The 120,256-nt window shown below is 40.0% G+C and overlaps 4 protein-coding genes, 1 non-coding gene and 1 pseudogene across 10 annotated transcripts; 4 read left to right on the forward strand and 2 right to left on the reverse strand.

The window, feature by feature from the left end:
• Window positions 1-6,571: 6,571 nt before the first annotated feature.
• Window positions 6,572-6,643, forward strand: trnaq-uug (transfer RNA glutamine (anticodon UUG)). Its single transcript has one exon. It is a non-coding gene; the product is annotated as a tRNA-Gln (tRNA).
• Window positions 6,644-8,512: 1,869 nt separating this feature from the next.
• calcrl2 (calcitonin receptor-like 2) lies at window positions 8,513-44,346 on the reverse strand. The gene is made up of 13 exons (XM_085146204.1): window positions 44,212-44,346; window positions 23,529-23,586; window positions 23,214-23,388; window positions 18,886-18,993; window positions 17,227-17,339; window positions 16,480-16,571; window positions 16,030-16,159; window positions 15,682-15,835; window positions 15,128-15,188; window positions 13,972-14,038; window positions 11,873-12,091; window positions 11,601-11,642; window positions 8,513-11,425 (listed from the first exon to the last, which is right to left on the reverse strand). The coding sequence occupies exons 1-13, from the start codon at window positions 44,259-44,261 to the stop codon at window positions 11,147-11,149; spliced, it is 1,548 nt and encodes a 515-aa protein (XP_085002330.1). The 5' UTR covers window positions 44,262-44,346; the 3' UTR covers window positions 8,513-11,146.
• A 921-nt stretch (window positions 44,347-45,267) lies between these two features.
• Window positions 45,268-69,347, forward strand: itchb (itchy E3 ubiquitin protein ligase b). 4 transcript variants are annotated; one of them, XM_085145842.1, is made up of 25 exons: window positions 45,268-45,431; window positions 48,276-48,367; window positions 49,290-49,431; window positions 51,529-51,653; window positions 53,391-53,525; window positions 53,797-53,842; window positions 53,958-54,139; window positions 54,834-55,080; window positions 55,884-55,979; window positions 56,184-56,358; window positions 57,749-57,818; window positions 58,486-58,570; window positions 58,783-58,911; window positions 60,080-60,152; window positions 60,591-60,662; window positions 60,840-60,928; window positions 61,059-61,218; window positions 62,867-63,000; window positions 64,726-64,866; window positions 65,040-65,160; window positions 65,238-65,342; window positions 65,444-65,540; window positions 65,790-65,862; window positions 66,229-68,415; window positions 68,456-69,347. In XM_085145842.1, exons 2-24 carry the CDS (start codon window positions 48,298-48,300, stop codon window positions 66,326-66,328), a joined length of 2,667 nt encoding a protein of 888 aa, XP_085001968.1. In that variant the 5' UTR covers window positions 45,268-45,431; window positions 48,276-48,297; the 3' UTR covers window positions 66,329-68,415; window positions 68,456-69,347. The 4 variants fall into 4 exon arrangements, with proteins under 4 accessions (XP_085001968.1, XP_085001965.1, XP_085001966.1 ...); XM_085145839.1 differs by having other exon boundaries at window positions 66,229-68,409; XM_085145840.1 differs by having other exon boundaries at window positions 66,229-68,403.
• Window positions 69,093-79,699, reverse strand: znf341 (zinc finger protein 341). Of its 2 annotated transcripts, none has more exons than XM_085145838.1 (16): window positions 79,501-79,699; window positions 78,777-78,887; window positions 77,467-77,657; window positions 77,036-77,185; window positions 76,645-76,947; window positions 76,376-76,559; window positions 76,156-76,246; window positions 75,984-76,074; window positions 75,739-75,904; window positions 73,743-73,960; window positions 73,414-73,622; window positions 73,006-73,102; window positions 72,670-72,802; window positions 72,109-72,220; window positions 71,947-72,017; window positions 69,093-71,816 (listed from the first exon to the last, which is right to left on the reverse strand). In XM_085145838.1, the coding sequence occupies exons 1-16, from the start codon at window positions 79,529-79,531 to the stop codon at window positions 71,269-71,271; spliced, it is 2,706 nt and encodes a 901-aa protein (XP_085001964.1). In that variant the 5' UTR covers window positions 79,532-79,699; the 3' UTR covers window positions 69,093-71,268. The 2 variants fall into 2 exon arrangements, with proteins under 2 accessions (XP_085001964.1, XP_085001963.1); XM_085145837.1 differs by having other exon boundaries at window positions 76,156-76,249; window positions 79,501-79,692.
• A 127-nt stretch (window positions 79,700-79,826) lies between these two features.
• e2f1 (E2F transcription factor 1) lies at window positions 79,827-90,608 on the forward strand. Its single transcript, XM_085145843.1, has 7 exons — window positions 79,827-81,359; window positions 81,607-81,706; window positions 82,571-82,790; window positions 82,944-83,096; window positions 83,357-83,471; window positions 83,562-83,844; window positions 87,236-90,608. Exons 1-7 carry the CDS (start codon window positions 81,108-81,110, stop codon window positions 87,475-87,477), a joined length of 1,365 nt encoding a protein of 454 aa, XP_085001969.1. The 5' UTR covers window positions 79,827-81,107; the 3' UTR covers window positions 87,478-90,608.
• Window positions 90,609-93,040: 2,432 nt separating this feature from the next.
• Window positions 93,041-105,642, forward strand: LOC146494967 (protein-glutamine gamma-glutamyltransferase 2-like; annotated as a pseudogene). Its single transcript, XR_014871450.1, has 14 exons — window positions 93,041-93,591; window positions 94,208-94,402; window positions 94,804-95,044; window positions 95,138-95,256; window positions 95,353-95,481; window positions 95,571-95,748; window positions 96,207-96,342; window positions 98,087-98,190; window positions 98,421-98,660; window positions 98,825-98,866; window positions 99,739-99,951; window positions 100,094-100,254; window positions 103,099-103,238; window positions 104,452-105,642. The product of XR_014871450.1 is annotated as a protein-glutamine gamma-glutamyltransferase 2-like (transcript).
• The last annotated feature ends 14,614 nt before the right edge of the window (window positions 105,643-120,256 follow it).

Raw genomic sequence — 120,256 nt, forward strand, 5'->3', positions numbered from 1 at the left:
GAAAAGATGGGACGCATAAATGTTCCAGTTTAAGATTTAAAATCAGAGCAGTCTGAATTGCCACTCTGGGCATATCCAGTCATATATTTTCTGTGGATGGATGAGGAAGACGTGTTCGGCAGCTGTCACTACTGAGAACTGTGTATCTTCTTAAAATATAGCGAAGGGCCAAAAATAGGTCACATGCCTGTTTCTGAGGCTGATATGTGCCTCGGATTTAATTTAGTCAGGCTGACTAAGATTAAAACCAAAATTAAGCCTCACCTAAGGTGGTTATGCTTTTTTTTCTTTAACACGTTTAAAATACACGAGTATATGCTTTTTTAATGACTTGTCAAAAGTGCATGTGGTTACAATCAGAACACATGTCTGTTTATAGTCTGTTTATAGGTATCCCACATCATAATGATTGCTCTCTCTCTTGCTCGCTCTCTGATATATATATGTATCAATGGAGGGAAACCAAATCAGGTGACCTCTCTATGAGCAGATTCATGAAGCCTCAGAATAAACATATAGCACGTTCAATTAATGTGATAAATTATCTTTATAAATCCACAGTTCTCTGTGATCACTCTGAATGCAGTGGAGCTCAGATTAATAATGCCCCTCTTCATGGTGACTGTCTCCAGTGTAGCAAAAGTATTTAGTATTTTTTCTTTTGCTTGAATTTGTGAACTTATTATAATTCTATACATTACGGCTTTGAGCAAGGTGGAAAAGTTGTGAAAGCTGTCGTGTAACTAATAATTTGCCATCATCTACATTTGTGCCTTTGTAGTGCAACTATTGTGTCCTTTAGCTCAGGTCCCCCAGGAACAACAGCAAACTGCGAGGCAATTTTAACCCCCTGATCACGCTCTAAATTTCACATCACGTGACCATCACAGAACTCGACATGTATTGTTCTCACCGATGGCTACAAAAGAAACGCAATTGGAGTCATTAGGCACACAAAAGTGTCACTGAGATAAAGGGTTTGTGAAGTTTTAAAAAAATGTTCAACCTATGCAGGCAGGGATCAACTTAGAGGCAACTTAGAAGATTATGCCATGCGCTAACGTAACATTCATGGCACACATATTAGCATTAGTGCTGATAAGGATCTGATGTACAGTCCTAGCTACTGACATCAAACTTTATATATAGCCTGAGTTTTTGTGAGTTATTTTTCTAGATTAAAACAAACAAACAAACAATTTTTTTGATAAAAAGATCAAACTTTATTTATCCCAAAGGATAATTCTTGTACTGCTCAGAAAAATCACACTGAAAAAGCATATAAGAGTGAAAACAGATATAAGATCCCTTGAAAAATTATATAATGAAACTTGTATGTTTTGGATACTTACTAAAACAATATATGAAAGTAATGCGAAAGTGGCCACTTTCATGAGTAAATCATATAAGTTTTTACTATTTCTTTTCCATATGGGTATTTATGTTCACTTTATACTTGTACGTGTTTGTTATGTAAAATAATGACAACACAAAAAGTCAAAACGTGAAACAGCTGCAACAGACAAAAGACAGAGAACTAGGCAATCTGCACAAAGTCGTGAAAACAAGGTTAAAGGGATGTCCTGGCTGCTGTGTTTACAATATTGTTATTATTAGAATATTAGATAAAGCCTCAGAGTGATCCAGTAACTGAAAGTAAAGATGATACAAAAATAAACCACTGTGAAATCTGAGTAAATAAAACAGAAAGAAGGCGAGTATTAGCAGAAAGGCTACAATTTGTGCTGCTTCTGGTTTCAATTTCATCTCATTATCCTGAAATGAGTACATTCTCAGAGCCTTATTTTGAGATACTGCTCACAGTTTTCTAGTGATTATAAATTTGCCAATCTTGCACATGCTTTATGGTTGCATATTTAAGCAAGGTTTAATATAATTTCATTTTCATTTTGCTTTAAGTGGCCATTTAGAGTGTGGATTTCACTAAAGTGCTTACTGTGACTGAAGTTTAGTCACAATAAAAAACCCACAAAATTTCTACTCATGGTAGCAAGGAAGGTTTGATCTTTGGATGACACGTTCAGTTTTTTTATTATGTATTGCTGCAGTATAAACCAGAATGGTATTGTTTTTTAAAAAAAATTATTTACTTTTTCTTTCTGTTGCTGCTATCTCCTCTGTGGCAATCAGGCAGGGTGACTCTCACCAGGGCCAGGCAGGCATGGAAGCACGGACAGGAAGTGACTAGATCACATGTGACAATACTGCACTGAAGGAGGCCTGCACGTCTACCACTGTGGACAGAGTGACATTCCGGAGACATAGAAGGGGGTGGCAGTCGCTGCCCATGCAGAAGTGAACACAAAGGAAGAGGTTGTAATTGGTTCATATACAATTTCTGTCACCGCGAAAGCAGGAAGAAAAACTAAAGTGATCTGTAACTGTGAGTCTGTGTGAAAAATAAGAAAATCAATTTGTCAAGAGACCACATCTCAACCGCAGGGAGCGAGAGACGTGTTAGAGTGAGATCAGGAGAGATTATAAGAGCAAGCTGAGAAGGGGGGCGTGGGTCCAAAGGTGCTTATCTGAAGCTGTGTGAGTTACATAAACACTGACCCCTGCCTGCCTGCCTGCCTGTCTGCCTGCTTTGCTGCTGGATGGAAATCAGGTTGCAGCATCCAGTCAGAGCATTTAAGGTCACAATCACGGCCAGGACACTATGTACAGCCAAGAGGTGACACAGCAGGCTGAGACACCAATAATATCTACAGTACACCAGGGTACACGGAAGGGCTAGGAAATATGTTTTTGGCTTGTTGCCTTATAGCGGTGTTCACAAGTGCTCTACACTCTTTGCCTTTTGAAAACTAACCAAGATGAACAGATTTTCTGGAGATTAGGGGGGAAAAGGCGTAATTTTGTAATTGTTGTTAAAAGTTGTTTAGATTCATCCTGTTAGGGATACAATGTAATCTGTGAAGGGAGTCAGTCACCATCGCATCCCAAGACGCTGTACCCTTAGCGTGGTTGAAGATATTGCTGTGCGATACTGCACATTTTGGCACCAATCTGATGCCAATCACCAATACCAATACTTTTGATATATAATGGCAGTTTATGAGAGGGAGAGCAGTGTGTCGTGATTCATGAGATGAATGGTCGTTAATTTGCCAATTCTGAACACATTTTAATGACCACTAAATCACTGTGATTTTTACTGTACGTAATAATTAGCTAATACAAAAAAAACACATCTTTTAGCTTTTTGTGGGGTTTGGAGATCTGGATTGCAAATATGCCTGTCTCTACACAAAAAGGTTCACACATTTTTCACAGTGCATGTTTGAGGTCTAGTTTTTTTTTTTTTTTATAACCAAAAAAGTGTCGTTCATGTGTGACCCATTGGACGCTGCCTGCATTTGCTCTTTCCTGCAGCACCTGCAGTACGAGCCTCCATTATTGTTCGAGCCGCACACCTTACATTTTACGAGCTTGGCTAACATCACAGAATATCAGATTAAATATGTGATGGCTTGCAAGGGCAAAATTTGGACACGCTTCAGTTAAAATGCCAAAGAGGGAGCGAGTGTATTCATACCAAGAGAGGCTGCACAGCCATCAAAGAGCTAGATCACAAATCTCAAGAGACGCTGCAGAGCGCACCTGCGTACAGTAATGGGGGTTAGCTGAGGTGCCTGCCTGTAAATGTGAAGTTCAGAAGAAACAGTGTGCTTTACTGTCTTTTTCGTCTCCGGAATTTACTGCAAATGCGGGATCTTACTTCATTGTCTTTCTCCAGACCTTTCATTGACACTTTTTCCTGTGAAAAACTGAAATTCTATCCCACTGTGATGTTGCCACAAAAGATAAGCCTTAATAAGACCTAGTCTTCCCTTTAAATCAATAACAAATATTCTCAAGAGTAATCCACCTTTTGCAAATCACACCCCTTTAAAATCAGACCAGACAAACCCCAGCTAGACGCTGCTATCTGCAGTTATGGCCCGAAGAGCTACATGAAAGCTAAAGACGCTGTTTGCAGATTTGAAATATGTATTGCAGTATAGCAATGTACCTGAACTCCTTTTTCTGTCCATAGTGTGTTTGCAAAGAGAGACTTAGGCGATCGGAGCAAATACTTTATGCTGTCAGTTTTGATTGGTCACAAACTAAGCAGTGACATTGCGCACTTAGCTTAGACACTGAATTAAAGCTTTGACATTTATTGTAACACAGGTATAATTCAGCTACAATTTAGTAGCTAAAAATAATGTTTTTCTCAGAATGCTTTTCATGCTCATCTTAAGAAATGATTCACTCAATGCTTTTAAAACCTGTTACCTTCACTCATTCTTTTCCCCACTGTAATAGTGAAGGGCAGCATCAGTTAGGCCGGAGCCATCATTTTACGGCTAAGAAGGACTTAAAAATGATCGGCAGCTCTTTTCTTTTCTCTCTGAAGCATGAACTTGCTGGCTTTGTCTGTCAGACATGTTCTTGTAATGATAATGCCTTAAGCTCAGCCTCCAATTTCTTAAATAATAAAGGTTGATTTTAGTGCACTGCACGTGTTATACATGAAAGAGGTTTTCTTTTTTTTAAAAGCTTCAGAAGATTAGATGGTTGATTTGTAACTGATTTGTGTTGATAGAGCTGTTTTTTTAAAGCTGTTGACTCATGAAACAGTATAAAGTCAATAGATGTGAAAACTGGGTGAAAAATAAGTCCACTGACCCCACTCATCAATAGTTTATGTGCTAACTTGGTAACACTGATTCTACCCCAGTTCACACATGATTAAAATAAACTTTACTGATGCATACTATAGCAAAAAAATGACTTAAAAACACTAAAACTATAAACATTGTAAAAGCGCATTCCAGAAAAATGAAACAGTGTATGGTGTGTAGAACATACTGAAGGGCCACGCATACCATCTTGTCTTGCCTGGACAAGAACCGAGGCTATCACTAAAACAGGATTTAGCCTAAATCTGACAGGCTGGGATTAAAGGAAAAGAACAGAGGCTCATCTACTCCTGTGCCTGCTCACATGTGATGTGCATATAGGATTTATTCATGCTTGCACACTTGCAGTTTTTCACCTTGAATGCTTCAAATGATCTTTGATCATGAAACTTTCAAAATGTCAATAAATGTGTGTGTAAATTTAAGTTGGATAGAGATAAACATAACACATCGATATTGACCCTGCATTTGATAATTGGGTGAAATTAAAACTATCAGGTCTGTTCTCGAAAGAAAGATTGAAATGATATCTTATCTATACAGTATAGGATGATCTGCAACAAACACTCCACTAAATTGATTTCAGTCACATTCCTGCATCCAAAGTTCAACACCACATTGATTTCCCTCTGATCCTTCTTAGGTCGAATGTGAGTGTAACCAAGCGGCCTGTTTGCTTAAACATACGTGCATTAAAACCAGTCTTTAATGGGGCCGAAGGTCAAGCGGGAGGCATCAGCTCACATGCTAGAGATTGCAACGAGTATGGCTGCTTTAAGCTGTTAGTATAGATAAGCTGTGGGGTATCAAGTGAATGGATCACCATAGCACCTCTCTATTACACTATGTGTGGATGGAGCTGTATTGGATGGACTTGCAGAGCTTATACAGAGAAGCTCATCCACAGCATTCTGTAATTATCTAGGTCTGCACAACTGGGGCAAAACCAGTCGTGCTTATTCGGCTGTAGTGCATAAGCTCAGTGACCGTGAAAAAGTGGAAACTTATTTTTAGGTTTGATTAAAATATAATCAATCTCATTTAGGGGAAAAATGTCATTACAATAGCTTAAACAGTGTATGGACAGAACTTGTAGCCTGCCTGATTGCCTGCATTTTCAACAAAGCATCCGGGGTGGTGATTTAATATGCGTGGAATTCCTTCCTGTACAGCCCAATAAAGAGCACGGTTTTAGTGAAATTATATAATAAAAATGCAAACGATACATAAACATAGAGAAGTAGACGACGGTGTGGAGTGTGGTTAAAAACACATCCTCTGCTGCCTCCACGTGGCGTATTGTGTTACTACAACTCAGCAATAACCAACAACACCTAATGATAATAACATAACATAACATAACAGACGTATATATGTACTTTATTCTCACCCTGCTTTCTGATTTATCATTCAGTTCATTTCTAGCATCCAAAGTAATTTACGTGTGCGGTAAGAATGAATGTGGAAGCAACGGTTAAGGTTAGCGGCGTTTCATATGAGAACTCACGGTAGTTGTTCTCAGTCGTTGTGTTGTAATGCTAGCTAGTTATACTACTGAGTACACGTAAACTACTACTCATATAAAAGCGCATAGAATCAACGCTGCCTTTTCAGTCTTTGGCATGTTTGAGTTAGCTAAAGGAGCTCGCTTAAAACCTACAACACGTCTTTGCAGCTAACTTCACTCATATCCTGTTAGCTGTCTTTTAAAAAGCTATAAACATAAATTACAGTTTACTGTCATCGTTTCAGCTGTGTCGTTGTAAAGTAGCTGTACGAAAATAGACAAATACACCTAAAATTTTAAGCAGAGTCTCCTCACTTTCTTCAAAAGTCGACGACCCACATTGGCGATACCATCCGGTCCCATGGTGTAATGGTTAGCACTCTGGACTTTGAATCCAGCGATCCGAGTTCAAATCTCGGTGGGACCTCGTCCTTTTCTACTAGAATACAATAAAATACGGGTTTCTTTCAGAAAATCGACTGTACTTAGAAAACAGCGAATAACCTTAAAGCAGATATATGTATGCCCATGTTTAAGATATTTTACAAAATAATGTATTATACACGTAAACACTTGGGGAAGATTGTCCTGTCATATCAAATTGTTATTTGATGATTTAATGGTCAATGGAATGGAAATCTAAATGAATAATTCTAAATGAATGATCAATTCATTAACAAATGCCTATAATGAAAAACAAATTTACAGAAAAAACTCTAAACATTAAACTCTCAATAAAACCTAAATCTATTTAAAATTGCAATTTCCTTTCCCTATTAGCTGCTGGATTAACTATTAAATTAACTTTAGCATTTCAGTGACTATTTTGGTCCTCGGAAATTATCAAACATGTATTAAAGGTGAAATATTAATGTGTACACAAATTTACTAATGCATATTTTACTGCACAATTTATTAATAAATCAGGAAACGTTTCATTTTGATGCGCATGACTTTGCTGGTCATCCTAGCAAACCGCTTATTTCCCAACATATAATCTCAATTGCCTGTTAAAGTTAATAGTACTTATTTTAATTACTTTATATAGTGTTGGTTTACACTAAATAAGATATATTAAATAAAATAAATAATGAACAAACCAAAAAAGAAATAAAGTAGCACACAGATTGCCATATTAAATATACGCCAAATAATAAAGTAACTAGGAAAACTTAAAATAGTTTAATGGGAAAATAGTTGAGCATAAGTATGTAAAATAACAGCAGAAACACTTATGTAAATTACAAATATTTCCAAAATAACCCAAAGTATAGAATAATAACAGACACAGCAGGATTATATTCACACAAATTTATTTCCACACATAAATGGCAGTGTTAAAAATATAAATACAGTATTATGTTTGTCTGTGTAGGTTCTCAGTCATCCACGTCATGGCGATCTAAGCAGCTGTGAAAGAAACACGACTGGAGTTCTTTAGGGTTCTTGAAGACAGATGGCTTGAAAGAGGAGTGAAAGACGCCATCTATGTCCACGGTGAACGACCATCCTTGAGTCGTTTTTCTTTCCAAGCTCCTTAGAGTAATATGTTTGAAGTGAAAATTTGTTTTGGCACTTTATTGGAATGTTTCTCAAATTGCTTTGCAAATGCATCCATGACAGTTGTTTCTCTGGCAGGCACTTCCCAAGTGGGTGGGATTAAGTGAAATAGCTCTTTCACAGCACTTTCTCATGCTTAGTTAATTTCCTGTTACCTCACTATATTCACACTGGAGCCTTTGTTTTTCTATTATGATGTGTGTGTATGCATGCTGTAATAACAGCTAAATACATTTGCTAACAGCTCACCTTTAACAATAAGACTTGCTCAGTTTTCTAGTGGACTGTAGCCAGGATACATACAGTGCACTACTATTAAATTGTATTTCTGTAAAGTCACTGTAAATGCATAACTGTGCAAAGGGAGGGGGAAAGCATTGTGTAACAATAATAAGCACTCTTTGAAATAATAAAACAGCAACACTATGGAAAAACTATAACAAAAAAGGCACACACATCTGTTACGCACAAACTCTTCTCCTGTCTACAGAAGTTAGACAAAAGCTCATCTTCATTTTATCTGAAACCTCAGGGTATTAAAGCTTTACATCAGATCAGTATAACCTGTTCCATTACAATAAAAGTAATATAATTATAAAAGAAACATTAATGGCAGACATTAAATAAGTGCATTTTTTTCATACATTGTTCACAAGAAAGTAGTGGGGAATTTGTGAAGAAACAAATCGTCTGATACCAACAATTGGTGGTTTAAAGTTCGACATTCCTTCCCCCCCCCCCTTTAAACACATGAAACATGAATAGATTTTCCTTATATTTTGTTATGTGTAGCTATTTATTTACTTTTATATGCTCTGCCCAGCTGGTTGTTGTGTTTGCTTCATTCCAAACAGGTGTGTTACCAACAGGGAAGTTGCAGAGTGCCCCCTGGTGGACAAAATTTTCATCATCAACATTCATGGCATAATTGAAGGGTAGCTCTCCCATCTTGTTTTCTTTTACAAATTTGAATTATCAACCATATTTAATGTCTTCAATACCAATAGATTGGCTGAGATTGGCTGATAGTATTGGTCTGCCGATAAATTGGTCAGGGTCTAGTGCACACACTATTTATGGAACTTTTCTGAGCATTTCCTGTACTTAAACCTCAGCCTCAGAGTTTTGAGCCAACCTAGTTGAGCCGTTCTAGTTCTTATTAATCTCATTGTAGAGAAACTGAAACCGGAGCTCAGCAAGAGACAATGAGAAAAGACGAGCAAAAGAAATTTTTTTTTGCATATGTAAATATAGTTTGGATAATATGTAAATATAGTTTTGAAAAATAAAATACCACTCCTGTATTTTAGCTCTTTTGCTGACTGTCCAAAAACCGCAACATTCTGGCTGCTCAGTTACAGATTGAAGTTAAGGGATAAAACTCCAAACTATAACTAGCTACAACAAGTCTAGTTAAACCACAACACACACAATATTGTTTAGTCTTTACCTTACATTCTCTTGAACTGAACTAACTTAATTACATTGTGTAAGAAAACAGCTAGCATAGCAGTTGCTAGCTTCACCTTTTGCTAAAATCTAACTTGGTTCAGCTTTTCACCTCAGTGGGTTTGCTTGTGTCATTTACTTAGGTGATGAAGTACCATAACGCCACTTCAATTTACCAAAATTGGTATTTTTCGACAAAATGCTAAAGAATAAGTAGGGTTTAAGTTTCAGATTATCCAGCTGCAGCTAATGGGCCAGCTAGCTTAAACTTTGGATATAATTTTTAGATTTACATGTCTAGTTAGCTGCCTTTCTGTATCATTTGGTTTTGAAAAATAAAAATTAACATCTTATTCTTTTTTTTTTTTCATTGTTACAGTAAAAACCAACTCAAACTAAATATTACAGCATTTTGCCTTTTTTTGCATTTTGAATAAGGCAGATTAGTTCTATAACAGTGTATTTTCCAAACTCTCTGGGCACAGCACTCCCTCTGGTAATAAATTCCAGCTCTATTATAGGATTCACTGTGGTGTGAAATTTAATATGTGAAACAACTTAAATGAGGATGCTGGCTTTCAAGACAACATGAGGTGTTTTTATCTTTCTTAAATAAAAGTTTGTAAAAAAAAAAAAAAAATCACATCTGTGGGCTACGACATTCACTTGGTCACTCTGATATACAGTTAAGCATTCGGCGGCTCTATGGGGAAACTAATGACACAAACACTCACCTGAAAATATGCATTAACTGTTTAGAAATGAGCAATGTTTTCATACACAGTTATCAGAGGCTTAAATAAGGCTTCAGATAAAATATCTGGATTGATTGCAGTTGCTGGAACTCTCAATATGAGGTCCCGCAAGGTGTCCATGAAAGTGAAAGAGGAAATCATTCCCAAAAAATAAACCTATAAGACAGATAGCAAAAGCTTTTCAAGTGGCCAAATCAACAATCTACTACATTTAGTAGAAAATGTAGTGCTGACCATTAACAGCACTAAAAGATCTGGAAGCCCACAAAAGGCAACTTAAAGAAGATGATTGCATATTCTTTCCTTGTTTAGCAAGACCCCTTGAATTTAGCTAACCCAAGAACGCTCTCAGGGAGGTAGCTGTATAATTTTAAAGTCTACAATCAAGCTAGTCACCTCATCTCAGTCTAATAAAGCATGCTTTTCAGTTACTAAATACAAAACTAGAGGCAGGGAAATCCACAAACAAGCAGCAACTGAATGTGGCTGTGGTTAAGACCTGGCAGAGCATCTCAAAGGAAATGCACCATTGATGATATCCATAGTTTTTCTCCAAAAGGATTTTCATCCAAATCTTAAAAAACTGTTCAATTAAAATTAAAATTTAAAGTAATTGGTTTATCCAATTACTTAAAGAAAATAGGGGACAATGTAATAAAATGGCTGAAATTCCTAAACAGCTAATGCAATACTTTTATTAATCGCATCTTGATTGTTTGATTTGCTGTAGATCGTGTTTGGTGGTGTAGAGATGTCTCATTGTCCAAAAATCTATTTTCCTAACTGCATCTAAGATACAGCGTCAGGATTGTCATCTTTCTCTATTTTGATGAAAACTACAAAAAACAAACAACAACTGAAACTTGACGTGACTGCAGCAACATAACAAAACGTTACAATAGGATTATTGGATATTACTGGATATGATGAACGACGATGATGAACGCTTGTTTTTTTCATCAGTTCCTAAAAGTCCAAAAACGTAAGTGTAGAAATGTGCTACACATTACATGCTTTTAAATTGCTCTCCAGACATTATGTACATACATACAAAACCTAACATTTATTGTGAAAACTCTCCGTCAGTCCCTGTTTTTTTCAGTGTGTGTTGTGTGTGTGTTTGTGTGTGTATGGCACTAAAACCGTCACCTCTGTGTTTTATCCAATCAGATTTGAGTGGTCTCCAGCATGTTGCTTATCTCCCCGTTGGTGCATGCATTGCTCTTCTTCCTGCTGGCGTTTTGCGGCACCACGGAGATCGAGTCCTTTTTTTCCGAAGGTGCATTGGCAGGCGGCTCTACGTTCATGGTGATGCGGCTGGTTTCGGTGATGGAAGAGTTGGTGTGGTAGTTAAAGTGGTTATTGGTGAGAGGTGTTTCACCCCAGCCGGTTTTGCCCCAGGCAGATTTACACTGAAACCACTTCCTCCGCACTGCTGTTTGAGCCTGCACATCAACAGTGAATAAATGTCATCTTATCTATGCTCTTTAGCCAATTCTAAGTCAACATTTTGGAAATTCGGACAGAATTTATATCGAATGAGTAAAAAAAAATCTGCATTATTTGTGTCATGACTGAAGTCTTAGTCAGTTTAGCACTTTGAAAATTTCTTAGACATACCTCAGCATTGCAGAAACAGAAAATAGATGCCACCAGGAGTCCCTGAAAAGTAACAGCCACAGATTCAATAGCAGTAAAAAAACATTTCTCAGTGAGAGCACTATATACATGGTGAATTTGAAATGGGCTAATATTAATACACAGTGCTTATTTATGCAGTTTTAGAAGCAAAAAGTGCTCTTTGTCACTGCATGTTGCAAATTATCAAAAGCACTCTTTGGTTTGATCACAGAGTTTAATGTATCTCAAGTGTGCCATTGTTTTGAGTGTACCTGGAAGTGAGTGAAGATGTTAACAAAGAACTCATAGACAGCGTGGCTAATGCGTCCATCCGGCGCCCAAGGCATGAGGATATACTGGATTCCCAGCAGAGGGATGAGGATGAGCGTGGCTCTCACTGCTTTCATGTAGGCCGTGGACTCAGCACAGTGTGTCTCTTTCAGTTTGGTTATCAGAACCCGGACGATATTCAGGAGAAAGAAAAAGTTCACCTGGATAGATGGATGGAGGGGGATAGAGAAAAATATATGTGGTTAAAACAAATATGGACGAGAAGAATGAGACATAATGTTTATTATGAGGCTTTAAAAAAATCTTTTATACGGAAAATACAACAAGTGGCCTGATGGTGGCACTGGAGTCCCAGTAATTAAGGAGACTGAAGTTTAATACATGACTACTTACTGTCTACATTGTGTGCCTTTTACAGTTTAATACAATCATTTTGGCACTCGTTTCAGAACCTGGATGTCATGTTGGGTACTACATGCTAATGTGTAACATGTTTTCAGGCCAAATCTGCTCTACAGTAATACTTTTTCTCCTGTAATTATTCCAGTGGAATTGACACTAAACCAGGCAGAGACACACTCCTAACTGATGAACAATAGTTGGCCGTGATTGGCTTCTTCTGCACCAGAAGACAACTTCAACAATGTGGAATCTGTAAGTATGCCAACCACTGCACATATGCTGAAAAGGTACCCAATTTCCCTAAAACAGCTCTACTATGTGCTCTTCGAGAGAAATGCAGACATAGAAAAGCAACAGACCATTAAGTATGTTCAGTTTATGGCTCTGGATGCAAGTAAAAACACTCTTAAGTTCATTTTTGTGGCTCAGGCAGGCTTCCAACAAGCCAAGACAAAGAGCGAGGTCAGAATTTCATTGGCCAGTGGAACACCATCACAGTATCTTGACAACGTGAGGCCAATATCACATGTCTGCTGCTATATTAGAAGATGGTGTGGTGGGATGCAGATCTTGTGTTGGCTCATACAATGCAGAGCTCCTTGTAGCATTCCTTATGAGCTAAATCTGGTCTCTGGGACTGCTGGGGAATTCTGTGATACTGTGTGGGACAATGTTAATTTGCATGATGCTTTCAGGTGCAGCCATGGTTTCAGGATCATCCACAGTTCACCACCACAGACTTGCCCATGCACTCTCCTTTCCTCTGTGTGACTGAGGATTTTTTCCCCACATGGAAGTAGAAAATATGTGACAGGCATCTGCATCAACAAGTGATCATCCTCCAGACATGGAACATGACAGCAGACAAGTGTCGGGCCTGGACTCGCCAAAGGTTCTTTCCAATATGTTCCAATATGTATATTATTTTTAGCAAATTGCTTTCATTTAAAGGGAACCACGCTGTTATTTACAGTGTATTTTATCGATCTAGTCGGCTATTTTTCTTCACTTATCTGGGTCCCAGTTGTGGGGGCAGCAGACTAATTGGAGACCAAGTTTTTTCCCAAGCCAAACGGGAGATGTAATCTCTCCAGCATGTCCTGGGTCTGCCCCAGAGGCCTCCTGTTGAGTGGAACATGCCTGGAGCAACTCATCTAGGAGGTGCATAGCAGAGGCTCTCCTCGTCTTACAGTGGATTTCATTAGTAAATTTAACATTTGTTCATTGACTCCACTGCATCTGTTGTATTCTCTCTACTGGTTCTTTTACAGTAACGACATATGTGTATTGCATGTACTCTAATATTCAATGATTTTCTGAACAACTAAACAGTGAAACTGTACCAGTTTTCCTTAAAAACATATGAACGTAAATGCAGTGTTTTGAACGAGAATTTTGTTTTTAGCGTTTTGAAAAATGACATCCAGGTTCTGAAACTAGTGCCAGAGCTATGATTTGAAAATTGTAGCATTTTATCATTTTACTGTAATTATGCTGGCAATATTTATCATGGCACTTAAAGGCTGACACAGCGTATTTGATCTCTCTGTTAATAAATGAATGTGTATCTGGTATATTGTCTATTTCATGTATCAGTGTGTGCAGCGGTGTAATGAGCTGTGACTCAATATTTAAAATTTGGGTCAAAGATATTTAAAATGCACTGTTATCAACTCACAATGAGTGCAACATGAATGGGGGCGTGTATGATGTAGAGCAGCTGAGTGTGTATGCTAATCCAGCACCTGAAACAAACACAAAGAGGAAATCATTGTTCATCGTTTGTGCCACACTCAATGAACACTGCAATTTGATGAGATAATTCTATATTTTATAATTCCTCTCAACAAAAGACTGTGCTATGAGGCTAGAGTAAAGACCTGCAAAAGCACTTTATTCTTTGAGTCCATACCGGAGGCCGAACAAAGGATCACAGTGTTTTTTTAATATTCTATATAGTCTCGTATGTTTTATTGTATATAAATATTTTACTGAGAAAGCAGTTAAATTGACAGATATTCAAAAAAAAACCCTCCCCAAATTTAAAAAACTTCTGGACAAAGTTCAGATGGGAGAAATTTTGTAATGGAAGCTCTGATTCAACCCAAATTAGATGTGACAGATGTGGGCAGAGGGTTCTTCTACGTATCTGAAAAAAAGAATATAAATATCATGATGGACTGATTGAATAGATTATAAAAATATAAAGATCAGTAAACACCAAACATTTTTTGGGGGAGAAGGTCTGACTGTGATGAAAAAGAACGTAGCAAGTAAAATAAAGGTGTGGAAGTGGTGGAGCTATCAAATTATCCAAAAACTATAACTGACAAATTAAAAATATAATACCACAATATATTTTACTCAACTAATGTCAAAGGTGTTCATCTGCTTATAATAATGATGATGGCAAAACATCTTTTACGAAGCTGCTGTTGACATAGTCACTATATAAACTATCCCTATAAGCCACAATCTTTATCAGTGTTTTCACAGACTGTAAAGATTGTGGCTTATGGGAATGGGTCACATTGCAGCTTGTACATGTGGATTACAGTGAATCAAATTATTCTCAGCGAGTCAGGCTTTGTCAGTCATTAGCTTATATCCATTATATACTGACCTTAGTTTGTTGAACATTTTTCAGTCAAATATTTCTATACAAGAATCCACTTCATATTTTAGAGACTATAGAAAAGATGAAAAACTCTCTTGTGCTTTGCTCTACTTCCAGTATGGATATCTCTACACGTCTTACAACATTTCTCATCTTAGTCTGAACTTCTGATTTACAGAGATGACAATGGCAAAACAGTAAATGTGCTGCATCTTACGGGTCGTTATGGAAAAGCCCACGAGCCACAGCGTATGTGACAGCAGGAATGATGGGAAAACCTTTGGACAGAGAGAGAGAAAATCAGAAATGAATACTAGACTGACACCCAGGATCTCTGCAGGGGCTGCTGCAGCCGCAGCAGTACATCTTAGTGTATTAGTGAATGAGGATGTATATGTATGTATAATACATGTTCACGTGTTTGGATACAGTGCCGTGAAAAAGTATTTACTCTCTTCCTGATTTCTTAGTTTTGTTTTGTTGTTTTTTTATATATATATTTGTCATGCATGTCATGTTTCAGATCATGAAGCAAATTTTAATAGTGGACAAAGATAACCAGAGTAAATAATAAAGAGGAAATAATAATAATAATCCCCTTCACAATAATATTAAGGGGGAAAAAAGCTATCCCAACCTACCTGGCCCTTTGTGGCCAGAGCCAGGTCTGCAAATTTGCTGCTAACATGATGCAAATTCCTACATAACTAGACTAAGCAACTCCAAGAAGAATTGGAAAAGGCACAAATGTGTTTGATCCTCCTGACTCACCCCACCCCAGGATGTAGTACCAGAAGAGCTGCTGTTCCCCAACAAAGACGGCCACTATGATGAGTGTGTGGAGGTAGATGCCTTCACACAGCATCCAGAAGTAGGTGGAAGTAGAGGTATACTGAGTCAGTACAGCCAGGATCTTACAGTTCACCTGATGGAGGGGATATCGTAAGTCCTTATATACTGAATATGTTATAAGCAGATTTTTTATAAATATGTAATTAAACACAAACAGAGGACCACAGGTGAAAACTGAGAAAGGCACTGGACTATGGATTATAAGGCCTTTTTGAAAACAGAGAAAACTCATGAGTGTAATGAGATGAAGACTAGTTGGTAGCTCACAGAGTTGCTGGTGTCTGTGCCCTGGTTATTGACTATGCTGAATGTGAGCCATATCATAGTAACAATTGAGTTTAAGATGAAGGAAAGAAACATGTTCTTATGAAGGGAGATTCTCTGGCAGCTAAGGCTCCTGAAAGAGAGCAGAGAGAGCAAAGGATCAGCATTAGTGGACTACCGTATTAGTTACGGGTGCTTCAGAGTGAACTAATACTTTTCTCAGGTGATTATTATTCCCATTCAAGCAATCACCATTATTTTCTATGATAATTTAATGGTAAATGGTAAATGGCCTGTATTTGTATAGCGCTTTTACTAGTCCCCTCTAGGGACCCCAAAGCGCTTTACACACCCAGTCATCCACCCATTCACACACTTAATCATATGATTATGAAGAGGGAAAAACAAGAAGCAGTCAATTAACCCAGACAGAAGAAACCTCCCATGACTCACTTGAAGTAGGAGAAGATGGTCAGACTGATGACTAAGGACACAATGGAAAGACTATGACCCACCATGGCCATGTAGTAGACACTGATGGCAAGCTGCAGGGAAAAATTGCTCAGCTATAATGAATGTAAATAGATTTATCGCTGATTAAGAGTGATTTTCTTTTAAGATTAAGATGTTAGCCAGCACAGGAAAAGTAATACAATCTTTGCATCTTCTCTTCACAGTATGTGAAAGCAGCACACAGCAATGCAAATAAAACAACTGTAAACTCTCTTCTGAGAGAGAAAGTATTTGCTGGATGGCCATCAATTAAGATGCACTAAACAGTAATCATTGCTGGAGAAATGGCATGGGAATTTTAAATTGATTAAAGACAATATACAAAAGGTCTGACAGGCTTTAGAGATTTGTTTCTGACAGGAATATTCTTCAAACAACTGGCTTGTTCAGTCTGGACATGAGGTCGATTAGACTAAAAGCAGATTTGAGCAAGGTGAAAATTTCTATCAGAACTCTACTTAGACAGATTTTTGTTTAAAGTTGAAAGTGCAAATAAATTCTAACTCCAGTGAGAAAATTTCACAAAAAACATTAATTTATTCAGAAAAATAGCTCCCGAAACAGTGGCACACAGAACCACGCTGAGTCCAGATTACAATAAAGGCCAATGCTCCAATTTGGTCAATTCAGCCAAAACCAAACCAAATTAAACAAATGCAGTAAATGGTGAAAATAGCTCCATTTTACCTTGAGTTTGTGGTTAGTGTGTGCAGAACACATGGTGTAGTTAGACCAGATTCTCTTGCTCTCTGGGTGATGGAACCACTGGCCATCAGGATTACAGACTTTGGTAACCCTCTCTGTTGAATGAACAGATTTTACATGTTGTCATAGTTGGCAATGATAGGCCCATTATACATGAAATACAGCACGTGGACGATTTGTAGTACATGCAGTTAGGTCTGTTCTTTGCTGCACAAAGGGACAATTTTTGCAGTTTCGCCCCTGTAAACCACCACAGTGGATTTTAAATAAAACAATCAAATTGTCCTTGAAGTGAAGGCTTTTAGCTTTAATTAAAATTATTACAGTTTAACAATTGCAACAACTTTTAAACACAGTCCCCCATTTTTGAAGTCTCTAAATTAGTTAGACAAGCTAACTTAATTTTTAAATATCAGGACTGTTTTTAATACTTACATGAAGTCAATGACTGCCTTAAGACTTTAACCCATGGACATCTTTAAATGCTGTTTTTTCACCCTTGAAATGATCTGCCATGTGTTTACTGTAGTTTACATGTAGCTTATTTACTAAGTTACTGTTTGTTTGTGGAACTTTCTGCATTTAACTAGCGAAAGGGTTGTTTTTGCAATATGCTTTGGGTCATTTTCGTCTTACCCAACAGTTTTGCTGCATTTGGCTGAATCTGAGCAGAGAGTATAGCCCTGTTCACTTCAGTATTCATCCTGCTATTTCAACTAAAAGTCAAAACACCATTCATCACTAGTGATCTAGTTCCACTAGCAGCTGTACGGGCACATGCCATAACAAAGTCTCCACTATGTTGGACAGATGATTCCGCTTTCTCTTCCTTTTCTAGTAAATTACCCTTAGTTTCATCAGATTTTTCTGGAAAGTCAAATCTGGTTTTCAGGTTCATTAGTGTAACCAGTGGTTTGCACCTTGTTGTAAACCATCTGTACTTCATTCATGAAGGTGTCTCTTGATTGCAGACTTTTGACAATGGCATGCCTACCCCCTTGAAAGTGTTCTTGACTTGGCTAAATGTTTCAGAGTTGGTTTTCTGAACCATCGACAGAATTCTGTCATCATCCTCTCTAGATGTCTTCTGATCAGTGCAAAAAAAATTTTTTTAACACTGCACAAGATTGTTGATTTGGCTACTCCTTTAGTTTTTTTTGATCACACTAATCGATTTTGATCCTAATGATGGGCTTCTTCACTTGCACTGATAACTTTTTGAGCCTTACATTGACTAAAATGACTAAAAAATCTATAAAACACAAATTCACTACTTTGAATGAAATTCAGACATTACGTGTCCTTTATTTCTCACAAAATAGCAAGGGAATGGACACCTGTCCAAGAAACTTCTTGTCAGTCCAATGAAAATGAAAATTGGTGACTATGTATCGACTATGTATAGAAATGCCTCTAATTCCTAAACAAATAATACAACATTTTTGTTAAACCCGTTTGATTGTGATTTAGAGATCAATCACATCTTCATTACTTGATTTAAAATTAACTATGGTGGTGTAAATTCAAAACTATAACTATCTTTGTTCAATCTATTATTGACTTAACTGTATCAGTAGTACAAATAAAAAAGAAGAATACAAAGAGACACATATTTAACATGTGTGTCCATTACGGCCTTACCAGTAGGGTCAAAGTCCATAAAATATGCTGGACACATCTGCATGACAGTTCCTGGAGCTGAATCATCCCAACATAGCCAGCCATCCCATGTACGGTTACAATAAGGGCCTAAAGAGGGCAGAGGAGAAATGTCATTGAGATTTGCATGTCTGTGCAGTGGTAATTTAGGGAAAGATAACCATAACACACACATACACACACACACATACACACACACACACACACGCACACACACACACACACACACACACACACAGAGAGAGAGAGAGAGAGAGAGAGAGAGAGAGAGAGAGAGAGCAGCTGGATAGTGGTAACACTATAAGCCTTTTGGAAGTTCTAACCAAGTGGTGGCTAAGATGAATAGGCACATAGACAGGGGTGCACATAAGTGGTCCGCAGGTGCACATTCGCTGTCAAAATAAAAGACGTGCACCAGATAAGAAGTTGCAACGCATGTTTGCGTAGATATAAAAGGCACTGTTTTTGTCCGCTAGAGTGAGATTTTCACGGCATATTCTGCACCACATCTCTGTGCATTCATCATTTGAAGCCAGCTCACCTCCTGCAACCACTTCCGAGAATACGTGCTTCTTTTGCGGTTCGTACTCCTTATAACATTTCTTTGGAGGTGGAGGAACACCAAAGTAATTGGTTAAAGGAGCTTATCTGGTGCGCATCTTTTATTTTGACAGCGAATGCGCACCTGTGGACCACTCTTGTGCACCCCTGCACATAGCTCAATACAGCGTCACACAGAAAGGAATTGGCAGTAATACCAGAGGGGTAAAACACCAGGCACTTGTAGACAGAGCAGTTCCTCAAGACTGTAAGACCAGACTGACCAACATGTGCACTGCCTGGATTGACTACAAGAAAGCATATTACTCAATGCCCCACACATGGATCCTAGAATACCTAACACTATACAAGATCAACAGGACCTTAAGAGACTTTAAACTTTGTAATATTGACACAAATATATTTTGTTCAGGTGTGGAATTGACACAGGTTTTGGAGATTATCACACAGAAATTAACGATATTAAAGAAGTGGTTTGATATAAATGAATTATCATTGAATCTAGATAAAACCAAATTTATGTTGTTTGGAAACCAAAATAAAAACATCAAAGTAGAAATATGTGTTGACAATGTATATTTAGAAAGAGTAAATGAAATAAAATTTCTTGGTGTGATCATTGACCACAAGGTCTGTTGGAAACCACATATTACTTATGTTTGAGGGAAATTGGCACGGGGCATTGCTGTCCTGGGGAAAGCAAATAATATATAAAGTAAGAAATAAAATGCTTCCAAAAGAAATCTGTAAATTGTTTATAGAAAGAGAAGGTGGGTGTAACTTAAGAGGGAAATAGAATTTAAAAATACAAAGTGCTAGAACAACTTTAAAAAGTATGTCTATCTCTATAGCAGGAGTTAAATTATGGAACAGTCTAACAGAAGAAATGAAAGAAAGTAACAACATAAACTAGTTTAAAACAAAATATAAAAAACAAATTTTTAACAAATATAAGAATGAAAGAAAACAGGGTTAACCCAGTGTGGAAATGTTGTTCGTAACAGTGTTTTAGTTTGTTTGTCTCATAATTTGTCAATCTGCAAACGTTACCACTCAGTCCTTATTTATATGAAAGTAACTATACTGTGGTGGGGCTTGTTTATTTGTTTTGTTTAGTGTTTGCTTTACTTTTACTTCATATGTTGTTTGTTTAATTTAAGGCTAAAAGAAAATTAAATCAATGAGAGGCAAAATTTGAGGGGGTAGGGAATAATAAGTGTAGACTTCTGCTTACTCCTTTTCAAACAAAAGAATGGAATGATATCTTGTAATGAATGTGAAGGCACATGTTTGAAATAAAAATGAACTGAACAGAACTGAACTGAACTTCATTATGAACTCAATGGGGACATAGCAAACAACTCTAGAAGCCAACTTCAAACCAAACTGCATTGCTGTTCTACATAAGCCTTAAACCCCTTGGTGATCAATGGCTACGGATACTGACTATGGAATGGAGCAATTGACAGCCACCTCCTCTACATGGATGACATCAAGCTATATGCCAAGAGTGAATGAGACATCGATTCACCAATCCGCACCACTAGGATCTACAGCAGTGACATTGGAATGTCATTCGGATTGGAGAAAGTTGAATAGTAACAAAGAGAGCGAAGGTAGTCAGAAAAGAGGGGATCAAACTACCAGAAATGAATTCCTCAGGCAGCAGAAACCCAAGAAAGAAGAAGAGCAAGGAGAAGAATCCTCATGTTAGGACATGCCCCTTCATAGTATGTATGAAGGCAGATTGAGGAAATTGTATCAGTGGCTGGACAAAGTTGGACTTAAAGACAATACAGAGGCCCTAATCATGGCACCACAAGAAATAGGTCTTAGCACGAGCTCAATAGAAGCAGGGTTCTACCACACCAAGCAAGAGGTGCAGGCTGTGCAAAGATTCCCTGGGATACATGGAACAACATTAACAAGTGGCTAGCATATATACAGAAACATCCGTGCTGACTATGGCCTGGAAGTCCCACGGTCAAAATGGGACATGGTTCCTAGGGTGGTTGAGAATGACCAAGCTAAGTTCCTGTGGGACTTCCAGATACAGACAGACAAACTGGTGATAGCTAACCAGCCAGACATGGTAGTGGTGGACAAGCAGAGGAAGATGGCTGTAGTGATAGATGTAGCTATGCTGAGTAATAGCAACATGAGGACGAAGGAACACAAGAAGCTTGAGAAGTAGGGCTGAGAGACAAACTCAAGAAGATGTTAAGGGTGAAGGCAATAGCTGTTCCATTGGTAATCAGAGCACTGAGTGCAGTGACCTTGAAGCTTGGCGAGTGCCACCAGTAGATCCCAGACATCCAAGATTTCTGTCCAGAAGAGTGCAGTCCTAGGAATAGCAAAGATACAGCTAAAAGAACACCCGCAGGGGCGAGAGGCACCCTAAAGTGATTATACACCAACTGTTCATTTTGAATTTATTTTATCATCCACAGGCAACCCTTTAAATTATTATTACTATTTATATAGATTTTCCATTCATTATAAATAGTGTGTTACTCTTATATAGAGAGTGTAACCACAGCTGGGCTACACAAAGCTTCTCAACAATACTCGGAAATTCGCTTATACCAGGTCCCACAGAGGCATGCTGGGAATTGAAACACACAATAACATTTCAAAGGCAGTGAAGTACTGAATGGGAGTAACAGGCACTGGGGAAATACAAAGGGCAAGTTTCCTTTCTTTCTGAATCACTTCCTCTCTCTCTCTCTTCCTCTTTCTCTCTGTCCCTATCTCTTTCTCTTTTCCAAGGAATGTGCACACACCAAATACGAAGGACTGCCAGTAATACACCTCACTTCCTTACTATTCAACTACTATCAGTTACTTAATATGTTATATGTTGCTTTACGATATATATACACACTACTGTGCTATAAACAAAATGCTGTAAACAAAGAGTGCTTTCAGAAAAATAAATGATTGTTTGTTGGCCCCAAATGTATTCTGCAGCAGGATAATGACCCCAAACACAGCCAAAGTCATTAAGAACTCTCTTCAGCGTAAAGAAGAACAAGAAGTACTGGAAGTGATGGTATGGCCCCCACAGATCCCTAATATCAACATCATCAAGTGTCTTTATGTATTTTTACTTGATAAACAGAAAATACAGCAACTGCTTTATCACACAGAGAGGTCTACACAATAGCAATGGACTCCTTTACTGCCCCCGAAAGGTGGAGGATGGAAAATATCCAGACTTTTGTTGATGGTGGTTCAGGGGTTTATTTCAAGCCAATTTCACATTCTAAAACAACTTAGTGGGTTAGCGGTAAACAACCCCACCTCCTGTGTATGCTTGCTCTACGGAGCTTTTAAATGCCATTGCTACCAACATTTAAAGTCTTCCGATATAGGTGAGGAATTTGAGGAGTTTTTCTTCTGCCTTGGTGAGATCATGAGTGAAAGTTTTATTTTCCTTTTCCCTTTCCTCTTCATTTACTAGTAATGCAACAAGTCATCTGATCTAGCACTGGCTCTGATATAATTATGTGGAAAGTTTTCCAAACACAATGAAAATAGATGAATTTTTATTAATTAATTTTATTAATTAATTGTTTCATGCATACTGTGCATGTTTATATTTACAGTAGAAGGGATTTCAATGCTTCTTTAAAACTGCAGCATCCTCCATCTACCAGGAATAATATACTTAAAAGAAATTCATCCAGCTGGGATAAGTGCTTATAGTTTATGAGCATATGGAACAATGGGTAAAGTGTTATCATCACCTTCTTCTGTTACTGGATCGTGGATTATTTTCAAGTAGCATTCAAACTGAGCAGCCAGGATCTGCCGTCTCGACTGTCCAAGTAAGTCGGCCAAATCCATGTTAGTAAAATTCTCCTGCCGTGGCATTGTTTTTTCAGTGACCGCCAGGGACTCCGTATCCTGACAGTGGGCCACCTGGGCAAGGTAGTCATCAAAAACAAAGAGTATGTTAGAGATACTACAAATCTATGTCCTCTAATTTAATCAAAGCACATTCTGGCTTTGACATAAAGCATTAGACACTTAAATAGCTAATGGGTGAAAGGAGTACTCACCTCTGTGAAGAGTGCCAGTGCAACCAGCAGGGAGAGTGTTAGGGTTTTCCACATTTCTCTAAAAGGAAAAGAAGAACATGAACAATGTAATTGTGAAACATCTGTACGCTATGCCTCCCACCATATGTACATGTGAAGTGGCTTCAGCTGCTTCATTCAAGTACAACATAAAACCACCACTAGCATACATGAAATCAAGCGCTCCGCATAGCGTCACTGTTGCAGGCCGAACCCAAATGCCTCTGTGTGAACGCACGGTTTTATAAGCACATTCGTGTATGTTTATTCGCTGTTTGTGTATCTTCTTATTTATCAGCAAAGGAAGTTCATGCTCCCGCAGTCATTTCTCTCTACTGTCCACTCAAGGTCACAGAAACAGATGTGTGTTTATTGTTATTTTGGGGCAAAAGAGCAGCGAGTTCCCTTTAGCTTTTCATCTTTAATGAGCCAGCCAGTCTCTAACAACAAATACACAGTCAGTTCTTTAATTCTGTTGTTCTCGCTCTCTATAGTCAGACTTTGTTTCGGGGATTTGCTCAATGCAAAAATCTACAGCTGCATATTCTGTTTAATTTTTCCTCGAAGCAAAATGTATTGTGAAACTGAGGCATCTACATTTTTTTTAAGATTTCAAATGATTAAAGTCAAACACAACTGATAAAATAGCAACATTTTATCAACATGGTTACGAAAACATTTTGCCAGATGTGAAAGGGATATAAACTGAAGAGTGTATGAGAAAAATATCTGAAAAAGCAATAAGAGTTCACATTATTGTCAATAAATTCTCTGTAGGGGACAGAGTAATGAAAGCATTTTGACAGATGCGAATAAGAGAGATAGAAAAGCAAAAGGGGGAAGAAATGTGTGGAAATGTTGTGAGTCAGCGGTGTTGTTTCTCTAAATATTCAGTTTTATAATTATTTTTGTGTGTGTAAAAGAGCCTGGAGAGAAGAGCTGGCAGACTTGATTTCATCGTCCAAAATCTTCTACGTGACTGGATCATTTTTTCCCCCACTCAATCCAACAGACTCATATAAGATGAAAACGTTTAAGTTTACAACTGAAATATTCTTGTTTGATGCTTTTGTCTCTGTTGCTTATTTACTCATTGTGACAATAGAATATATTAAAAATAGTTTTGTAACTCTCATGAAAATTTAATTCCCTTATTTTTAATTGAACATACACTGGTGATGAAAAGAAACAAACAAACACTGAACAGAGTAGGTGAGGACAGAAAGCAGGCTTGGTAGACAGATTAACAAATAACAGGACCCATCAAATGCTTAGTTATTCAAATAATTAAACATTTAAGAAAACATGCTTAAAATATAAACTTAATGTATATCAATTAAGTAAATTTCATTTGACCAGATTCCATTAAATGTAACATTTTATATTCTACACAAGTAAAATTACCATATATAAAATGAAGTTAAGTCAGCATTATGGACATCAATATTTTTTGAGTGTACTAAGCATACCTAAAATAAACTAAAATAACACAGAAAATTAAATGTATGCTGATTTCTTCACAGATTACCACTTGTTCATAGTTCTTGCTGACTTGCATTGGCTACCCATCAAATATTGTATTGATTTTAAAATCTTGTTGCTAATAAATAATATTGCGCCTAGCTATCTCACTGACCTTCTCAGCCTGTACACTCCTAGTCGAGCGTTAAGATCATCAGGTCAGTTACTCTTGGTGCAACCTAGGTCTCAGCTGAGGACCAGAAGACGATCGTGCCTTTGTCTCAGCTGCACCTAACCTCTGGAACAGCCTTCCTGCTACTACTATTCGTGCCTCGGACTCTATCCAATCTTTCACATTACGGTTGAAAACCTACCTATTTAATCTGGCATTCCCGACTAGCTAGTGCCCTCATCTCATCTATTTTAATCTTATTATTGTATCTTTGTTTAGCCTCTTAGCTGATATTATATTTGTATGAATTGACCCTCCAAATTAGACACTTCTGGTCTAATTAGTGCTTCCCATCTGTTAGTGTTAGTGCTAGTGCTTGTTTTGTATTTTGGTAATGCCTTTTATATACATTTATTTTGATCTATTGTAATATTGTGAAGCACTTTTCAAGCCTTTGGTTTTAAATGTGCTATATAAATAAAGTTGTATTATATTCTTATAATTCTGGACACAGACTGGATGTCATGTACTTGTATTGCGTAAAACAGCTTAAACTACACTTATTATAATTAAAATATCAGTTCGCCAATGTTAAATGTTAAAGTCAAGTGTTTCTCAAACTAGGTTCGAAGTGAAGGCAACACACAGGAAATGTCCCAAGCTCATTACAGTAAAGCTTGCCTGCAAGATTCTTTCCAAACTGCTTGCTTCTGCAGTTTTCCTCCACCAACCTAGAGAAAGTTTTGGTATTGCTGAGTCTGCTAAGATCAAGTGCAACCACGGATTACTTTAGATTGTTTAACCACATCTTTTTCCCCCAGCTGAGGAGTATTTCAAATTGACTGCAGCACAGTGTGTTTTTGCATAAGAATCATAGACTATTATTTTTACTACTACCCTGTGCAAATAGGTTTCTGATTTGGTCTTTTAATGGCATCCTACCAGCGAAGAACAACATCTTAGCCACAGGCTATTGTAGCCTGCCCTTACTTTTTTTTTCTTCGCATCACAAACTGTGCTGTGACAGTTTTTCCCATGAACTTCAGTTCTGAGTTTCTGTCAGTGACAATGATGACACGCACAAACACACACAAATATTTATAATTATGATTCAATCCATCAAGAACCAAACAATGATTGCCCCTCTTTCTGTTTTGTACACAGTTGCCTCTCATAATGTATTGTTCCCCATCAGAACATTGTTAACCCAAGGATACGCACCCGCACATATCATAATGCCTTGGCAAGTGCTCGCTATGTGCCATTGTCACCAATAAACACTGCTTGCAATCTATCTGTGAATTGTAGCCAAGTGGTTTGGATTGTCTTTGTTTTGCGGTAACAAACTGAGATGCTATTGCTGATTTGTCACTTCCTTTGTCCCTGTGGTTTTATTGTCTTTTATTTTCTCCCAGGCCGTCACCTCTCAATTTGAACTTAGGTGATCCAGATGCATGCTGATTTGACTGTACCCAGAGAATTGTGTGTCCTATATTCAGCCAGACACATTAAGACGCACACATACAATAAAGCCAACACCCTTTCCGCTTGATCTCTTTCTTTTTCTCTTACTGCTGCTCTTGAAGACTCTTCCTCTCAAACTATTTTTTGTCCTCTGGTTTGTCTCATCCTACACTGCTTCCTGTCAGCATTTATTTCAGTCATACCGGTTCATCAGGTGAGAACAAAAGCCCGAAAATCACTGACATGTCAGTGACACTGAAGAATGTTGTGACTGCTTTTCTTTTACGGCTATGAAAAAGAGCTGGGAATCACTGCTGACCAGTGTTTGAACTCAGAGATTCAAACAGTGTTTAAAAAGTCGTACTGAGTGCAGACATAAAAAACACATCACTTTGACAAAGCATCAGCACATGCAGCTTACAATAACCTGGTTCATGAAGAAAACAATGAGTCTTTATACTGTAGCTCTGAGCGCCATTACCACTGTAGCTACAGCAGGTCAGCTGGGACAGTATCACTAATACTGTGTAAAACAACAATAACATAAGTTTTCCCCCTAATTTAGTTAACCTTTCCACAGCATTATATTAAGAAATTTTACTTTATAACTCACTATGCTGTCTGCTTAAGTATAAACAGCAATAAATCTAACAATCTCCAAATTTTGACCATGTTTATTAAAAGTCCCAGCACTGTCTGCAGTACATGTAGCAGAGTAGCATAACAGCTGAGCAGACACTGATGTGGGTCAAGTCACTGTGCTTTTCTTGTGTTGCATTGCATTACTTGGATAGATATTTATATTGCCCTATTCTACACTTACCCAGCGCTCAAATATTTACACTGTAAAACCAAAAGATCCACACGCATACACGGAGCAGTTTCTATGCCCTTTTGGTGCATTTTGTCCAGCACACGCACGCTCATTGCCACTACATGGTGGTTCAGTAACTTGCAAGAAGGTTCCCCCTGATTAGTAGACCTAAGACACGGCTTTGGTTTTAATCAGCTGTGCTGTGATTTGCACCATAAATATACTTGAATGATCAGTTTTCCACAGACAAGGTTTTTTTCTTATGAAAAATAATTAAAAGTCTGTTAAGGCTTTCTTGTGGTTCCTTGACTTTCCAAAATTAAAGCCTTCATCTGTCGAGCTCCTCACCTGTGGAATCAACCCTCAGTTTGACTTCAGGAAGCAGACATCCTCTCTACTTTTCTGCTCATACACTACTTATCCTTTTCTTTTCTCTTTCCTCTCAAACCCAACAGATCGTGGTAAAAGACTCCCGCCTCTCTGACCTTGATTGTGCTTGAGGTTTCTTCCTGTTAAAAGGGAGCTTTTAATTTCCACCGTCACCTACTGTTTTCTCACAGGTTATCATTTCCCCATTGATACTGTACGTCTTTACCCTACAGTATAAATTACCTTAAGGTGTTGTTGTTGTGAGCTGGGGCTAAACACATAAACCTGAATTAAATTAAATACTTTAAAGATTAGGTTTCAAACTTTCTTTTTTATCGGGCAGATCTTGTACACTTAGGTCTGTTGGTCGGAACCTATTCGTAATAGCAATTTTCCAGTGGACTTGCACAGCTGACCCTGCATTCTCAGTCATAGCCCCAAAACTCTGGAATCATCTCCCTCCTCAGATGAGGTCATCTACCCAACTACCAATCTTGAATTCCCAACTTTAAACATTCTTCTTTTCATTTTCCAGCTTCAGGCCAGCTTCCGTTTTATTTTCCCCACTTTGTCTCTTTTTCTTTTACTATCTTCATTTTTAGCATTTAAGTTGTTATGAATTTATTTTTATTATTATTTTTTTATCCTTCATTTGTATTGTTTTCTTTTTTGATTGATCGATTGATTTTGATTTTACTGTTGTGCAGCATTTTGGTCAATGTCTGTTGTTTAAATGTGCAGTTGAAATAACTTGACTTGACTTTTTGATAAAGCTTACTGTTACTATGGATCACGTGATCCACTAGCTGCTCACATTACAGTCCTCCATGAGGCTGATCCTGATCTTGGAAAAACTTCCTTCCAGGCTGATGACCCTGGAATAATGACCTTTTAACTGGAATTGTCTTCCTGTGAAAAAGGAAGGCTTGCTCTACATAGTGCTTGCTCATAAGGGATTATTTGAATGTTGGGGTTTTCTCTCCAATATCATATCTCAATAAAACTGAATTTAATTGGAATTAGATTGACATGTATATGATTATTGAACTAGTGACAAAAGCACTAAAATTAGCAACAGCAAGATGATCTGAAATAAGACACCCATGCTATCAAGGTCTGATGGCATATATTTGCATTTTAAAAAAAAATAAAAATAAAAACATTAGCAAAATTACATAACAGCAACTAAAGTCCAGTATAGGTCAGGCTTTTTCCAATAGCTCAGTGCATTTCTTTAATAGACTTTCTTTCTTTCTTTCTTTCTTTCTTTCTTTCTTTCCCTAGTGAGATGTTTAGATGGTCTGAGAGCGGTCACTGTCAAACTGGTATGTATTGCTTGCTTGTCTGGTAACAGCTGTAAAAACAAATCAAGGCCACCAGTTCACCACATGTAGCAGCCTCACACTAGTAATAATGCAAAGGAGTAACAACAGAAAGTCATCACCTATTGGAAGTGCTAATAACAGAAAATACAAACATGAGTCCAAACATGTGTCAGATGCTGTAGCCTTTCTTGGCAACCACAGAACTCAAAGTGATGTTTTCAGTGGATGGCGAGGTTTCACTCACAGACCTCGCAACATATGCGCAGCAGTTTGAAGTAATTAGTCCAAACTGCTACTTCACAAGTGATTTTTGCAAATGAATTCTGACTACATTAAGATAAACTGTCAGACTCTAAAAGAAGAAGCGACCTAACAATAAAACCTAACACGTTTTATGGAATAGAAAATGAAGAAACATACCAGGATCCTGATGTCCTGAGGTCATAAAATGCTTTAAAAAAAAGGATCAGTCATCTGTGATATTGTGAGAAGCCTTTATTGCTAAAGACTTTCTCTCTCCTTAAACAGAAGTGTTTCTCATTATTTTTGTTAAACCAAAGTGACTCTAATAAATCGTCCCTCTTTCTGGAAGACAGAACATAAATAAGTCTACATCTGAAAAAGTACAAACTGTACCTCTTGATAGTTCATGAGAAACAGAAACATGGGAGTCTGACTGGAGTGGCCCGTATTAAGCAAAAAGTCAGAGAAAAATATTGATAATGTAGAGATAGCTTAACAATAACAACAACCGTGCTATGTTTCTTTGGCCTGTGTTCCAACCTTTCATTTCCTTCCAGTGTTTGAATATTACCACACTGTAATGTTTTTACACAAAATACACAAGAAGAGCAATCCTGCCCACAAGAAAACCACCACCCTGTAGCTTTAACGCTTCTTGTAATGAGGAGCTTTGAAATGGTTGCTGTTCTTCAGATACAGCAGGCATCAAAACTACATCAACATACTGAAGATTGTGGCCCACATAAAGGACCCCTTGAGCTCTCCTGCATTATCCAGGGCCCAGGGGAGAAAAAGCTTGACCTTGGCGCTTCTAAAACCAATACAATTGTTGTAGATTTCCATTTTTGAAGGAATGGATTACACCTTAAATCGGTGAGGTCATCTTTGCAAAAAAAGCCAACAGTACATTTTCTGGGGGTGAAAAATGTAAAAATATACAGTCATCGAAAGAATTCTGCAGGTCTTTTGAAAGAGCTTCAGTGATAGCTTGATTTGTAGCTATGACGAACATTGGCACAATCCGCTTCCGAAGAACATTTGGATCAGGAATACAATAATCGTACTAGATCGGGAATCACAAAACACTTACAGGAACAAACTACAGTTAAATGGGTTAAATGAATCAGGACACAACACACTGTCTACAGGATCAGTACACAATTTCTCCAGCTGCACATAACCATAGCAAATTTCCCATCAACCTCCTGGTACTTGGACTGGTACTTATACGTTAGAAAGGACTATATCCAGTCCATTTACTAAAACTAGTCTATTTACGATTTATCCTTTGCCTTTTGGACACACACTGTTTTATATTTATCTTGAACTACTGTATGTCTATCCAGCTAATATTATTATATTTCATTTAGTTATTTCATTTGAGCTTTACATAACCATTTTAATTTGAACAGTATATTTAGTTTTATAGTCTCACAGTTCTTAAACCTGGCTCCAATTTTATCTTTCAGTGTGAACGGACGCTCTTTTCCAAAAATGAGACGAATAAAGTCAATTTCATCTGAATCGAGCTATTTACTGACAAGCTCCCTAAACGCCTACTTTTTCTCAAACTGCCTTTTCCTTTAAATCAGTTGTGACGTCCTATAGTTTCCACAATGCCAGTTTGACAGCATCCAAAGAGTGGTCATTTCCATCATGAAGTTACATGTCCAACATGTGTAGGCAGGAGAAGCAGTGGTGATGTTATCAGCAGAAGATACAAGAAGACTTTCAATTAGGGGGGAACTACGAGAGACACAGCATGTCTCATAACATCACTGCATTCCAGTCTTTTGAGGTAACTGTTTCTGAGAAATAGTGTTTCTGTAGTGTGGTCAGTATGTCCTGCAGTCTGAGCCTCTTTGGACCTGTATAGCACTGTTTTCCCTGTTTTACTGTGTTTGCTAAAATCACCTATCGTAAAGTAAGAGTTTAGACCTTCCCCAGTCCTTACTGAATAGATTTAATTCATTATTGAATCTTGTTCTTCATGATCAGTGATATTGAAGCAAAAGATATTCAATTCAGAGGTAATCCACACATGGGCCAGCAAAGGACCACCAGTGTGTCTGCAACTGGCCTTATGCTGGCCCATGTGTGGGCCACCTCTGGCAAACCAGATCTGGGCCACCAAAGGGCCGTTATTCTTTGCTGTATGTGGGCCATGTATAAGAACATTGTGTGGGCCAGATCGGGGCCATGCCAATTTTGCTATGTGGGTAGGTGATGTACAAGTCATACTGTCTCAAATAATATGTAATAGAGACATGACTGGTATTATCACTTGAACTAACAAACATGTTATCCAGTGGCTGTAGATAGCAACTACAACTTTTTAGCCAGGGTTTAAAAAAAAGAAATTCCAATTAATTTATATAAATCATTTCACAGAGAGGAAGGTTGTTAAAAAAAAAGATATAGCTTTTAAATGTCTGACAAGACTAGGCTCCCCAGCAAATTCAGTCTGTTTAAAGAACTCCAAACTTTCATCACTGGATCTGCAGGTAACTCTTGTTAAAGTTCAAGTGTTTGAAACCAGGAGAAGACTGCATTTGTGTGTTTGTGCATTGGTTATTATAACACTCTTCTTTCTGGGTTACCAAAAAAAGGTTTTAGAGGTTTACAGATTTACAGATGGTACAAAATGCAGCTGCTTGCATTTTAGCCAAAAATTGTGAAATTTGAGCACATTACCCCAGTACTGAAATCTCTTCGCTGGTTGCCTTGTCAGGTTCGAGCAGATTTTAAGGTCCTGTTGCTCACCTACAAGGCTTTAAGCATTTCACGCATAGTGGCCAATACAGTGGACGGCTATCGTTGTGGACAGCTGTTTTCTTGTATTTGTGTCAGTGTTGATATACTTGCACAAAACGTATGTTGTGCACCTAAGTGGACATGTAACCAACTCTTTGAAAAGTACATATTTTAAAAAATGAAGTTCAAAAATATTTTTTTGCCAAAAGATGAATAAAAATACTTTTTTATTGATTGAGGTTTTCATAATTCATGCATGAAAGGTTTAAAGCTAAGTTAAAGACCTACTTGGTCACCTGATCCTATGCGTCTTAATTTTATGCCTATTAGTTTTTAAATTGTTATCAGTTTTTAAATTGTAATGTTTTTTGTATTGCTTTTATTCACTTATCTTTTTTAAAATATTCAAATAGCTGTTCAGCACTTTGTTTGAAAGCGCTTTATAAATAAAGTTATCATTTTTATTAATAATGTAACCTCCAACAGAAGCCTATGTCACATCTGCTGATATTTTTGATAAATAAATGAATGAAAGTGCACATTTTTCCTTGCTTTAAGGTAGAACAAATTTCCCTGCCGTGGGATCAATAAAGTACGGAGCCCCGCAGGGGACATGGGAGAAAAAAAAAATTAAGACGGACTTTTGCGAGATCTCGCAAAAACCTTTGTGAGATCTTGCAAAACAAACTCGGGATCTCGCAAAAGTTTTGCGAGATCTCGCAAAAGTTTTAGCCGCATTCTTCGGAGGCTGCCTGCTCAAAGCCGACCGCCATGATGTGCCGGGAAAGTGGTGTTCCTCCCGGCTGTAGTAGGTCTTGACCTCCCGTTAACTTCGAGCTAGTGGGTGTCAGATCTCCGAAAACGTCGGAGCACTTTTGCAAATATGTGATGTCTTGTAAACCGAGCAGGTATCTGACGTTTACACAACTACAAAGTTTTGCGAGATCCCGGGTTTGTTTTGCGAGATATCGCAAAAGTTTTGCGAGATCCCGAGTTTGTTTTGCGAGATCCCGAGTTAGTTTTGCGAGATCTCGCAAAAGTCTGTCTTAATTTTTTTTTTCTCCCATGTCCCCTGCGGGGCTCCGTAATAAAGTCTTATCTTATCTTATCTTATCTTATCTTATCTTATCTTATCTTAGACTATCAATTTTGATAAAAAGGTTTGCTTCTTGCTCAGAAATGCGAAAAAAAAATTGGTTAAAAAGAAATTCCTATAATTTTCATGGGACATACTTGTTTTTTTTGCATGACTATATGGTCTGTACTACAGCTCACCAGCCGGAACTAATAGGAAATCCAAATGTTTTTGTTTTTGCTGTCCCAGAATTAGCTTTATTGGTTCTTTTACTCAGTAAAATGGACTGCAGATGCTGCTGTGAAATAAAACAACTTTTTTTTCCTCCACTGACCCTAGTGGTCATTATTGCATAATTGCACAATGGCTAATTTTGTATAAACTAAAATAGAATATTATTGTTAGTACATGTGTTATCAATTACAGTATTGCATTTTTGCAGCGTTAAAGGAATTTGAACTGTAGGGGGAAAAAAGCATTTTTGCCTTAAAAGCAGTAACTCGAGAAAGTTATTTTGGGAAGAATGCAGTTAGTTTGAGAAAATCCAGACCCCATGGGTATATATAAAAGAACAAAAGCTCAGACTGAAAGCTTAAATTAATTATGAAAAACCAATTTAAAAACTAACAGGCCTAAGAGCAAACAGCTGGCTCGAATTCTCACGCTGCTGTCAGCAACATAACAGAAAAAAGGACTGTGTAATTAAAAACTCTTCTTTGTTAGATAACTAAAACAAATGAAACTCAAAGCAACAATGAATGCACTCCACTGGAGAAGAGAGTTTATCAGTGATAAGATAAAATACCACAAACACCATGGAGAACCAGAGGGAGGAAAAAGAAAAACTGGCCTTGATATTTATTTACAAGCCATATTTCAACTGTAGCTGAAAACTGCACATCAAAGCTCTAATAAGCTCTACAGCTTGTTTATGTATCAATAAGTACTTAAAGTTAAATATAAGTGCCAATATTGCAATGTTTAAAAAAAATAATTGACCTAAACTTCCATTAACAAAAGTCTTACGAACTACTGAGTGACTGTCTGAAAAGAATACTTAAAAGTGTAAACACTCCTCATTTTGTAAATACTTGAGCTTATATATTCATAAAGAATAATGAACTGTTGATGTTAACATTTCATTCTTACTTTTTGCAGGATGGAAGGACTTTAAGTTGCACGTACTGTAGTAGTTAGATATGGTAGAATCCAACCATAAAGGTCAACCTTCAGGGTCATAACCCAGATAACCCTGGAGGTGACATAAGATAATAGGCGGGGGTGGTGGTGGTGGTGGCTTTGGTTTGAATACCTCTCTTTTTTATGGAATATTGATTCATTTAACTCACCATTGCGCAAGCAGAAGTGAATTTAATCTGCAGGGCAGGGCACTTTATTTTCCCAAGGGGTCCCATGAAAAACTGGGACTGCTGTGGAGGGCCCATTAATCATTCCCAAACACTAAAGCTACTGTGTCTACATTTTCAGGCACCTTATATGACTCTTCCATGTTTGACAGTCAGGGGTATGAATTTAATTTTCTGAAGGGGCCATATGACTGGGCCTGTTGTGGAGGGCCACACCAAGAGACTCCAAAGTGCACACAGAATACTTTTAATTTAATAACATTTCATAAAAGTACTGTTTAAACTCAAACCTTGAGGTAGAAAAGTAACTAGTAACAGTATCTCTTAGGGTTGAATTGTTAAATAAAGTGCTCATATACAGTAAATTTAGATTTGAATGAATTTACTTTGTTTCTAATAATGCTTACAGAGTCAAACAGGTATTTGTGGCTCATCCAGCTATATGTTTTATTCAGCTAATTCAGTTTCTCATGTTTTCTTATCTGCTTGATGTTTCTTAAATATCCAACATTTAAAGTGAGTTTTTTCCAGTTCCTTTCAGTAAGTTGCTGTCGAACACTATCTAGTAGGTCAAACTGTCACAGCTTCTCTCCCATGCAGGTCTACTGTGGCTGAGGAAGTGTCCCTCAGTGCATCTGTTCACACATTATTCCTATTTATTTGTATTTCACTGGGGGTGGGGTGGGCATCACAGAGCGGCAACACAAACCATAGTAATATGTGAGGGAAGGGAGACAGGAAGGATGGATCCTCTGTCATCCTGCACCAGCTTCCTGTCTACTCTCCCCTTGCCACTTCTAAAGAGCCCAACAGGTTAAAAATAAGCCATTGTTACGTGTACACAAAGGGATATGGAAAGGACTTTTATAGCGGGGGGACACAGATAACATTCTCAAAGATTCTTAATATAAAAACACTCAGTTCGGTAGAGAGAGGTGAGGAAGTTCATTTGCAGAATTAGAAACTGAACAGTGTTGCATCTCTTCTGTCACCCTTTGTAGTTCAGTTTGTGGGTGTTGAGTACAAAGTAAAATGGGAGGGCAAGTTCACTGTAAGTCACAACTTTGTTTAACATGCTAATATGTAAACATGCAATAAATCTACACAGTATGCTTCAACAGTATGAAAGGTCTGCACCTGAGAACAGCACGCAGCAACACTACACATGAGTAGTGAGCGAGATGAGGGAGGTTTGGGGTCTTCACACACCCCTGTTCTCTGCTGGCCATCGGGGTGGGGGGGCTGGGAGGAGGTGTTGGCCGTCCGATTGGGATCTGGGATGCGGGGCCTCCCTGCTGCTGCGGGGCCTGGGGCGGTCTGCTTGCCTCCACCCCGGGGGAAAGGGTAACATCTCCTGGGTCTAGGTGCCGTGTTCCCCTCCAGGGGCGAGGGTACCTGGACCTGGGATATAGAGTTTGTTTGGGGAGTGTGATTGTGTGTACAGTGTCCATGTATGTCTATCCCTACGTTGGGTGAGTGCTAAGTATTTTTATATGTGTGCATGAGGATGGGAATGCATGTTTGTGTCTGTGTGTGCCTGTTTGTCTGTGTCTATATGTCAGGTCGGGTCTTACACCACCTCTCTGGGAACTACCAGGCCCTCCAAGGCCTATCTCCCCTCACCACACTCCCTGCCGGTAACTGATGCCCTCAGGGGTCGGTGCGTTGGTGGTTCTTGGTGTCCAGGACTGGGCGCTCAGGTATGTACCAGCTCACTCCCGGTGACTACTTGGCGGGGCCTGGTGCCTTTTGCTCGGTCAGGCCTCTTCCGGGGCAAATGGGGCCCTCGGGCCTCGAGCCTCTGGGCCTGCAGCTCGGTTCACTCTGGCACAGCTGGCTGCCGGCAGTGCCAGCTGGCACGCCACTACAGTCCCCTCTGGCTTCTGCTCCGTGGCTACTGGGTGACCCCTCATCTGGGGCTCTCCTCAGCCCTTCCCAGGAGGGTGGCACGAATGCCCCTCCGGTGGTCCTCCTTGGGCTCTCGCACTCTGGGGCCTCTGGATGTCTGGAGCCTGGATCTCCTCCATGCCTGCTTCATGCCCTGGGGGACGGGGCTATAGCTCTCTACATCCTCTAGCAGACCATTACATGGGGAAACCTTTTGAATACAAGCGCGCTGATCCACACAGGTGTGCACACGGGTGTGCACATGGGTGTTCACTGTTCATAGACAAACTACACCTTTATTGGCTGCTATTTCCAAGTGTCATGGCTGGGGCGGCAGTCGTGTGGAGGTGAGAAGGAGGATCCAAATATCAGCCAGTGGTGGAGGTGCAAGTGAGATTTATTTACAATGCGTAATAACCAAGAAGCGGGCAGAACCGAAACATAAACCTAAACTGGGAAAACAAACACAAAAGGAGGACACGGGGCGAGGAGCAGAGAGACACGGTGAAACACGGAATAATGCTGAGTACACAGAAGATTCACAGAGAAACACAGACGACACGACCAGGAGCACAGGTAGACACGCAGTATAAATACACACCAGGTAATTAGGAGATGAGAGACAGGAGGGCAACACACCTGGGAGGAATCAGAGCCGATGGGACAGGGGAAACGTAAACTGAACACACTCACATGAGAGGGGACCTTCAGAATAAGACAGGAAACTCACAGACTCAGAGAACTAGACGAGACACTGAACTTAGACAGATTCACACGCAGACAGTGTGACACCATAGACAGACAGAACACAGAAGTGGGACCAGGGCAGGCAGTCCAGAAACAAAACGTGCGTAGAGTTCATCAATAATTCAGGGGGCCTACCGTGCAGACGGCAACGGCGGCGACGGGGAAACACTTCAGGTGGCCGACCGTGCGGACGGCAACGGCGGCGATGGGGATGACAGCGCTGATTCGGAGGCCGCCCACGACGGCGATGACGTCCGGCAAGAGGCCCGGAAAGTGGCCAGCGACGCTGAGGTGGCAGTTTGGGACCTGAAGACGGCGTGGCCCCCGCAGCACCAGGCAAAGCAGAGGTTGGGCCAGGCGAAGCTGAAGCCGATGCAGGTGAGGCTGACCAGACGACGCTGAGGCAGATGCTGAAGCAGAGGCCGGACCAGGCGACACTGAGGCAGATGCTGAAGCAGAGGCCGGACCAGGCGACGCTGAGGATGGAGCCGGAGCTGGACCAGGTGAGGGTGGAGCCGGAGCTGGACCAGGCGAGGGTGGAGCCGGAGCTGCAGGCGTGGTCGGAGCCGGAGCTGCAGGCGTGGTCGAAGCTGCTGCTGGCTGGACGGGCTCCTCGGGCCCTCCAGCTGACGAAGCAGGCTGCTGGACGGGCTCCTCAGGTCCTCCAGCCGACAAGGCAGGTTGCTGGACGGGCTCCTCGGGCCCCCCAGCTGATGAGGCAGGCTGCTGGGCGGGCTCCTCAGGCCCCCCAGCTGACGAGGCAGGCTGCTGGGCGGGCTCCTCGGGCCCCCCAGCAAAAACAGTCCCAATACCAGCGGGCACCGGGGTCCCTGGCACACGCAGGGCTGAACCAGCAGGCACGTGGGCCTCTGGCAGTGACAGAACAGAACCAGCAGGCACGTGGGCCTCTGGCAGTGACAGAACAGACTGCAGCTGCGCGGAGCACCGACCCTGCTCAGGCAGCGACAGCCGGGTGCAGTCCTCAGCTGGGTTTTTAGCCTCCAGGGGTCCAGAGTAAGCTGAGGGCTGGCGCGATAGTCGCTTCCTCCCTGCGGACGGCTCCGAAGGACCGGGCAAAACCACATCCGGCGGGCCGGGCAAAACCTCCGGCAGGAGAAGCTGACGTGACTGATCCGGGGCAGCCGTAGTCCGCTGCTGCTGGACAAAGTCTGTGGATTCCCGAGCTTGCACCACCCCACGGGCTTTATGCAGGTTGCAAATTAAGTCCGAAACTCCCTTGAGCTGGCAGAGGTAGGGATTTCCTTCCAGGATTGCCTCGATGGCTTTTAACCCCACTACTTTCGCCCTTGCGTTGGTGGTGTGGGTTACCCAGTCCATCAGGCGTTGGATGCGTGCGAGGTCGCTCTCCCCAGACAAAGCTGCTGGATCCATCTTGTGGTCACGTTGTACTGTCATGGCTGGGGCGGCAGTCGTGTGGAGGTGAGAAGGAGGATCCAAATAGCAGCCAGTGGTGGAGGTGCAAGTGAGATTTATTTACAGTGAGTAATAACCAAGAAGCAGACAGACACGGTGAAACACGGAATAATGCTGAGTACACAGAAGATTCACAGAGAAACACAGACGATGCGACCAGGAGCACAGGTAGACATACAGTATAAATACACACCAGGTAATTAGGAGATGAGAGACAGGAGGGCAACACACCTGGGAGACAGATTCACACGCAGACAGTGTGACACCATAGACAGACAGAACACAGAAGTGGGACCAGGGCAGGCACAGAACAGAACCCTAACAAATGGCAAATAATAACAGAATACATACTTGGAATAACAAAAGCACAAAGAAACACAAAACACTGAGTCCGTAGACTCAGGACCATGACATTCCAAGCACATTATGCGCTGTCGGTCCTGCTTGCTACACAACAACATTCAATATTTAGTATTTACTGCTGTTTACACTTAGCTAGATTAACGTGATGGTGTTGTGTTTGGACCAATACGGCAAGGCCGTGATGATCCATTTGGCAAAGCAAATCCATTGGGTATCTTTGTTGGTCTTCAGACAACAATTCTGACGGCTAAAGACCCAAATGGGACAGGCAGAAAAAAAGAAAAAAAATGAACAGTATGAAAGGTCAAACAAGGCCTCCTTTGTTGCTCATAACTTACATCACTAGAAAAATAAGCTCTGTCGTAATTTCAAACAAGGAGGTACTAATTGAAAAAACAGACTATATGCAGCACAGAGCAGCTCAGCTAGTCCTGAACAGCAGCCCCGAGGTCATTTTTCTCACAAGTAGGCAGACGTTTACAGTAATTTGGAGTGTGCTTGGAGATATCAATACCATTCATTTGTTTGCCTTAAGTAATATAACACACGTCACATAATTTTTATTATTATTTTTTAATAAACGGGAGGATGAGAATGTCTATTTACCACATCTGCATTCATAGTCCAGTACTATTCACAAACCCAGAAATAATTTCCATGAGCTGGTTTTACTAAACCTAATCATGCTGTGCAGCCACACAACAGAGGTTATCAACATGCCAGTCACTTGTGGCCAGGAGCTTGTAAACATGGAGTGAGAGTGCACACGTCTTGTTCTCTTTCTCACAAAGAGGAAAAAACTATAAACCTAAACAAATATGAGGAATAAGCGACAAAGCTGGTGAAGCCAAAGCCACGAAGAAAAGCTGTCTCTGGCCAGACTGTGCAAGTTAAAAGGCTTATCAATAACACTTCCCCTGCGTTAACAAAAAGGTAGATGCCTCTTACAATTCTGTGTTCCACTAAATGAATGTCTTTCTTAGATGTGTGCATGTAGCATGGATTACACTTGTCCTTAATATTGCATCCATGTTGGTGCTGAATGGTGAGTAGTTAAACAACTAACAATAAAAACCTGTACAACCTTATAGTGACAACCTGCACAAGTCTTTAGGGTTTTAATTAAGATTATATCTAAAAACATCTCATTAAGCTGCCTGTCAGCAAAATATATGATTTTGCTGGTCTCTGAATAAGCCACCTCTTAACGCTTAGCTTTGAAGAGAGTTGAATATCTCACTAGTTCTAACTAAACTGAATTGAAAATATTCTGAAAATAACTGCTTCATAAAAACCATTCATATTAAACCCAAGGTTACCTCACTAGCACCCCACATCTTGCTTCTAATTTCAGAAATGTTTCCAAAAACACATCCTATAAAATGTTTTTCACTTGATTTGTAAGTCTGGCAAAAGTGGAAATATCTAGTGTATCTAGTATAGTGTCAATTCCATTGCATCCCCCCCATATAACACTGCTTTTACACTCAGGTATTTAGCTTGCTAAGCAGATGGTTCCTTATTTTGTCTGTTGTTTGATGCAGCTAGTGAGAGCCACAAGACTCAACCATATGATAAATGTGTTTTGAAAAGCAAGGCCATGATCTACAAGCGTCATGGCGGTTCAGAGTTAGGAGATTATTCTCAGTATGTTTGTCACTATGTTTGAATCATTTCACATCATATTTGTATCTGATTCCATTTAATACTGATATTACGTAACAATGCTAACCCTGGATCCAGGCTGATCTGAGGACTCGTGTTTCTGTTTTCCCTTCTATGCAAAGAGATTTTCATTGATATGTTACTGAGTCATATGCATGCTATGATCTGTTTAGAAATGCTGACTCATTGCTATAGTTGGTTGTACACTGAAAAAAAATATTTATGCCCCAAATACTGACTTTAAGTAATCTGATTACATTTCAGTTTTCCATGTTCCATTAGTACAGTGTAAAATGTTAAATTTGATCAGATCTGGTCAAATGAAATTGACTTGATCTTTTTCCTTAATGATTAGTTATTTGAATAAATGAACCTATAATTTTATATAATTAGTGCTTTACAGATTTTTGTGAGTGTATCTCTGTCCAGCTGCATCCAGAGGCATTTTGGTGCACACTGGCTGATAACTCCTTTCAGAAATCAAAAGTGAACTGAAAAATTTCAGAGGTTTTTGCATTTCTGCATTTGTCTGGTGTAATTTAAAAAAAAAAACAAGTTGAAAATGTGGAGCTACAAGGAAGACCCCTTGTGAATGCAGGAACAAAGTGAAGGTAGCTTCTTTCTTCTTTTGTCTGGCAATACCTATACTCACACATCTTATAAGCAGCTGTTTGGAAATAGAAGACATAGTTTAAAAACCTGCCCACTAACCTGTTGCAGAACAACAAGAGCCAGCAACTAGTCAACACACAAGAGCCTGTTATACAATAACCACAAGGAGCTTTAATTACAGGTCAAACAGGGTACTTGAACCTACCGGCAGGGGGTGATGGAAAGGATGCACAGCGTTTTCATAAAACAAATGCTTTCTACTTAGAGTGACCTCAAAGAAATATGATCTCCACATTGTAAAGTGATCCAGACAAAACGTATTGTTTGATTTAATACACTCTACAGTTGAGGCTCTGTGTTTGTTTAATGCTATGAACAATGGCAAGATGTGCAGAAAGTGGTCTCTTAACATTATCTGATCCTGTAAATCACTTATGAGAGTCAGCCCACCAATAGCACCAGGATTTACAGCCACCATGCTGTCCATGTATGACTTATTGGGAGCTTGGTTATGTTCCCATAGCTGGTCCCAAAAATAGCTCCTGCAGCTTGGAGCTATGCCATGTGGTTCCTTTTTTGTTTCTTATTTATACTTTTTTGTCCCTGGGACCATAAAAGAAGCACAAGCAGCACGGACCAGTGAATAGAGGAAGTCTGACATCTTCTTAACTGCTCTATCCAACCAAACACGAGCGCTCCCATCTAACAGATTACTGCCAACACCTGTGGCTAATGATGACACATAGGGAAATTAAAACTAATAAAATGGTAAATATGCCAGGTTTAGCCATCCTTCCCATCTATCAGCCAGCGTGGGAGCAAGCACACCCTGACACAGTTCCCAGATATGGTCAGCCTGACACCATGTTCACCACCAAAGCATCTACTATGATTCTTTTTTTTCCCCATTTCCCATATATCACACTAAAGTTCTTCTTTAGTTTCCCCTTGAGAATAAACAGACTCAGTCTTGTTCTTTCTTTCCTCCACTTATTCAACTTCCTAGGAAAAAGAAAATCTAATGTATGCTATGTAAAAAAAGGAATAATTCAAATGTGACATCAACAAGCTGCTTCCTGTTGTAGAAATAACCTTTAAAATGACCTTTATTTCTAAAGTTTTATAGATAACACAATCTAAAAAAAAAAAAATCCTATCTATGACTGAATGACAGGTCATCTTAGGCTACCTAACAACAAACCCTGCAACTCACCACCTATTATTAACATACAGCATGCAACCCAAACTGTCAGTTATCTACCACTGAGCCTAAAATAAGCTCAGATTTTTATTTATTTTTTGTTTTGTTTTATGTAGCAGTGGGGGGGGGGGGGGGGGGGGGGGGGGAGGGGTCGGGCAGGGGGGTTTGTTGGCCTGTTTGTGTTATGAAAACTGAAAAGCCAGTTGGGGGTTGGGACCAAAGTAGCAGCTCAAACACCTATTAATACACTGATAGCTGCCTGGCAAGAGCAGGCTGTTCCACTCAGACACACACTAGAGTGCAGGGGTGCAAAGTTTCCCACAGGCACATGCAAAGTCCAGGAAACATCTTAGAGCATTCACAAGAAATCAAGCAATGAGGTGGTCTGAGAGCTGAGAATGCACAGGTATGATGACTACACCTTGGCAACACTAGGTCGAGAGCACAGTGCGTAGTCTTGAAGAAACTTAATTGGAATGGCAAATATAAGAAACAAATGCACAAAGCAAAGCAGGAAACTGTTGTTGACATAAAAGTTTCTTGTAAAGTTTTGATAGAAATGTAATAAAACAAGTGAGTCACTTATACAGAGCATGTGATTCTCTATCTCTCTTTTTTTTAAACACACACACATACAAAGCAGGTCCTACCAGTCTGCAGAGGTTTTCTAGTGATTGCTAATGTGCATGTAGAAGGAAATGAAAATCACCCGGGAGAAATGCAAATGCTAAGAGAAATAACAAAGCACCTGTCAGTCTGCTGTGAACAACTTCGAGCAAGCTTGTGTGCACCTCTGTGTTTCCTATATTATTTTACTCTCTGTGCTGTTAAGTCAGACTGAATGTCAAAAGGAGCACTTGGGGACGCCTTCCTTAATTTGCATTCTGTAATTAGTTTATCAACCAGCATTAGTCAAGCATGTGAAGATTTTACAACAGCAATGTCAATTTCAGCAGAAATCCCTTCCCCACATGGCTTACTGCTTTAAAAAACTGTTCTATTAGAAGTCATCTAACGCTTGATTGAATCTCAGAGCGCTCCTAATGACAGGAAACACTATCACCTCCCACTAAAGCACTGCTATATTGTCCATCTTCACTGTCAGATGTCATTTACTTTTCATGCCATGTTGACTCACTGCAGACTCCCTGATGTTGACCATCTGCCATCTGTGCTTCGCAGTAGTGAAGATAATCATGGCATACACTATTTTATCCCTCTGTATTCTATTCATATATTACTTAGAACTGCAACAGCAGTAGCAGCCAAGGAGTCAGCTCAGGGTGTGACCTTCCCTCAACTTGCATGAACCCTATATACAAAACCCCATAAGGGAAAAAAATGTTAGAATCTTTTAATATTGCATAAAATGCTTTCAGTGAGTGTCAGCTACAAAAACCTTATTGTTCTCTATCATAATAAAGATACTCATAAATAGTTCTATTATTTTTCGCAAAAAATACAACGTGCATGATTATTACTACGTGTTACAGACACCTTGTATCGGATTTACATGCCTACATCGTGGATTTTCCACAGTCATGGAGTAACTTTTCTTATGCATTGCATTGGTACAGTTTTTCTTTTTCATAAGATACAACACGTTTGCATCTTGCGCTGTGTGGCCACAATTCAAGTGAAGGCTTATAAACATTGTAATAAGTCGTGCCCTGGACTGTTCCTAATGCCTGATGTTGAGATTTGTGTCTTACCTTTTCTTTGAGTTAGCTGTCAAACTGTCTTCTCCTCCAAATATCCCCATGCTTGCATGATCCGAGCAGAGAACTGTCTCATGCTGTCTCTGTATCAACAGTGACCAAACCCGACCACCCCGCTATAGGAGTCAAGACAAACGTCATAGCGAATACTACGTTCCTGTTAGAACTTTCAAAATAAAGCATCTCGGAACTGAACTGACATATTTGTATTCATTAAGTGTATATTACAATCTAATAAATAGAACATAAATGTAAAATAGGATGTATTGTACTATATATAGTACAATACATCCTATTTTACATTTATGTTCTATTTATTAGATTGTAATATCTATGAATTATAACACACGCAATATGTAGTATATTAACCTATTGTAATATTAAATTTAGTAAGCTTTAGTAAACACTCTTCTCTTTGTCCCTACAGCTCTTTGTCCTCACTGAGGAGGTGACAACGGTTAAGTCACCTTACAGTCAGCTATACAGCACAACACTTCCATCTGCCGTTTGTTGTGGGACCACCATCTGTAAATAGGAAACAGCCTCCATGAGAAATATTTCTAACCAAATTAGAAATATTACTACATTTAAAGTCAAATACAAAATATGTTGGTTATCAAGTAGTCTTTTGATATTTTAATGGCATGTTAAATTTTACATTGTCAAGAACTACATAGGACAGATTAAGATTGAACAGGAATTTCTTTTTGCACAGAAGAGATTTGTGGATATTTTATTCCAACTGTATTTACCTAAGCTTATTTTCACTAAACACATCATAAACACATTTATGTATCAAGTTTGCCACAGAAGATAATGGATATCCTCCATATCAAGTATTAATATATTGTATTACTCTTAAGCAACGAAAAAATATATTCGTTATTTAAAAAAATGCTGCACATGGCATTAAAAACATTGCGTTAACGTAAGGTTTATGAGTAGACTGCAAGTACCATAAATGCATCACTATGTTTACTGACCGTCTATTGGTTCGTAGCACTACAACTCTTGTCCTATCACGGCACAAAGAGGGAGTAGCGTGCGCGCTCCACCTTGTTTCGATCACGTGATACGAGCTTACGAAGATGGTGGAAGTTTCTTCTTCCTTGAAGTGAAACCCCCAACAGAAACCCAAACATCCTGGTGAGCGAAGGCTGGGTGGACACTTTAGGTACAGCGCGTTAGTTTTACAGCTCCTCGCTCGGACTCCGGTAAGTAATGGGAGCCAATTACTAGAGTTCTCATCGGTGATATTAGCTTTTTCCACAGCCGTTGGACTTTGGGATTTCCAGCCAGCCATGATGATGACACAAGCTAGCAGGCTAGTAATTAGCCTGGGCTGGGATGGCACCAGGCTGTCAATTCTGGTGGCCAGCTGACATTCAACACGTACTCAGCAACTCTAGTTAAAAAGGCACAGCGGCGAACATAACTAAAAGTGGTCAGCTTCATGGCTTTTGACTTTGGCAACCAGGACATACTGTACTTCTTTCTCCGGCTAACCGAATTAGCGTTAGCTTGTTATCAATTCCTAGTTGGATTAAATTATGTAATCTTACGAACGTTTCTTAGCTTAGCATCCAAGACACGGAATGTGGAGGTACATTGAGTAGTTTCTTCTCAGCTATGTGCTGTCATTTGCGAAGGAAGGTGCGCCACACTCAATCTGATATTTTAGTAGTTCGATTAAATGTTTACGCCATGGAGTCATTTCTCAGTACGCTATTGAGGAATGGAATTTGTATTATTATAAATGGGTTCGTGTCAGTGAAGCAGTGAAAAGAAGTGTTATTAAAGGTATACGGAAGCTTGTTGACTCTTCGGAAAACTGACTGCACCTGTCAAACGTCACTTCTCCCAAGTGCCCTCCATTAGCAAGCTGTCCTGACCGCATAGTTTTCTCTTTTGACATAATTGCTTTGTAAACATAATGCAAGAATGACGTTTACGTTATTTTGTGCCCTCAGTCGCAATTGTTCTCAACAGTCTCCGATTTTTACTTATAATGACGGTTTTTGAGTATTGTTTACTTGAATCGTAATATTAGAAAACCCATTTGTCCCTTTTATCTGACAAAGATTTCGTGTTCGTCATCGCGACGGTATGTTGTTTTGATGTGCTGCATTGTTTTGCCCTCTTAGTCATGATGTAAACAGCGTACCCATGTGAGTTAACAAGGTGTTAGCAACCTTGACAATAGAAGTTCAGCATATAGTAATGAAAAGCTCCTCTTATGCGGTTTTGGTCATACTGTTCAAAATAGTTGGTTCAGCTGCAACACCACAGCACTAACAGGCAATAGTTGAATCAGTCTGAGTTCAGATTAGTTTCAAGAAACCCCAGATGCACTTTGTGAAATAGTGGGAGATGTTGCTTAGCTGAAAACACAAAAATCCAGTTTAGTATCCAGGAAATACACTCATCCATGATACACATTCAGCCTACTTGCAAGGATGCAAAGTCAGCAATTATAATGAATTATTGACTGAGACCAGTAGCCAACGTGAAAGTTTACCCGGGAGCTCCTCACTTTCTCCTGCTCTGCTGTGTGCTTAGACTGTTGGATGAGCTAGAGCTGAGGACCCTGCATTATTCAGTGCCACACTGAAGTAACCACAATCAAGAAAAGATCACATGGCCTGCTTCAGAGCTTTTGGAGTTCATATGCTGTTGACATGCTTATAAGCAAACAGTATAACTGGCCCTGGCAACCTTATCCTCAGAACCAATTATTGCTGTTGTTGGTGTATTTTTGGCGTGAGCTTTATGTAATTGCTCTCATGTATTATATAAATGAAATTGTGATCTTAAAGTGAAGACTGGTGACAAAGATCACAAGTTTTTTTGTTAGACCCATAAGATTTGCTTTTACAGCCACCTTACAGGTTTCACAGCCTGCAGCCCTGGCCTTTGCCTCCTTTTGTGGTCTTTTATTACCTTCCATGATGATGCAGTATTTAGGAGACTTTTACTGTTGCTTGAACTGATATTCTTTTCATTTTGAGTTTACCGTCAGTCTGTTTTCTTGTTGCTGACGTTTAACAGGTCATTATACTGTTTAGTGTTGTTAAGGATGGAATCCTGAATGGAAATACAATTTTTTATTTATTTATTTTTAATGTAGACTTTCTACTATTCAAAATGACTCTCCAGGAGATGACATTATTTAAGTCTTTGTACAAAGGAAAAAATATGTATGCATGTTGCTGATGTCCTAAGTAGGGTGTCCGTTGAGCTAAGCTAACTTGTTTGCACAGAATAAGAATAATGATTTGGCGTATTTCTTGTTTATCTTAGACTTTGAAGATAATCGGGTAAAGGCTGCTTGCTTCAAGCCAAACCCAGTGAAAGCATTTGCACTGTAAAATGACAGGAATATAGGAAGAAATATGCATTAGAGGTAATTTGGAGCCCACAGTTATGATACTTTTGTGTCAGCAATGGAAGATGTAGGAGCTTGATGTGCTTTATGCATCTTGCAAGGTTCTTACAGTGACTGACTGTTATAGCTTTGACTGCTGAACTGCAGCTGATTAAATTGACATTAATTCAGTTTTAGTTGCAACAAATGTAGTCTCAGAGCACTTTACAGACAGGTGTTGGAGCGAGCTTTCCATTAATCAAATAGTTAGTGGTTTGTTTCCCAGCTTTGCCACCAAATGTCTGTGACTGTGTATAAATGAAAGTCATTGTGTACTATTTTAATCTCAGATGTTGTACATTTTAAGAATATTTCAGTAAGAAATATAGTTGCAGTATAACTCCTGTAGTTAATGAAAATTTGCTTAAAGCTCTGATACTTTTCTATTTTACTGTACAGTGTAGATTTGCAGAGATAATTTGTGAAATATAAATCTTTTTAATGTAGTGTTTTATATATTTTTTAACCTATTAATAGTCAGAAATCAGTTCAGCTCACAGTGTAAGCTAAATATATCTGAGCTAAATGATCTCACCAGTATGGTGCACATCTGCAACTTACAGATGAGATCATTTAGTCATATCTGTATGAGTTCTGCATGATTGTCACCAACCTAATGATGTGTTGTCTACAGGCCTTTATCCCAGCCCTATGTCATGGCCAGTGGAGCCACCAAGTCGGGCACTTCCAATGGATACCCTATTAGGGCACAGCTACAAATCGTTGGTGAGTCTTCGGTCTTCATCAAAGAAGACAGAGGTTAAAATAAAAGTCAGGTTCACTTATTTTATTTCTGACCATTCAGATAGCTGCTTAAGTTTTGCAGATGTTCTCATTAGTAAAAATCTGTGCTTCTTGCTTTTACTGCATATTTTTTACTACCAGTTAAAAAAAACAAAATTTGTATGTTTGCTCATTCACAAAGAAAGGAACAGTCTCTAATTGTTATGGTAATAATAGAGTGAGAGAATACCAACCACAAAATCCAGAACAAACTGATTTGCATGTCATAGAGTGAAATAAGAATTTCATCCCCTACAACCACACCACAATTCTGGCTCCCACTAATTACAATCAGTCAGTCAATTAAATTTATTATATTCCTGATCTCAACTCATACTGTGTATGAAGCACACCTCTCCACAGAATCAATTTCTTCCATTCCAACATATCCGTCACCATGGGCAAGACCAAAGAGCTGCCCAAGACGTCAGCTGGGTCGTAGACATGCACATGGGTCCGTGGATCAGTCTTCCATCATGACAATGTCTCAAAACATACTGTCAAGACAGCACAGAAGTAGCTAAAGCAGCAGCACATTAAGGTCACATAGTGTTCTAACCAGTCTCCAGACCTGAATCCTGTAGAAAAATCTGTGAAGGGAACAGAAACCTCAAGCTGCCAAGCGGCAGCCTAGAAACCTAAAGGGTTTAGAGTTTTAGCGGTTGGGACTGTTTCTCTTCATTAAAATGACTGTCCATTTCTTTGTAAGTAAACTTGTAAATTCAGCAGGGGATGAAATAATTGTTCCCCCACTGCCTTCATACTAGTATTTTGTTCCTAAATTAAAGTTGTAAACAATTTATTTGTTTTGTTTTGGACTCCAACATCTGACTGCTCATTTACTCTATGTATTCTCCCTGTTTAGTGCTATCAGCAAAACTGAAAGAAAACAAGAAAAACTGGTTTGGTCCCAGTCCCTATGTGGAAGTGACAGTCGACGGCCAGTCCAAGAAAACAGAGAAATGTACCAACACTCACAGCCCCAAATGGAAGCAGCCGCTCACTGTGTGAGTCAGTCTTGCCAGGATTACTAGACTCGTATATTAATTCATATCATAGATACTCCTATGCCATACTTCTATTTTATTACCCATAAAAGGTATTTAACTCGAGCCAAACCTGTCTAAATAAAACCTGTATTTAATTTGCAAATGTTTGAATTTATGAGAAAGGATACAGAATGAATTCTAATGTTTAAATGTGCCCATAAAACATCTAATAGCCTACTTACTCAGATAGATGATAGATGCCATAGACTGTTTATTGTCATAAATGTTACTACTTATATTTTCAGGAAACCAAACCAACTGTGTATTTATCAAATCCTCAATTCTGTTCATCTGGATGTAGTGTTTTCAGAGGGAGAAACGAAACAACTAGAGAGCAGAGTAGAGTAATTGCATCATTCACAGTTTAAAAAGATCTGTATTCATCTTATGTTGCGACAGACCCTTTTCAGTCCTCTTCTTGCAAACAGGAGGTTTGAACAGTAGGTTAATACAGCTGTGAGATGACCATATTAAGGATATCCCCTGTTTTTGACATCATACAACATCTAAAACCCTAATTTTTAACTCACCAGAACTACTTGTACAAATGCTGACCTCATTATTTGAAACTTTGCCCATGTTTGTATAAATATCCATATGAAAATCAGCAAAAACAAAGGGCACCCTTTAAAAAATTCTCTAAGCATCTCTATGGAGTGAGAAATATTCAACTATGTTGAAGAAAAACAAAAGTTTTGGCACTAATAAAATGATAGTAGTTTATATTTGTAGCTTATAAAATATGCATATCAAAAAGAGAGCATATAGTAAATAATGCTTGTGCTCCTCGGTGAGAAGAGCATCATTCCATTGTTCAAACATTTTTACAGCCCATTTAATGGCTATAATCCCTCGAGACTGCATTAAGTGATTAATAAAAACAGTATTAATTACTACCAAATTAAGTAGTAATTTGGGTTTTGGCTCAAAGAAAGAAGTGTACCATGCAAGATTACTGCTGACTGCACTATGTGGTAAGACAAATCATCATTTCCCCAGCAAACTGTCAGTTTCTCTCATGAGAATATAAAAATAGAATTTCAAACTGTGCAATTGTTTTTCGTGCATGCGCTCTTGGGCTTGGTTTTCATAGAGACTTTCCAGTTTAAAGAGAAGAGAAATTTAAAGACCTGTGTGTTTGGAATTGGCTTCCATTAGCAATTACAGTCCCACACAGTTGGGTGAGTGTCCTGTGCATTTACAGGACTCCTGTTTCCAAGAATGCACTTCACATTTAGTGCACTCACACCACTTCCCTTCCTGCAGTAAAAATATTCACACATTTAGCACCCCCTTAATTTTAGCCTATCCAGTGTCTCCTATGCAAAGTGGCCTTCTTATTATAGAACCCTCCTACAGTTTCTTTTAGACCAACGGGGGAAGCGTTATTATATAACAAGTGTTTACTATGGGGTGTAACCGGACCCAGTCCACATATCCACTGTCTCTTTTCCTGGTGACTGTTAAACAACTGTGGTAGTGACAGTTATGGACACTCACTGTCCCTGAATAGCTTTCGAACTTCATTGTCTGTGGTTCGCTTTCAGGACAACACAAAGATTTTTGCTGCTCATACAGACAAAGTGGCTTTCACTGTTTTGCGTGGTAAAAACAGTTGTCAAATAGATTGCAGTGCTGGGAATTCCTGAGAGTAATTGGTTGTTATTTCCTATATTTGTAATTATTGATGCTTGTAGAACTTATCATTGGGAATTGTACTTAACACAAATGTTAGATTGGAGCTGTAAAAGGTTTTAAGACTCACACAAAATGGTATTCACTTGACATTGGCTAGCTAAGGACTTGTGATTGAGAAGTGGAATAAGAACTGCTTACAGATTTATTCATTTAGACAATGGAAAGTCTATAAAAACACTATCAGCACGTATTAATCTGTCAACCTGGTTGTTGAAATGGTGTACACAACCATGAAGAACTTTCCTATGTTAGCTTTTCAATCGAAAAAAGCATTTGTGTTTGTTTTTTTCTTTCTCTTTTTCGTTTGTTTTTTAAACTTTCAAAGGTAACTGTTTCTAAATATATTGGTTTTCACAGGATCGTAACTCCATTCAGCAAACTAGTGTTTCGTGTGTGGAGCCACCAGACCCTGAAGTCAGATCTGTTGCTAGGGATGGCCACGCTGGATCTTAGTGAAACACTCAAATCTAATGACATGAAAAGTGAGTATATATGACACAAAGGGAAAAAAGGTGCGTTCTGCCTTAAAGGTAGAGTAAGGAGTCTAGTCATTTGGGTGGGGTCAGAGTAGAGCTCCTGTACTTCCACACTACAAGGAGCCAGCTGAGGTGGTTCAGGCATCTGACTAAGATGCCTCCTAGGTGAGCTGTGTGGGGACATGTCCAGTTGAAAGGAAACAGCTGGGAGATTATGCTTCTTGGCTCTCTGAGGAATACCTCAACTTACCCCTAGAAGAGCTGCAGGATGAAGCATGTTAGCTTGGTAAAAACAGTGTCTTGTCACTCTGAGCCTTGCCTCAGAGTTGACATATATATGATTATAAAGATGTATAATTTAGTAAAACTTTTGCGAAGGGATCAAATATAGAGAATAAATTTTGCAAGCATCTGATGACAAAAAAAGGGAAACCCTCAACCCTTTAAAGGATGTTTATCACATACAGACGTTTGCCAGTGATGAAGCAAGATGTACTCAAAGTACCACAGAAAGTGTAAATTGGAGAAAAAGTCCCTGTTTTACAAATTCTTGTGCCTTGACAAAGAAGTTTGATACACAAGTCAGACAGCTGTGATAGGCTCCGGCACATAATAATATGCAGCAGAAAATCAATGAATTGACTGTAAATAAGATCCTGGATACAAGCGGTAGAAATGCACTTTGGCTAACCCAAGTAACACAACAGTTGCACATAGAACAAAGGAGATTGGTAAATATAAGAAATTATATGTGTAGACAATTAGACAGTAATGATTAACTAGTAATTTTCTACTGCAAAAGTAAACTGCTGCAAGTATAAACCACATCACTTCCTGCCCACCAAAGTCTTTGTCAGATAATTTCCTGCTGAGTTGATGCAGGTTTACATGGTTTCACTGCAGCACATGTTGCACAGTAAATAAATAAATCAGGCAACTGTGGAATACAGAAAGAATTTCAGAGCACTTACAAATGTGGTTTATCTGACTTACACCCAGTAAAACAATCAGTAGAGTATTCCATTTATAATCGTTGTCATCTGCTTGTATGCTGGAAGATTTTTGGTCTGTTTATCTTTTTGTTTTTCCCTCATAAAGACCCCATTCAGTTCATGCATGGACCCTGTCCAGCAGAGCAGCGCTAATGACAGGGAGCTCTGGGAGCAAATCAAATGTCAAGAGCTGACTTATGTTTGATATTAGAGCAGGGAAACGCATGCTGATTGCCATAAATGTAATTTAAATATTCAAGATTTCATGTTTGAAATCATTTGTTGTGTTTGTTTTTTGTGTTTTGGTGTTGTTTTCCCCCTCAAAAATGAACCTTTTCATTATTGTACTAGGTACAATATTTAGCCATAACAGAAGCAGGAAAACAGTCTTTTAAGTAATCTTTCTCATTTAATTAAAACATATATTATAATATATAATTAAATCTCCTGGAGGTGAGCAGGGTAAACTGCTTCTGTCACTGTGCTATCAATAAATGGTTATAGCAGTACTTTTATATTTATTTCTTTTTGTTAGTATCCAGTATGTGATCTCAGGAGGCTTACGGGGGCAAAAAGTACGTTTTTTTCCTACTATGAGTGTTGTATAAAATACTACTGTGTATTGTTGGTTAGAATTTTTTAAGGGACATTATACCACTGACTGAGGTAAAGTTTGGTGGCATCATTAATGGCAAGGTTTGTATTTCAGATGCCATAGTAGCACTGACCATCATGTGTTTCTTGTATGTAGTTTCTGAGGTGGTGCAGACCTTACAACTGTGTGCAGACAGGGACGAGTCAGACGTGGTGGGGGACCTGTCTGTCTGCCTTGACGGCATGACTGTTGATCCTGATATGTTCGCAAAAGCAGAAGCCGACCATCACAGTGAGTCACAGAAGAGCACAAAGAGGAACTTACATTAGAAGCATGTGAAGTTTTTCATTTTATGTTGTCATTTTTTTGTTTTATTTTACAAATTTTTTTTTTAAACTGAAAAAGGGGACTGAAGATATTTTGACATGTTTTTTTCAGAAGTTCAACTTTTCATCCATATCAGCAGTACTAATAGCAGAGTTCTTAATTATTTGACTGGTTATGTTACATTCTAACAGAATCTCTCATTTTGACTGATTTCTCTTGCATGTTTTTAATTCAGGTACATCAAATGGGGAGTCGCAGCCAAATGGTGATCATTCCATAAGGTACAGTACATCTTCCTGTCTTTAGTCAAGTTCTACCAGTGTCACATTTCTGGTTTCTTCTTCTTTCTTTTTTTTCCTGCTTTGTTTATCAGTATCCACCCACCCTCCTCCACAGGCACAGTCGAGACAGCTCTCCGGCTGTGGACAGCATAGAGCACAAGTCCTCTCCTAGTGGCCGTAGATCAGTAAACAGCACAGGGTCTCCATCGGTATCTTCAACAGGGCTGAGGCCTGTTCGACCACCTAGGCCATCTAGACCTCCACCTCCAACCCCACGCAGACCCACCTCTTCACCAGGTAAGAGATTTAATGAGTGAAAACTACTCTAATCTGTCGAGACACTGAAACTATGAACTAAAGGAAAACGAAGAAGAGACACTCTTTTTCTATACCCACTCTCTACCATCATTCCAGTGTCAAATATTTAACCAAGAGGTAGATCTGGAATTGAGCCAAAACACAACTTGCTCTGGATATGTTTGTACAACCGGTTTCCTTAAATATGAGCTTTCTTCATGCACAGCAACACAGAGATGCACAATAAGATCATTTCTAGCTAAATCCTCTCACACATGCGCCTTAATGATCTGTTATAATCATATTAATTCCACAGTTTTGTTCTTGCACTCCAAAATGGGGCCGATTCACACAATTCATGATTGGCAGCTCAAAATAATCTTTATTAAACTTAGAGTGTTCTTTGTTTCAACTATGCAGTTCATTCGCTGTCTGAAACGAGCCATTTTAAGTTAAGTTTCTTCTAATTGGCTGGCCCTCACCAGTAAAAAAAGATTTGAACAAAAGTGCTCATAGTTAGATCCATGTCCCTAAGGTGAATATTTTAAGGAAATAGTGACATCACACAGTAGTGACATTCAAGAGCAGAAAAAACTTTCTTAAAATTTGTTTAGAGCAGTGTGAAGCCTGTTGAAGCCTTGTTCATATGCTCTGGCCGTGTTTAAAGTGAGGATCCACCATTTTCTTTCCTCAGCATCTTCCAGCAATGGCTCTGCTGCAGCAGACTGCAGCGACGGCCAGTCAGGTTCTGATACCCCAGTGCGAGCGCCGGCCTCGGGTTCCTCATCAGCCCCAGACTCAAGTCCATCATGGGGCTCTGACAGGAACTCCACAGTGGCCTCCGGTTCTGGAGCTGCAGCAACCAGGCAGCCGACCAGCACCATCACCCCTGCTGTCACTCCCAGAGTCCCCGCAGTCAGCACAGGACCCTTGCCTCCTGGGTTGGTGCTCATTTTCTAATTCTTGCAGAAGAACTGAGAGAGATTTTCTGTACAGTCATAAGTCATGAACGTGAAAGAATGGAAACGATTATTTAATCTCCAAAGCCACACTAAGCAATAATAGTGCCCAAGCCAAACTGCTAATTGCTAAAGCGGCTGACTGCGCTGTAGTATAAATGGACCAAGAAAAGGAAGCTTCATCTAGAGAAAAAATGCTTAACTACTGAGGAAAACATAAAGAAAAGGGGCTGTTGTTTAGCCGTAAATTAATGTTTTCTAAAACAGAACAGAAATACCTGAATAAGGCAAAGTCAGATGAGCATTTATATCCCATTCATCAATCTAATGACACATTAGATGATGGAGTATGTCGAATATTGTAAAGATAAAAAATCTCACAAATAATATGCAGACATGAGTGATAAATGTGAGAGCAGCTTTTAGCATAGCAGAATCTTCTTACTGAAAAGACAAGGTGACATGCTACTTGTTTGTCTGTTGAGAGCAGATATGCCTAAACAGTGAATGACTTTATCTCACATTTTATATATTAAACATGGTTGTGACGATCATGGTCTTTTTTTGGTCTGGCTTCATCCAGCCTGTAATTCTGTAAACATCCCTTTCTGAGCTCTGTGATCCTATGACATCATTGTGACCTTCACTGGCTGTTAGCTGTTTTTCTACTAGGATGACTCATGTAGAAAATGCTAGAAATGATAAATCTGTACATAATCTGCTAGAGTAATGTCTTGCACCATTAAGAAAAGTGTCCTGAACTTTATCATTGTTCCTTTTTCTAGATGGGAGCAGAGAGTGGATCAGAACGGCAGGCTTTATTATGTTGATCACGTGGAGAAGAAAACAACGTGGGAACGGCCTGAACCACTGCCCCATGGGTAAACAAAAAAACCCCTCTTTCACTTAGATTTTTCTCAGAAAGTCATCTCTAGTGTTATTGGACTGTTATAATAGTAGATACTGGTAATATTCTTGTTGTTCACTTCGTCCAGTGATATATTTGTCATGTCCTTTAGCCTGGAAAAAGTGTATGGTTTTTCTGTCATTAAAGCACTTATCTCTTCCCCCCCATACGCCTTCAGCTGGGAGCGTCGTGTTGACCAAATGGGGCGGGTCTACTTTGTTGATCACATGACACGTACCACCACATGGCAACGCCCCACTGTGGAGACAGTGCGCAATTATGAACAATGGCAGCACCAGCGAAGCCAGCTGCAGGGCGCCATGCAGCAGTTCAACCAGAGATTTATATTTGGGGTGAGACATCCTCTTTATCATGTGATGCATTGTGTTGACTTGGATGGTAATAAGCTGGAATATAGTGACTATAGGTGTGTCTCATCTGTGAATTTACAGAGTCTTGTAATACAAATACTAAATGCAAAGAAAAGCATCTGGACTTCTTTAAGTTATTTGAAGACGTTTCACCTCTCATCCGAGAAGCTTCTTCAGTTCTAAGGTCAAATGATGGGGAGTCCCAGATTTAAACCTAGTGGGAGTATCCCCCCAAAGAGGGACAAAAAGACCCCCTGATGATCCTCTAATCGCCTGAGCCAAGGTGTGAAAATGGGTGTGGGTCGCAATCAGCCAGGGTTTCGGGTGAGCTCATTGTGAAACCTGGCCCCACCTTATCATGTGAATTCCATCTGACTTCAAGAATTTGACCTTAGAACTGAAGAAGCTTCTCGGATGAGAGGTGAAACGTCTTCAAGCAACTTAAAGAAGTTCAGACGCTTTTCTTTGCAAGCTCCTTTGACTACGATGACCTGGATTACTGAGAACCTTCACAGACACAAATACTAAATGATTAGGAAATCGGATTTTGATTGAAGATCAATTGAAGGATGCAAGTTGAGAAAAAAAGCTAGATATCTTTCTTTTCTTGAAGCATTTTATACAAAATATATACATAAGTACTGTGCTGGATATAGCTTATAGTTTACTTTATGTTGCCATATTTCTGTGACATTGCTATTAATGGAAAAAGGTGGCTCACTGCTTTTGAGATGTTACTTTGGCCCTGTAGTTACAGGCCTCTTGCTCTAATATAGAATAGAATAGCCCTTTATTGTCATTGTACATGTACAACGAAATTGTGGGTGCTCCACGCCACCTGTGTCAGAATAAAATACAAATAGTAGACAGCAGGAATAAGCGGGGTGTGGGGGGACGGTGTTTGTTAACAATCCAAATGGCCCAGTGGAAGAAGCTGTTTTTGACTCTGGAGGTGTGGGACCAGAATGACCTGAGGCGCCGGCCAGAGGGCAGGTGGGTCCAGGTGAGGTCAGCGGACATGTTGGTGCCCGGAAACTTGAAGGTGGAGACAGATTCTACCTGTTCTCCATTTATATTGAGAGGGGAGTGGACCTGTGACCTCCTGCCTGCCTCCTGAAGTCCATTATGAGTTATTTTTGTTTTAAGGACATTAAACCTCTGGTTATTTTATGAGCAACATGGGGACAAGTTCTATGCCTCCACCCCGTACTCTGACTTTGTTTGGTGGGTTGAAAACACAAAAAGATGCACAGTAGTTGGGATTGCTATGCCACTGCATATGCCAAGCTTGTTAAACGCAAAGCTTGGCATGTCTGTTATGTCATACATACAAGTGAACACGCTTCATTAACAATCATCTTCTGATGTGTAGGCCCAAGACCAGGCCACAGCCACTCAAAATAAGGAGTATGATCCTCTTGGGCCTCTACCACAGGGATGGGGTAAGGTCATAATGACTTTCTCATTTAAATACAAAAGTTTCTGTCACTGTTAACTACAATTGTTGCTAAGAGACATCCACACAGGAAGCCATTTGCTTGTTGTGCACTGCTTTGTTGCTGATAGTGTTTTACCAGCGGACATTCAAGGTTCCAGTTGCTGAGATGAACTCTCACATATGTCAATCAGTGTCCTACACTCTCATTGGAAGTGGCTTAAATCACATATTGTTCTCATATTTTCTGTCACATTTGAATTTTTCATTGTTTTACCATTTGAACATCAGTTTTCAACATTTATTGTGACTGTCTTCTGGAACCTGTTGGATTATATTCGATGTCTACATTGGGGACTTTTTTTTCTAGCAGTAGCCTGGTAGCTGCTGAGCTGCCAGCCTTGATATAAAGTGTTATATCATGATAGCCACAGCAGGATTTATTTTTATTATTTAATATAACCCCTTTAAATTAAGCTATCTTTATATTTGATTAAGGTAGAGATATTTGTAGCATGAAAAAGACACTCGTCCCTAATTTCTCAATAATTATAAAGTTAATGAATTCAAAGGTAGCTATGCTTAATTGTGGCTTTTGCATTAATCTATTATAATGTAAAGTAAAGATGGAGTTAGGGTAGGGCAATATAATGTCTCATTTTGTGTGCTTGCAGAGAAGAGAACAGACTCCAATGGCAGAGTTTATTTTGTGCATCACCCTACACGGTCAACACAGTGGGAGGATCCAAGAACACAGGGGTTAGTGTGTGTGTGTTTGCATATTGAGGCGACTTTTGTTGTGATTTGGCGCTATATAAATAAAATTGAATTGAATTGAATATTCCACTGTTTTTGTTATCAGATAAACATGTAAAACTTGCATATCTGTAATATTTTTTGTTTTGTTTGGGTTTTTTTGATAACCTTTACTGAGAACATTAAACAGGAAAAGGTCCAATGTCGTTTTTCAGTTTGCTGAATGAGAAGCCCCTTCCTGAAGGCTGGGAGATGCGCTTCACTGTAGACGGTATTCCTTATTTTGTCGACCACACCAGGAGAACCACCACCTACATCGACCCCCGCACTGGAAAATCCTCACTGTATGTTATTCCAATGCATTCCTTTCCATTCTCCCAAACTTTTAAGGCTTCAGAAAGATATAGAAGACACAGTCACATTGGCTAACTAAAAGATGTACATTCTTTTCAAAAATAGTTTTATTGCTAATTACTGCCATAATGATACTTTGTAACAGAAGCAACAAACACGTTTATATCTCAAACCATCTTTGTGTTCTTCTAAACATAATCATCATTCTTTTAAAAGACATTCTGAGTATTTTGGAAACAACTACCATGTTTTATCTTAATAGTTTGGTTTGACTGAAGAAGGTACTAAAGAAACACAATAACAAAAAGCTGTGCTGCTATATGAATTTGTTTCTAAAATAACTTATTGGTTTGTCTTTGGGATTTTGTTTTTCCTTTTAGTGGCCCCTTTTTAACTATCATTTGTTAGTGACATGTGATCTGGATTCACTGTCAGTGACATTATGGCTGCACACAGTCTTTTCAACTGCTCTGTGTGCCACAGATAAGTAAGCAAGTGTGTTTGGGTTTCCAGCCAGAGAATACAAAAGACTGGTTTAATGTTATGCAGAAAGTCATTCTGGTGTGCTAATAAGCTGTTACTGAAACAAAGGCAGGTACTTGAAGACCTTTTTTGTTTGTTGTTTTTTGTTTTGCTTTTTTGGGAGGGGGGTCAACATAAATAGTTTGATTTCACAGTTGATCTAGCATCTGGCATATCAAGGTAGCTTTGATATACCTGATAGTTATGTTTCAGCTGATTTTTAGTCATATGTGTCACTGTCCTAAGAATCCCTCTCTAATTTTAGAAGTCGTGACGCATTAGTCTGATATGACTAATGGGTCACGTAGTCCCCTACAGCATTCTCAGTCCTGATAGTTACTGAGTTGAGGCTTGGGTCTGGTTTTTTTCACTCAGGTGGAAAAACCAGTTTGGGTGGAAGGTGATGAGAATGTGGTTATGTAAACTAAGATGAACAGTGGCAAAATTCACATGTTTATAACCTTCTCGTGTACGTTTTTGTAAGTGGATCGCTTTTTTTAAAAAATATTTTGCAAGGACATTTATGTGGGCAATCATGGGAGTGGAAGCGAGTGTGAGATCAAAATATCTGAAAGTAATATTTAAGGTATTAACGAATTAAATGAAACTCTGGTTTTTCCTTCTTTTTTGTCACAGTGAAAATGGACCCCAGATCACCTATGTTCGAGACTTCAAAGCCAAAGTACAGTACTTCAGATTCTGGTGCCAGGTGGGAAAGGAGTTGTTGTCTTTAGAGTAAAAATCTGCAGATTCCTGGTATTTTGTGATTACACCATATCCACTGACACCATGTGGAAACTGGATTATTTCATATCTTTCTAATGGATCTCTCAAATTGCGTGATGAAATAAAGTAGAGATGAATTCAGTTTAGTCAGTCATAAATTTATTCACGGTGACTGATGACCTTAGGTTCATTTCAACTCAATTTGTTGTTGTCTGAACTCCCACAGTCTTCGATGGATAACAAAAAATCCCAAGTCATCATAAACAGAGGAGTGCACTGTTTATGCTTTATTTAGTGTGCATGTGTAATATTTGTGTGCGTACCATGTTAAATAAAAAAAAAAACGTAATCCTTCCTTTAAGGCGAACCAGTGAGTCTTCACTGGAAAATTAACTGTTGCTGGCATTTTTCTTTTCTCCAGCAACTGGCGATGCCTCAACACGTCAAGATCAACGTATCCAGAAAAACCCTGTTTGAGGACTCCTTCCAGCAGGTACAGCAACCACCTTGAGCCACACTGTTCATTGTATTTATTAATGCATAATAATGACAAAAGTGCAGGGTATAAAGTAAGCAGACTGTAAAATTCCTAATTATGATACTGGGGTATTTTGTTTTAGAATAATAGTGATTTCACAGGTGGTATATCAGTCTGTTGTCTTTGTTATAGATAATGAGCTTAAATGCTCAAGATCTGCGAAGGAGGCTGTGGATCATCTTCCCTGGAGAAGAAGGGCTTGACTATGGCGGTGTTTCCAGGTTAGTTATGAGAGGTCTCAGAATTCATAGCATAGAACTATTATTGGGCTGCTGCTGTCATTTTAATTTATGTATTTGCTGGATTTCTCATCCCACACTCACTTCTGCCTTGTCTTCTCCTCACTCACAGGGAGTGGTTCTTCCTGCTGTCCCATGAGGTTTTGAACCCGATGTATTGCCTGTTTGAATATGCTGGTAAAGATAACTACTGTCTTCAGATCAACCCAGCCTCCTACATCAACCCTGACCACCTCAAGTATTTCAAGTTCATAGGACGCTTTATTGCCATGGTTAGTCACTTTCTCATATGCTGGTTTTAAAGCTGTAATGGCAAGTAAGATATTGTAAGAGTCACTGTAGCATTATTTATAACAGTAAGGTGTTTCTCTTTGGCTCTCAGCGAAGGCGGTCGCACTTTTCTCCCCTCCTCTCCCTTATCTTCCCTGCTTAGCTACTCATGTCCTTGTCTTGTCTCGTTTTTTTTTTGTTTTTGTTTTTTTTGTATTACTTTCCCTGGAACACACTCTCACAGTCTGTTTCTAAAACCTAAAGAGAATTATGGATTTGATCAACTGGTCTCTGAATGCTATTGACACCCTTTTCTCAACGAGAAGTCTGGGCTCAGGAGAGCCCGAGTGCCCTGGAGGGACTTTCCCTGCCGGATACACGATGGACGGGTGGCAGACATGGAGGATCGTGTGCCTGGTGGGACTGTCGATCGAGGACGCTGAAGATATCTACCTATTCGGAACCATGATAACAGGGTTCTTGCTGATCGGAGCTGGCTTGGCCTTGGCTTATCGGAGAATTAAGAAAGCGGAACTGGCTGTTCAAACCCCCCAAAGGCTGCCCGCTGGGATTGAAATGATGGGACGAGGTGCGGCTTCTCAGAAAAGGCTCACTGAATGCAGCATGGTTAAGAGCTTGGAGGCGCTAACGGCTGCAGTGAAGGCTCAGAATAACACCTCTGAGCGTATATTGGATTACATCAGGGAAGAATCCACTCGGAACAACACCTCTGGGCGAAAGCTGGATTACATCACGGATCAGTTGGCTGCGGTTGTGAGGTCTCAGAATCTGCTCTGTGAGCAAAAGACTGAAAAGACCACGGAATTGAAGGTAAATAACATCATGGAGAAACTCGCAGCTATCCAACGGGAGATTGAGAGACCAGTGTCGGTGTCGGAGTGTTAAAACAGCTTGAAATTCTCATGAGTTGTTTGTAAAAGAAAAATCACCGTTATAATAATGCGGCTACCCCTTCGGCGCCAGCTGTGGGCTCAAGGCCGGAGCCGAACAAAAACTCCCTGATAACGACTGTGTTGAGTGTGTTCCTTCCCATTCCATGCAAGGCCACCTGGGTTGGCTGGTAGACTGTTTACTTAGCCTGGCAGGGCGAACTATGGACACGCACACACTTACACTGATAAGCATACATTCCACCACATTCATCCCCCTCCCTTTTCAAACGTCTTCGATGCTTGTTTCCTGCGGGGAACACAGCGGGTCTGTGTGCCGCGCTGGAATGGTAGCGCTGTGCAGGGCGGCTGCTGTGTTCGCTTCGGATTACTCCTCACCCCCCACCCAATCCTGTGGCTTGTCATGTCCTTCACAATGTTGTGCTGTGGACATTTATGTGCTTTTTGTGCAGAGGAGTTTTTTTGTTTCCTGTTCTCATGCTGTCCTACCATGGAAGCACAGCATGAGTAGAGGTCTCTTTTTTTCCTCTTGTACTTTCCCATTGTAGTGTACATTTCAGTGTTTTTCTGTAACGCTGCCAATCTCCGACTTGTATCCCCATGTAATGTCTGTGTTGTGTGTGTAAGGTCGGGGGGTGTCCCATTTCACTGCAGGGCAACCTGCATGTGGCGAATAAAGCTTTGATTGATTGATTGATTGATTGTGTGTAATAATGATGAACATGCATTTCCCCCTCAGGCTCTTTTCCATGGCAAGTTCATCGACACTGGTTTCTCACTGCCATTTTACAAGCGCATCCTCAACAAGCCGCTGACCCTTCACGACCTGGAGTCCATTGATCCGGAGTTCTACAACTCCCTCATGTGGATCAAGTGAGTTCACAAAACTGCTGTGTGTGTGTAAAGCGGTTTGAGAGACGATGCATTCTTAATTATTCTCATTCTGAATGAACTTGTTGACATTTCTTATTACAAAGTTACTAATACATTAGACTGTTTATGTCTTTGTATTGGTGTGTATCACCCTGTACATCTCAGGTTTTATTTATGAAGAGAAGAGTAACAGTGTGCTTAATGTGCTGCTCGTGTTTATTTGTGTGGAGAAATGACACATCACTGCACTATGTTACACTAACTCATTAATGAAACAAGAACTGTCCCCCAAACGGCAGGGGCTGTAATAAAACTTTGATGTTTTATGATTTTTATTACAACATGCTGACGTCAGCCTGCTGACAACCCGCTGATACCTGACCTTTGACCTGTGACCTTGAAGCACATACAGTCTAAAATGGTTTATTTTTTTCACCCACATCATTGGGGCAGAATTGGCTGAAATCTTTTGCTTTTATAAGCTGTAAAAACGTGAGATTTTTAAGATGTATTCATGCAGTGTGTGATTTCTTTTGCGAAACATTATGGGTCCATCTTGACGTTGTAGGCTCTCATATTGGGGGGAGTAACCATATGTCCTTTCATATTGCACTGGTCAACTTGGGCACTAAAAATGAAGGTCAACCCAGTTGCTCACATCCCCAGAGACCCTGTTATTGGGAAGTTTGAAGAAAATAAATTGTGGGTAAAATAAAGCTTTTACTGCTTTTCACATTTTGTGGGGCCTTGACTTTGATCCGATAATTTTTTATTTAATTAATTAATTTATTTATTTTTTACCAAAAATTAAATAGACTCAAGCTGTCATGGGTTTTTACCATCACATAATATCTTGAAAACTGTGGATGCTACACTGCTGACAAACAAAACAAATTAAGCCGATTACATATTTCCTGTCTTTGTGGGGACAGCCAATTGAAATGATGCCTCAAAACCCCCTCAAGACGAGTACTGAGCCCAGTCATTTGGGATTGCAAAGTCTAGTCCTATTAAGTAATCTAACCTACAAAGAACTGGAGAAAAAAATCAGTGAAGTCTTATCTAAAAAGCTTGAGAAGAAAAGTGGCTAGACTTCTTGAGTGTTTTTTGAATACGTTTCACATCTCATCCGAGAAGCTTATTCAGTTCTGGAAGTTTTATATTAACTGGCTACAGATGACATAAATATTTTTATGCCATCATTAATTGTCAACAGAACCCCAGCACAATGATCAAAATCTCCATTAACATCCTGCGGTTAGCCAAACATCTCATGTGATTTTTAGTTCTTTTTAGTCACATGAATAACAGACTAGTATCTCAAAACTGAATTTACATTTTTACAAAATAATTGATTCCATGTTCTTCAGTCACTTTTAATTACCTTCTAATGCTAATCACACTATTCAAGCTTAACATTTCCTGGGCAAACCCTGAAGAAAATGTTCTTAAAATTGGGCCGTGAGTAGCTCTAAATCCCCTTAGGCAACATTTTAGCTGGATCAGCGGAGGAAGAAATGTCGTCAGCAGCATTAATAGGTCACTGAAACGTGTTAGTCTTTAAACCTTGGTCAGGTTTTCAAATCATTCTTGGCTGCAGCAAATTTCCTGTGGTGTTAGACTCTCAGAGCTTTAAGTGTAGAATGTGTCATGATAACGGAATAACATGACATGGATGAAAACTTGTTGTAACAGTAATGCTGCAGGGACCTTGTTGCTCTTTAGGGATAACAACATTGAGGAGTGTGGGCTGGAGATGTTCTTCTCTGTTGACAAGGAGATCCTGGGGGAGATCTCCACCCATGAGCTGAAACCAGGAGGAGGTGACATCCAAGTCACAGAAGAGAACAAGGAGGAGTACATCAGGTGGATTTCAGGGTTTTCCATTTAGTTGTTAATTCAGATCATTGTCATTTATTATTATTATTATTATTATTATTATTATTATTATGTCAATTCAATGTAAGGCTCATATGACATGTTTATTAAGATAAGAGTTTTTTTAGGTTTTAAGGTTGGGATTGTGTTTGCCTGTGCAGGCTGGTGGCAGAGTGGCGCCTGTCCAGAGGAGTAGAAGAGCAGACACAGGCTTTCTTTGAAGGCTTCAATGAGGTCCTCCCTCAGCAGTACCTGCAGTACTTTGATGCAAAAGAGTTGGAGGTATGCTTAAAGACAAATACTCAAGAATGGAGTGGGCGGTCTACTTTTTGTCTTAATGAAAATGTATTCCGTCCCAGGTCATGCTGTGTGGTATGCAGGAGATTGACCTGGTAGACTGGCAAAGAAACACCATCTACAGACACTATGCTCGCAGCAGTAAACAGATCGTCTGGTTCTGGCAGGTCAGTGTGAAGCCAAAGAAGTGACTCATTAAACTGAAGTGTATAATAATATGACAATATGGTCTTTAATCTTTCTTGTTTGTTTGTTTTTTCTCCTGCAGCTGGTGAAGGAGATGGACAATGAGAAGAGGATGAGACTGCTGCAGTTCGTCACTGGTACCTGTCGCCTGCCAGTCGGAGGCTTCAATGACCTCATGGGTAAATATTGCAGGGATGACCATTTGAAGTGCCAAATGATTCTACATGCAGCATGACACCAAAGGATAACCTACAAAGTTTTGTTGGGGGTTTATTTCAGTTGTATGTTTGTTCTCATGGTTAAGATTTAAGCCATTTGTAGCCTTTAGTGTGTTAGGTAGGAAACTGTCAAATTATTACAATTTGTTTTGAAAGTTCACCTTTTCTGTAAGGATCAAACTTAACAGTGAGTTGTGTTTCACCTCGTAGGAAGCAACGGTGCTCAAAAGTTCTGCATTGAGAAGGTGGGAAAAGAAAACTGGCTTCCCAGAAGTCACACATGGTGAGTTCATACAGAGGACTAAAGAAACTACTGGGTGCGGATGGATGATAATGGGCATACACCTCACACCCCACCTCATGTAAAAGAACAGAACTGTTTTGAGTTGCAGAAGTGTTATGGACAGTGGTGAAATAACTATGGAGACAGTACAGTTATCCAATTGGGCCTGGATATTATGAAGGCAGATTTACAACCTACTTCAGAGTTGTTTCAACTGTCCTTAAACTTCTTTAGTTTTCATCCAAGCACACAGCTCCACACTGACTTGCAAACATAGGCTCACTTCAGAATCAAGCTAGGTTTGTTGTGGTAGCACCAGAATCAGCTTTTCAAGCTAAAATACATTTTTTAATGTTCATTTTCCAGCTTCAACAGACTGGATTTGCCACCCTACAAGAGCTACGAGCAGCTGAAAGAGAAGCTGATGTTTGCCATTGAGGAAACGGAAGGCTTTGGACAGGAGTAAAGAAAACCAGGAGGAGCAGGAGGCTGGAGGAATGAAAACCCCCCACCAGTGTTCAAATCAGGGAGCCTCTTTAGAATAGGCAGGAGTTTTTGGGAGTTTGTGCTCATGCATGCACTCACATGTGTAGTACTTCTATGGGAGCATATGCTAGACTGTTGCCTGCATGTTGTTGGGTTTTGGGCATGGGCCCTGCACGCTGCAGTCTCAGCAGGCCTCTGCACGCCCGACAGCTTGGAGAAATTTTTGTATCGTTTCAAACCAAAACACAGACGCTGCTCCCGTCTCTCAGAATGTGCACCGCTCTATGCCCAGTGAACTCGTCCTCTGTGACATCTGTTTAACAAGACTACAGGTTTTTTGTTTTGTGCTTTCGACTCATATGATCATGTCAGGTAAGAAGGAGGGGTTAAACTGAAAACATGTTGACCTGACGGAGCACAAGAAGTTCCAGGAGTAAAACTTTTAAAGAGATTGAGAGGGTCTGCTTTTTCTTCTAAAACTGACGTGAGAGTCACCAAAAATCATTTTTAAATTCTGTTGTTTTAGAATCAAACTCACACTTTGATCTGCATCTTAATTATAACAAGACCCTTTTTTTCTCAAAAGTAGTGCTTCAAACTTTTACTAACAGACAATCCTGGTGCTTCAGAGAGATTTGGCCACATGCCTATTTTGCGTTCCTGCTTCTTTAGTATTTGATCTGGGAATCGATTCGATGATTGTGAAAAGTGTTGTAACCTCCATTGTCTTTAGTGGTGGGAGGAGTGGAAGAGAACTTAGAGGCCCTAGTTTTATAGGGCCAGAGTTTGCACGCTGTGATGTGTGATGGGGGATTAGAGTATCCTGGGGGAGTCTTTTAAGTTATTCATCTCAGTATCAGCTTTAAAATATTTTCCAGCTTTCTCCTTTTATTTCATGGGATAGTCTTGATTAAAAATTAAATAAATTAACATCCTGAGGAAATCCTTTTAGTAATTAATGAATCGAGATTTGTTTTAATGCTATTTAAAGTTAAAGGTTTGAAAACAAGACACCAAAATCAAGTCAAACCAAATCAACTTTTAAATGATAATGGATATTTTGAATGCTCACTTAACACCTTGAAAATAAGCAGTTTGTAGCTTTTCATACACGTGTAGCATTCGAATTGGATCGAGCTCTTTGCCTTAGTTGAACTTTTACAAACCCTACAGCGAGAGACCAAATGAAAGAGACAAAGCGTTTTGGAATTAAAAAAGGTTGATTTCTGTCTTCCCTTTTCCACTTAGAGGAACATTTTACCTCTAAATGCTTTTAGCAGAGAAAGTAGTTTGTAATTCTATTGTTTGTGGATTTGGGTAATTCTAAGAAAAACAAAATTTTAAAGCTGTGTGGGGCATTGTACTGCTCCAAGGGAAAAAATAAAAGTCATGAATTCCTAAGAAAAAAAAAGTCTGAGATTAAAGTGGTAAATTTATAAGAGGGGGAGGGGTGAGCCCGGACTTCAAATTCAGACCCGAGACGACACCACCTGCTGGTTCGTGCCTGCAGTGCATCACAGCTGACAATTATGGTCACAAAATGACCTCCTCATTATAAACGTCTGCACTTTGAAGATACTCGCCCATGATTCAGGCCTGTTTAAATGAAAACAACATACAGACTGAGATGACGTGATAGTTGTTATCACAGACCAGCACTCTGTAATGTAACCACTTGTTACCAAAACTTTTTTTCTCTCCTAAAATAACCACTTTAATCTCAGATGGGATCTTGTTTTTTTTGTTTTTGTTTTTTTAAATCCTGCATTATTTTTAATGTCATAATTTTAAGCTTTGTTTTTTTTTCTTTAAAAATAATAAGTCTTCCATAGCTTCATATTCTTAAATTTTTACCTTACCTAGAATACATTACGAAAGTGAAAAAGTGTGTTTGTGTGTGAGAGAGATTCTTGCTTCACCTTCTTGGTTATGTATCATGGAACAGCTGACTTGGGCAGATTGTTGTATTAAAATGTGAATGCACAAAGAAACCTCCTGATGCTTTTACCAAGGTGGTATCCAGAGGTGTGTGTGTGTGTGTGTGTGTGTGTGTGTGTGTGTGTGTGTGTGTGTGTGTGTGTGTGTGTGTGTGTGTGTGTGTGTTGAGGTTGGTGTAGTTTGGCATCAATCAAATGAAATTTAGAGCAGCACGTAGTGTGGGTTCTCATTTTTAGAGCGCTCCTTTGAATGATTCAGGTTACACACTTGAAAGACTGTTGCGGTCACTGATGGGGGCATTGGATTCAGGCGGTGTTAGTCTAATAAAGCACGGCACTTTCTTTCCCAACACCCCCAGCGTGTGCGAGTTCCATCCTGCTTTGTCTGTACCCCTGGACTCACCGTTTCCACGTGCATGGTGAGATCATCTGTCATTAGCCTTCAGGTAGCCTTATTTCCACCCTCAGGCTTCAGGCATGCTTTGTTAGCAGCTTGAGGCCGGCAGAGATGATCCACCGCAGGTTGCTTTATGCTAAAGTGAATACTCTGGACTGCACCAGGGGGGTCACGTGGCCTGTTTTTAAATAGTCAAGTGTGACCTCGGCTAGGCCAACAACTACTGAGACAATGCTAGCATAAAAACTGATGAATGTATCAAGATGGAAAGTTGGTCTAGTTGCCTATTTACAGCTTTGCCTCAGATTGTTTTCCCTGATGCAGGATGACGTTTTGATCTTGTTCTGGGTCGATTGCATATTAAAATCTTGAGAACATAGTTGAATAGATATGTAAATATTAACTGCTCCTTTTTTTTTCTTTTTGGGGTTTTTTTTTGTTTTATTTTTTTGTCTAGAAGCCTCCATATCCAAATAAACCACTGTCACTCCCCTGTACATGAAACAAAGTTGTAAATGGTGTCAATAACAAAGTTTCTTTTTTAAAAGAGAGGTTTTAAAAAGAGGTTTATGTTAACACTATTTTCTTTTCCCTGTTTAATTTCTGATGTATATGAACGATGTGTAATATAGATAATGCCACCTTAATAAATTAACTCAAAAATGTGTGTGTGCGTGCCTTTACTGGGACGCAGTTGGTAAAGAAGACATTTTGTATCATCTTGTTTATCACTTTGATTTTCTTCCAGTTTACAGTAGTCTTGCTTGCCCTGGCAGGTTTAAGGACACAGTTGTGGTTTGGTTCCTTATCCTCTCTGATATGATAAGCATATTCTCCTTACATGTGGTGTTTCACTACCCACGCTATCATATTTACTATGCCAGATGTATCCTGGTTGCTTTTTCCATTAAGCAAGCTTGCATGCTTTCTTGGGACTCTGACCTAAAATGCAACTGCAACTGCAGTTACCCAACAGCAAGAGGGTCAAGGTCTAAGGCAGCCATTCGCAAAGTCAAAGTCAGCGCAAGCTGTCTGTTATAAACTGCTAAATCTACCCAGGCGTATGCAGATTGTAAAGGCCGATATGTGACCCACCTGTTACTGGGAGACAAATAAGATCAATAAACTATGGTCAGAGTAATGGGTGAAATCACAAACTAACCACCTTTATTTACCGATTTTAATTGACCTTTTTATATTAATACATTTCAATAAACATGTAACTACATGTGTTTAATTTCAAGCTGAGTTTCTTCCACACTTTGGGAATCACTGGTCTAAAGCATAATGTAATTTAAAAGAATGTACAAAAGTAGTTAAATAAGTGAAATTTGGTGTTGGAAACATTTTTGGGTGATTCACCATTATGAATGAAAACTAACAGCAAAGGCTGATTTTAAAGGAAAATTTACCATCTACTGAGAGTTGAGCTGAGGTCAAAAGCAATGGTAAAAACTGGTCATTCTGTATAGTTTAGTTTTTTGGGTTTTTTTTTAATCAGTCATAGATTACTGGTGTAAATGCAGCTAGTTTTTAAATTATTTTATTAATTATGGGAATTTGTTAAACCTGTATGAAAAAGTAATCACTCCCTATTGTTAAATCATGAATTAAATTTAATTAACCCCCTTTTTTTTTTTTATCAGAAATTTGAAATAAATTTCATTATCTAGACCAAGAGCTAAGTGAAGCAGGTAAAAGAAAGCCATTTCTAAGGCTTTGGGACTCTAGTGAGCCACGATAAGACCCATTACCCAAACAGAAAACCTGGAATTGTGGTGACCCTTCCCAGCAGTGGCCAGCCTACCAAAATACTCTTGAGTGCATTGACAAGGAGTTCCCCAGAAGTTCCCCTTTCCCCCAGAGCTGCTTTGAAATGCTTCTCAGACTCGCTGAGTGACCCAACCAAAGCCAAAACTGAAACCATTATAACACAAAGCTGTATGTGATGCTAAACAGGGCTTTTACAGACTAATGAATCAAGAGTCAGAACGTCTCTGTAAGACATTTCTCTGTCTGATTGTTACTTATGCAAAAGTATTAGGCTCTGTCTGTCATGGGATATAAAGTGTGGAAAATTAAGTGCCACAAAATAATGTGCCACAGTATATTAGTTAGATCTGAGAGACTGCTCATTATCAAGAATTTTTGGCTATTTTACCAATATTTTATTATTTTATGAAAATGGGGAACGTCAGCAGCTTTGGTGGCAGCTGCACTAAAACATGCACTAACATGCATTTAAATAGACACAATTACACGTACAAACCTTAAAGTAAATTTATTTGTCGTTACATGAAATGACATGAAAACAGAACATTTTGGCAAAGGCTTGAGATTATGTTGTGACGGAGCCGGCATGGTTTGAACTTGCACATAATACAAGAATTTAGAAACTTTCCACTGGGCATCATAGATCCAACAGATCCTTCAAATCTTCCAGTTCCTGTTAATCCAGTGTAATAACTTATATGACGTTTTAATTTAAAACAAATAATGTTATGTAGATGTGTGGTTTAAATAAAAAAAAAAAGGATAACAAAGCTTGTCGACTGGTCCTGGAAACATTCGGACTTGGCATTAGGACTACAAACATGGCTGCTGCAAACAGTTTTGGTCATCGCTTGAAATCTGCTCCAGTCCTCCTCCACCATGATTCACCCCGTCATCCTCCTCCTCTTCTCCCTTTGTCTGCCTTTCGATGGTGCTGATGGACAGCACAACCTGACAGCCCTCATCATTCCTTCTCTCCTCTCCCTCTCCCGCCTCCCCATGTGTTTCCACTTGCTGCCGGATGCCATTTATGCCATCGCGCTCCGCTCCATCATCTCCCCCTGTCTCCGTCCTTTTTGCTTTTCTCGTAAACCCGTTTCTTCTCTGCTCATCCTCTCCGTCCTTCTCCTCAGCCTCCTCTACCTCGTCTCCCTCCGTTTCTCCCGTCCCCATTTCTGCTCCCAGCTCATTTCCTGCGGCAGGACATTTGTGATCTCTGTAATAGCTCTGCCTGGTGAAGCCCTTGTTGCAGGTGGAGCAACGGAAGCGGTAGTTATCAGTGTGGGACTGCTGATGCTCGAGCATGTGAGCCCTGCGGCTGAACGCCTTCTGACAGAACAAACACTTGTAGGGCTTGATACCTGGAAAAAAAGTTCATGTGATGATGCATTAAAATATTTGTATATACATACTGTATCTGGAATACAGAAGATCCCTAACAGTGCTTCTTCATCTTTTTCCTCAAAAATGTTCTTGGTGTTATCCACTCACCAGAGTGTGACAGGATGTGGGCCTTGAGTTTGTCTGGTCTGTTGAATTCTTTGGTGCAACCGACATGTGTCCTGATGAAAATGAGAAAAACAAGAGTGAATAACTTCTAGAAAAGGAAAAACAAACAGAAGAGAACAGGGCTTTCCCACTTAAAGGTCTCACCTGAAAGGACACTTGTATTTCTTAAAGGGTTCATGAATGAGCATGTGTCGCTTCACTTTGTCTTTCCTGTTGAACGTCGCCTCACAGAGGGAACATTTATATGGCTTTTCACCTAGAAAATGGAATCAGCATTAATCTTACGCCTGTACTTTGACTACTAATCTGCATGCACAGCGAACAAAATCAGGTGTTCACATCTCATGAGATGCTAAAACCAGTCTAGAGTCACTGCACATCTGCAGACCACCTTACAACCCACCCCCCCCAGCACCTTCTTGTCATGCAGCCTGACCTAATCGTTACCTGTCTGTTGTCTGCTCTAGTCTGTCCTGTTATTCCAGTCCCATAGTCTTCCATTGTATGTATCTGTATATATTAGAGCTATTTTGTAACATTGTAATACATTGTATTGATAGTTGCTGTTCTTAGTCACTTGGAGCAACTGTGACCACCTAATTTCCTCTGACATTAATACTGAACAGAAGGGAAACTGTGCATGTTTTACATACAGTCTGCGGTGCATGAGGTCATATAACATAGCCAAACAGATGGAAAGATAACCTGAGTGAATCCGTGTGTGCAGTTTGAGGTAGTGCTCCGTCTTAAAGGCCTTCTTGCAGATCTGACACTTGAACCTGCCGCCAACGCCGTGTGTGGGGAGGTGGCGTCTGAAATATCTTTCACATGGGAAGACCTGATGGTCGCAAAGGGCGTGAGTCAGAGACTGCACTGACACGGGAAACAAAACGCCTAAACAGCTCAAACCTATGTTCATGAACTAAACCATTCAAGCCAAGTTGCATTAGGCACAGGGAATCTGAAGCCTACTTTAACATGTGCATACACAGAGCTTTGCAAGTGAATAAAAGGTGAAACGTCGGATGTGTCATAGTTTACCTTTTGACAGTGTGGGCAGGGAAAGCTGTGCGATGCAGTTAGCAGATGTTGCTCTAACGCCTCTTGCGTAGAATATCGGCTTTGGCATTTCACACATCTGAAGGAAAAACGTAAACTGTCACTGTTAACAAATCCTATGAAGAAGCGCATTCCGTCTGACAACTGTAGAAATGACTAGCAGACATGCAGTTCAGAGTAAGACGTGATATATAGTTTTTGCTACAGGCAAAAGTACAAGTGATTATTTACAGCAGCAGAACAGTGAACATGAGACCTGCTCAAGACAAACTATGCAACAAAGGAATATGACATATCTGTTATGGGATTTATGCAAGCAGGCTCTCTCCACCTCTCCAAACTTCTTCTCTCTACTCCTTCTTCCACTCGAGGATAACTGCTTGAGCTGACCTGTACACAGTGGCCTCCTTGCGTGTATTTTGCTGCGGGCAGAGGGAATGGGAGTACTGGTGCAGTCCCAGCTCAAAGAGCGAGGGGAACACCTTGCTGCACAGGTGGCAGCGGTAGGTCAGTTGCTCCTGGTGCGTCCGGATGTGTTCCAAAAACTGATCCAGAATCTGGAAGGTCTGGGAGCATGATTTTAACACGCACTTATAAACCTGCAGGAAAAAAGTCACAAAGTCCGAGTGACTAACCCCGTGTGTGTCTGGACGTTTACAGTCAATCAAGCTCATCAGCACAGTTTTCTAATGTGTACCCATCATGTCTTTATGACTCACCTGCTCCCCCTTGTGTTGGGTCAGGTGGGACTTGAGCTGGAAGTAGGTCTTAAACCTGCTGGCGCAGAACTGGCACTGGTAGGAGCTGTCGATCACCACGATCTGTTTGGTCTGAGCCGGGCACTGCTGGTTCTGCCTGCTCTGCACATCCTCCGCTTGGCTGCCCTCTGGCTCAGCCCGAACCTCGGCCACTCTCTCCTCCAGCTCCCCAGGTGCTTCTGCAGTCAAGCATTGAGTTAACAGTGAGGGCTGTGAGTGTCCACATGTGTCAAGAAACCATAACCATGAAAAGACAGTAGAGGCTGATTTATCAGTGACAGTCACTGTTACTGACAAAAACAGACTTCTTGAGGAACACCGCCACACCTCTACAGCTGAGGGACACAGCAGCAATCTGCCCACCTGATTTAAATCTGGTTGCTGTCACATTCAACGTTTTCTCCTTAGAATCACTGGAATGATTTCACTGATGCTGCTATTCCTGGCTCGCTCATTCACTCTGACTTGGTGTCAGGCAGTGTCAGCGTCAGACCTATCAGCTATCATTTTGGCGAGGACTACAAAGGAGGCAAATGTGCTGAGTAGCACTGAGCTGACTGCATTGCTCCAGGAGTTCAGAGTGTTTGCCTAGAAAGCTCCTACTTAGATGTCACAATATTAAACAGTAGAACTTTATCACAGGACCTGAGGTGGTAAAGTGTCTGTGCCTGGTCATGGTCCTGACCTGGAGCACCACATCTGGGCTTGGACCCTGTGAAAAACTGCAGTTTGGTCTCAACATGACAGTCAGGTTGGTTCGACACAGGAAGTCAGTGGTACAAAGGGTCAGAACAGGACTTCCTGTGAGACACGGACTGGAAACAGTCCAGAAGTGTGCGAGGATGCAATCTCAAAGAGAAGTTTGACCAAATTTAAATCAGGTACATTTTTTTACTTTTCTTTTAAAATTGTCTCGTGTTGTAACTGATCGTTACTTCTAACTTTACATAGCCCTTTTCTCCTGAGTTTCAATTGTTGATGTTCTGAATAACATTTTAAGCGAATTATTTGAAATCCATTGATTAACTCGTGCTTATCTGGAAATCAGGTCGCAGTGGCAAAGTGTCCCAGACGTCTTTGTCCTCAGCAACATTTTCTAGTTCCTCATGGGAGATCCTGAAGTATTCCCAGGTCAGACAGGGTATATACGGCAAGATTAACTAAACGTGACAAAATACCATGCAAGTACAATCTCCAAAAAGCGCTCATATGTGTGGTTAGTTTTACAGATGATTTACAAAAGCTGTGCTGCTTTCTAAACACAGGTGCAGTCAGTTCATTTTAATATCAAATGCAAAAACATGCTTTTGTTCTCCGTCAGATATAAGCAAAGTTAGTAAATCAGAAAGGAACTCCCAAAAATACATAAAGGGAGAGTAAAACAAGCCCAGTTTTGTACTGACAATGTGTAAGTAAACTCTTCAGTGGGTTCTGGATCTACACCGGGCTCTGCTTGCAGTTGGGTGTGCCCAGAAAACCTCCAAGAGGAGGCAACCAGAAGGCATCCTAATTCTGACCCTCAACTAGCACCTTTCAACCTGAAGAAACAGCGTCTCTGCTCCCTCTGGCTGACCATGCTCCACAGCCTCTAATCCTGAGCCCAGCTACCCCACTTTATTGAGGAGCCAGCAGTGAGTTACTACTAACAGGTAGCTCTCCCTCACAGTGTGAGACAGTTTATCAGTTTAAAACATTTCCAGCTTTTAGTCCGTTTACAGCGATGACATCTCCTTCCTACTCATCATCAAATGAGGAACCGGCTTATGAGCGTTGGTGTTTATTTCTCTTACGCAATGACAGCAGCTTGTCCATTTCTAAGTTTGTTAGTAGAATCTTAGTCTGTTTTTTCCACTTGGACACTTTGATTGTTTCTTCCCAACATTCCCAGGACATTCAAATGCTGGAATTTCCAGAACACTGATATCCTTTTCACAGTGTGTTATTTAACAGACGGTACCTGCTTGCGTTGGCTCCTCTGCTTGTGTTTCCTGCATCCCGTCCTCATCCCGCTCACTTTCCTGCTGCCGTTCCCCGCCTTCTTCTTCCTCACTCGGGGGCACTGGCACCACCTTTACTGTGATTGGTAGTCTAGACACAGTGCTGGCCACGCTCATAGGCCACACCTGTAAGATAAAGACAGCTGTTGTTAGTGTGTTGATTAAAATTTAAATACATCATGCAGATACCTCTATATCACAGCACCTTGTGTGTCTGCATGTGTTTCTTCACATTGGACTTCTGCGCGAAGGCTCGTCCACAGACGATGCACTGAAACGGTTTCTCTCCCGTGTGGCTGCAAGAGGGAAATTGTTTTAATGAATCCTTTATTTCAGCTTTAAAGTTGGTCGAATCTACATCCTGGAAAGCAACTCACCTCCTAATGTGCTGCTGGAGATCAAAGTTTTTTGAGAAGACTTTATCACAGAAGTTACACTTGAGCTTCGGACCTTTTCCCTTGAGCTGCTCTGCTGAGGAGTCCAATTCAGACAATTAATACAGTTTATATAAACAGTTAATACAATTTATATAAACATCCATCATGTTGTCCTCTACAGGTCCATTAGGTAAAAACTGTAAAACTTTTCCACACGTACCTGTGACTCCATCTGAGCTTTTTTTACAGTTCCTCGGTCGCTTGGGAACGATAACCTTTTCAAAGTCACCCAGCTCCACCATGCTGGCAGTGATGCTGCAGGTCTTGGTTTTGGTGCCCTGCTTCCCGGGGCTGTACAAGGGAGGGGTTGTGAACGAATGACTCTCCACACCCTGACTGGGCACCTGAGGAAGACACGCATGGTCACAGAAACTGGAAACGTATCATTTTAACCACTGCGATGGCAACCAAACAGCAAGCCTCACTCACTTGCACAGGATGGAAAGGCTGCAGACCCAGTGTGTGGATCTCAGCTCCACCCCCGCCACCTCCGACCATGTGGGGCAGAGTGCTGTACACCTGCACCACTGAGTTGCTGTGGCTCGCCGGGACCTGGGAAGTGAGTGTCTGCTGGGTGGGCTGTGCAGGTGGCAGGGGATGGGAGGACGGCTGCTGCTGCTGTTGTTGTTGTTGCTGCGGGGGCTGCTGCTGCGGTTGATGAAGGTGATGGAGGTGGTGGTGGTGATGGTGCTGTAAGTAGGACACACCGGCTGTGTGCATGCTCAGGTTACTCTGTCATAAAGGAAGCGGACAGATTTGATGACAGGATGTAATAAATTCAAATGCTGGGGCGTGAAGGAGAGAAGGAAGCAAACAGTACCTGTATGGGAGTCTGCATGGGGGCCATGGGCTGGTCGATGGAGGTGAAGGCTGAGATGGCAGACATGAGGATGTCATCGCTGACGAGCACGTTGCCTTGGACCAGAGTGTGCGTCAAAGGGGAGGGAGGGACTGTGATGTAGGTGGACACCTGTGTGAATGCCAAGTTAAACAGTCACATCAGCTGCTTTTTGAATCATTATAACAAAATCTTTTTTCCTTTACAGTCCTGGCCTCTTATATAACGTATTTATAATATACTTTTACCATCAGGTCACCTTTACCTCAGGCCATTACCTCTTTCCCACTTCTCTTTACATTTCTTATCAGTTTTATTACCGCTTTAAGCTCTGCACTCTGCACAACTAACTTATTAAACCGAGCAAGTTATTTATCACCCCCACAGATAAATTGCCCTTTTGCTTTCCTCACCTGTCTGTTGGCAGGAGTCTGCGGTACTGAACTAATAGACGGGACAGGCGTGTAGGCATTGGTGGAGGCCAAGGACACTGTGGACAGAGAAGGGGTGCTAGACTGGCACTGCTCCCTCTTGTGCGTCATGAAAGCAGGCAAAGAGTTGAACTGTTTTTTACACTTCCCACACAGGAACACGTCTTCGTCGTCTGTATAAAGGTTTTAGGCAGCAAGAAACAGCAGACGGGGAAAAAAAGACACTCATGAGTCAATTTTGAGGATGTTAATGCACTTTCGGACATTTAATGGGTGGTGATATTCATCCTGTAATGTTTTTGCAGTGATGCACTTGGCTTTAATAGCTATTTTAAAGGAAAAGTATTTTTTGAAGACTGCACACGATGACATCATTTCACAACAAAAAGTGTGCACCACCAGATAAATGAAACTAGCAGTTGAGTCTGTCACGAGGACCTCATTTTGGTTTGATGAACCAGCTAATAGTTAACTAACTAATAACACAACCGTAATAACGTGTCAAATTCTTGCCTCTAGATTCTTCTTTTTGTGTAAGGTTTTTGTTATGTGACACAAATATGAGCTGCAATAACATCAGGATGAAAAACATGTGCTTATATACTACTTACATTGTTTTAACTGACATTTGCTTAATAAGCTGATCTGAAGACAAGACTTTTCAAGAACCTTGGTCTCTGCGATGATTTAATCAAATTAAACTGAATCCAAGCACCAGGGTCACTGACCGCCACTCAATCCACAAGGCACCGAACCCCTGTGGTACCTTCTGTTTGTGGTGGGCACATTGTTGCTCATTCTGGCTATGCCTGGAAAGGCCCCGTGGATAAGGTCTGACCACCAGGCGCTCTGCCTCAAGCCACATGTCTGACTCCATGGTTGGGCCTTGGTAACCCTCTCCTAGGCAGGGTAAACTGTTCCCTATTTTTAGTTCTTTTTATTGGGGTTTTCTGAATTGCTCTTTGTCTGATCCTCTTCCACACTGAAAGAAGCCAGTTGAGGTGATTCTGGCAAAAATACCTGCTACCTGAGGGGTTTTTCCGACACATCCTCCCTTTAGAATGCATTGGGAAAAATCCAGGACAGAATGAAGAGAAATATCTCAGCTGGCTTGGGAATGTCTTGGTGTTCTCCTGTATTAGCTAGAAGAGATGGGCGGGCATCTCTCCTTCTGCCCAACAACCCAGACCCAGATAGGCGGCAGAAAATGGATGGATGACATGTCTCTTGACATAAAAGAATAACAGGACAATAACACAGCCTGTCCCACAGCTGTGCATGCCATTACATACCCATAGACTGGATTGTTGGCGTCCCAGAGACGTTTTGGTTGTTTGGGTCAGGAACACCTCCTTGGCTGTCTAGCAGTGACTGGACTGCCAGCACTGTCTGATTGTCCATGCCTGAAGAGTAAGAAGAAGAATTCACCTGCTGCAAAGATCCATTTTATTCTGAACACAAGTGATGCATGACTTACTGAAATGTCTAAACATGAATTAGTAGTTTTATCTTATTAAAAGAAAAATCAACTGTGATCAGAAGCAATATTAGTGTGGAAGACTAACAGCTTTCGATAAGGATATCTCTACATCCATTTCAAATCTGCGTCCAGTAATCTCCTGAAACTACTCACTTACAATAACAGTAATAATTCATTTACAACAAACATGTTGTTAGTCCAGTAATATTACAAAGTCTTGTCATTAAGAGGGCCTGAAGAAAAGAAAATCACCCTGAAATGTAAATACATTTACCATCTGACAGCAATACGATGACTACGATTAATAATAAGCTGTCCGTTAGGTCGAAAACGTGTTTAATCACTTTGTTTGTTTACATTCATACAGAGTCCTTCCTATGTGCTGTTTTCCTTATTGAAACAAAACCAGAGGCTCGTACGTGGATTTACGTTATTTTTCTGCGTTTCCAAATGGGCCTACATCAGTGAAATGTCTAAAGTAGGAGCAAACGTTTTGGGTAACTGTAATTACGCTGCCAATAAAGAAATACTCATACCTTCCAGCACCTCAAATATTGCCTGCGCCATCTTGTAGCACTCCTACTGCGTGGTAGGCGCTCGATTACCTATGGCTGCCTCTTGAGGTAACTCTGCTCAACTAAGGAAAATCGCTTTCACCCAGACATGTTTTATTATTATTAATGTTATTATTATTATTATTATTATTAGTAGTAGTATTTGTGAGGAACTCTTCTCGAACACGCAAGAAGAACTGCGGTTAATAGTTTTTTTTTTACTCCGACAACAACAAAAATGTAAATGTATATTAATTACAAACAACTTGCTTAACATCAGCCTGATAAACTAAATATATTTGCTTCAACTAAAGTAAAATGCTTTATTTTCCAAGTTCCACGAACGCGCTTCTCATCGATTTATCTGCGTTCGTAACGTGACAGACACCCGCTTCTGCCAATCAGAGCTCCTCGGCCCCGCCCCGCGAAAAGCGCACAGCTCAGACCAATCCCGACCGACTGCTTGGCGCACGTGTTGGTTTCGCGGCAAAAAAGATTTCGCGCGAAAACCGTCAGGGGCTTGTTTAGATGTAGATCAGCTGAGACAATAACAACAATAAAGGACGATAACGGGGTAATGACGGCGGTTTAACGGGTGGATTGCGGCCGGGGTGAGCAGGCGAGGTCCACCGATTGTTATGTTGAACCGTGCGCTTGTTTTTCGCCGCTTTATGTGCTTATATTTCCAGTTTTGTCGGACTGCTTCCTGCGTGCCCCAACAAAACAAGGGGATTGAACAACTGCCGCTAATAAGTTAGCTAACATGCTAATCTGCCCTATATATTCATATTCGACCACATCTGTGTACTATCCGCTGGACTGATGCTCGCTTTTATAGATATAGTCTCAAAGATGATTTTAAGTTCCCGTGATGCTTTTTTGCGGCGTGGATATTTTGTTCTGATCGCTCACTTCTGTAAGCTGCTGTAAAGTTTTAATAGCCTCTTAACTTCGCTCGGTGTTTAATACAAGGAGAAGTAATATTGTTCTACCGGCGTGACCTGCGAGTTTGGCGGCTGCTGGAGTTTGTTTTGTGACCCTGTTCGAGTCTTTGTCATTTGGTTGGAAGCTAGCTCGTTAGCCGGGGTGGTAGCTTTTCAGGGGCAGTGTGGCCAGGCCTCGGCTCTACTGTACTGACAGGAGAGATGAAAACAAAAGGTTAGCTTGCTCTCTTTGCTAGCTTGCCAGAGTGGATTTCTCCCACGGCCAGTTTCGGACTGGTTCTCTGATAACTTATTCGCGGCGGAGCTTTTATAGTATGCATTTAGCAATATTTCATGTGCCAAATTTCCTGTTTGGCAGCACACCCTGGCTTGCTGTTTCAGCCTCAGCCTGAGTTTTAGGACGTGGCTTTACATTGCTGTGGTGTAATCAAAATGTTTAACAAAATAAAACAGTTTATGAAATGTTCCACCTGCTAATGAACTCATTCGAGACAGTTTTCACGAGAATTCACCCTTGTTGCCTTTATTCACAAAAAAAAAATGGCAGATGTGAGTCGGTGCTGATACTGTCATAACAGCACCTTAGTTTATAACCACCACAACCACCCAAGTCCAGTGAAGAGGGGCTCCTGGTGACACACTGCAATGTCAGAGACTCTGATAACAGGGCAGACATCGGAGGATCTGTTAGCAGACTTTGAGACTTTGCTGAACTCTGGGAGTATCAACTTGGACGAGGACCACCAGATAGTGATTATCACCAGCCCCAGCAATGAAGGACTCCACCCAGCCCCTGCCCCGACGAGCACGGGGGAGATCCTCCTGTTCGCCACTCCGCAGGGCCCAGCTGACGTAGGGATCCAGGACAAGAGGAGACCGCCTCTGGGAAGGCCACCGGTGAGGAAGGGAGGTGTGGGAGGAAAGGGGAGAGAGAGAGAGAAAGTGAAAGAGCAATAAGGGAAGTGGTTAAACTGAGGAGTTGTTCGTTTACATACTGCACGTAGCAGAGCTGCTGTAAGTTACCCACCTGTTGCTGGTATCAGTTTGACGTTTCTCTGCTCGTAAACAGTGCGTGTCTGTGTCAGCAGTTTGTCTGTTACTGTCTTACGTCTGTTTCTTACTCCAGACATGTGTGTTCCTTCAGGTAAAAAGGAAGTTGGACCTGGACAGTGACCATCAGTATGTCAGCACCACTCGACCTTCCACAGGCCAGGCACCGCTTTCCACTCCTGCTCCTCCCAGAGGTACAGCTGACAGCCCACACCCCACTCTAAAAAATCCTCGCCCACACATCCTTGCTCACCTTTGCCCTCAGTCATTGTCATAAAAGCAGCTGTTCTTTTATCAGCACGGCCTGTCATCCTGTCTCCTCCAGGCTGGCTGTATTGAGAGAAACTTACAAATATCTGTCTATTCAAATAATGGAGAGACTGTTTTTTTTGAGAATGGAGCAAGAGAAGAGGCGTTGCGGTTTATCAGTTCATTTGATCCCTTTCATTTGCAGTATTTGGGCTCACTGCATGCACCAAAAGGATCAAATGATGGACTTAAAATGGAAAAGCTACATGTGACACACACATTATATTAATTGGTATAATCTAGAAATATGAGTCTACCCCTCATGCAAGATAGACTTCTGAATTGTTAGAAATGCAGTCCATGTGGATTTCCACTGGGATCTGTTTGGAAGGAGATGGATGCAAAGCAACTTTTCAGTATCAGTCATTGACGATATGCACAGCTGGATAGCAGAGAGGAGTGAGGGGGGAATTCTTTATTTTTATATATCAAAAGCACAGTGGTTAGCACTGTTGCCTCACAGCAAATGGGTCCTGAGTTCAGTTCCACCATCAGGCCAGGGTCCTTCTCTTGTGTTTGCGTTTGTGTTCTCCCCAGGTACTCTGGCTTCCTCCCACTGTCTGAAGACATTGTAGTTAGTGGGGTTAGGTTAATTGTAACCCTAAATTGCCCATTGGTGTGACTGAGTGTGTTGTTGTCTGTCTCTATGCGTTAGCCCTCTGACAGACTGGCAACCTGTCCAGGGTGTACTCTAGACCAGTAATATGTGCATTTCTTTTAATTCTTGTATGTATTCTCTTTCTGCCCAGTTCCTCGGACCACGGCAGAGAAGTCTCGGTATGACACTTCTTTGAACCTGACCACAAAGCGCTTTCTGGACCTGTTGTCCCAGTCGGCCGACGGCGTGGTGGATCTGAACTGGGCGTCTCAGGTGCTCGATGTTCAGAAGAGACGCATCTACGACATAACCAATGTCCTGGAGGGGATCCAGCTCATCTCCAAGAAGTCAAAGAACAACATCCAGTGGCTGTAAGTGTTCAAAGACGCCTAAAACAGCAAATGAAAGAAATCTGGGAACGGGAGCTAGAACTGTGGCAGAATAAATTGGTGTGTGTGTGTGTGTGTGTCTGTCTGTGTCTGGTGACCCTAAGCAGTCAGTTTTTCTCTCGTCTACCCCTGCAGCGGTAATCGCATTGATGCGGCTCTGGTTTCCCGCCATAAGGAGCTGCAGAGGGAGGTGTGTGACCTCACAGATGCTGAGGAGCAGCTGGATGAGCTCATTTCCAAATGCAATCTGCAGCTCAGATTGCTCACAGAGGACCCACAGAACAAAAAATATCCTTTTTGTTTTGAGTATCAGGTTGTCTAAAGTGGTTAAAGAGCTCAGAGTGTTGCCGTGTGCAGACACGTGTGCACAGCTCTATGATCTCTAAGTGATGAGCTGCGATCTGTTAAACGGAAAGCGGCGCTAGCGGCAGCAGTGGAGCCGAGCTGGACACGTGATGCTCGTGACTCAGAAACAGATGTCAAAAAACAGATGGCCTAAACATTTACATTAATGAATAAATTTATTCCTTAATCGCTGAGTTCATCACGTTGGGGTATGTGCGCTGTCAGGACTTGAGGCAGTCGTTCGACTCCCCCGACCAGCTGGTTATGGTGATCAGAGCTCCACCAGAGACCCAGATGCAAGTTTCAGAGCCCTCTGAGGTAAAAGCTTTGAAAACATTTTGCCCAGGTCACTGGACTCGCTGTTGTTGGAGTTTCTGCTAACGGTGCACATCTGCACGCACATCCCAGGGTTACCAGGTGTCGCTGAAGAGCACGCGAGGTCCGATCGACGTCTTCCTCTGTCCAGAAGACAGCTCTGGCGTCTGCAGCCCTGTGACAGGAGGCAGTCCCTCTAAACCCATTACTGACCCATCTCTTGTTCAACCTCCCACACAACCCACTGACCAATCACAACCCAGAACCTGCTCAACAGCCCTGGAAGTGGGTTTATCATCTCCAGCATCCACATCATCCACTGTAACAGCAGTTTCGCAACAGGACCCCTCATCACTGGTGTTAGGTGGCGACACAGGTGAGCGTTGTAAATAAACCACATTTATGTATTAATTTGTATAATTATCATCAGGAACTATTTTAAGGCCACTTCTGCGTAACACAGTCTGTTTCCAACATTGATATTTTAGCCAGTGCAGAAAAAACATGAGGGGAATGTTTGCCTCACCTTTCTTGGACTGATATATTTCCTGGAAGTTTTTTTTTTTAGACCACAAATATTTGCTTCACAGGTAACCGAAGAAGGAGAACAGCAAATAGGTGGAATTAATAACATATCAAACTTGGCAGGAAGTCCCACAATTTTGCTTAAATTTTTACCAAGGACATCAACCTGAAGCGTTTCCTCAGGTTGAGATTATCGGCGGGCTCGGGAGAATCCACAGTCAGTGGGAGACTCTCAGCTGACAGGGTTTTGTGGTTTCAAAGTTTTATTAATGTAACCTACTACAGATCTCTTCACACTGAACTTTTTGTGTGTTCCTTGGACATGTGGAGAGCATCTGTGTAGGAAAAGATCTTTTATTTAATTTAAAGACTTTTTTTTTATAGTATTATTCGTTTTATCTTTATTATATCACTATATATAGTGAGAACACTAAACAAATGAATAATAAAAGCATATTCATGGTTTTTTGTAAGCTATGTATTCAGTGTAGAGATGGACCGATCCGATATTACGTATCCGTATCGGTCCGATACTGACCCAAATTCCTGGATCGGATATCAGAGAGAAATAAAAAATGTAATCCGATCCATTAAATATCAAAAAAGCACCTCACAAAACTTGCTACAAGGCGTAACCCGGCTCATAACCTAGCACGTTGCAGCAGTGTGCGTCACATGATAGAGCAGCTGTGTGTATTTGTAGCCTCGCTACCAAACCAGCATTTCATCTCCGAGGAAGTTTTCCCAGAGAGAAGTAAAGCAAGTGTGTAAGTTCATCTCTGAATGTTTGTAAAGCATTCCAGCGTTAAGCTTAACAACCGATATATGGAGTGACTGCCTCTCTCTCTCTCTCTCTCCTGCTGCTACTTCAAACGTGAAACTGATCAATGATCAGCTGATCGGCTTTTCTGTCGCGAGTCCGTCTCTCTTGTTTGTTTTTGGCCCACTTTGCACCAGAAAGAGGAAACCAGCGGCTGAACAACAGCAGCACATTTAAGCTTTATAAGCTGTTGTTAGAATTTATTTAATATTACTTTCTACACCAGAATCTTTTTCTATGTAGCTGACGGCTGGTAATTGTGCAGGGGCGGATCTAGCAAAGTTTAGCCAGGGGGGCCGATAGGGCATGAACAGGGAAAAGGGGGCACAAAGACATACTTTTCTTTCTTATTCTCATTTAAAATGTTTAGCTTTTAATAAATAATTATCTGACTCTTACACCCAAAGTTTTAATCTTATGTAAAATGTATAGAAGTCCATTACTGTATATAGTAACTGTTAATTCTAATATACCCTAGTAAGCTATAGTACTTTTTCCTTTGGGAAGGTACCATCTGTGCAGTCTGCAATTCTGTTGAAGAAAGATGTTGAATCTATTTAATTATTCTTGAAAAAGAATTTATTTCTGTGCATTTTCCTCCCTGCATCAAATTAAATTTGATTACATCGATTAAGCATCATGAGGTGGAGGGTGGTTCCCTATTTTTTTTTTTGCTGGGAGTTTGCAACCCTATTAGTTAGGTTGCTTAATATTTCTGCTAAGTACTCTTTAAAATACCAGAATAGGAAGGATGGAGCAGGTTCAGATTAGTATTGCTGAACTATGAAATATTTTGGGCGCAGTGTATTTTTTACATACAAGTATAACAGAATAGCTTTAGTGTTGTTATTTATTTAAACTTGAGTATAAACTTATACAAAATGCAGCAAGATATTAAAAAAACGTTTTATTGATTAAAAAACACACTATATCGGATTCATATCGGTATCGGCAGATATCCAAATTTATGATATCGGTATCGGTATCGGACATAAAAAAGTGGTATCGTGCCATCTCTAATTCAGTGTATAAGACAAAGTATTGAAGCACAGGCAGATATGGATGGCGGCACACTCCACATCTCATAAAGTGCCACTGCACTAAAAATAGTTTATCAGAATGTATCTAGAAACATACAGGAAGTCATTAACATAAACACAATGTCAACAGTGAACATGTAACATTGACATGATGTCACAGTTTGTTCTGAGCTATTATACAGAACTTGTGAGGCTTTGAGTTTTATAATAATAGGGTTCCCAAAAGCTATATAGATGATGATAATCCTTCCCATAGTATTGTCCATATTGATGTAGGATTTAACACAGCAAAGCATAACTACATCCTGTAATCATTATTGTAAAATTAACACATTTTAGTGCTAAAACCCCAAAAAGGTAAATGAAGCTTAGATTTCTGCTTTAATTTCTGTTACAGATTTGACAAAGTAAGAATAAGTTAAAACTACTACCAATTATCCCAATATATACATTTAGTCTGGCTCAGTTCAGAAACTATGTAACACTTTTTTTTTGTAATAAAGTAGACGCTTAGTCTTGTAATATGAGACTTTCGACATTTTGTTGTTGTGTCGGTCGTAGCGAGTTGTGTACTTACTAGAAATGGCATTTGCAACAGTTCACATTGATTGTTGTTCTAGCTAGCTACTGCATTTTATCAACATTTTCAACTTGCAACACTTTACAAATAATTCTAACAGTGAAGGTGACACAATGACACCACAACACTGTCGTGCTCTACCTGCAATGCTTGAAAAAAATCAACTTCTAGCTAGCTAGTTGGTGTGGGCATGAACATTTGTGCTGATGACTTATTTTACTATTGCTGGAAATTGCTTGCTGGTTGCTATGCAGATGTATATTGATCTCGGGTAAAAAAGTGAACTGCGGGTTCACTTTTAAGGGTATGAAAAGGTAGATGCAACACTTGAACCCGTGCCTGCCTCCCTAGTGTTTGTGGGATCTCTTGAGTCCTTCTTTTAAATGCAGACACTGTTTTCACTGCTGACACTTTGTGTCATCAAACAGGTGGCTTTAATTGCATTAATCAGTAGAATGCAGTCATCCTCTTCCTGCTGTGCCACATCAAAATGTCTACAGTGGAAAAAGCTTTGCTTGAGGCACTGCTGCTGAAGTGTTCCTGACTCCCATAGATAAAATATTATGCACACTGGTACCTAATGCAAAACTAAGAATAAATTGTTTTATTTATGGTCTTTAGCTTGGTTTTGATCATGGTAATGGACTTACTGTGCTTATTTGCAGCTCCATATTTTTTATTCTTGAGCTTTTCATGATTTATTTTGAAATAATTTTCACTGATCTTATACTGTAAGTTGCTGAAGCTCTTTAATCCTCTCTTTAATCTCTTACTATTTCTTACATTTCTCTTTCTGTGACAGAATCCATCCTGGGAGGCGACCCATTCTCCAACCTTGGAGACCTACCTGATTTTGATCTCTCACCGCTCTCTTCTACGGACTTCCTGAATGGAGAGGGTTTTCCTCTCCCATTGGACGGTTTCATCAACTTGTCCCCCCCTCACAGTCACGACTACCACTATGGACTAGAGGACCATGAAGGCATCAGTGAACTGTTTGATTGTGACTTTGGTGACCTGTCACAAGTTTTGGGGGACGATTAGAAGTTAAAAAAACAAAAGAAGAGGAGCGTGTGGGCAAATGATTATAAATTCAGGCCTTCTCCTCAGTGATCGGGAGCTCCTTTAAAACAAAAAAAGAAGAAAAAAAAGAATGGGAATCAATATTTTATGGACACATCATTATCAAAAATGTAGTGTTTGCATTGTGGGAGTTTGGAGAAATGTTTTGTGTATTGTTTTAATTGTGTTCCCCGAAATACCACCCTAACTAAAATCTCAAATAATTCCCCCTAAATTGTACAGCATATCATTAGCACTTCTCTTTGGCCATTCAAAAGTTTTAGACCAAGAGTTTAGCTTTAGAATAGCTATTTAAATTATTTATATGAATGTTATTTTCATATTTTGTACCTTGTGAGGTTTTCGTGTTTGATGTTTTTTTTTCCAAGGTGTGTGTGTGTGTGTGTGTGTGTGTGTGTGTGTGTGTGTGTGTGTGTGTGTGTGTGTGTGTGTGTTGGGACTCTTAGGGCTGGTTTCCTAAACACTGACATGTTATACCTCTTCAGGTTTGTTCCTCAGATGGCTCGGACTAAACGAGAAACTTCCGCACGCGTCCAGGACTTTTAGCCCAAAGCTGCTTCAGTGAGGCCAGCTGGACTTTACAGAAGCATTTTGGCGTTGCGGTGTAGTTTAATATTTTTCTTTCACACCCACAGAGATCATTAAAAACCCAAATTTAAAAGGCTTTTCCCTTTTTAATAATGTGGTTTAAAATCACTGGACCGTGATAGAACTGGATCCTGTAACATGGCTTCATTGTGAGCTCCAAATTAGATTTGCACAGACCCAAACTCTACCACAGTCAGTGGATTTGGATACAGTGTTACTGTTGTTAACACAAACTAAAACTGTGGGAAACTGGAACTTAATAAATGGTAGAAGATTTACCACGACACTTTAAATTTCTTTTTTTTTTTTTTTTGTAAAGAAAACATCTGCACAGTAGTCAAGCGCTTTAAAGTATGAAAATGGCAAAGATAGAAACTCCACTGCATGACAAAAAAAAAATGGCCGCTTTGAAGTATCAATGTGAACTTAGCCTGAAAACTTAAGGTATGTTTTGTCAGTGTGCAGGAAACCAGGTGGGTAAAAACTAATACTGATTTGTTCTCTATTAGTTAGCTAAGCGTTTAGCCATAGTCTCAGGTGTTCGGAGCAGAGCAAAGTCTTAAATCAACTGTTTTGATGCAAAGGTGTGTGGGCGTTACGTAGGTTAATGGTAGATTTTTAAAGGTGTGTGTTTTAAAAAATTGTCGTTTAAATATTTTAGCTGTAGGTAGGTTCAAGTGAGTTCACCGGATGTCTGCAAATGGAAGTTCCTGAAACAACCCGACTGTGTCGTGTAGGTGGGGAGGAACTTCCAGCAGGTCCCGAACCCCGGACCTCCCAAACTAGTCATTGTTTTCTGGACGCATTCAGTGTGGTTTGTTTGTCGTCCTGGGTGAATCAAAAGACAGCTGGAGCTTTACTTTTACCAATCCAATCAGTGTAAAGCAGTGACGACTCCAGGAAGGATTCTTGAAAGTTCAGAGCAGGCGCATCCTGTTATTCTTCAGTACATGCACATCGAGTCAGTTCAGAAAGTTGTTTGTGATGTTCATGCCTTAAATCCATACCCAGTCAGGTCAACAGGGTGGTACATCTTATCTTAGGTGCGAGTGATTGATTCTGTGTGTCTTCTGCAACGGTCACACCGGCTTCACTGCACGTACTACTTTGTTTTATTTTTTCACTTTTTTTGTTGTTAAGGAAACCATATTGATTTTCAGAAGTATGTGGCAATAACAGACATTTTCACATCATGTACTCAAGAGTATGAGATGATCATTGTAGTTAGAAATGTCTGTCGTATTTTCTCGTCCTAAGTTATGTAAGCTAACATTTTTTTTTCCCCCTTATCATTCTTTAAATATTGGATTTTGTGTGTGCAGGTGCATGTGTGTGGAAAATGCACATTTTGTTTTTATTTTTTGGAATTTAATATTTATTTAAAAAGGGTACAAAAATTTTTTTGATCTATTTTCTGTCATGAAGGGATTTTATTTTGTAAATCCATGCAAATCATTAATTTCTAAATGTGCTATTTGTCAATTAGCTTCTTATTCGTAGCACATTTTTAGATTTTTGCCGTGTTTTCTACTCAGTGCATTTTCCTGCCTTAAGCTGTTGTCCATGTGCAACCTTTGAATTGGCGTGTGATGCCAAAATTTGAAAAAGAGAAGTCTTTTTCGTTTTGTTGTTGATTGATTGATCTGTAACTTACTTACAGTTCAGATTTAAGTTTTTGTCATGTTGCAGGCAACATTGCTGTTCTAAGGTTGTACATGAAGTATTTTGTAGCCTTTGGGTGCCTCAGTCTCATCCAAATGTTTTAAAATGTTGTAACTGCTGTCTTGTTTCCGTATATCTTCAAAATACCATCTGAGAGGTTTTCAACTGTTGTTACAAGCAACTAGACTCCTTTTATAACAGATGATGTAACACGTTTCGTCTCCGTGTTGGACTTCAGCTCCCATCTATTGTGTTCGCCGCCCCGCTTCACAGGACAAATGCAGCAAGTGCCTTGCTGAGGTAAAGCAGTAAGTCCCTAAAAATATTCAGATCAGGAAATCTTAATGTGTGGCGTCCTGATTTTCCGCTAGTTGTATGTAGAATCTGTTTGATTTTTGTTTGGAAAAACTTTGCACCTTCACTTTAAACTCAAATCTTTTGCATTTTTCTTTTGAATTTTTCTGAAACAATAGGCTATATTGAACTCATCATGAAATGACATTTGATCCTAGATTTATAACACTATAAAATGCACATTTTGAAAGGCAAATTTCTTTCTGTTGGAGTCACCTTAGAGTACAAAATAAAATAATCCAGATCTACTGACAAATCTTTAAAAAATGATGTGGCTTAACAGAACAGAATTGAACGGAGTGCAGCCCTAAGTTGCTGTTCTCAGCTGGCTTATCGAGAAACTTAACAATCTTCTTGTTTTATTTTTTTCTTCTTCTTTCATTCTGGTTAAAGTTTGTACTTGTGATTTACTTATGGATCCCAATATGCCCTTTTGTATCGAAATGTCTTTTGACAAAATAAAAATAACTATTTTCATTTGAATCATTTGTGTCGCAAATTGTTTTTGTGTGATGTAAAGAAAATACGAGGTATAGTCTTGTTATTACATAGTTAAACCTTCACTAGTATTCTATTGAACCATGTTTGTTTACTTCAGGAGGTTGATTGTAATTTAGTACTATCAAAAACATTTCCCCCACAAAGGTTAGCAGTGGAAGTTGCACAGGAGCCACATAAAATCTGTGCTATACATTTCTGAGCTAAAAAAAAAAATTAGAGGTGGGTGGATCGATCCAAATATCATAGTATTGATACCAACACTAGCATTGGTATCGGATTGATAATTTGTCTGTACTGATATCGGCAATACTGGCCCTGTATTTAGCTGCTATTGGACCGATACCAACCTTCGTAGTGTGGCACAGCACTACTGTGGCCACCAGACTGCTGAACACTGACCACTAACACTTCATAGACACTTCACTGTCACTTATCGAAACTACAACACGTATGCACTCCATATTGTACATAAATCCCATTTTTGCACAATATTCATCTGCTGACTTCTGTATATGTTATATATAGGTATATACACCCATGCACGTATACTATATGTATGTGTAGATGAATGCATAATTAGTAATGTGCATACATTCTTATATTTGTACATATATTTATTCTTATATTTCTCATATAACAAATAAAGCTTTGATTGATTGATTGATTGATTGATATTTCTTATTCTTATATTTTGCTTTGTTTCTTGTGTTTCTTGTATTTTGCACACCGCTGTTGCTTGTGAAGCTTGCTCACAAGAATTTCACTCACATGTGCTGCACCAGTGTGCCAGCACCACCAGCAATGATGTGACAATAATGTTTGATTTGATACATGTTAAATGACAAGATATATGTGTTCAAATAGCATCAATTAACACACAACTTCAGTTATTTTATTTCTATGTAATAATTCTTCATAATTAAATAATAAGAACAAGTAGTCTGATGTCCTGTAATCATTATGATGCTATAACTTGAAATACAATAACACATTAAGTTTTTGTACAAAGTATTGGTATCAGATCAGTATCGTAGACGCCACCCTGAATTTTACCTGGTATCACATCGGAAAGGAAATCAGTGGTATCACATGTCATTAGTTAAACAATGTGTATTTGTGACCTGGTAGTGTAACAGGCTACACCCTCAGCATTTTCAAACTGGCATGTGAGGAATCTGGGTTAGACTGGCTGTAGATCAGTCCTGAAGTTAGTGATAATCATATGTATATATGCACAAACAGGCATTTCTCTCAACTCCCTGGCATTTTATACTGTAGTCAGAACATTCAAAAATGCCTACTCCTTTTATGAGCAGTCACTGTTTAGACGGTGACTTTTTCCTCTCCTTTCTTGTAATTTCAACTCTACAGCCAAAGCAGTCTTTAAATGACACAATCGAAGGCAAACTCTGCACTTGCTATAGTCTAAAGACCTCGTATGACTTCATTTTAATTAAACAGTGAGGAGACAAGCCGCAATGAAATTGCTCAAATGTCCAATTAGTTTTTGAGCCTTTGAAAATGATGGCACTGTGCAAAAATGGCTGTAATTCCTGAAGGGTTCAGTCCTTCATATTGACTCTAAAGTTCTTTGTGATATAAAAATGATAAATCATAAATGTATTCATCTAATCCTGCAAGTCCATCACCACACATTTGACTGGCTGACTCACAGTGCCGCCGTGCTGCTGCTCAGCATTTGATCACTGACATTATTGTGTTTCACTTATAGTAATGGGTAATGTGGAAGGCGTTTTTCAGACATCAGGAGATTTTTTTTTTCCTGGGTAGACTCTGTGAATCTAACATGCATGTGTGGGGTAGCGAGCTCTCCATGAAAAGGCATCGAGAACGTCACACAGAGATGCCCCAGCTGGCCTGCGGGTTCTTGCTTGCACGCTAACCACTGCACAGCTGTTTATCATATTGACGTAAATGCAATGTCGCCCCTATGCCACTAGAGGGAGCGCTACATTCTTGCAGTCCACTTGCAACATCATTCAGGGAAATGTGTGATGTGTTTGTGTTACAGAAACAGGTGGGGAGTCTGTGCAACCTTTCTGCTGATGAAAGTCCTGTGTTAGTGCTTTGTTTTCCGGACCCACTAAGTGAAAGGTATGAAAATAGGTTTTAAGGTTTGGTTTAAAGCACACAAACTTCATTTCATACTGTTTCATAAACTCATGCATGAACTTTGAGTGTCACCAAAATGAACCACAGTTTTTTATCTCAGAAGCTAAAGATGTAGACTATTATATTAGAGTTGTTCTGTTTGATTGTGTTTTGTGAACTTTTAATAGAATATCAAATAACAATGACAATGCGCTCCAAGATGTTCTCAGTCTATATTTTAAAATACTGAATATTTCATGGAGTACATAGAGTATCATTAATGACTCAGAGGCAAATGCAAATTTCATTAGGGTGATCATTCTGCAGAAGACTTTGGCAGGTTTTAGATGTGTCAGCGAGCGTCACATGAAACCTGTGTCATTTTCTAGAGAAAGTGAATCATAAACTTAATAATAAACCACACAGTTTCTCTGGAAGTTTGAAGTGACATCACTCGAGTGCTTGACTAGTGAATACTTGAAAAGTTGGAGGGTGTGTCTCCTGCTGGTATGAAGTCTGAAATGTTTTTTGTGTTAGGGTTGTTGACTTTTCTGTAGGTTTTGCACTTTGAGTTAAGAATAAGGACACTGACACAATTTCCTGCTGTGCTTTTGCAATTTGTGATTTGTGTGCAATTTGTTTGTAATGTATGACGTACACTTTGTCAGACACCTGCATAATTAAAATCAGATAAGAAGAAAAAAAACCCTGAATGGTGATTGGTTAATCACTGGAGAGGTTTGAGATGTTTAGCTTTGCGAAGGGCTACTTAAAGCACGCTTGTCATTTTTCCAGACACTTGCAATTCTAGCTGTCACACCATGGACAACATGCAGCAGACAATATACAGCATCAATGGTAAGTGCACTCTGCCACTCAGATGTAACTTTAATCTTTTTCTTGTCCATAGGACAAGTGCGTTTGACCTGCTTTGAGTTTTGCTTAAATGAATTGATTAAATTTCATATGATTTTGCATAAACAGTTTATTTTCCAGCTGAAAGTAATCCAATTAAGTTTTATTCCAGCAGACATTAAGTGCAAAGAGTAAAGAAAATAACACTAATATTCTACCAAGTAATCTGATACATGGAGTTTATGTAATAAATATAAATATTACAGTTGTCAAGCAGAATAGGATAGTTTTTAACATGAATAAGAGAGGCAGCATCATTTGTTAAGTGATTTAGTTTGTTAAGTAGAAAGAAACAATTTAAAATCATTCATTGCAATATTTTTTCTTGTCCTGTTGTTTATTTTTTGTGTTTTCTAAAGTTCATTTTACCCAGCGGTAATCCAGAAAACCTGTAATTCCTTTAACACTGATTTGTAAATTAAAATTGATGGCTTTGCTGAAATTCATCTCCAAAGCTCCCGTCTTACCTTCTTATCCCCGTCTGTTCTCTAGTTCCTGACAGATCTTTGTCATGTGTACTGTCTTCAGATCAGTATGGGTTGTGCCATCTGTTTTACAGGTACCACTAATGGCCACTGCCGACTAAAGTCCATGAACTTTGAGATTCCCGAAAACAGCATTTCCCATGAAACTCAGGGGCTTAGTAGGAACCGACTTGTGGTTCGACGAGGGAAACCCTTCAAAGTGACGCTAAAGTCTGACAGTTGGCTGTGGAATCCCTGCGCTGAGAGCCTGGTGCTGGAGGTTTGTTTAGGTATCAAAGACTAAGACTGTTCACATTTAAAGCAATACTTCTGATTTATAAATACCACACTCATACTTCTTCAAATGAAAAATTGCACTCAAAAGCATTCAGGAGCACCTTTGCACCAGGGCAGTGCTGATATTAGCAATTAGAAACTGTAGCAGCTGCCAGACAGCAACAGGTCAAAAAGGGGAGAACCACGCCCTTCTGAGGCATTGGGAAGTGTACAGTTCCCAAAGGCAGTGGCGGTCCTAGCCTGTTTGGCGCCCTGAGCGAACACTCCCTCTGCAATTTTTAGAAAAAACTAGCTAAGGTAGCCATAATATATATATTTTTAATTACAAATTCAAATTATAAGGTGGAAATAATGCTGCTGTTATCTTTATTTATTTATTTTCTTTACCATACAGGTGGCCTGTAAAAGAGGATCCCAGTTCTGTTCTATGAAGAACAGTCCCACCCCCAGCTCTATGACTGGACAGCTACAATCTACCCAGGGAACATGCATCCCCAGTCAGTCATTATCCACATTTGCGCTCCTGTTCAGTCATCAGTGGCTCTGTATGAACCTGGCCCACATAGAGACCAGACGGAGCAGAAAAACTTATGTATTGGGAAGATTTGTGCTACTGTGCAACCCTTGGCTGAAAGGTGAGTCCATGTAGCTGCTGCCACTTGCTGTTCTTGTCCACAGTCTGCTGTTATCCTTTTGTAGACATAATTCCACCTATCACCGCTTTTCAGATGATCCAGTATACATGCCACTGGATGCCCATAAAGAAGAGTACATCAAAAGTGACTATGGGCTAGTGTATATGGGGAGCAGTTTAAATGTTAGCAAGCGTCCATGGTCATTTGGTCTGGTATGTGACCCAGAATCATAGAACAAGTCTGGATAGATCATATATAGTAGCATTATTAGCAGGTAACATGCTAAATTTCCATCCACATGTATGCAGTATGAGCCTGGAGTCCTGGAAGCATGTCTGAAGCTCCTGGAGTTCAGCCCGCAACACCTCACTGACAAAAACAAAGATTATACATTACGAGCAGACCCTGTCTACCTCAGCCGAGTGGTCTGCGCTATGGTGAGAGACAATATAGTATAATGCTAAGCAATTTTGTCCACAGTAAAAGGAAAAAAGTGAAGTCATTAATGTGATTCTTCCTGCTCTAGATAAACTGTAACAATGACCTGGGTATTCTGGAGGGGAAGTGGCAGGGCAGTTACAAAAATGGTGTGAAGCCTACAGACTGGAGTGACAGCGCTGACATCCTTCTCCGCTGGGCCTCATCCAAATGCAGACTTGTGTGTTATGGCCAATGCTGGGTCTTTGCATCCGTCCTCTGTACAGGTAGGATGTGTGTTTAGGACGAGATCGTTGGTGAAACCTGTGTTTGATTGAGTTATCTCCTGTGCAGAGCTGTTGTTCTACATCTCATGGAGTTTGAGATTTGTTGACCTAAATCTGTCTTAATTTCTCTACAGTACAGAAGTGATACCAGTATTAGTCTCAAGAATTGTCCAAACAAGTCAGCACAGACCCAAAATCTAAATATATACAGGCGAGTCCACACAGGAAGGATTAAAGTTGGTCTTGTGATGCTTAAAATGCTGTAGATTGACAGAATTCCATCATATGCCCCTCGACTGTTAGATCAATTATTGGATCTATTTTCTTTTTTTGAAGGGACATACCATTTACACTGCATTCCCATGGTAACTTGCCATTGGCATTATGTCGGCATTGCTATGTGATTATTGAAAATATGGTTTTTTAAATTATATTAAAGCCTGTTTTTCTCTCTCCAGTAATGAGGGTTCTAGGGATTCCCTCCAGGGTGGTAACAGTTTTCAACGCAGCTCATGATGGAAATGGCAACATGATAATTGAAGAGTTTTACACGAGAACAGGGGAGAAGTTCGGCGTGTCAAAGGACAGCATTTGGTTGGTGTCACTTGCTCTTAACCATAAATATACAATTTCTTTTTGTAACTGGTTAAATATCTGGTTCTTGCAACCTGAACTCGGTGACTTCTTTAATAGCTACAGGTGTTCACTTTCTTGTTAACTCAAAGATCTAATCAGCTAGTCACATGACAGGACTTAAATGCACATAGGCATGTGTATAGACGTGTTCAACAACTTGTCAAAGTTGAAACCAGGTATCACTCAAACAGTGAAAAAAGGTGATTTAAGTAATTCTGAATGTGGTATGGTTGTTGAGGTAATAGGAGAATGCTTCAAGGTGGCAGCAAGGCAACAGTAATTCAATTAACCAGTCACTGCTCATAGAAGAACCGACTCTCAACAGCAGCAGAAGAGTGCACTTGTCAGCAGAGAACAAGAAACTAAGGATACAATTCACACCGGAATAATACACATAAGAAATATTGGAAAAATGTGTTCTAGTCTGATGATTCTCAATTTCTTCTACAAGAGTTGGATGGTAGGGTCAGGATTTGTCATAAAACATATTGACTGGAAGGATCCATTCTGCCTCGTATCAATGGTTCACGTTGCTGCTGGTGGTGTAATGGTTGGTGGATCCTTTCTTGGAAACTTTGGGTACCTTAGTACAAACTGAGCATCATTTAAACACCACAGCCTGCCTGAGTATTGTTGCTGACCAAGTCATCCACTGAGCACAGTGTCCCTATCTTCTGATGGCTGTTTCCAGGAGGATAACACACCATGTCACAAAACTCAGATCATCTCAAAATGGTTTCTTGACCATGACAATGAGTTCATTGTACTCAAACGGCCTCCACTATCACCAGATCTCAATCCAACAGATCACCTTTGGGATGTAGTTGTCACGTCCGGTGTGGCAGACGTGTGGAATTGGAGATAGGACCCAAAATGCGGCAGCTCTGGTGCAGATGAGTATTTATTTAACAAAAGAAAATACAAACAGCAATGGCGTGGGTGAAGGTGAAACAGGAAAACCTAAACTGGGTAAAACTAACAAAACAAACCAGAAACAAAGATGCAGGGAGGTCCAGGGAAATACATACGGAGAGACGCAGGGAGACTGAGGGGAAACAACACAGACAAACCAGCACACGGACGAGGTAACACACCCTATAAATACACACGGCAGGAATCAGGGGATGGGAAACAGGAGGGGAACACACCTGAAAGACATCACAGCTGACGAGGCAGGGGAAACGTAAACAGAACACTGACATAAGACACAGACTTTCACAATAAAACAGAAACTTACACATGAAAGGACACAAAGAAATGTGGACTAGATACAGGAACACACGGGCAGAACAGAGTAAACACTAAACAGGAAGAACAAAACCAATAATCACACAAATAGAAAACACAAAACGCTGGGTCAAAAGGACCCAGGACCATGACAGTAGTGTAATGACAAATTTACATTATAGATGAAGCGACAAATCTACAGCAACTGAGCGATGCTGGAGTAAAATCTGTGAGGAAGCAGCTTGTTGAATGTGTAACACAAATAAATTAAGGCAGTGTGCAAAGCAAAAGAGGGCCCAACCTGCTACTAGCACAGTGTATCTAATAAAGTGGCTTTCAAAAAATTTGTGTAACTTGCTAAAAGGACTTTTTACTACTACAAATATTTTTCTGTTTTGTAAAATTAACCTGACTGTTCTGTATATTAATTGTATATGCACATCATCTGTAGTTATCTCTACTTGACCTCTTGCAGGAACTTCCATGTGTGGGTGGAGTGCTGGATGAGGAGACCAGATCTTGGTGCAGGGTGTGACGGTTGGCAGGTAGTGGACACAACACCGCAGGAAAAGAGTGAAGGTACATGTAGGCCCCTGCTCCAAATAGCTATCGAAATGATGTTCTTTATAGATTGCATTGATTTCTTTCTATTTTTTTGAGTAACTAAGTAAATGATTTGAGTTCACCTACCTGATTAAAACTTTATGTTTGACAAAAGAGTGTCTTTCTTGGGGTGGAAAGTGACGAAATAATGCAACAGATATGAAAGATACTGTCTGATATTTCTCTGTAAACACATTGATCCTCAGGGATATTTTGCTGTGGACCTTGTCCGGTTGCTGCCATCCAGCACCACTGGTTGGACGCCTGATACGACATCCCATTCGTCTGTGCCTCTGTTGATGCGGATGTCGTAAGGTTAATTGTGCACAATGGACTGGTGGTGGGAAAGACGATGGACACTGAGTGTGTGGGAAAGTTCATCTACACCAAAAGCATCGGATCAGATAAACCAGAGAATCTGATGCTGACATATAAACCTGACAAAAGTAAGAGAATGTGCTCAATCTATCTCTGAAGCTTGTCATAGCAAAACGTTTCTCTTATAATTTTTAAAAAGCTAAAGATCTTCAGCAATTGTTCCTTGAAAAACAGACACATTCTGTAATGAGAAAAGAAGTACAAGTAGTTTTATTTCTGCTTTTTCTTTCAGGAGGAAACACATCAGTCTGTGCAAGAACACTGCAACACCAAGGTCAGTGTCTGTACCCCAGAGCACCCCCAACAACCTTTAAGACTCCCCTTATTGCTATCGGGGGCTAAGCTAAATTGTTAACACATTCATGTGTTAACTCTGTCACCGGGCGCTTTGCTAGGTTTTAAAGGCTAGATGTTACAGTGCCTAACCTGGTGCATTCAGTCCTCAGTGCAGGTTCTTCCCAGGTGGGTGCTCCTTCCATGTGGAGCTATTGGGGACAGCTGTCTTCTTAACATGCATGTCTGGCAATCTGGGAGTCAGTATTTTCCCATAGTGAGAGTTGAAACGAATGCTATGAAGGAGAACCTATAATATAAAACCTATAATATATATATATATATGCATGTGTGTGTGTGTGTGTGTATGTATAATATAAACCTGGTTCTCTGAGTAGCATGAGTGAGTGTCTCACCAGGCCACCCACCTTGCTATGGAAGCGAGGAAGAGGTGGACTTGTTCTCAATAACATCTGATGCTATGTCAGCCTATTGTATAGGGAGGTCCTTTAATCCTAGGTCCTAAAACTTTACACATTGTAACTTTAATTCTAAAGATAGCAGGCACACTGAAAATTCTGACTTGTGCCAGTGTAAACCCAAAACAGTTAAATTAGTCATAAAAAAGTTGCTTTCTCTGCCATATAAGAGTTTAGGGTTGTAAAAATCAACAAAACACATGGCTGATGCTGAAAAAACAGTCTTTTATTGTTGCTCACTATTGCAACATAGTGAATAACACGGGAGGAATTTCCACACACCTTTAATCATTTAGGGTTTAATCTAGAACGAGCTAGATTGTTCAAGGGCTGAAAATCAAACCAGCACTAGTCGCATATCTTTAACCCAAAACAATGTACATGTTATTACCAGGTACAATGTCACCCAATTTGAACGTGACACTAAAAATAGTTGGGGTGCCAAAACTGGGTGAGCCCATCCACATATGTGTGACCATCACAAACCAGTGCAAGAACGCCAGGGTTCTGGTGGGACACATCAACGCTCAGGTGAAAGAGTACGACAGCAGCCCGTGTGAGGCCTTCTGGGACGCACAAACAGAGGTGCAGATACAGCCATTTTCAGGTGACTGAATACATTCATGATTCCAGTACATTTACTATTGCACTGCTTATATATAGATTAGTGTTTGATAAACAAAGTAGCTAACCTTCCCTTTGATTTGCTTCGTTTCTTCCCTTTCCCGTGACTTTTTCCTCATCCCCAGTGACAACACTCAATCACACCATCTCTCATTTTTAATATCAGTCATTCCTGGCTGGTGATGATATTGTGAACTTGGCAGTGGTGCTAAAGGACATGAGGACCAAAGAAACATTTCTGGCTGCTGAAGAGTTCAGCATAAGCCCTCCACAAATAACCATGCAGGTACAACAACATCCCCCCTCCTGTCTCTGCAACTCACAAAGTATTATATATGAATTACATAGCACTGTCTTCCTTTCTCTTCCTTTATGATCTTCCTCACTTTTATCTTTTTCATGGCTGTCAGCTGAATATGACAGGATCAGGTTATTATTGTAATGAAGAAAAAAGTCAAAATCACATCAAAAGAGCATCCACAACAACAGTCTCTCTAACATAGTTTGGTGACCTAAATCAAATTACCTTTCACATTATGATGTCAGTCAACTGATAATATGTCGGCCTTGCAGGAAAAGATTCAGCAAAGAAATACATTTCGTTTGCTGTTCCCTGATCAACTATATTCATTCACTTTACACCATATATTAAATTCCAAAGCCTATTTAGTGTAATTAATGAGCTTTGTTAGGCTCACCAAAACTAGAAAATAAAGACTCACTTTCTGGTCAAGCATTCAGATGGTAGGGTCAAAATTTAGTGTAAAAAATCTGAAAGCATGGATCCATCCTGCCTTGTATCAGTGGTTCAAGCTGGTGTTGGTGTAATGGTGCAGGGGATATTTTCATGAAAAAATCTGCTAGCCTTAGTACCAACTGAGCATTTTATTTTAGTTTAAACACCACAGCCTACAGTGTTGCTGACCATGACTATCCTTTTGTGTGAGCACAGTCTACACCATGTCACAAAGCTCAAACAATGTCAAACTGGTTTCTTGAACATAATGATGAGTTCACTGTACTCAAACACAGTCACCAGATCTCAATCCAACAGATCAAGTTTAGGGTGTGTTGATATAAAATTCACATTATGGATGTGTAGCCGACAAATCTACTGCAGCTGTGTGATGCTATCATGTCAACATGGACCAAAATGTCTGAGGAATGTTTCCAGTACCTTGGAAACTAACTAATGAAGTAGTTGATGACTGTAAAGATGACATGCTTTCAGTATTCAGTAGACTTTAGATGTTTCTCAATAATCTTTTTCTTTCATTTTCCTATTTACACATTATTTTCATTTTTATCAGCATGTTACGGTATTCAAATTTGGAGTGATACAAGTGTTAGAGTAAAGGTCATGAAGCGTTACGATCACAGGCTCACTAGAAGACGGGCATTGTGCAATGTACATATGAATATATAGAATTATACACTGCTTAAAAAATTAAAGGAACACTTTGAAAACACATCAGATCTCAGTGCTGGATATCTATAGTGACACGGACTGGCCGTGTGTTTGGAAAAGGTGCCACATCATTTCATTGAAAGTGAAAAAAAATGATACGGTAGGGTAGTCATTTTGATGAAATTTCATAGCGTGGCAGATGGTGTGCTGGGGGGATCTCCTCCCACATATGGACATGGGCTTTACTGAGCTCCTGGACACTCTGAGGTACAACTTATTACACCCTTTTATGTCTGTCACATGTGCTCAGGGTGAGCTTGCTCTTATGTGTATTCTATGGCAAATGCCAATCAGGCTCCATGATGCCAGGCAATGAACACAGGGCCCTTTAGAGGTAGAGGATGTCGGGCCCTCAGGCCACTCACTTTGTTTCTGATTATTTGGTCAGACATTCACAGCAGTGTCCTGCTAGAGGTCATTTTTACAGTCTTGGCAGTGTTTGTCCTGTGCCACCTTCCATAAAGGAGCAGACACCGGTCTTGCTGATAGGTTAAGGGCGTTGTATGGCTCTGTCCAGCTCTCCTAGAGTACTTGTCTGTCTCCTGGAATCTCCACCATGATACTGAGCTGGTAGACAAAGCAAGCCGTGTGGCAATGGCATGTATTGATGTGCCATCCTGGAGGAGTTGCACCAGCTGTGCAACCTCTGTGAGTTCCAGGTAGCACCTCGTGCTACCATATAACGGCGACTCTGGCCAAATGCAAAACTAGTAAAAAAACAAAACAGAATCAGTGAGGATGGAAAGAATGTCAGTGGCCTCCACCAAAACAGTTCCTGATTGTCTCACTGTTGTCCCTATTTTACAGCTTTTGTTAATTTCATTAGGACCAAAGCAGCTGAAACAGATTAACCACCCTCTCTGCTACTTAACTGACCGAAAAAATACTGGAGACTTGATGTTTTACTCTGATCAAAAAGTATTAATTCCTTGATTTTTTTCACACAGAGTATACGTCACTTTGCTAAAGAGCAGATTAGAGCCCAAAATGCTAATGCTAGTAGCATTTTTAGCAGTGTCTGGTGAATCATTAACAAAAGCCAAAAAAATACTGGAGACTTGATGTTTTACTCTGATCAAAAAGTATTAATTCCTTGATTTCTTTCACACAGAGTATAAGTCACGTTGCTAAAGAGCAGATTAGAGCCCAAAATGCTAATGCTAGTAGCATTTTTAGCAGTGTCTGGTGAATCATTTACAAAAGCCAAAAAAATACTGGAGACTTGATGTTTTACTCTGATCAAAAAGTATTAATTCCTTGATTTCTTTCACACAGAGTATAAGTCACTTTGCTAAAGAGCAGATTAGAGCCTAAAATGCTAATGCTATTAGCATTTTTAGCAGTGTCTAGTGAATCATTTACACAAGCCAAAAGAAAGGTGGATCCATGTAACTCACTTATAAAACACTGCAAGATAATGTTTGGTGCCAGAGAAGATATTGGTGAAAAATACTGTGTGAAGAAGAACACCACTAGCATTCAAAACTTTATAAAACACAAGCTTCCACCTTGAACTCATATGAAAACTTCCCACGCTTCTTTAAAAATATCCATATTTATTTTCCTTTTTTTTATTGGGTTAAAAAAACAGTATCTGCCACAATCAGTTTTACAGATATTTTTTTCCCCCTGTGTGCTCTTGTAATTGTGGCTGCTCTGCAGATTGAAGGAGGCAACTCTATCCAGCTGAAGAAGCAGCGCACAGTCCTTGTGTCCTTTACCAACTGCCTCAGCACAGCTCTGTATGAAGCTGTGTTGACTGTGCAGGGAGCTGGCTTGCTGGAGGGCAAACAAGTGGCCAAGTAAGTGTGTCAAAAAACACAAAACTATCTTCCCTTCAAATCTGAACTGGGCAGATGTCTGAGGAATGTGGCCTGAGAATGCGGTCAGGTATGTTCCTGCAACAGTAAAAACAAGTTGCTGTCATATCTGTCGTCCAATTTGGAATATATGTTAGAGCACCATTGCCCACAGGCAATTAATTTACTGTTCCATTTATTTAATGATGACCTGTTTACATTATCTCACTTTTATAAACGCAAGATTTCTTCATCGAGAAATTAGGTTGCTGAAGGTTCATGGTTGTTGTTTAAGATTACAAGTACTGTAAATCTGTGGCTGATGGTAAGGTGGAATGTCTTGAGGAATGTCGAGAGGTCATAAAGTCTTGAAAAGTCTACAGTTGTGCCACACCTCCTTTAAAAACAGTGTTGTTTCAGTCATCCCAACTAAACACCTAGCCGTCTAATGACTAACCTGTATTTTCAGGTTTGGCAGTGAGTGTATTTAGCTTCAGCTAATCTGCCTTGTTTTTTTTGTTTTTTACAGTGCCAAATGTAGTTTTAAAAAACCTAAAAACAACATACCTCTTCATAAAACCCATTCAACCACTTTTTTCCTGCATCACACAAAATATACAGGACTCGGTATTTTTTTTAACTATCCATAGTTTATTTTTTCCATTTCACTGTTATTATTTTTACACACTGAATTTCACTTGGTTAATTCTTCTTCAGTTTCTTTTTTATGGGCTTCAAGGAAGTGTAAGGTATTGTAAATCTGTATCCATTGGCTTTTTATTTGCACAGACACCCCTGGGAGGAATGAATTAGCTAACAAGGGAAGAGATTATGCAGAAATAATGTATCTTGTTAAGATGTTATACATCAGCATTACTGAGACTGGTTTGGCATTGGCTTTTTGGCTTGATATATAGTGGAGAAGAAGAGTAAGGTCTGTGAGCCAGAAAAAAAAATCTCTACCTGGCAAATGTTTCCTTGAGAAATTGGTAGCATTACTCAAAATTCATCACCCACAACACATGGAGATATTAGGATCATTTTGTACTGTGGGATAGAAAATCCCTCACCAATTTCTCCTTTATTCAGTTTGTACTATTGCTACCTGCTTTCGCCAGTGCGAAACATTATTTCTCCAAGCTCTGAAGCTGTACTGTGCGTGTCTTTGTGGGAGGTGAGATGTGAAAAGAATACATTTGTCTGCTCTGTCTCTCAGGATAATTCTCCTGCAGCCAGGCGAGAAGATAGAGAAGAAGGTGTCCATCATGGCTACTTCTCCTGGCACCAAGCTGCTGATGGCCACTTTGTCACACAGCAACAACCCCAACATCATTGCCAGGTGGTACCACTGTGTCTGTCACAGCATAATGACCACGACTTCATCAGCGTAAAACAAATTAAAAAGTAACATTAAAGTAACACTTTAACCTTTTGTCTGTTGAAGAATACAAACGATCTTACATGAAAGAAAAAGTGTGTTTTATTGTCATGAACACAACTTAGATGAAGATGTCAAGTTTACAGAGTGTGTTGGTTTACTTTGCAGTCACTACTTTAAATATATTCTACTTATTGTCCAAGATATTATTTATTTCATTTATTTTTTTTTCCATCACACCTTCCAATGTTTATATGGCGTTCACACATATGAACACTGCAAGGTCAAAGTTCTTTTTTATGTTACATTAATACATCTTTGTTGGAGTTACCTGGGGGTTGAAGTACTGCAGACAGACCAATTGGACGAAATCACCTTCTTTATTGCCTGGGGGATGTTTCAAATTTGTTCAGTTGTTTTGTATTAGTTGGTTATATAGTAGCTATTTTTGAGTTTAGTTTATTTAGTTGATCTCTTTTATTTATCTGCCTGTTTAGGTTTTTGGGTTGTCAATTAATTTTTATGTTTTGGGTCAATAAAACCCCTTTTTTGAATTAAACACCTGTGTCCTTTATGCCTTACTGCTTGGTCCCTGACACAGCAGCTCATGAATGTAGCATATTTCTTATACAACTGTATAAGAACTGTATAAGAACTTATACAACTGTTGTCCTACAAAATGTGATTATTATACTGTACCTCCTTCTTCTATGACTAAATAAATACCAGCTTTTCCCCCCAACTGCAAGCTATTCTTATTGAAATACCTTCCATAAATATATTTTTCATAATAATATTTTTAAATCTAAACTATGAATCCTTGAGGCCAAGTCCATAACATGCAACTGTTTCAATTAGATTGATTGTCATTTTAACTGAATTTTTTATTTATTTATTTATTTTTATTTGAATTTTATTTTATTTTATTTGTATTCTTTCACTTATTGTTGCATGTGTGTTGTTGCTGCCTGTGTTTGAGTAATTTCTGTAACTGTGAGACACCTGCTGCTGCCTATCTTGGCCAGGTCTCCCTTTGTCCTTGATACAGGCCAAAAACCCCTTCAGTATCATGCCTATTTCTCTTAATAAGAAATATGAACAACACATGAGTACAATCTTGACTCCCCCCTTTTTGTTTTTATCTGAGGCTGGACTGAGTTGCATTGCTGTAACACAGAAAGACCACCAGGCGGCAGCAGCGGCTTTCCCAGTTGTCTCTGTTTTTACTTTCTCCCTCATGCAGCTGTTTGTTTAATAAGAGGAAATGAAAGTTTGCCCCGTTTTAATGTCTTTAATGTTGCCTCTGAGGTTCTTTTCATCTTTTCCCCACCCTGGCTTTAGTTTAGCTCTTCCTCTCATGCAGATGCAAATAAGAGGCTGAAATTTAGGCTGCTAAACTTACTGTTGTCTTTGGCTTTGTGATCCCCCCTCCAAAAACAGTCTGCTCTTCATTTTATCAGAAACAGTTATCACAGCTCATACAATTTCTTTTTACACATGTATGTAAGCAATGAGCCAAATTTAGTAATGCCAACATACTGAAGGAACAACATTTGTCTCTTATATATGATACACCTATATACAGTGGGGCAAAAAAGTATTTAGTCAGCCACCGATTGTGCAAGTTCCCCCACTTAAAATGATGACAGAGGTCAGTAATTTGCACCAGAGGTACACTTCAACTGTGAGAGACAGAATGTGAAAAAAAAAATCCATGAATTCACATGGTAGGATTTGTAAAGAATTTATTCGTAAATCAGGGTGGAAAATAAGTATTTGGTCAATAACAAAAATACAACTCAATACTTTGTAACATAACCTTTGTTGGCAATAACAGAGGTCAAACGTTTACTATAGGTCTTTACCAGGTTTGCACACACAGTAGCTGGTATTTTGGCCCATTCCTCCATGCAGATCTTCTCAAGAGCAGTGATGTTTTGGGGCTGTCGCCGAGCAACACGGACTTTCAACTCCCGCCAAAGATAGTTGTCTTTGAGTGAAGATTTAAGGTGATAAGACATATAAATAACTGCAACTTGAATCTGTACTGAGGCTCAGTATTTGACACAGAGTTCATGTTCACTGCTGTAATAGCTAATAATGATTAATATAATAACTATAATATTGGCCATATTATATTTACATTACCAAAGTGATATGATTTTAGTCTCATGAACAACATTAGCTAATTGTTATTTACTAACTAATCTTAAATGACTGTTCAGTACAGAAATGAAGCCCAAAAATCATGTTTTACTGTCCTGTGGTCTCAGCCTCAGATACTTATCAAATCACACAAAGCTCTTGTAGAAACAAACAAACAAATGAACAAAATATGTTTTCCTTCATTTCTGTCAAACAAAGTTGTATGACACGTTTCCAGCGGTTAGTATCATGGTTGCTAGGCAACCTGGGAAACGCAACGGAGACTAGACCGTCAGACAAACTTGCCGTTTATTTTGCAAATCAAGCTCAACACTGCCCCTAGCGTCCTGGAGCACTTCCGTTGTGTTTTGGAATTTGCATGTGCTTTGGGGTTTGCAAGTGTTTTGGAGTTTGCAAGTGTTTTGGAGTTTGCATGTGTTTTGGAGTTTGCAAGTGTTTTGGAGTTTGCAAATGTTTTGGAGTTTGCATGTGTTTTGGAGTTTGTACATGCTTTGTCTCTAGGGGCCACCGTAAATTTTAACATTTGACTTTAGGTTATTTTTCAGCTTCCTGCAAGACCCAGGAAGCTGAAAACTCATGGTAAGAGAGATGTGCATTCCTTATTCTGTTTGGAAACAGGCCCATCAGCCTGTAAAACTATACCTAGTGAGCTTGGATAAGAGCTTCTTTTTTCCCAGCACTACCTCCTCTGTTCCCTGTCAGTTTAATGGGCTTCTAAATGGAATAATATAGAAGATCTTGTCTGCGTTTGGGCATTTCATTTCAGGCACTTCTGGGAGATTAGAAGATGCTTTACACAGAGATACATTGTGTCTGCATGGGTGCAGCCTTTAGATGAGGAGTGTTTCAACCTAAAGGATTTCCGGCTGACGTGCGTACTGAACAGCTTGTGATCTCACCTCGGTGTCAGAGATGGAGGCAGAGGCGTTGGCAGACGGAGACGATAATCAGACTCCACACTCGCTGATTTCCAGACAAATTAAACGTCAGGGGAAAGCAGGGAGCGGGACCGCTGGGCTGCTTTGGAAAGTCGAGGCTATCATAAATTATTAATGGCTCCTCGTCACGGCCTCCCTCTTACTCATCATCCCTCCCTTTTCAGCCACCCCCTTTCTTCATCCATCCCTCACATTTCCCCTTGTTAAAAAAAATCTTCATCTTTTTTTCTGGCTTCTTTTTTGCCTGTCACCTTATTCCATGCCTCCTTCCTTCCACCTTTTGTCAGTTCGTATCTGTCTTCCCTTACCCCTCCTCCCTGCCTTCTTCTTGACTTCACTGATTTTCATCCCTCCCATCCATCTGCTCTTCATTTCCATCTCCCCTGTTAATCTTGATCACTTTTTCCTCCTCTGAATATCCTCTTCGCATCCCTCCTTCCTGTTTACAATCTTGCTCTCCATCCTTCCTCTCTTTGTCTCCTCTCCTTCCTTTTGATAACATTTTGTGTTCTGGGAGTTTTTTTTTTCTCCCTGCCATCCTCTCTTCTCTTCTGCCTTGTTCTGTCTTTTCACCTTTGACACGTGTAAAACAGACCTGCGTGATTTTGCATTGACTTTGTGTTTTCAGTTCTGAAATATTTTGGCACTATAGCTAAAACAGAAAAGCCTCATTATACACAGCGCATACGCCTGGCGAGAGGTTTGCTCCTCTTCTCTCTCTCTTTTTTTCAGAATGCTGAAAGATTCTCAAGAAAACGAGTTGACAATTTAGCTTATTTAAATTTGTTATTTTACTACACACTACATATTGCTTATCCTTGATTTATGTTGTAGTCAGTTTATTCTTAATTTTTAGCCACTAAAAAAAGCGAAAAATTTAAAGAGTGAAAACAGTAGGCGACATTGCAGAGGACACCACTTCCACTTTTTTAACGATGGCATCTTGAAGAAAATATTATTTGATGGAATACTAAATGCTCAGAAACTAATTTATATGCTTATTTGCGGTATTTAATTAAGAGTTTATTAAATCTGTTCAATCTGAATTCAGGGTTGGGGTTGCTAGGATGCGCCATGTGGATTTTTGATTGACTAATCACCCTCAAACAAAAACTTTCACCCTTAATAAACTTTATATAACCTAGGCTAGAATTCTAGGATTATTTATACTGAACACTGCTGCACTTTACAGTTTCCATCCAGTGCAGTTACATTCTGTGCAAAGTAGGTGTAACAAGCTGAAAAGGGTGCAGGGTAACCTAACCTACAGGCTGTGCAGGTTAGGTATATTGTGACACAAGAAATGATGCAAGTGATAACAAAAGAGACCAGGATTTGTTCCTTGTTCGTTGTTACCTGCATAGAAGAAATTTCCATGCACAGATATGTAGAAAATATCTGCTGTCAGAGACATTGTAAGTCCTGTGACCATTTTAACCTTGCACATTGTTGGAAGCCATTTGTGTTGAAATGTGCTTAGTAGTGCTGACTGTGTGTTTGTTGCCACTACTAGTATTTGTACCACAAATACTTCTTGTCCACCAGTATAAGCAGTGTGGCTAACTCAGAACCTGTTGCATACATTTCCACACATGCTGCAGAGAGGCAGGAGTCATTTTCAGTCCCATTTTGTTTTGGTTTAGGCAACCAAACCCCAGAATGGGCTTAAAAACATGATGTCATGGAGCATTTACTACATCTTAGAGAGCCTGCTTGACAGAAAGCATCAGAAAGTAAATGTGTTGGGGCAAGAAACCAATAATTTGCTATACTGCCTGCAGATTTTGTCTGCTGTAATTTTGTCCTGATGGAAATTATCCCAACTTTGCTACAGTAGATTGTTAAAGGCACTAAAAAGGCTCTGCACCACACAACACTGTACTGATAGCAGCACTGTGAACCTGTAAGATTTACGAAGTGAATTCAAATTAACCCACCCTCTTTATGTTGGCCACTTTATGGAAACTGAGACTTTTTTTTCTGCTTGAAAAGCAAAATTAATTACTAGTCTCCTAATTGTTCCATATTTATATTCTCAATTAGCAGGGTTGTCTGAAAAACAAGTTGATATCATGTTCAAATAATCTGCAGATGGAGTATGTCATCCATCTGCAGGTAATACAGTATTTAAACCAGGACTTCACTACTGCTCCTTGCCTGAATGCTAACTTGCTCATGTGGTAGCACTGTTTTGTTACTCACGATAAATGGGCTGGTACTCATATAGTGCTTTTCTACTCTAACAAAACAATCTGACATCCGTCTCCACAGTGACACCTATTGGCCACTTTTGGTATTGTCACATCCCGACAAGGTTACACACAACTGACTATGCAACACGTTCTCACTCCCAAAGAGTAACATTTTAGGCTAGGTGACAAATTGTCAATATATTACGTTTTCGGCTACCCACCACGTTCCTAAATGACGACCTCGGAAAAATGAGGAAATATGAGAACCGTCTGGAATCAATCTACACATGTGCGCTCTTTTTCTTCAAATTGCTTAGAAACACGCTATTTAACGTCATTAAAGTCCTGGTTAAGGTCACGAATAAGGTTATGGTTAGGGCTAGGGATAAGGTTAGGTTTAGGGCTGGAATACAAGGCTGGAACGTCTATTACCGCGGGAGCGTCATTGCACTGGATTTCTGCCATAACCCGCCACGTACCATAAGAACGCCGAAGGTCTCCTTTTGCGTTCCACAGGAACGCAGCGGGACGTGACAAAACGTCGGGACTATCAGTAACGATGATCAACACTTATTTTGGAGTAACCGTCATTAACCTTATTTGTAGTAAATTTGAATTGAAGGCCTGTGGAAGCGCAGACCCAACAAAAACTTTCGTGCTTTTTGAACTAGTGACAAAACATCAGTATCAGGCGTCTCATCCCCAGTCAATTCTGCATTGTAGAATTCTCCTTTGCTTGGAGCTTCCTGACCAAGACCCGTCTGCTTACATGCCTTGCTCACTCTTGCCTCACTTGCTGCAAATACAACCTTTTTCACATGGCAAAGTACTGCCACCACTTATCCCATCAGGAGAAGGTGAGACAGTGAGTCAACGTTGCATCTTGCCAAAAACATGCTGAAGTTGCTGTGTACCCAGGTCAGAGAATGATAACACATCTGCTTAAGTACCCGTTGATTACTTATCTGCTCTCAATACCTGAAACACACTTGTATTCTCTCTTCCTGCAATACACTTACTTACCCACGATCTGTACCTGTTAAATACTTACCTGCTAGAGTATCAGAAGCATACCTATGTTTCCCTGTTCTCTCATTGGCTCCATGAGTAATGAGTAAGTTCCCTGCTGTCGTGAAGCCTGAGAAGCGCAAGTTTGTAAACTTCCCTCTGCCGTTTGACAAGAGAGGGAGCAGCAAGAGAGACCATTGATAGATGACCATTTGATAGATTCAAGTGAACAGATGGAACAGCTGCAAAGCATTGAAGTGGCCGTCCATTCTCAAATGTGTGCATCCTTGCACACAGTTCTGAGCTCGATGTTTGACATGTCAAAAAGAAAAAAAAAATAGAATATTTATTCAGGATTCAGTGGGGCTATAAATGGACTTGTCCAAATGTTTTTTGAAAGTACAGGCCTCCTCATTACAGCCTATAAAATATGAGAGAATTCTAGTCAAATTGCTCCAAGCTATTGCACAGCACTGAGATAATTTTTCACAGTGTTGTAATGGTCTCTAACTACTTGTAATGCTCTCTGTCTTGTGCTTTCAGTCACACAGATGCAGGTTCGCACACAAGTGTGTATCTCGATCAACAACCCCTGCGAGCTGCAATAAAGGCGGTGCTGATAATTATGATAATGAATCTAGCTTCTGTCTGGCGTCTATTGTCACCTGGTAATGAGTTTGTCCCGGAGGTCACTGCTGTAATAGCTCATTAGCAACGTTGGCTATTGCTGCACGGTGATGTAGCCCACAATTGCTGGAGGTGCACTGGTCAGTGAGGCTATTTGTTTGCTGTAGTGGTTGAATTGCTGCTCGTCTGGACTGTCATTTAGTGTTGATCAGTGCAGCTTTGGTTAATCCTGTAGAAGTGTCTGATTGCAGTCTTTTTGCTACACTCACCCCCCCCCCCCCCCCCCCCACACACACACACAAGATGTAGTACAAAAAACACTAACCAAGGTAGTACTTTTATGAATTAGAATATGTTCCAAAATACCCATTGAAAGCAGTTAAATTTATATTAAAGACCAGCCTACATGTTCTCTCACTCTTTATATATATATACAGTGGGGCAAAAAAGTATTTAGTCAGCCACCGATTGTGCAAGTTCCCCCACTTAAAATGATGACAGAGGTCAGTAATTTGCACCAGAGGTACACTTCAACTGTGAGAGACAGAATGTGAAAAAAAAAATCCATGAATTCACATGGTAGGATTTGTAAAGAATTTATTCGTAAATCAGGGTGGAAAATAAGTATTTGGTCACCTCAAACAAGGAAAATCCCTGGCTCTCACAGACCTGTAACGTCTTCTGTAAGAAGCTTTTCTGTCCCCCACTCGTTACCTGTATGAATGGCACCTGTTTGACCTCATCATCTGTATAAAAGACACCTGTCCACAGCCTCAACCAGTCAGACTCCAAACGCCGCCATGGCCAAGACCAAAGAGCTTTCGAAGGACACCAGGAAAAGAATTGTAGACCTGCACCAGACTGGGAAGAGTGAATCTACAATAGGCAAGCAGCTTGGTGTGAAAAAATCAACTGTGGGAGCAATCATCAGAAAATGGAAGACATACAAGACCACTGATAATCTCCCTCGATCTGGGGCTCCACGCAAGATCTCATCCCGTGGGGTCAAAATGATCATGAGAACGGTGAGCAAAGATCCCAGAACCACACGGGGGGACCTGGTGAATGACCTGCAGAGAGCTGGGACCAAAGTAACAAAGGTCACCATCAGTAACACACTACAACGGCAGGGAATCAAATCCCGCAGTGCCAGACGTGTTCCGCTGCTGAAGCCAGTGCATGTCCAGGCCCGTCTGAAGTTTGCCAGAGAGCACATGGATGATACAGCAGAGGATTGGGAGAATGTCATGTGGTCAGATGAAACCAAAGTAGAACTTTTTGGTATAAACTCAACTCGTCGTGTTTGGAGGAAGAAGAATACTGAGTTGCATCCCAAGAACACCATACCTACTGTGAAGCATGGGGGTGGAAACATCATGCTATGGGGCTGTTTTTCTGCCAAGGGGACAGGACGAATGATCCGTGTTAAGGACAGAATGAATGAGGCCAAGTATCGTGAGATTTTGTGCCAAAACCTCCTTCCATCAGTGAGAACTTTGAAGATGAAACGAGGCTGGGTCTTCCAACATGACAATGATCCAAAACACACCGCCCGGGCAACAAAGGAGTGGCTCCGTAAGAAGAAGAAGCATTTGAAAGTCCTGGAGTGGCCTAGCCAGTCTCCAGACCTCAACCCCATAGAAAATCTGTGGCGGGAGTTGAAAGTCCGTGTTGCTCGGCGACAGCCCCAAAACATCACTGCTCTTGAGAAGATCTGCATGGAGGAATGGGCCAAAATACCAGCTACTGTGTGTGCAAACCTGGTAAAGACCTATAGTAAACGTTTGACCTCTGTTATTGCCAACAAAGGTTATGTTACAAAGTATTGAGTTGTATTTTTGTTATTGACCAAATACTTATTTTCCACCCTGATTTACGAATAAATTCTTTACAAATCCTACCATGTGAATTCATGGATTTTTTTTTTCACATTCTGTCTCTCACAGTTGAAGTGTACCTCTGGTGCAAATTACTGACCTCTGTCATCATTTTAAGTGGGGGAACTTGCACAATCGGTGGCTGACTAAATACTTTTTTGCCCCACTGTATATAAAACATATGCCCCACATGGTACTGCTTATGTCGAAACACATTACAGCTGCTGTTGCCATGCAATGTTTAGCTTTAAGCACATGGTTGGCATCTTTGTAAGTCATAATTAGATTATGTTTCTAAGCAGCCTGGAGCTGGAGGTGGGAGAACTTTAGTTGTAATGTAACCCTCCACTGTATTGATAAAATATGACATGACCCTCTCTATTGTATAGATATTTTCCATTAATGCCTTAACCACTTATGTGGCTTATGGTTGAGGGAGCCTGTCCCGGTTGTCATAAAAGGAGAGGATGGGCACACCCAGGACAGGTCTGCAGTGTGTCAGCAGAGAGCGGGACATTTATTCAAGCTCACATTCAATTTAGAATCACCAATTAACTTGACTAGCCTGAGTATCAGGAGAGAACACCCATGTATGCACAGACAGAAATGCAAACTCTAATGTAATGCTTTACATTTAAAAGAAGAATAAAAACGTTATTTATTCCAAAAGTCTGGAAATTAATGTGTTACAGGAACACAAAGCAAAACAAAACAAAAGAAAAAAAGATAATAAGGATCTTAAAATAAATGCATCGTGGTATGACATAATAATGTTTTTGCATCTGTTCTTGAGGTAGCAGAGTTGAAACATTTGTTAGAGAAAGTAGCACCACAGAGGGTCGGGATCCATTCATCACCTTTGGGAATGTCCAACCACCTCACATTCCCTATGATGATCATTGGAACAAGTCCAGCACTGAAACCATTCACCACAGTCATTTAAACGAACTCTTTCACAAATGGTAGAGGACTGAAACAGTGATTCAATCTGGATTCACACCGGAGCAATGATGATAAATTCCTTTAGTGAGTTGGATGGATGCATGAATATGGATGCATTCCAGTAGTATCAGTTCAGTTTTTCTGTCCACCAGAAAAAAAACAAACCTGAAGCCAAGTTGGGTCACACTTTGGTCTGGGCGATGTGTATGTGGTCCATCTTGCTACAATGCTGTTCAAAGCACATCAAACTATGTTCACTGTGTTCCACCTGAGTCTTAATGAACTCACCGAGCCTGTCTATACTACTGTCTGAACACCTCACATTCCCCAAGATGATCGTTTGAACAGCGCCGAAGGCCTTTCTCCACGACTGCCAGCTCCATCATCTGGTGAAGATCTATTACCAGGAGTGTAATGTGAAGAAAGATCATTAGTAGATTTGTGTAAATAATGCAGTTTCCCTGAGCTTGGGGCAGAAGGTCATGTTGGATCACTAGTTCCCAGAAGTATCCGTGAAGGAATGGTGCAGTTGCTCAGAACAATATCTTCTAACAAGCCACAAGAAATAAGGCTCACTTGTTGCACCAGGACTCTATTGAGTAGATGCAGGAGACTGAAAGGAAAGGAGGCACAGAAGTCCCTGCGACGTTGATGTCCTAGCGAGCTGTCTCTCTGGAACCAAAGAAGATAGTAATGTCATTCCAAGATCTTGCTTTCTTGCTTGAGATTGAGAGTATAAGTGACATGTTATGCCATCCAACCTGCCAGTGGCTGATGATAAATGATCCCTGTCCACATTTCTTGAGTGTGCCTGGGAGGCATCAGATTAGTCTTTTCTTGTCTGAGGGGCAGAGAAGAACATTTCTGCAATCGTGACTTCAGCGTTGGTAAAGATACTGACCAGGCACACTCATTGCTAAGGCCAACACATATCTGCTTGACTTTAAAATGATGGAAATCAAAGGCTTGAAGAGTCCATGCATATTTGGTTTTATATAACTAGGGCTGACAGCCAGTGTGCAGCCACCACAGGTGTGCGTCTCAAATAGTAGCCATTTCAAATGGGAATGGTTGGGGTCAGTCCCTGTGCACATGGAATATGCAGGGTGGAAAGCTAGTCTTAATCTTTGGGAGGTTAGTCTAATAGTTTAGCTGACAGCCTTCTCATTATGTCTACAATAAAAATAGCAGTTCATTTTCTTGCTGGATGTTTTCTTCCACATTAAGCATAATTACGGACCTGTGAGCTCAGTCTACAGCTTTTCTTATAAAAGAAAAAAAAAGAAACAGTGACTCTCAGCCCCATCCAGAAAGTTCCTATCCGGTCGTTAAGTCTGACGTCACTAGCCGTGTCTGGACCTAAACTCCGCTGCAGGTCCATATATCAAACGATCACTATGGCATTACTGAGAGTTGAAAAACTGTCTAAAGTCTTTCATCTTTAATAAAATGATCAGCATTATGCTCTACCAGGTGTAACAATTGAGTTTAACATCCAGGCATCCATGAAAATGGAATTTATGACATTTAGAAGTTAGAAGTTAGCAGGAAGTTAGCTCGCTAGCTTCTATCTAAATACAATATAGCATGTCCTGACTGCGGGGTTTTGGAAACAAATTAAAATGTACAGCTCTGTTATCACTTCCAACATAAATGAAGACAGAAAACTAAACAGCAGAGACGTTTGTAGGGTTACTGAAGTTTGGCTAGCTGGTATATAATGATGTGCTACGTGACCGCTAGCGACACAGCTATGTTAGCATAATATAAACAAGCTAACTTTTTTTCCACTCGATAAAAGTTAACGTGAGTGTTCTCGGTGGTCAGGAACAAATGTAATCGCATGTCAGGATGCTGTAAAAGGACCAAACTTCAGCCAGGAGAACAACTGAGATAATCCATCCACAATACGAGGTTAGTCATTCATATACTGCTGCATGGGCTGGGCTGTAGTTACATCCTAAGGTTTTAAAAACTGAGCTTAAATAAATTATTAGCGGTAATAAAAGCAGAGGGAGGTCAACAGTGATCACTGACTGTTTTAGGAGCTTTTTGAGATTAAATAGAAGAAAATACAAAACATTAAACATGTTAACAACACAAAAGCCATATTAAACGCAAACTACTTTAGGCCCGGAAGTAGGATTCGTCGTGTCATCACTTAACGACCAGTGTTGCCAACTCCTCAGTAAGGAAAATTGCTATTGGTTGTCCTAAAAGTCGCTGGAAGTCGCTAAATGACGTCATCACCTACTTTGCATAATTGGTCATGCTAATGTAATTGTAACCTACTCTGCTGGAGAGAGAAATAACATCGTGAAGGAGACATAAAGTGAGCAAAAAACATCCTAAATGCATTTAGAATTTATTTAGAACTACAAATTAAATTTCTTTTAGCAATTATTGTTTTTTGTAATGTCACAATTCCAACCCTGCTCCTTTACCCGGGCTTGGACCGGCAAAAGTGACCCGAAATAGGCACTCTGGTGGAGTTACTTTGTGTGTGTGTGTTTATAAGTAGTTTTAAACCTGATCCACAAAACAGCATAAGAGTAAAAGAAGAACTGACTGCGTTACAGCACCCGCTGCTTGTTGAGAGTAAAAGCCATATGCGCTTTCACGTCTTTTTTTAGCGACTTTTCTTAGCAAAAAAGTCGCTAGGGGGTCTGAAAACTCGCTAAATATAGCGACAAAGTCGCTAAGTTGGCAACACTGTTAACGACTGGATAATTTAAGAAAGTATTAGACCTTTGACAGGGTGTTAGGGTAAGACCCTAGTTGTCCATATATTTATAGACCCTAACCCTATTTGTTTTACATGAACTATCTAACAAAACATATTCAAGTTACAGTTATTTAATGATTAGGGGTTTAATTCTTCAAAAATTATGTTTGGGAAATCTTGTCCATTCCCACTCTATTACAGGCACAGCTGATTTCCTGTCATTGCAATTAAATAGCTTTTCACCAGCTAAATTGCATAACCACTGCTATAGCTGTTACACTGCCACCTTAACTTTACCAATCAGTGTTTATAAGGTACAGATACAAAAAGTTTTATATTGACCAAATTTCTATAACACAGGCTTATTAATTTGAATACTGTGCCTTTTAAGTTTCAGTCTGATTTTTACTCTTGGCAATTTTTACTCATTCTGTAATCTTCCGGCATACAGTGCATCCAAAAAGTATTCACAGTGCTTCACTTGTTCTACATTTTGTAAGGTTATGGCCTTATTCCAAAATGGATAAAATTCTTTTTTAACTTCAGAATTCTACACAGTATTCGAAGCCTTTCCTTTCTATCCTGTTTCCACTGATCGTATGTCACATGTTTGGACAGGAGTCCACCTGTGGTAAATTCAGTAGACTGGATATGATTTGGAAAGGCACACACGTGTCTATATTAAGTAATGTCCCATAGTTGAGCCATGAAGTCCAAGGAATCGTCTGTAGACCTCAGAGACAGGATTGTATCGAGGCACAGATCTGGTGGAGGGGACAGAATAATTTCTGCAGCATTGAAGATGCCAATGAGAAAAGAGGCCTACATCATCCATAATTGGAATAAGTTTGAACCAGGACTCTTTCTAGAGCTGGCTGCCTGGTCAGTCTGAGTGATCTGGGTTAAATGGCCTTAGTCAGGGAGGTTACCATGAACCCAATGGTCACTCTGACAGAGCTCCAACATTGCTTTGTGGAGAAAGGAGAACTTTCTAGAAGGACAACAATTTCTGCTGCGCTCTACCAATCAGGCCTGCATGCTACAGTGGCCAACCTACATAACAGCCCACCTGAAGGACTTTCTAATCATGACAAACTGCCAAAAATCATATCTGAAGGAAACCAGGCAATGCTCATCACCTGGCTGGAACTGGAAGACTAGTCAGGGTCAAGGGAAAGATGAATGCAGTAATGCACAGAGACACCACTGATAACATCCTGCTCTGGACCTCGTGCTGGGGTGAAAGCTCATCTTCCAACAGGACAATGACCCTAAGCACACAGCCAAGACCACAAAAGAGTGGCTTCAGCACCACTTTTTGACTGTGCTTAAGTGGTGCAGCCAGATCCCAGACCTGAACCTTAGTGAACATCTCTGGAGAGATCTGAAAATGGCTGTGCACAGATATCTCACTATCCACCCTAATGGAGCTTGAGAGATTCAAAGAAACAAGACTGGAGAAACTGCAAAGCTTGTATCATCATACTCAAAAACTTGTTGCCAAACGTGCTCCAAAAAGTATTGACCAAAATCTTTGAATACTTACGTGCATGTTATATTTTTTCTCACTTTGTCATCACGGTGTGTTGTGTGTCCAATTCTGAGGTGAAGAATGAATTTAATCCATTTTGGAATAATGCTGTAACATGACAAAATGTGAGACAACTGAATACTTTCCAGATGTACTGTATGTCTGATCTGCTAATTTTCAACAGTTTCAGACAGTGTTGTCTTTCCACAGCCAAATTGCTCATTATTGCATCTTTAATGAGAATTTGGCAGCTAGGGTTTCAGTTCTCTTTTCTAATGTACCCATATCAACACCTAATTATTTATATATCAGTGACTTATCACTCATCAATTACGTGATTGATGTAATATATTCTTGATTATGTAGCCCCATTAAAAGCCAGCTTAGCCCCAGTTACCAATCCTTTACTCTGGATCCACAATAATATTTGTCATTAGAGAAGCATGTATAGAAAGGCAGAATGGAGATGGTACAACAGAAACCTCCATATATATACTACCTTCACATGAAGAAATTAGATGCAGATGTAAGGTTTGGTGGTTTGTTTGTAAGCACAATCCAAGGTTTTTGTTGAAGACCAGTAACAGAATCCTTAATTCTGCTCAGTATGCTTTCCCTGCTATGTGCTCTGATGACTTCTACTTTTCTTTGTTGGAAAGATCAGTAGTATGTGACTTGAACAGGTCACAGTCACAGTTCAATACAAGATCCTATCAACCTGCCCAAGTGTATCATCCAGTGCTATTATCTGAGTTTAATCTCATTTCCAGGACACATCTCCTTGATAAAAAATTCTCAGATGTACACATCTTCCTGCCCAACTGACATTATATCCCTCCTAAATTTATTAAATGAGTTCTACCTGTCATCTCTCCCTGGCTTCTCTCTATTATTAATCAATCCCTTTCATCTGGGTGCATACAAGAAACAGCCAGCATTTTCACGTTACTTAAAAAAACCCTTCCTAGATCCAGCGTTGGATGCAACATGTTCCAAAGTTATGTATTACTGTAATCACATTACATTTTTCAGTAATACACGAATGCAATACATTACCGCACTAGATTAAGTAATTAACTACAGTTAGGCCAGTCTTAACTACAGGCCCAGTTATAAACTGCTGTTCATTTCAACAAAACAATTCTTGAGCAAGTTGTTGCTCATCAGCTCTGTCAGCTAGTTGATGGAAACTATCATTGATAAATTTTGATAAGTGATATTATTATGAACTTAGATCAAGATGAATATTTCATTTTAGTCCTGCTATTTTTATCTGCAGCCTTTGACATTGCTTTTTCTCAGCTTCATCTGCATGACTGGTTCCACACTATTTCTTACCATTGCTACGCTGACAATATACTGCTGTACTTTTCTGTTAAGCCAACCAACCTCAGAAGCCTCTCAGTGAAGGCTTTTACAGACATTAGTGTCTTAGTTTCCTTCATCTCAGTCCTGGCAAAACTAAGACTCTTACTGAGAACCTTAAAACAGATTTGTATAGGTTAGCTTTTCCTTTGTTTCTCCCATTATTTTTGTCCATAGTAAAATCAAACATGTACCTGGAAATGTGTATGTTGGAATGAATGTAAGACCATATGTTTGGCAGCAAGCACACTTGTCTTTAAAACATGTTTTTT

This window comes from Neolamprologus multifasciatus, chromosome 20 (assembly GCF_963576455.1).
Source record: "Neolamprologus multifasciatus chromosome 20, fNeoMul1.2, whole genome shotgun sequence".
Classification (NCBI taxonomy): domain Eukaryota; kingdom Metazoa; phylum Chordata; class Actinopteri; order Cichliformes; family Cichlidae; genus Neolamprologus; species Neolamprologus multifasciatus.

Excerpts from the sequence above, each read along its gene's own strand:
- itchb (XM_085145842.1), top strand. The coding sequence starts at position 48,298 with ATGGCCAGTGGAGCCACCAAGTCGGGCACTTCCAATGGATACCCTATT. Across the intron at positions 51,654-53,390 it reads CAAATCTAATGACATGAAAA|TTTCTGAGGTGGTGCAGACC; the intron begins GTGAGTATATAT and ends TCTTGTATGTAG. Across the intron at positions 53,843-53,957 it reads AATGGTGATCATTCCATAAG|GCACAGTCGAGACAGCTCTC; the intron begins GTACAGTACATC and ends CCTCCTCCACAG.
- calcrl2 (XM_085146204.1), bottom strand. The coding sequence starts at position 44,261 with ATGGGGATATTTGGAGGAGAAGACAGTTTGACAGCTAACTCAAAGAAA. Across the intron at positions 16,160-16,479 it reads ACCATCTTCTCCTACTTCAA|GAGCCTTAGCTGCCAGAGAA; the intron begins GTGAGTCATGGG and ends GCTCTCTTTCAG. Across the intron at positions 15,189-15,681 it reads GTACTACATCCTGGGGTGGG|GTTTTCCCATCATTCCTGCT; the intron begins GTGAGTCAGGAG and ends CTCTGTCCAAAG.
- znf341 (XM_085145837.1), bottom strand. The coding sequence starts at position 79,531 with ATGGCGCAGGCAATATTTGAGGTGCTGGAAG. Across the intron at positions 72,221-72,669 it reads GCACACACGGATTCACTCAG|GTGAAAAGCCATATAAATGT; the intron begins GTTATCTTTCCA and ends TCCATTTTCTAG. Across the intron at positions 71,817-71,946 it reads CCACATCCTGTCACACTCTG|GTATCAAGCCCTACAAGTGT; the intron begins GTGAGTGGATAA and ends CTTTTTTTCCAG.
- e2f1 (XM_085145843.1), top strand. The coding sequence starts at position 81,108 with ATGTCAGAGACTCTGATAACAGGGCAGACATCGGAGGATCTGTTAGCA. Across the intron at positions 82,791-82,943 it reads AAGAACAACATCCAGTGGCT|CGGTAATCGCATTGATGCGG; the intron begins GTAAGTGTTCAA and ends CTACCCCTGCAG. Across the intron at positions 83,845-87,235 it reads GGTGTTAGGTGGCGACACAG|AATCCATCCTGGGAGGCGAC; the intron begins GTGAGCGTTGTA and ends TTTCTGTGACAG.